Source organism: Sus scrofa, chromosome 1 (genome assembly GCF_000003025.6).
Source record: "Sus scrofa isolate TJ Tabasco breed Duroc chromosome 1, Sscrofa11.1, whole genome shotgun sequence".
NCBI classification, from domain to species: domain Eukaryota; kingdom Metazoa; phylum Chordata; class Mammalia; order Artiodactyla; family Suidae; genus Sus; species Sus scrofa.
The window spans coordinates 178595563-178739741 of NC_010443.5; the positions used below are offsets into that span (position 1 = coordinate 178595563).

The window sequence follows — 144179 nt, forward strand, 5'->3', positions numbered from 1 at the left end:
AGTTGTTGATTTGAAATCTTTCTTCTTTTTTATTTTTTTTTCTTTATTTTATTTTATTTTTTTTCCCCACTGTACAGCAAGGGGATCAAGTTATCCTTACATGTATACATTACAATTACATTTTTTCCCCACTCTTTGTTCTGTTGCAACATGAATATCTAGACAAAGTTCTCAATGCTATTCAGCAGGATCTCCTTGTAAATCTATTCTAAGTTGTGTCTGATAAGCCCAAGCTCCCGATCCCTCCTACTCCCTCCCTCTCCCATCAGGCAGCCACAAGTCTTTTCTCCAAGTCCATGATTTTCTTTTCGGAGGAGATGTTCATTTGTGCTGGATATTAGATTCCAGTTATAAGTGATATCATATGGTATATATACACAATGGAATACTACTCAGCCATAAAAAAGAATGACATAATGCTATTTGCAGCAACATGGATGGAACTAGAGAATCTCATCCTGAGTGAAATGAGCCAGAAAGACAAAGACAAAATCTTTCTTTATTTTAGATGTTTATATTATGGACTTTATTCTTAGTACTGCTTTCTTTGCACACCATGTTTTAGTATATATATTTTGTTTTTGTTTTTGTGCATGTCAAGGTATTTTCTAACTTTTTTTTTTTTTTTGCTTTTTTAGGGCCACACCTGTGGCATAAGGAAGTTCCCAGGCTAGGGGTCAAATCAGAGCTACAGCTGCTGACTTATGCCACAGCCACAGCAACATGGGATCTGAGCCATGTCTACAAACTACACCAGAGCTCAAGGCAATGCCAGATCCCTAATTTTCATGGATACTATTCTGGGTGGTTACCACTGAGCCACAACAGGAACTTCCCTAAGTGTTTTTTTGCTTGTTTGTATTTTTGTTTTGTTTTTTTTTTTATTTCTTCTTTGTCTCAGTGGTTGTTTGAGTGTATTGTTTAATTTCCATACATTTGTGAGTTTTCTGTTTTCACTTCGATTTCTAAGTTTCATTCCATTGCAGTCAGAAAAAACAACTGATATTATTTCAATCACATTAAATATTTTGTGATCTAACTTGTGATTTATTCTAGAGAAAGAATTTTGTGTGCTCAAGTAGAACTGCATATTCTGTTGCTGTTAGGTGGAATGTTCTATATATATCTTATAGGTTACCTTGGCCTGTAGTGTTACTCAAGTTCTTTTTTCCTTTACTGATAATCAGTTTGGATGTACTTTCCATGATTGTTATATCTTTCTGGAAAATTGACTCCTTTATTATTGTCAGGTTCGTCTGCTCTGCTGTAGCTATCTCCCTTGGTCCTTGCCTACACATAACACGGATTTGGAGGTGTAAGCTGAGAATCATGGTAGTTGCATGGGAATAGAGCCAGTGGGCAGGCAGGCAGTCTGGAAGAACATTTTTCCAGCCAAGAAGTGCTACAGCAGTGCCAGGATAGATCCAGCAGTCTTGCTGTGCAGGGATGGAGGCAGGCAGTTTCTCCAGGTGGGAGCAATCAACTCAGCACTAGAGCAGTTCAGGGTCAGAGGGAATTTCCCCTTGAATGGACACCTCAGTGTAACAGCTCTGCCCTGGGCTCTTTTGATGAGCTGCTCAGGTCCGTCACCCCAACCCCTGTCACCCAGAGCAAAAAACGCTCCTATCAGTTGCCTCGGAGGTCAAAATCAAGAGTCAGGTAGCAGTGTACAGCAAGTTTTATTTACATCCTCAGAGAGAGTGGGCCACCCTAGGTAGAGACTGGCCCTGGCTGCAACTGTGTCTCTCTTTATATTCCTATATCACAGACCTGTTTGGGGATCCCTATTCTCTTGCCCCAAGCCCACTAATTTCCTGTCCCAACCCCCCTGCACCATTTGTTGTTTTGATCTCCGTATAGGAAGGCAGATTTTGATCCCCCGATCACATTTGGACAAGGATGCTTTTGTACATGGAAAAAAGGTTATAGGGAGGTGCTCTGAAGAGCATTTCTCTGATACCTGTATGTGTCTTTTTTGTTTGATCGTAGGCCCCATATTTTGGTAATTGATAAATGGCCTGTTTTTTTTCTCTTGTTCCCTAGATCTGATTTTTTAAATTTATTTTTATTGCTATTTCCCCCAACACACTTTTTTTCCCACTGTACAGCATGGAGACCCAGTTACACATACATGTATACATGATTTTTTTCTCCCATTGTCATGTTGCATTGTAAGTATCTAGACACAGTGCCACACAGCAGGATTTCATTGTAAATCTATTCCATGAGCAATAGTTTGCCTCCATTGACCCCAAGCTCCCGATCCCTCCCCCTCTCCCCAGGCAACCACAAGCCTATTCTCCAAGTCTGTGATTTTCTTTTCTGTGGAAAGGTTCATTTGTGCTGTATATTAGACACCACATATGAGTGATATCATATGGTATTTGTCTTTTTCTTTCTGACTTACTTCACTCAGTATGAGAGTTTCATCCATGTTGCTGCAAATGGCATTATTTCATTATTTTTTTATGGCTGAGTAGTATTCCATTCTGTATATATGCCACATCTTCCTAATCCAGTTGTCTGTCGATGGACATTTGGGTTGTTTCCAGATCTTGGCTATTGTGAATAAAGCTGCAATGAACATGTGGGTGCATGTGTATTTTTCAAGGAAAGTTTTGTCCAGATATATGCCCAAGAGTGGGATTGCTGGGTCACATGGTACTTTTCTGCATAGATTTCTAACGTACCTCCATACTGTTCTCCATAGTGGCTGTACAGCTTACATTCCCACCAGCAGTGCAGGAGGGTTCCCTTTTCTCCACACCCACTCCAGCATTTGTTACTTGTGGATTAATTAATGATGGCCATTTTGACTGGTATGAGGTGGTATCTCATGGTAGTTTTGATTTGCATTTCTCTAATAATCAGTGATGTTGAGCATTTTTTTCATGTGCTCATTGGCCATCTGTATATCTGCCTTGGAGAAATGTCTATTCAAGTCTTTTGCCCATTTTTCCATTGGGTTGTTGGCTTTTTTGCTGTTGAGTTGTACAAGTTGCTTGTATATTCTAGAGATTAAGCCCTTGTCAGTGCATCATTTGAAACTATTTTCTCCCATTCTGTATGTTGTATTTTTGTTTTCTTTTTGGTTTCCTTTGCTGTGCAAAAGCTTGTCCATTTGATTAGGTCCCATTGGTTTATTTTTGCTTTTTTTGTGTGTTGCTTTGGGAGACTGACCTGCCAAAATATTCATAAGGTTGATGTCAGAGGATATTTGCCTATGTTCTCTTCCAGGAGTTTGATGGTATCTTGTCTTATATTAAGGTCTTTCAGCCATTCTGAGTTTCTTTTTGTGCATGGTGTCAGGGTGTGTTCTAGTTTCATTGCTTTGCATGCAGCTGTCCAGGTTTCCCAGCAATACCTGCGGAAAAGACTGTCTTTTTCCCATTGTATGTTCTTGCCTCCTTTGTCAAAGATTAATTGACCATAAGTGTCAGGGTTTATTTCTGGGTTCTATGTTCTGTTCCATTGGGCTGTATGTCTGTTCTGGTACCAGTACCACACTGTCTTGATGACTGTGGCTTTGTAATATTGCTTGAAGTCTGTAAGAGTTATTCATCCTGCTTGGTTTTTGTTGCAAAGGATTGCTTTGGCAATTCTGGGTCTTTGGTTGTTCCATCTAAATTTTTGGATTATTTGTTGTAGTTCTGTGAAAAATGTCATGGGTAATTTGATAGGGATTGCATTGATTCTGTAGGTTGCTTTGGGTAGTATGGTCATTTTTACAATATTAATTTTTCCAACCCAGGAACATGGAATAACTTTCCATTTCTTTATATCTTCTTTAATTTCCTTGATTAATGTTTTATAGCTCTTGGCATATTAATCCTTTACCTCCTTGGTGTGGTGTATTCCAGGTTTTTTGTGGTGCAAGTTTAAAAGGTATTGTATTTCTGTATTCCTTTTCTAATATTTCTTTGCTAGTATACAGAAATGTGACCGATTTCTGAATGTTAATGTTATATCCTGCTACTTTGCTGAATTTGTTGATCAGTTCAAGTAGTTTTCCGGTTGAGTCCTTAGGGTTTTCTATGTATAGTATCATGTCATCTGCATACAGTGACAGTTTTACCTCTTCTCTTCCTATTTGGATGCTTTTTATTTCTTTTGTTTGTCTGATTGCTGTGGCTAGGAATTCCAGTACTATTTTGAACAGCAGTGGTGAGAGTGGACATCCCTGTCTTGTTCCAGATTTTAGTGGGAAGGCTTTTAATTTTTCTCCATTGAGTATTATATTTGCTGTGGGTTTGTCATAAGTGGCTTTGATTATGTTAAGTTATGTTCCCTCTATACCCACTTTGGTGAGAGTTTTTATCATGAATGGATGTTGGGCTTTGTCAAATGCTTTTTTGGCATCTATTGAGATGATCATGTGGTTTTTGACTTTTCTTTTGTTAATGTGGTGTATGTCATTGATTGATTTGCCTATGTTGAACCATCCTTGTGAACCTGGGATGAATCCCACCTGGTCATGTTGTATGATCTTTTTGATATGTTGTTGGATTTGATTGGCTAAAATTTTGTTGAGAATTTTTGCATCTATACTCATCAGTTTTTCAAAAGGTTGAAGAAGAAGGAACACTCCCAAAGATATTCTATGATGCCACCATCACCCTAATTCCAAAACTAGACAAAGATACCACCAAAAAAAAAAAAAAAACTATTGGCCAATATATTTGATGAATATAGATTCAAAAATATCTGTTTTAAAGCACCCGGGCCTGAGTCCATATCCTATCCTACCTAACATTATTATAAATGTCCTTTTTCCTCTTGTTTCAGTTTTGCATTCTAATTCTAAACTCTATTTTGTATTATGTAAATATAGCCACTAGTGTGCTCTTTGCATTACCATTTTCATGGAATGTATTTTTTCCATCTCCTCACTTTCGGCCTGTGTGTGTTCTTAAATCTAAATTAAGTTTCTTACAGATTTTTGTTTGTTCTCTTCAGTCCATTCAGCCATTCTGTGTGTTTATTGACCATCGTCATATAGGGGAAAATTCTTATCAATCATTCTAGCCTGTGATACTGAGGGCCTCTACCAACTTTTCCCATCACCATGAAGAAGTAGGCAACTGTTATACTGTCCACTCATTGTGTGCTAACCTGGGGAAGATGATCAGTGGCATCTGCCAACCCAAGCTACTGACTCTCCCCTGAGTATCTAGGATTTGCCAGGCCTGTCAGGTCTCTAAGATTGGTAACTCAGAGGTTAGATCTCTGAAGATCCCCCTGAGAAATGTTGAGGTCACTGAATATGTGAGCCAATACCTCCCTCCTCTAGGTGAGGCTGGGAGCTTTGGGTTCTCGTCTTGATTACATGGCACTGTGCCAGGAGAAAGGTCGTTGGAAAGAAAATGTTCTGAATCTACCAGCTCCAGTGAGCTTAGTTTTGGATTATCCAAGGGTATAAAGCTTTTCACTTGTTTTCTGATTTCTCAGGAAAGGAATTTGTTGCTGAAGTGTTGCAAAATCAATGTGATTATGGGAGGAAGGAGGTTCTAGTATTTCCTACTCTATTATCTTGCTAACATAAATTCCCACAATACTTTCAAAATATGGTAAAATTTTGTTAAAATTTCACTGAAGGACAGAAATCCTAAAAGTTTAAATTAAAAGTGCTTATTACCAGAGTTTAGCTATAATTATCTAGAAAAATTAATTACTTAGAAGATGAAATAGGAGAAGGGAATTTGTTATGGTGGGGATTTAACTTATTTAGAGTGAACAACTTTACAAAGTTACTTAAAGTTAAGCAATAATCTAAGAGATAAAGGAAAGAGCAATAAACAAAGCAAAACAAGATACAATAGGATATTGTCTACCAAGTTTGAGCATTGGCTCTTGGGCTTTTCTATATAAGTAGAACCACTTGTATGAAGGGTGACATTACCTTCATTTTCTCTCTGCAAGGGAAAGAAAAACAAAAACACTTTTCTCTGTGTCTCTGTAGAAAAATACCTCAACAAAACCTTATGTAATGACCTAACGTCATTTCACCTACCCTATTTCACACAAGTCTTGGGTCCTTTATACACAAAGAACAAAAAAGAAAAATGTTTGGAAGCTCAAGATAGTAAGTTCTTTCTGAGGAAAGAAAATTAAATATTTCCGCAATTATTATTGTGACTCTAATGAGTCCTCATTACACTGTATGAGGAAATAGGTGGGAGATGTACAAACCAAAAAAAAAAAAAAAAAAAAAGAGGAAGAAAGAAAAAAGAAAAAGGTTGTCAGGGCTTTGTGAAGGTCATTGGAACAGGCCACTAGTCTGCTTATGTTGTTGTTTCTAGAACTGAGAAGTCATCAAGGAATTTAGAAGGAGAACACTCAGAAAATACACTGCATCACTATCCTAATTCTCAGTCAGATTTCAAGTGGTTTTCTTTCCTTCATCACTATAGTCAATATGTTTTCTAATATTAAATCAGGTTCATGGACAAAGTTGTGGTTGCTGGCCCAGAGGCCAGATGGCTTGCTGTCCACTTTGTCATAGTTTCTTCTATGTCACATACATTTGGCTCATAGAAGCCACTCAACAAAGAACGGCAGCACCACTCTCCTTCAAATAATTTTTCTACCTGAATTGAATCATTTGAAAATAGCTTATCACTGATATTAATTCATCATCACAAGGATTCACTTCATATTACAATAATGGAAACACATACTTACATCCCTTTATCATCTGTTATTTTGATTTTGTAACAATTAGTTTCTAATCTCTACCCCAGTTTGTAAAATACTCAATCTCTTTATGTATTTACAATCCATCCATGCCTCAGAACAAAAGAATAATCTAGTAATTATTATTCCCAATGCCATTGGACTGGTTATGAGATACATAATCTCTCAATAAGTATTAGGGAAAGCCCAGGAAAAATACACTTTTACCACCTTGGTCATATTTAAAAAGACCAGATAGTTACAAGCATTTACACACATGCACAGTTACATGTGCATATATATGTAAGGATAGGAAATTATGAAAGAATACAAGGGCAAGGAAGTCAATTAAATTTTAAACAAATAAATTTTATTTTTTGTTTTATCTTTTTTTATTTTGCCTTTTTGTCTTTTTAGGGCTGCACCCACAGCATATGGAAGTTCCCAGGCTAGGGGTCTAATCAGAGCTACAGCTGCCGGCCTATACCACAGCCACAGTGACGCCAGATCCGAGCCGGGTGTGTGACCTACACTACAGCTCAAAGCAATGCCAGATCCTTAACCCACTGATTGAGGCCAGGGATTGCACCTGCAACCCCATGGTTCCTAGTCAGATGCGTTTCCACTGTGGCATGACGGGAAATCCAACAAATAAATTTTAAAAACACAACTTAAAAGGGGCCTAAGAAATTCACTATGAAACATTAAAATTTTTAATGATGGTAGTTTTAGAAGAAGCTTAGTGAATTAGAACTTTTTTGTTTGTAAGAAAAAGATATCTAACTTGACTCACATCATCAAATCATGGGAAGGGTAGACATGAATATTGCTGGCCTCATGTTCTTCTACCTTGACCAAAGAGGAACTTCTTTCCCAGTTCAGTTTAGAAAAACCCTTGACTGACTTAGATTAGAATCCCATCCAGAAGTGCTTCTTAAACTTTAATGTGTATAACAACCACCTGGGAATTTTGCTAAAGCGAAAATTCTGATTATAAAGAATAAATATACCTGGAGTAGAGTTTAAGATTTTACATTTCTAATAAGCTCTCAAATGAGGCTGAAGCTGCTAATCCTCAGAATTTCAAAAAAAAAAAAAACTGATGCTAATTTCCTGCTGCCAGATATTCTGATTTAATTGGAATGAAGTGAGGTCTCAATATTGGGATTATAAATTCCCCCAGGGCAACATTTGAGAAGCACTGCTTTAGAGTTAAGACATTTCAAAATTTCCTGATCAGAAGACTCATTAAAATACCCATTTTTACTAATAAAATCTAGTATTTACCAGTTTAAATACCAGACCCCATCCCAGACTCACTAGATCTGAGTCTCCTAGAGAAAGGCCTGGAAAGCAATATCTTTAATAGGTGATTTCTTAGCAACAGGAAAGTTTGGTAAACACTTCCCTAGAGCAATCGTAAAGGCCAGGATATGATGTATATTACTGGCCCCATGGGTTATGAATCCACTTTAAGACCAATCACTCTCTACTAGAGAAAAAGCATCATGTAACATACCCCTTTAGATCTCCTTTGAAGAAGGTTGATGAAGAGGAAAATTGGTTCTTCAAAGGGATAGAAGAGTGTGAATCATCACTATGGGAATTATTGTGAGTGAGAGAGCCTGCCTCTTAATTTGTACCTATTAAAGTTATCACCCAAAGCAGAATTTTTAATGGCTAAATCACATACTCAGTTGTATAAGCAGATATTATCTGTGCTATTTTTTGTTTTTTAAATATCTATGTAATGACATCTCAAAATTTGTATTATAATATTTGGATTTCTTTTGGCCCATAAATTATCTATAGGAGGATTTCCAATCAAGTTACTTTTCAAGACTCTAGTGATGTTTATAAGTAACATATAAATGTTTCTTAACAAATACCCTGGGAGAATTTTAGTTAGAATAATAAAAGTATGCTAGCCTGCTGAAACTAAAAGTTACTTTTTGTGTTTATGTTGATTCACACACAGTGCAAGGCACTGTTCTAAGGTTCAAAATGTCTCCATATTACCAAGAGAAATGCACTTGTCCCAGAGGTATTGAAGACATCGTGTGGATTGTATAACCTCCATAATTTCCCCTTTCAAATGACATTGACTCTTTAAAAGGTGCGGAAGTGCGAAACCCAGTTTGAAGGAAACAGTAGTTTTGCAAAAAATCAGTACATTGTACAACTATAAATGTAATCAAATTCATTGAGTAATTTAAAAAAAACAGTGCTTTTTAATGATTACCTTTTCTCACACAGTAGACAGAATAAGAAGGACATTTTTATAGTATAAATCATGATTTGGATAAAACTGATTTGTTTAGATACAGCAAGACCAATAGAAATGGTTGCAATTTGGTTGTGCAGCCATTTTTTATAGCATTCCTCAGTGCTTGTGGTACTGGGAAAACAAAACAATAAGGAAACATAAAAATAAAAATGATCTCCACTCCTACCCTTGGTATTTTATTTTGGTTCCCTTCATCTGAGTATATATAAATTCTCTTGAGGAAATTTAGGAGTAACCTTGTGAAGGGTTTACCTGCCCTGTTCACAGCTATGCACTAATGCTTAAACAGAGGATGGCATATAGGAAGAGTTCAATAAATATTTCTTAAGTAAACGAATGTGCTTATTCAGTTTCTTAACCTGAACTGGAGTAATCCTGTGGAAAAGGGGGTGTCAAGTTCTTTTCTTATACCTCCTTTTATCCATCCATCTTATTTACTATTTTCCTTAATTATCTTAACCTCTCTTAATTCTAGGGGTTGGACTTAGTGTTTAAAATAATTCTCTATGCCTTAAATTCACCTCTCCCTTCCTGACCAACAAATGCAAGATTTGAATTGGAAACATTTTTTTCTCCTGTTCTTCTACATGTACTAAACAGCCTTACTTCTTAATCCTATTTTTGCCTTCTGCTCCAAGATATTTGGTAGAGAAAGAATCTCAGTACTGGATACAGATTTCTTTGTGACTTGGTACAGTCATCCTACCATTAGGAGATTTCTTGCAGAATTTGTTACTCGAGGAATAAAATACAAAATTTGACATGAGCAAATATAATACATAGTCCCTAATTTCTGAAAGCATTTATAACTTCTAGACAGTTTGTCATCAGTAAAATCTTAAAAGAAATGTCTCTGTATGTTTAGTCCATAGATTTAATTTATAATAGTATCCTACATTACTGACACTGTGCTAATTTTTACACAGAACCTACAGAAGTTTTCTAAAAACTTGAAAAAAATTTGAAGGAAATCTTCAATAGTAAATAGCTTAAATGGTAGAGGACACCATAATGCTGTAACCCTGCAATGTAACAGGAGTCCTCTTTGGCACTTTGCATGTATTCTAACTCATAGCATAGCTGTAAAATAGATGTCTCCAATATAAGCAAGAGGACTCATTCTAGCTAATTCGAATGAAAGAAGACTTCATTAAATCAAAGATTCAGGTCTGGGATAATTGAAAATATATACCATGAGCTGAGTCCAAAGCTTATGGGCATGTAGCTCACTCTGGGCCGTGCATAGCAACTGGACCTCTGCCAGTGCTGTCTCTGGAAACTAAACATCTCTTACTATCTTCACCAGCCAGGGAAACTCCTTCCTCAAGTAATTCAAAATCCAGGTTTCATATCTTGTTGGCAAAGTCTTGGTTACACGCCTTCATTCCATCTGCAAGGGAAGCTGGGTAAGTCAGATTTGTCTCTCAGAAAGGTGAGACATGAGATATGGAGAAGTCCCAAAGCTAGAAGGCATTTTTAAAAGAAACTATGTAGGCAGAAAAGTTCGCTAGAGTAAATATTAGAACCACACATGTTACAGAAGACTAAAACTCACTTAATTTCTCAAAATTCCATAGCAAAGCTTAACTTCAAACTTGGTTCTTTGTGGCTCCAAATCTGTCTCTGTGCTTTGCAGCAATGTCTTCTGTACATGGCACTGCTATATTTCTCTAGTTAAAGCATTTTTTCACATTATTTTTGAGATAAAATTGGCATAGCATATTGTTTTAGATATACAACATGACTTCATATATATATAATATATTGTGAAACTATCACACAGTAATTAATAGACATCACTACACCTAGCTACATTTTTTTCTTCTAGTGAGAATTTATAACATCTATCTTCTTAGCCACTTTAAAATATACAAAACAGTATTGTTAACTAGAGTCACCATACTGTACATTACATCCACAGGACTTATTTATGACTGTAAATTTGTACATTTTGATCATTTTACCCATTTCACCTCTTCCCTATCCCCTTCTTCTAAAAACCACCAATCATTCTCTGTATCTACAGGCTAAGTTGCTTTTTTTTGTCCTTGCTTTGAGGTTTTTGTTTGTTTGTTTGTTTGTTTTTTGTCTTTTTAGGGCCACACCTCTGGCATATGGAAGTTCCCAGGATAGGGGTCGAATTGGAGCTATAACTGCTGGCCTATGCCACAGCCACAGCAACATGGGATCCGAGCCATTTCTGTGACCTACACCACAGCTCATAGCAACATTGGATCCTTAACCCACTGAGTGAGGCCAGGGATTGAACCCATGGATACTAGTCAGGTTCATAACCCACTGAGCCACTGAGCAACAATAGGAATGCCAATCCTCAGACTTATTTTGAATCTGACTGTTTATCTCTTTTTTTTTTTTTTTTTTTTTTTTTTGCTATTGAGTTATGGAAGTGCTTTATCTGTTTTAGATATTAACCCTTTATTAGATTTATGATTTGCAAATATGTTCTCTAACTACATTGACTTTTTTATTTGGTTGATGGCTTCCTCTGATTAGTAGAAGCTTTTTACTTTGATGTTTCACACTGGTTTATTTTTGCTTTTTTTGGCCTTTGAGTTTGGTGTCAAATCCAAAAAATCTTTGCCGAGACCAATGCCAAGGTGCATACTGCCTGTCTTCTAGTATTTTTATGATTTCAGGTTTCCAAGTTTTAGTGTAAAACAGATCCTTGAGAAGGATCTGTATTCTTTTGCTTTTTGATGGAATATTCTGCAAAAGTTCTTCAAGTCTTTATGGTTTGATGTGTCATTTAATTTTTATGTTTGCTTATTCATTTTCTGCTTGATAACTTATTAATCAACAAAAGTAGGGTATTGAAGTCCCCTACTATTATTACATTGCTGATGTCTTTATACCTGTCAGTAATTGCTTTATATATTAGGTGTTCTTATGTTGGGTACATAAATATTTACAAGTCTTATATCCGTTTTGTGGAATGACCTCTTTATTACTACACAATAACATTCTTTTTCTCTTAATACACTCCTTAAAAATTTTGTCTGATATAAGTATAGCTTTCCCAGTGTTTTTTTTTTTTTGGTTTTAATTTGCATGGAATGTCTTTTTTCTATCTTGTATTTTTCAGTATCTATGTATTCTTAAAGTTGAGGTTAGTCCTTTGTAATCAGCATATAGTTGGGTCTTGTTTTTCTTGTGTGATTTGTTAAATCTATTCAGCCACTGAATGTGATCACAGTAGTTTTTTAAATATAGTTGATTTACAGTGTTGTATTAGTTGCAGGTATACAGCAAAGCGGTTAAGATATGTATAAATATATGTACACAAATACATATACTATATATATATAATTTTTAAAAAATTCTTCCATTGTAGGTTATTATAAGATATTGTAGTTTCTAGTGCTATACAGTATGTTGTTGGTTATCGATTTTATATATAGTAGTGTCTATCTGTTAATTCCAAATTCCTAGTTTATCCCTTCCCTCCCCTTCCCCCTTTGGTAACCATAAGTTTGTTTTCTATGTCTGTGATTCTATTTATGCCTAGTAAATAAGTTCATTTGTATCATTTTTAGACTGCACAGATAGGTGATATTGTATTGTCTTTGTCTGACTTACTTTGCTTAGTATGATAATCTCTAGGTCCATCCATATTTTTGCAAATGGCATTATTTTTTGTGGCTGAGTAACATTCCATTTTATATACATATATGTATATATAACATGCACATATATGTATGTACACATGAAAGGAGATGGGTGTCTTGTGTCCCTCAAAATCCCAAACTCTGAATAAAATTACATACATGTGTGCATATTCATATATGTATGTAAGTGTGTATACATACCACATCTTCTTTATCTGTTCATGTGTCAATAGACATTTAGGTTGCTTCCACATCTTGGCCATTATAAATACTTCTTCTGTGAACACCAGGTGGCATGTATCTTTTTGAATTAAAGTTTACATCTTTTCTTTGATATATGCCCAGGAGTGGGATTTCAGGATCATATAGTAACTCTATTTTTAGTTTTTTAAGGAGCCTCCGCACTGTTCTCCATAGTGTTTTCACCAATTTACATTCCCACAAGTATAGGAGGGTTTTTTCCACAGCCTCACCAGCATTTATTATTGTGGTAACTAATTTTTAGCATAAGCATACTGTTAACAGTTATAATATTTCAAAAAATTTGTGAGACTTGAATCCATTTTAGGAAATGTAAAGGGATGTAAAGATAAAAATTTTGGAGTTCCCTATGTGCCACAGTGGAAACGAATCCTACTAGTATCCATGAGGGTACGGGTTTGATCCATGGCCTTGCTTAGGAGGTAAAGGATCTGGCATTGCTGTGAGCTGTGGTGTAGGTCACATATGCAGCTTGGATCCCACATTGCTGTGGCTGTGGTATAGGCCAGCAGCTATAGCTCCAATTCATCCTCTAGCCTGGGAACTTTCATATGCGGCAGGTGCAGCCCTAAAAAGAAAAAAAGATAAAAGCATATGTATTTTCAAAGAACATAGAAAGCAAATAACTGTTACTTTGATGTGTGCATTAGAGTTTTCCAGGGAAACAGAATGCATGTGTGTGTGTGTATGATGGAGGGTTGATTTTATACAGTTTATGCTTATGAGATTATGGAGGTGGCAAATACAAAATCGCAGACTGGGCCAGCAATCTTGTTCATAAAGAGAGTTAAGTACTGAGGCCCTTATGTTTTCTTTTTTTTTTTCCTTTGTTTCATAATAATTTTAGGTGGGAAGAATCTACCTTCTCATAAGTATTACGTAATGGAAAATTAGAGCCCTAGTTACTTAATGGAGTATAAACAGAGCAAGTAATTATATGCATGATTTTTGCCTTTAATCAAAATCTGTCAAATATTCAAAACATGGAAGAGTCAATTTATGTCTATGATTATGCGTAGATGCAATGGCTAGGTCTACACATAGAATAAAATTATAAAATTTTAGAGTGCAGTTAGACTCAAATACTCCATCAAAATACATAATGTTGTATTCTATTCATGTAATTATGATATTGAGGTAAATTTATAATATCGGCATATGGATAAAAGTCCTTCATTGAAGCGAGAAACTGAAAATGTCAGAAAGCCAGTATTATCATATTAATTTCAATGAGTATGTCTTATGCTTTATATTTACACTATATCTCCTTTTCTTTCCTTTCCACTTTCTTTTTAAACAAGTTATAAATAAATGAAACTTTTTCTTCCAAATCATGGAATGCAGATCATAGTTTCAAGGTTTTGCTATACAAGTCAGGTAAGTTAAGAAAGGCATGCATTTTTTAGTGATATGGAACAGATAAATATGGTTAGAACCAAGGTGTTTTTCAGACTGTGCATAGCTAGCCTGCCAAGTAATAGCTTTCCAATGACATACTAGATAAATCCTTAGAAAGAAAAACAGAACAAGGCAACAGTAATTCTACACTCTGTACAAATTGTACCTTACTGTCTAAGCCTAAGGATAGGACAGCCATATTTTTAGGTTTTTCATGAATGCTAGTCTGTATTTTTCTGCAATAGAGTAACTTTGATCTTTGAGCAGAAGATAATTAAAACAGAAAATAATATGTCGTATGTTGGAAATATTCTCTCTACTTAAACTTCACACTTACGTAGAAGAATCTGCCATTGGAGTTAGGCAGCTAGAATATGCTACTTTTCGTCTTTGCTTTTTGACTATTGACCTTGTCTATTTGGTTTGCATCCCTGTAGCTACTTTTACTCCACTACTTGAATTATACAATCAAAAAGACTCGCCTGTGTGTTTCTTAAATGGATTATCACAATTGCATTTTGAATTCTAGTTATGAAATTTAATTAGCATGTAAGCATTATTATATGAAATGTGCTTGTAAAAATTTAGTTAATAAAAGCTAGTTGAAATAAACACATGATATAGGTAATTGTCTAACTCAGAACAGGTGGTTATAACAAATTCCTGTAGACTGGATGACTTAACAGAAATTTATTTTTCAACTTTTTCCCTGAAGTTCTCAGGATTGCTATAGGCTGCAAAGTCCAAGACTGAAGCTCTAGCAGATCTGGTATTTAGGGAGTATATACTCTTCCTTGTTTGCAGACAACCATCTTTTTCCTGTATATAAGAACTGGGAGGAGAAAGGGGCAGGAAAGGGATAGAGATTGACATAGACATAGGGCATTAGTGCTTTGGTCACTTCATCCCCTTATAAAGACACTAATCCCATTCATGAGGGTTCTAGCCTCATGACCTAATTACCTCTCAGATGCCCCACCTCCTGATACAATCATATTGGAGGTTAAGATTTGAACATATGAAATATGGGGGACATAAACATTAACTCCATAGCAGAAAATGATACTAATGGGTGGCTGACTCTAATTATAACTGAATGCAAATGCTAGTTAATCCCTGTAGGGATTCTTCCCACAGTTTGCATAGTAAATACATTTTTTTATATTTAAAAAGAATAAAACAAAATTAATATACAACAATTTATATTATATATGTTTTATATAAATATTATATATATATATTATAAATTAATATACATTAGAGCTTAGGTTAAATTGAAATATTTAGGGAGTTCCCCTTGTGGCTCGGTGGGTTAAGACCCAGCTAGTATCCATGAGAATGTAGGTTCAATCCCTGGCCTCACGCAGCAGGTTAAGGATCTGGCATTGGTGTGAGCTGTGATGTAGGTTGCAGATTTGGCTCAGATCCCATGTGGCTGTGTCTGTGGCTGTGGCATAGGTCAGCAGCTGCAGCTCCAATTTGCCCCCTTTCGTGGGAACTTCCATATGCCACAGTGCGGCCCTGAAAAATAATTAAAATATTTATATTATGTACCTATTACATTTTTATGATTATATGCTTTGCCAGATTTTAAATGGATTGACCAACAGAATTTCTGTTGTCTCCTCATATTCTCATTTCATGACTAAAAATGTGTATAAATTTTGCCCTTGTGTAAAGATACTTATTGAAGATACTGGAAATGTATGTTTAAGTTGATATGTTCTTGTCATTTTTACTTCTCTAAACTAAAAACCTCTCATAAGGATAATTTTTAAGTCCCTCATTAAACATGTATTAGATTGACCAAAAATTATTATTATTTGACCATGGAAGTATATTCTGGCCTTATAAATAACTAAGCATTATATTTCACTTTTCATCATTTCAAATGATGATAACAACAACAACTTAGTGGTGCTGAAGTCTTAGAAATTTAATTATCTTTGTCCCTCGGAATATGAGGCCTATTCTGAGTCCTGTAAGAGGCAACATCTTTTTAATTTTGACTCTTAAGAACTTTTTATCTTTGTTATATTTTTAAATGACTTTATATTGTGGAGGATTATTTACTCTAAATCACTCTTCTGCTGATAATTTTTTAGGACACTGGTGTTTTTATGATTGGCTTCTTCAAGGATTTTTGTGCATTTTCTGTATATAAAACACACAAATAAATATGGGTTCTGGTTCTAGAGAAGTAGCTTTTAGAAAACAGTAAACAAAGAAACCTTTCATTTTCAGTAATTTACATCAACAGTAGTTCTATTGGAGATGGTGCTTTTTTCTCCTTGAAGTTATATACTGACTAGCTGGAGGTTCAGTAATCTTTAGAAGAAAGAGCTAATTCTAAGAAACATACCGAATTAATTTATCTAGTGAAAGTTTACTGAGTATTCGCTCTGGATTATTTTCTGTGGAGACACTGGAAATACAATGGAAAGAAAACTGAGTTGTTACCTTTTTTGAAATGAATATAGTCCAATGGAAGACTTAGACATGAACTAGTACTTGCAGTGTCTGATCAGTAGATGAAGTAAATGGTTTCCACTGAGGAGGGTGTGCTGCTTAGACTGAGATCAGGAAAGATTTCCTAAGAAATTAGAAGGAGAAGGAATTTACAGTTAGTGGGGCAAGATGTCATTCAAGGACTGGGGGAGACAATATGCAAATGATGTTCTGAAAGTGGACCCTTATGAGACACACACACACAATAGGATAAGTTACCTGAAGAAAACTTTTATCTTTTCTGATTCCAATAACAAATTATTTTATAGGAAAAAAAAAAGCAGGAGAGGAAGAAACTTGTTCATTTTCATAAACTTTCATTTATAGGATCAGATATCCATTTGTAGAAGCCTTGTAAATTTTGATTTAGTTCAAATTCTCCATTAACTTGATTTAGTAAACTTTTTTCTTTCATTTGACAGACTTTGTTACTTTGACTTGCCTAGTTGTTAAATAGCATTTCAACTCCCACACTCAGCAATCTAAAGTTGTTACTCTTAACAGCGTGTCATATAGTTCAATCTATGGCAAACTAAAAGCTAAATCTATTTTATCTATTCGTCCAAGAATCTACTATCAAAATGAGGTGGAAAAATTCCATCTTCCTTCTCGTTCATTATCTCCCACTAGTACCCTCATCTGCCAACGCTGCTTTTGGTTTTCACATGATGTTTCTGCTACTGACTCTGTAGTTTGCCTAGTCTACTACTTAGTTATGACTATGCTCTGTTAGCTTTTCCCATCATTCGGGAAGGAAGGAATGATTCCAGCTCATTTTGTTGTTGCTGCTACTTGCACACTGCTTGGAACATGTTGGATATTTAAGGAATACACTCATATTTTTCCTAGGAATGTCAATGAGAAACCTTCCTTTTTCTTCTTATTTCCTTTTGGGAGGGTTTTTTAAAGGAGGCTCCAAAAGGCATGGAAAAGTTTTTGTTTTAGTCTCTGTTTTATACCTACTCCTTAGAAAAGTGTCTAGCATGTAATAGTCATTAGATAAATATTAATTGGATTAACTATTTTATTTAATATTCATATTTTCTAAAGCATTATATATGAATTCAGCAGTCTTAGATATTGATGATAGGGCAATAAAGTTGTATCCAAAAAATTTAAGGCAAAAGCTAAAATGACATTAAATTTACTCCCAAATACTTTCCTGTTATTTAGCAAAATCAGGTGCAGTTATAACTTTTCAAAGTTAATATACATACCTTATTTAGTCAATGTTACTAGTGAGCAATTAAAATATACCCTAATAAATAACATTTCAATTTCAAGGTCAGAATGCTATGTGATTCTTAAGTGACTACATTTACTGATGATGTTGGCTGTGGTCCAAATGCAAAATATCATGGTTATTAAATATATTGGTTGGCATTTAATCTGTTAATTATTGTTTAAATAAAAAGTCCTTGACATTTTAAGAGTTATTTTCAATCATTGCTGTTACAGTGTGCTATACCTCTTTTCCTTGCAAAAAATAAATAAATAAATAAATAAGCCTCTGGCAAAAGAAATTGAATAAATAGTAACATTTAAATATACTTTCTATTGAATCAGTCGATATGATAAAAAGGCAGCCCAAGAATCCCTATGGAATGAGAATCACTCATTATTATTTTAGGTAGGTGGCTATGCATGCTTGGAGGTATAACACACTCAAGGTGACCACTACAATGTATAAGATAGTGATTGATTAGTAGGGATTTCTAGACTGCTTAGTTCAAGCTCTCATCCTCAAACCAGTGAAGCAGGAATAATTTCTTGTAGAAATCATACTCTGATGTCTCAATTTTCTTCTTAGTGTTATAGCTGATATCAAATATATTCTCCAGCCAAAACTTAGACAAAAGATTTCATAATTAAAAAGAATAAATTTCTAGCTTTAGAAGTTCAACATGTGTCAGTAAAAATGCTTTTAGGTGATATCAATTAATGGCAAATATAAAGAACTTTTTAATATTTTGATTGAAGTAAAAAATACTAGAAAATATGACAACTGGAACAATATGAATACTGAGTAAATTTTGATTATATTGACATTATTGGAGTTCCCATTGTGATGTAGGGGAAACAAATCCAACTAGGAACATGGGGTTGTGGATTTGATCCCTGGCCTTGGTCAGTGGGTTGAGGATCCAGCACTGCAGTGGGCTGTGATGTAAGTCACAAACGTGGCTCGGATCTGGCATTGCTGTGGCCATGGTGTAGGCAGGCACCTGTAGCTCTGATTGGACCCCTAACCTGAAAACCTCCATATGCTGCAGTTGTTGCCCTAAAAAGCAAAAAAAAAAAAAAAAAATTGATTATAAGTGTGATAATAACACTGCTGCTATGTTTTTAAAATGGTCCATTTGGCATTTCACATTGACACATTTACAAATAAAATCATTCAATATTTGGGATTGGCTTCACAATGGTAAAATTTAAAAAAAGTAGGAGAAGTAGGTGCAATATGAATGAAATAAGATTACTGTTGAGGCAATAATTGTTAAAAGTATGTTGATGGGTCCGTGAGGTTTGTGATAAAAGATAAAAGCATTCTTCTTTTGTAAATGTTTTTATCCTCTATAATAATAATGTTAAAACAAAAAGTAGAAGCAGAATTCTCTGCTGTATAAAAATGAAGTCTAGTAAGGAGAAATGTATGTCCTTCACTGCAAAAGTAAAGAGAAATTACATCAGGCTATATATACCAAGCTTTTTCTTCTCAACTTATGTTGCGTATACAAACAGAACTACCATTTTGAGTCAGCTTTGCATATTTACTCTTTAATTTTTTCTGCTCTGTGATATTTTTAGTTCATTGAAGAAAGCTACTTTTTTAAAAGTTTTTTTTGTTTCCTCTACAGTATGTAAATGCAACAACTATACACTTGGTGTTGAAAATATGCCATTTAATTAATAATTTTAACTATGAATGTAAGATGAAAATTTCTATCTGCAGTAACCATAATATTCAAATTAAAATACAAGAAAATGTCAGTGGATGGATATATACATCAGATGAAACTAAGGAAGGTTTTTATTTTAGCAAACTACTCAAAGCCAGAAAGTGGTAAACACAACAGAACAGAAATCTTAAAAAGAAATATAGTTGGTCAAAAGTGTAAGCAGAATAAGAGAAAATTAAGTGCAGAGCCTCTAGAGATTATGAGAAAATACAACTTAAATGTGAAAGGGATACTAATTTCTACCATGTGCCAGGCAGTATTATAAAAAGTAGGTTTAAAGCAATAAATAAAATTCCCATCTTCATAGAATATTTTTGTACCAGCTTTATCAAGATATAATTGACAAAGTTGTAAGATATTTAAAGAAAGTGATGATCTGATATATGTACATATTGTAAAAGAAGTTTCCCCATCATGTTGACATATTCATCACCTCACATAGATTCCGCCCTCCCAACTTGGTGAGAACATGTAAGTTCCACCTTCTTAGCAAATTTAAGTGCTACAATACAATGTTATTAACTACAGCCACCGTGTTATACAATAGATCCTCATACCTTATTCAACCTATAACTGAAAATTTGTACCTCTTTACCAACTTCTCCCTATTTTCACTACCCCTTGGCTCCTTTTCTACTTCCAACTTCTATAAATTTGACTTTTTAAAAATATTGTACATATTAGTGATATACACAGTATTTGTCTTTCTCTAATTCATTGCACTTAGCATGTTGTGCTCTAGGTTTATCAATTTCACTGCAGATGAGGGGATTTACTTCTCCTTTGAATAATATTATATTCAAATAGTATTTGGAATAATATTCCTGTGTTTGTGTGTTTATGCATGTGTAGTGTATCACAGTTTCTTGATCCCTTCATACATTAATGGACATTTAGGTTGTTTTCATACATTGGCTACCATAAATAATGCTGCAGGAACATGGGAGTACAAATATATCTTTGAGATAATGGTTTTGTTTCCTTTGCTATATACTCAGAAATGGGCTTGCTGGCTCATATGGTAGTTCTATTTTTAATGTGTTGAGAAATCTATATTCTGTTTTCCATAATGGCTACTCCAGATTACATTTCAACTAACTGTACACTAGGGTTCTCTTCTCTATATATCCTTGCTAGCATTTCTCTTGTCTTTTTGATAAGAGCTGTCTTGATTGGTGTAAGGTGATAGCTTATTGTGCTTTTGATTTGCATTTCCCTGATGATTAGCAATGTTGAGCAATTTTAATGTACTTATTGGCCATTTCAGTGTATTCTTTGGAAAAATGTTTATTCAGATCTTAGCCCATTTTTCAAGTTATTTTGTTTATTTACTATTAAGTTTTTTGAGTTCCTTATATATTTTAGATATTAACACTTTATCAGATATGCAGTTTAAAAATATTTTATCTCATTCCATAGATTGCCTTCTCACTTTGTTAATAATTTTCCTTGCCAAGCAAAAGGTTTTTAGTTTGATGGTATCATATTTCTTTATGTTTGCTTTTGTTACCAAATTTAAAAAAATGATTGCCAAAAATGAATGACAAGGAGCTTATTGCCTGTTTCCTTCTAGGAGTGTTATAATTTCAGGTCTTACACCCAAGTCTTTAATGCATTTTGAGTTGACTTTTGTCTATGGTATAAGATAAGGGTCAAATTCCATTCTTTTGCATGTGGCTGTCCAGTTTTCCCAACACTACTTATTGAAGAAACTATCCTTTCCCCATTGTATATTCTTAACTCCTTTGTCAAAAATCAACAGACCATATATGTGTGGGTAATTTATGGATGCTCACTTCTGTCCCATTGATCTATGTGTTTGTTTTTATGCAAAAATGACATTGTTTTTTAAATTATTTATTTCTTTTTTCTTTTTAGGGCCACACCCATGGCATATGGAAGTTCCCAGGCTAGGGGTCTAATTGGAGCTATAGCCCCTGACCTACACCACAGCCACAGCAACATCAGATCCAGCTGTATCTGCAATCTAGACTGCAGCTCATGGCAATACCGAATCCTTAAACCACTGAGAGAGGCCCGGGATCAAACCCAGATCCTCATGGATACTAGTCAGGTTTGTTAACCATGAAGCCACAATGGGAACTACCCAAAAACGCATTGTTTTAATCACTGCAGCTTTGTGATTTAGTTTGAAACCAGGAATTGTGATATCTCCAGTTAGTTCTTACTCGAAATTTACCTGTCAAACATCACATAATTACTATGTGTAGGAGTGGGAAGCAATATGGTATCCTTGTTACCAATGACTTTCTCATTTCCTCCTGTAGGTTCTTTTTCACTGAAGGTAGCTTATTTGCCCATCTGCTTTCTTCTGGTGAGCCTTGGGTGAGGGAGGAAGAGGTGCAAAGCTGAAAAAGTAGATCCAACCACAGATGGCCACACAAATCTAAGATGGTTTTTGTTTGTTTTTAATCTTTTTATGGCCACACCTGCAGCATACAGAAGTTCCTAGGCTATGAGTCAAACTGGAGCTACAGCTGCCGGCCTATACCACAGCCACAGCAATGCCAGATCCAAGCTGTGTCTGTGACCTACGCAACAGCTCATGGCAATGCCGGATCCTTAACCTACTGAGTGAGACCAGGGATCAAACCCAAATCCTCATGGATACCAGTCGGGCTCATTTCCACTGAGCCATGATGGTGTTTTTCAATAGTGGTGGTTCTTCTTGGTACTTCATTACTGGTGGGAACATCAGTACTCAATTATGAAGCCATGGATCATTCACTGAACTTTTCTGTTAGCTTATCTGTAAGAAGAGTGATCTTTCCAGCTTCTGATTCTTGGAGTCTATACACAGTCTTCTTCATCAGGCCTATTCAGGTAATTTCAACATGTGCTTGGTCTGTCTCTTACCTCTCAGATTTTGCAAAGCACACATGATCTTTCTCTTCATAAAATGGTAATAATGATTAATCCATCAAATTACTGATTAACCTACATAACAAACTGAATTTCCTTCTGAAGACAGACCTCCGGGTGGAGATCATATGCTAGTATATGAAAAGTGGGTCGAAAGTAGTTCTTTGTGGAAATAGTTCATACTTTCTCCTCACTTGGCTGATTTAGTTAGATATAGCATGGTGTGAAATCAATGAACTATATCATATGACCTCTTTGCTTCTCTCTGAAATACAGCAGGCTATCTGTATCTTTGTATTACCTAAGTCAATTGGCTAATTTATTGGGAAGGGAAATGGTGATGAAGAAAGAGGAGGTATAGGACAAAAAGGAGAAAGAAAAGGAGGAAGGAAGAGAGATTTTTGAGCCCATATAAAACTTGGAGTCCTCTGTGAAGTTTTAAAAATCTTGATGCCCTGGGACTACTCCAGATCAATTATATTAGAATTTCTTAGGGTGGAACTCAGGAAGCTGTGCAGTCAAGTTTGAGAACAAATAACATAGAGTAGATAACCCACTCCTTAAGTTTCCAAATTTCAGTAAGTTCTAAGTAGTGTATCAGGATCAACTAAAATACCAGGATTGCTATTTGTTCTCTTACCACCACTTAGTGTCTGTATGAACTCAGTCAATTCACTCTCCAAGCCTGGAAGCTTGAGACAGTACCATGTTTCCCTTGGGAGGCTTTGAGTATTAAATGGGTTAATGTACAATGAATATATAGCACTTTATCCAGAATTGAAGAGTTTTGTAACCTGGGAAAACTGAGGAAATGTTCACCCAAATAAATATTTTTGTATGCTGTAGATCAAATGGTAAATCCAGGTTAATAAATAGTATTGTTAAAAATGATTTTTCCAGGCTTTTGAAATCAGATGGTCCTAGATTTAAGCTGAACTACCCATTTTCTAGCTTTGTGTTCTTGGAGAATTATTTAATCTTTCTGAGTTTTAGTTATCACATCTATAAATTGGAGATAATATGTCTATTGGAATTGTTATAATAAAATAAGAGCATAACATAGTGTATGACATATAAGAAGAGCTCAGGACATGTTAGATATGATTATTTCATAATTGTTATTTTTGGTATACTTTTAGAATTTCTTTGGCTACTGCAATTATTGTTACAGTACTGAAAGAAGATGTGGCAAAAGTAAGGGTCTAAAAAATAGAAGACAGTACACAAGTTGACCTTTTATCTATATTTTTTGACACTCAACATTTTTATTTTCCTATAATTTTAGTAAGCAAAAACTGTTTAAAATACACAATAAACTGTTTAGACCAAAATAAATATCTAGCACCATTGTAGTAGTGGGAATACACATAATTTAAGAGGTTATCTATCCCATAGTAACAGTAGGAAAATAAACTTGGAATAGAGAATTTGTAGAACTGACACAGAAAGACAGGAAATAAATGTTCCTAGTAGATATAGATATGCATAGTTGCTTTTAATTTTTCATTATTTACTGAGACGTTTCTTTTTCTGATAGTTTACAAGAATCTACAGCTTCTTCTCTTCCATTATATCTCGATATAATTGTTTTTAACATCAAATTAAAATTATGGAAGCTAATTATAAAATTAGAGAAGCTCTTAATAGCATAAGGAACAGTTAATTTCTCCTTGTATATATATTTTTGTTGTTTATTAAGAGTAACTTAAAAATTTTTTGCCTTTAGAAATAATAGATTTGCTGAATTTGGCAAATATTCATTGCATAATGCATTCTACATTTGCAAATCAAATATGATAACATCTCAGTCATTTTCAGAAACTTAATTGCATCTTGATTTGTCACAAAATTGAGAAAATGTTCCCTATTATCGTTCTAGAAGGTAAGAGTTACATCACTCTGCAAAGTTCCTAAATTATTAACTGATGAGGTGAATAAATTTGTTAATAGGTCAGGCTTGAGGTCTCAGTCGTGGTGACTAGTGGACTAAGACTCTGAAAAAGGTTCCAAGGCCCCAGATTTTCTGAATAAAACCAATCCAAGGCTTGTGAGTTTCATGCTCAGCAATTTTTTCCTGTAACCCCTCTATTTACTCTTGTTTTGTTCATTATTTTACCTTTTTTTATTTTGACATATTGAAGAGGTGAAACAACAGTACAAAGAATTCCTAATAATCATTATCCAAATCCCCCAAATGTTTACACTGTCACAATTGCTTTTCCTTCTTTCTCTTCCCTCTCTTTTCCTTTCTCTTTTTAAAGAGTGACCACACAGAGATGAATAGTAAAATAACTGAAATGAAAATTATTATGGAAGGAATAAATAGTAGACTAAATGATTGAGAAGTAAGGATCAGTGAGCTGGAATGCAGAGTAGTGGAATTTTACTGCCACTGAACAGAAAAAAAAAATAAGAAAAAAGAACTAAAAGATATGAGGACAGTTTAAAAGACCTCTGGAACAACATCAAGCACACCAATGTTCACATTATAGGGATCTCAGAAGAGAAGAGACAGAGAAAAGGCCTGAGAAAATATTTGAAAAAATAGTAGATGAAAACCTCTATAACCTGGAAAAGGCAATAGTCATACAAGTCCAGAAAATGCAGAGACCCGTATAGTATTAACCCAAAGAGGAACACACCAAGACACACTGTAATCAAAATGACAAATGTGAGAATCTAAAAGCAACAAATAACATACAAGGGAACTCTCTTAAGACCATCAGCTGATTTTTCATCAGAAATTCTGCAGGACAGAAAGGAGCAGCAGGATATATTTAAAGTGATGAAAGAGGAAAACCTACAACCAAGAACACTCTACCCAACAAGGCTCTCATACAGATTTAATGGAGAAATCAAAAGCTTTACAGATAAGCAAAAGCTAAAGTAATTCAGCATCACCAAACCAGCCTTAAAACATATTTTAAAGTAAGTTCTCTAGGCGAAAAAGAAAAGAGCACAGATAGGAACAAAGTTATGGAATGAAAAAGCTCACTGGTAAAGGCAAACTTACAGTAATGGTAAGAAATTATCCACACAAAGCTAGTAGGGAGGTGAAAAAACAAAAGTAGTAAAGTTATCTGTATCTGCAATAGCTGTTAAGAGATACATAAAATTATTATATGTAAAATAAAATATCAAAAACACTGATCATAAGAAAAGGAGAGTACAAATGCAGGGAAATTAAAATGCATTTGATGAGTTCCCACTGTGGCACAGTGGAATCAGTGGCATCTTGTGAGTGCTGGGACAGGTTCAGTCCCAGGCCCAGCACAGTGGGTTAAACATCCAGCATTTCTGAAGCTGTGGCTTAGGTAGAAAATATGGCTGAGATCTGATCCTGGGCCCAAGAACTCCATATGCCATTGGGTGGCCAAAAACAAAACAGAACAAAACAAAAAAATTTTAAACTAAGATATCAGCAATGCATGTGTATAACAATAATCACGTATGTGTATAGACTGCTATATAAAAAATTCAAGGTAACTGCAAACCCAGTCTATAATAGATATAAACACAAAAGAGAAAAAGGAATTAAAATATAACATTAAATAGTCATTAAAATACAAAAAAGGGGAAAAAAAACACAAAAACAAATCCAAAGCAATTAATGAAATGGAAAAAAGAACATATATATCAATAATTACCTCAAATGTAAATGGATTAAATGCTCCAACCTAAGACAAGAGATTGCCTGAATGAATATAAAAACAAGATTCATATATTTGCTACCTACAAAAGACTCACTTAAGATTCAGGGACACATATACAGACTGAAAGTGAGAGGATAGAAAAAGTTACTCCACATAAATGGAAATCAAAACAAAGCCAGAGTAGCCACAAAGCCACTTATATGAGATAAAATAGACTTTAAAATAAAAACATTTAAGAGAGACAAAGAAGGACACTACCTAATGATCAAAGGATCAATCTAAGGAGATATAACAATCATAAATACATATGTACCCAATGTAGGAACACCTCAATATATAAGGCAAATATTAACAGACATAAAAGGAGAAGTCAAATACTAAGACAATAATAGTAGAGGACTTTTTAACACCCCACTTGCATCAATGGACAGATCATCCAGACTGATAATCAATAAGGAAATACAGGCCTTAAATAACACGTTAGACCAAATGGATTTAATTGCTATTTATAGAGCATTCCAGTCAAAAGCAGCAGAATATACAGTTTTCAAGTGCACACAGAACGTTCTCCAGGACAGATCACTAGGCCACAAAATAAGCCTTGGTGAATTTGAGAAAATTGAAATCATATAAGCATCTTTTCCAACTACCACACTTTTATATATACCTGTCTTGAATCTCGGAAAAACAAATCTTCTCTTTTTGTTTTTAAACAATGCAAATTGCTTATAAAACAGGGCAGACAGGAAAAAGTGCAATCTCACCTCTACAAAATGAAATTAAATAGAGAATATTTTTATAGTGGATTTTATACCCACACAGATCACCAAATGTCATCTCTTTGGGTGTTTAATTTAAATTTTCATTGTCATTGTTTTTAAGCCTCTTTATGTAGAAAATGATAACCTTGCAAATCCTATAATAAAAGATAGATTACTAAAATCTAAGTAAGAAAATTCAGCAACTATTCATTTTCAAGTACAGTCAATTATGTGTTATCTAAACATTTAATGCCATAAATTTGACTGAGAATCAAGTAATTTTGAATTTGCATTTTATGATCAACAAATACTTATTGAATATCTAACCTAGTGTTAAGACATTTTAGCATAATGATTTGTATACTTACTGTACACAGACTTGTTTTGTGTAAGCATTATTTTAGAAACATACAAACTCTCCTTAAAGAGATACTTGATCTTGTCCCAGATAAGCAGAAGATACAGATTTCTGATTTATGCCCTCCCAAGTGAAAATTTGATGAGAAGATTTCCATGGAGTTATAGTTTTGTTGTGTAAAACATTGATATGGGAAGTTACAAGTTAGAAGAAAATATAAACTAAATAGAAGTAGTTAATTTTGCTTTTCATTGGAGTACAAATGGAACACTATTAACACTATTAGCCATTTTGTCAACTCATCATCTATTACTTTTAGTCATTTGCACCTCTGGAGTTCCTTTAGCAGTATGCCATAGTTTTCTAGGATTAAACAATCATCAGTCTAGTTTCTTTCATGACTTATTTTGCCACCTTCATACAATATCAGCTGGTGACAAGAGAAAAATAAAAATCATTGTTTCAAACTTCCCACCCCATAGGCCCTATAATCAGTACATAAACAGGGCAATATTAGGCATTCATTAGGAAACACATCTTCAGTTCTTTTTGGAAAGTATTTTCATTTAGTCTATTCTTTGAACAAATGGAAATTTTTTAAAAAGTCACAGAAATTAATTTAGTATTTGATGTTAGCCATTTTCTGAAACTCATATATTTATTTACTATATATAACATATATAAAATCCTGGTAAATATATAAATAGAAAATATAAATATATTTATAACATATAAATATGTTAAATATAAATGTATTTATAGTAGGCATATATACCATATGTATGTTTATATATCATATATTATATAATTATAGAATATTTTTCATAAAGATATTTGCAAATACTTGTAGAAAAGTTACAAATTTTCTCAAATAGACAACAAAATTATAATTGTCCGATTCTCCATTTCTTCTAAACTATTGTATGAGTCTTCAACTTTTAGGATGGAGTTGGAAACAGAGGTGATAGAAATAGAATCTAAACTGGTAATCTCAATTGGGTTTCTTCAGCAGAAGTGCTCAATCTTTTTGAGTTCTGGGCCAATTCCTTTCAGTTTCCCAATACTTACTTGAGTATTTGGAATAGAGTTTTATTTCATAGAGTCTCATTGCTTGAGAGAGTATACTCTTGAATCCATTTACTGCTTTCTGGGATTTTCTCTCATCTCTATTTTGAATTAATAGTTGGATTGGTGGCTGCTATGATGTAAGTGGTTCCACCTTAGTGCTAGGAATGTCTGTACCAATGGTGAAATGCTGCTGGTCTCATCTAAGTGCTGGAATGCAACTGGTTCTGCTTGAGAGTTAGGTACAGCTGGATTAGTGTTCATTGCTGAAGTTCTATGTCTCTAGGCTTTCCTACAATACCAAGGTTTCTTCTCCACCTCCACCTAGGCCAATAGCCCTGTCAGGTAATCTAGGCCTCTATAGAGGGATACCTGGAGACCTATGTCTTGCTTACCTATGAGGCAGAAGCCCCAAGGGCAAATGGTGATTCTAGCTCCCTTGGATAAGTGTTGGCTATCATTGCATGTCATACTGGCAACTGCCCTATGGATAAGGCATCTCCTAAACTGCAGCATGCCATTGATAAGATTTTCTCACTCCCCATCCCCATACCAATTCAGAAAATCTGGATTTCTGAAGTGAGTGTCCTCCACCAACTAGAGATTCAGGTCCTAGAGAGACTGGTAACTTACCCATTTGATCGCTGTCCTTTTTTCTCTCAGGTTTATTTTCTTCCTAAAAGCTACTAGAAACTGAAGACCGGGTTTTAGATTTTTAACATCCTCAGTCTTATTTCCTTCTTTTATCTAGTGAAACAAATTTAATTTTCATGAACAAAGAATATCCTTTCCTCACTTTGAAGAATTCAAATTATAGTTTCTTCTAATCTTGATTCATGAGATATTAGAAGAAAGCTAAGAGAAATTAGGAAAGCCTGTATTTTTTTACAAATTCTGAGTTTCAAGATGAGTTTCCTACTGCAAAATTCTGCCTTAAATAACAAAACTGGATATTTATTCTCTTTATTTTTGCACTTTCCCATGATAACCATATTCTCTACATCAACCGTTAACATCTAGCCAGTCCCAAGACAGATAAAAGTTCTAGGGGAAAGAAAGAAAAGTTTAATTATGTAAATTCCAAAGGAGAAAAGCTACTTTGCTGTAGTTTAAAAAATTACCACTATTACAAGTGGATGAGACCAACATTAATTTTTCAGAATTATAATAATCATGTATCACAACTTCTTAGAGAAGCCACTTGTAAAATCCAGAAATGAGATTTTACAGAAGTATCATGGCACCATTAGTCAATAATAGTCAGAATAAATATTCAAAGTCTTTGTCCTAATTAAAGACAATAAGAAGCTTTCAACTAACTACTCTGGAATTCACCTATGCAATGAAAGTTTCCAGGAAGAGTTTAATTTCATTTCCTCTGATCATGACTATTAACTAGTTCCACTGAAGTCAAGTGTATCACCATACCCCAGCCATAATAAATGCTCAAAAACATTTATCAAATGAAAAATTCAGGAGGATTAAGATGGCAGAATAGAAGGACTAGAGCTCAACTTCTCTCCTAAAAACAACAAAATTCACAACTAAAGGCTGAGCAATCTCCACCCAAATGGACCAGAAACCTTAAAAAAGATACGCTACTCCAGAAGAAAAAGAGGAGGACACATCAAGAGGTAGGAGGGGAGATTTTACGATATAAACAACCCCATACCTCCTGGGTGGGAAGCTCCACAGACTGAAAACTAACTGGTTCACAGAGACTCACCTACAGGAGTGAGAATTCGGAGCCGCACATCAAACCCTCAGGTGCGCTAGCACTGGGAGAAAGAGCCCCTGGATCATCTGGCATAGAAGGCCAGTGGGGCTTGTGCTCAGGAGTTCCATGGGACTGGGGGAAATGGAGACCCCATTCTTAAAAGGCGCACATGGAATTTCATGTGCACTGGGTCCCAGGGCAGAGTGAGGTCTCCATAGGAATCTGGGTCAAACCTGACTGCAGTTCTTGGAGGACATCCTGGGAAAACAGGGGTGAATGTGGCTTGTTGTGAGGGACGCAAATTGAAAGCAAAGCTCTCGGGAATATTCAGCAGCTGCCTTTCTCTGGAGGTGGCCATTTTGGGAAAATCTGGCCCCTCCCATCAGTCAGCAACAGGCAAGTGCCACTCAAAGAAACACTGATACATTGATTGTTTTCAATGAACTGATTATTTTATTTATTACGGATGATAATTCTTCACAAAACGAACTTGATCACATTTATTATAATTTATAATTAATGATATTTTGTAGGTAATTCTCAATAATCTTTCATCTAGGTTGGTCAAAAATAGTTTTAATTTAAAATTGCTGTTGTTCCTAATTTTTGTTTTCTTATATGGGGATCTGTTTTGAAGATTCCACAGGTGATAAATTACAGATATATCTGCTCCCAAATGATGGTTTTGCATTGGAAATAGATTTCTGTCCCTGAAGGTAATTCTTGGAATAGATATAGGAAACTGTCACTGGAAGATCTTTGCTAAAGCTATCTCTCATAGATTATGATGCATAAAAACAACAAAGAACTGATCCTAGGAATTATTAGCATATTTACCATGGTTCAGATGTCATCAGCTTCTTCAAAAAATATGAATAAGAAGGCCTTAACCAATGGGACCTAATCAAACTGAAAAACTTTTGCACAGCAAAGGAAACCAAAAAGAAAACAAAAAGACAACTTATAGAATGGGAGAAAATAGTTTCAAATGAAGCAATGGACAAGGGCTTAATCTCTAGAATATACAAGCAACTTATATAACTCAATAGCAAAAAAGCCAATCAACCAATGGAAAAATGGGCAAAAGACCTGAATAGACAGTTCTCCAAGGAAGATATATAGATGGCCAACAAACACATGAAAAAATGCTCAACATCCCTGATTATTAGAGAAATGCAAATCAAAACTACCATGAGATACCACCTCACACCAGGCAGAATGGCCATCATTAATAAGTCCACAAATAACAAGTGCTGGAGGGATTGTGGAGAAAAGGGAACCCTCTTGCACTGTTGGTGGGAATGTAAGCTGGTACAGCCGCTATGGAGAAAGTATGGAGGTACCTTGGAAATCTATAGAGAACTACAAAATGATCCAGCAATCCCACTCTTGGGCATATATCCAAACAAAACTTTCCTTAAAAAAGGCATGCACCATCATGTTCATTGCAGCACCATACACAACAGCCAAGACATGGAAAACAACCCAAATGTCACACACACACACACACACACACACACACACACACACACACACAATGGAATACTACTCAGCCATAAAAAAGGATGACATCATGCCATTTGCAGCAACATGGATGGAACTAGAGACTCTCATACTGAGTGAAATAAGTCAGAAAGAGAAAGAAAAATACCATATGGTATCACTTATAACTGTAATCTAATATACAGCACAAATGAACTTTTCAACAGAAAAGAAAATCATGGTCTTGGAGAATAGACTTGTGGCGGCCCTTGGGGGAGAGGGAGGGAGTGGGAGGTGTCAGGAGCTGGGGTTAATGGATGCAAACTATTGCTCTTGGAATGGATTTACAATGAGATCCTGCTGTGTGGCACTGAGAACTAAGTCTAGATATTTATATTGCAACATGATAATGGGAGGAAAAATTATGTATACATGTGTATGTTACTTGGTCCCCATGCTGTACAATGGAAAAAAATAAATTTTAAAAAAGGATTAATAAAAATATAAATTTATCTTTTTATTATGTTGCTACAATAAAAGTATACAGAAGAAAAAAAAAAAAAAAAAGGCCTTAACAGAAATCTCTATGGAATTGCAACCTGTTTTAACATGGTTGGTTTTGGTGGTCTTTTCAAAATAGTTTAAGGCACTTCCACTTCAACGTAATTCAGTCTTAAACTCCATGCCAGTTATATTTCTATAACAAAGTTTCAGACAGAAGGAATGTTGTATTTATTCAACTTAATGTAAAGAATTTCCAGCGTACTTAAGCAAACATTAATATTGAGAGGTTTGTGAAGATTATTAAGGGCCTCTTAGAATCAAATATCAGAGAATGACAAATAGGCTGTTTAGTTTTCTTACCATTCAACCTGTCACCCTTTAGTCAACACAACTAGCGATGTTGAATTTTCTAAGAAAGGTGTATCTATTCAAACTTAACTGAAAACTTAAATACACAAATAAGAATATGTTATAGATGGTTATATTTTGCAACATCTTGGTGTTTTTCCTCCTAAAATGTTAAGTATTTCCTGGATTATGTGGACCAAGAAAGATAGATATCTGAACTTTAATTAATATTACGGATTTTGGAGTTCCCGTTGTGGCGCAGTGGTTAACGAATCCAACTAGGAACCATGAGGTGCGGGTTCGATCCCTGCCCTTGCTCAGTGGGTTAAGAATCCAGCGTTGCTGTGAGCTGTGGTGAAGGTTGCAGACGCAGCTTGGATCCTGCATTGCTGTGGCTCTGGCGTAGGCCGGTGGCTCCAGCTCCGATACAACCCCTAGCCTGGGAACTTCCATATGCCGCTGGAGTGGCCCAAGAAATAGCAAAAAGACAAAGAAAAAAAAATATTACGGATTTTATACGCTGTTGCTGGGAATATAAATTGGTGCAGCCGCTATGGAAAACAGTATGGAGTTTCCTTAAAAAACTAAAAGAGTTGTCATATGATCAAGCAATTCCACTCCTGGGCATATATCCAGACAAAACTATAATTTGAAAATATAAATACACCTCTATGTTCATAGCGTCACTATTTACAATAGCCAAAACAAGGAAACAATCCAAGTGTCTATCAACAGATGAATGGATAAAGATGTGGTACATAAATAATTGAATACTGTTCAGCCATAGAAAAGGAAATAATGCCATTTACAGCAACATCGATGAAGCTAAAGGTTATTACACTAAGCAAAGTAAATCAGAAATATAAAGACAAATACCATAGGATATCACTAATAAGTGGATTCTAAACTATGATACAGATGAATTTATATACACACAGATTCATAGACAAAGAACAGACTTGTGGGAGAGGAGGTAGGGGAGGGATAGGGTAATAGTTTGGAATTAACAGATACAAAATATATATAGAATGGATAAACAACAAGATTCTACTGTATAGCAAAGGGAACTATATTCAGTATCCCATTATAAATCATAATGGAGAAGAACATGAAAAAGAGTTATATATATATAACTCTCTCTCTCTCTATATATATATATATATAGAGAGAGAGAGATTGATTCATGAAAAAGAGTGATATATATATTCATACATATATATGTATGTACAACTGAATCACTTTATAGCAGAAGTTAACACAATGTAAATCAACTATACCCAAATAAAATTTTTTAAAAGATTAAGAATTTTAGATTATAAGAGTTCCTGTTGTAGCTCAGCAGTAATAAATCTGACTAGTATCCATGAGGATGCAGGTTTGATCCCTGACCTTGCTCGGTGGGTTAAGGATCCAGCACTGCTATGAGCTGTCTTGCCACTGTGGCTTGCAAGTTGCAGATGTGGCTTGGATCCCCCATTGCTGTGGCTGTGATGTAGGTTGGCAGCTATAGCTCTGATTTGACTGTTAGCCTGGGAGCTTTCAGATGCCATGGGTACAGCCCTAAAAATACCAAAAAAAATTTTTTTTAGTTTATAAAAGTACAAAAAGTTTCAGAGGGCAAATAAGCTAGTATGGTACTGTTATTTTCAGCTATGGGGAGAAATATTTCTTTGAATCACTTCAAATTAACAGAATGAATTTTCATTTACACCATTTTAAGGATCAGAAAAACCATAATAATATAGTGGTTAAAAACATAACTAATGACTTTGTCTCTTAGATTTTTTTAAAAAAAGGGGGGCTGGTTTTATCTCTAGGTATTTGTAATATCACACAGATAAAAAGTGGCTGACCTAGATATGGACCTAGGATTTCTGACTCAAAAGATTGGTGAACTATCCCACTCATCTACCTGTCATCCTTGGTTCCATTGTTTCCTTCTCCACTGAAAGAAATAAATGCAAATTTATACAATTTTGTCAGGTCTTTCCTGATAATAATATTGATATATTTTATGTAACTGAACATGCTACATAGATTTTAATCATTATTTGTACATATGAATAATCCTTTCTAGCAAACAATAATAGTTTATGTAAACCCTGTCTCTGTTCCCTCTTTATATCCCCAATACCTGGTGTGTATACCTTACATGTGTAAAACACAAACATATGTGCTGAATAGATTAGTTACTGATTATCTTGACATTTTCTCTAGATACACTGTAATGGACCCATGGTTATTTTCTAAGACAAGGTACTTTTGCATATTTCCTTAGTATAAACTTGAACAGTTGGCTGTGTATTAAGCCTATACACTGGTAAAGCTTATTGACTTTCATGAAAAGATATCAGTGTTCTTCTCTGTTCAGTTACATATCCAATACCCTTACTTGGAAATATGGCATAACTGCACTTTATAGTCTTATCATAAAATATAGCCTTGATCTGTCTGATGACCATTTTTTCTAAAATCTTGATTCAATAACTGATGTCTATGACAGACCCAGCCGGTTGCCAACAAATTCCATTCTTTCCTTCTCTTGTAAAAGAATTCCATTTTTCTTTGGAGCAGCAGCATGCTTTGTTTAAAATGTCTACCTTCTCAGACACCTTTGCTTCCATCAGTAGCCAATGACTTAGTTTGAATGAATGAAAATGTAAGAAGAATTGTAAGAAGATACAATTATAAGACACTTTTTGGAAATCTTTTCTCAAAAGGCCCAATTAAGGTTTTTTCTTCCTTTACTCCTTTGTGTTTCTTTTCTTTTTGCTTGAATCCGATGCTTGAAGGCATGGGAAAACTTTTTTGTCAAGGAGGTAAAAGCCACATGCTTAAGATTGCAAAGCAAGAAGATAGAATGGCTGCAGTCCTTGATGACACTGAGGAACTGCCCTTTCTTCTCTCCTAACATGTTTTGTTACAAGCGTTATATCCCTTGCTTAAACCCATGATATTAGGTTTTTCACACTTTCAGCTGAATATAACTCTAACTCATACAGCATTTATGAAAGATCACCTAAAGCCATGTTTAAGATGATTTGTGGTCCAGAGAACTCCTTTAAATAAAATCCTGATATCTACAAGTTAACAAGAACCTTACATGGCTGAAGAGACATGAATTTTATTAGATCTTCCCTTAGATCCAGCCAGATAATCAGAAAGCTATTTAGATACATAACATTGTTTTCTTGACTTTTAGAATTGCATTTACTGATTTATTTTGTATTTAGCTTGTATTTCAGGTCAATATAAGAATCACTCAATTGAAACTTGATACCATGTTTATTATAGGGATATTAGTAACATCCTTCATTGGCTGCTTTCTCTGCTTTCAATTCTAACAGTGGTTTATGCCTATTCTTATGAACTGTGTGATTTTTACTCCTTGACACAGTAATGTTCTTTCTTTTTTTTGTTTTTGCCTATAAATAATACCAGAGTTCCTGTTGTGGCAGAGTGGAAACGAATCTGACTAGTGTCCATGAGGATGCGGATTCGATCCATGGCCTCGCTCAGTGGCTTAAGGATTCAACGTTGCCTTGAGCTGTGGTGTAGGTTTCAGACACAGCTCAGATCCCACCAGTGGCTGTGGCATATGCTAGCAGCTGTAGCTTCAATCTAACCCCTAGCCTGGGAATCTCCACATGCCGCAAGTGTGGCCCCAAAAATCAAAACAAAGAAAGGAAGGAAGAAAGAAAGGAAGGAAAGAGAAAGAAAGAAAGAAGGAAAGAATACCAATCTGTTACTTACTTCTAGCAACTATGGACCCTAGGAACTGATAAGGTATTTTTTGGTATATTAATCTTACGTATGACTTTATACTATTATCTAATTTTATCTGTGGTTATATTCTCTTATATTTTATAAAGGCCTATTGTTATATAGTTTTATATACAGGTTCATTTGTACAATAAGTTTGGTTTTTTAGAACAAAGCATCCTCCCTACCATAGGCCATCATTAATAAGTGAGCAGAAAGCTGGTCTCTGGATAGCAAAATTATTCTCTTGTACTAGCCACACAAATTGCATACATAATGTCATTCTTTCCCTTTCTGGTTTCTCAGTCTTTTCCATGAATCAGATTTCTACTGATAAAAAGTAAGGGTTTGTTATTTTCACCTTTCCTATTCTACTTAAAATGGCTTTAAATTCCCTTCTCTGAGTTATCAATTACACAAAGTGACATTATTATTTGGAATATTAAAGTTATATTCAGACAAGCTTTTATTGATCCAAGAGACTCCTGCCATGTACCTGAATGTCTAAATTATTTTGTCTAACTAGTTATTAAGTAAACCAGTAAGTCAGGCAATAGCACTGAAGTACATATTTTCCAATAATTAGCTAAACTAATAGTGCTTGATTTTGAGTACCTCCTTCCCCATGTTAAAGACCTTAACAGTAGCCCAGAAAAGTATGCATTACACTCGTATTCAGTATCCTAATAATTTACTATGCACCTTAGGGAATCCAAATCAACATTTCCTTTTACCTTAAAGCCAGTTTTCTGAATTGCCTAGACAACAGTCTCCAGGAGGTTTAGGCATACTTCCGTGACTGAGCTAAAAATAACTAAGCCATCAATATATGTTACTGCAAATGATAGGCCACAAATGATCCATGAGTTACTTAAAAGTACCAATAGTATTCTTAACACCCTTGAATTAACTCAACAAACTTCTTCAGACTATACCAGTTTGTAGTGTAAAAGATGAAATAAGCTTTATGAAAAAAATAATGGTCATCTACTTTTTATCTTCAACACGCAAATATTATAATAAAAGATACTTCATTATTAAAATGCTTCAGTCATTACACTAATTTGACATTTTAAAGATAAATATAAAAATATTATATGAATTTATTTTCAAGCAACACTAACATCCAGAAATAAATCTACTAGCTTTTAACATTTTTAAAAGCAGTCTTTCAATATAAAATAATATATATGAACAATTATGAATAGGTGTGTGGTGAAATTCACTCCATTCCTTTTCTGCTAAGTAAATATTTTTATAATATTATATGTTTGTAACTCATTACTGGCTTCTAGAATACTTAATTATTGAAAAATGACATAAAATATCAGGTAACATAAATATCTACAGAAAATATCCCAGGAAAATGGTTGTGGCAAATCTTTTTTAAATTTATTTATTTATTTTTTTAGGGCCACACTTGTGGCATATGGAAGTTACCAGGCTGGGGGCTGAATCAGAGCTGCAGCTGTCAGCCCACGCCACAGCCCCAGCTGTGGCAAATCCTAATAGTTGTGAGATTTAAAAGATTTATTGTTGATTTCACCTCACTATAGACTAGTTAGGCCTTGTTAATAGCACATTAGGTTCTCTAACTTAAGTCCTGTAAGTTAATTTATTTTTGTCCTCCAGTTATTTTATTAATTCCAGTACCCTTTTCATAAGTTAATTTATATATATTATATCTCCCAAACTTTATCAGCTTGTCTATTCTCAGGACAGGGACAATATTAGTTTCAGAAGCAGTGTTTGTTTTGCCTTAACCTATTCAGCATATCTGAGCTCAGAGGTGAAGGGGGAAAACCAAAGGATAATTAATAAAAGTCACTCCCAAACCACAGAAGTGGTTCTCTTGGATCAGTTGTCGAGTTCACCATTTGGTAAGTAGGGTGCCATCTTGCTGTGGGGCTGCTCTTCTCTTATTCTACACCATGGCAACCACGTGTTTGTTTTCTCTGTCTCTCATGACTTCTCTATCTCCTTAACACTCTGAACTTGCCTAGTTTATTCCGGCTGAATCTCATTCAAATCCAGTTTGTGATCATTTAAGGCAAGGGATCTTGTACAGAAAGATTTTGCTGATACATTTTTCCATAAAGTGGGACAACTTTAGGGAGGTTTATTTACACTATAGAGCAAACTTGCCATCTGCTGCCTTTACTTTCGAAGTCCTTTTGTTTTATACAATAAGAAAATTAATTTAGTTTATTCTCTCACGTTTTTCCATAATACAAAGTAAAGAAAATATTGATTTTGAAAATTCAAAGACAAGTCACTTTTGTTCCCAGCATTATGGAAGCTTGTGCCATTTTCCTTTTTTCTCTTCCCTCTGATTTGGAACTATTTAGACATCCAAATAGTTCCTTTGCATATTATAACAGGACACCCAGGATTTTCTACCCAGCTATGCTTCCAAAACCAGATAGATGAGCCCTCAGTCGGGGTGATGGATCCTTGGAGTCAGTCTGCCCCTATCATCACCCACTTCTACTAGGAAAAGGGGAACTGGGAGAGAAGAAAACTGAATAGGTATCCACAGCTGAGAGACAACTGGTGGAAGTCCACCCTGCCTGGCAGGGGAATCTGGCATGCCACTCAAGAGGAACAAAGACAAGTTTTATGGCAGAAGACACAGAGAAAATAGTCAAGTCAGCACTGCTCCCCAGGTGACATCAAAGGCTACCTCTTTGGCAGAGAAGGTAGAAAGGAAAAGTGTTGTGTGACCACCCGACTGTCCGAGCTGTTCTGGATGCAGGTGGAGGAACCCATTTCTCTCTACCAGGAGGGCCCTCAGTGGCTGGTGGGAAGGAAAGGAAACAGAAGGAGTCAGACAAGACTTTCAAAGGGCACTGAAGGAAAGCATCTCTCCTTTGATATTTCAGCAAGAGGTCTACCCATGGACCTCTGGGAGTATTCCACTAAAGAATCCCCCTGCCAGATACACATATAATCCACAAAGCCTCATGTACTAAGCCCATACCCCCCCATCCCTGCTGCCAGCTCCTGTATGCTCAGAGAGTACAATCCTGAGAACCAGCTCTAGCTCAGGTAGAAGAAACCACAAACTTGTTCTGTAGTGCCATTTCTGGGATACAAAAGAAAAGATTCTAATTACCAGACTGTTGAATAAGAAACAAATTAAACATAGGATCTTAACTAAGAAAATAGTCTGCTACTTACTTGAGAAAGCAGAAACACATAAAATCAAACACTGTGAAAAATAAGGGAAATATGGTAACAAAAAGAGAAAACAATTCCCTAGCAACCAAACTCACAGGCACGGAATATTGTGATCTGGTTTAAAAAATTCAAAATAGCTGCTATGAAGAATTCAGTGAACTATAAGAAAGCTCTTGAATAACATTAATGAACAGGAGTTCTTTTTATTTATTTATTTTTTTTTGTCTTTTTTGTTGTTGTTGTTGTTATTGTTGTTGTTGTTGTTGTTGTTGCTATTTCTTGGGCCGCTCCCGCGGCATATGGAGGTTCCCAGGCTAGGGGTCGAATCAGAGCTGTAGCCCCCGGCCTACGCCAGAGCCACAGTAACACGTGATCCGAGCCGCGTCTGCAACCTACACCACAGCTCACGGCATTGCCGGATCGTTAACCCACTGAGCGAGGGCAGGGACCGAACCCGCGACCTCATGGTTCCTAGTCGGATTCGTTAACCACTGCGCCACGACAGGAACTCCTGAACAGGAGTTCTTTACTAAAGAGATTAAAATTATGAAAAAGATCCAAATAGATATTCTGGAGCTTAAGAATTCAATAAATGAAGAATACACTGGGAGTATAGGTAACCAGATAAAGGAAAGAATGATGACTTGGAGAACAGAAATATAGAAATAATTCAGTTATAAAAAGTGAACTTTATTTTTTTTAAACAAAGCCAACAAATGCTGTAAGAGCTATTGTATTTGACCAGAAAGACAAATATAAGAACAATTGCCATGCCAGAAAAAAGAAAAGAGGAGGAAAGGAGCAGATAGTTATTTAAATAAATAATATCTGAGAACTCCCAAAACCATGGAAAGGAATTGAACATACATGTCCATAAAGCTAATAGAACACTCTCTTATCTCACTGCAAAAAGACCTTCTCCAAGACATGTTATAATGAAAAAAATTGCAAAAAATCTATGATAAAGAATATTAGAAACAGCCAGGTAAAAAAAGTCTTCTCATCTACAAAGGAATTCCCACTAGACTAGCATCGGATTTCCCAGCAGAAACTCTAGTCCAAAAGAGAATGAAATTATATGTGTAAAGTGTTGAAAGGTAAAAACTGCCAGCCAAGAATATTGTACCCAGAAAAGTTATCCTTCAGATATGAGGGAGAAAAATAAGCAAAAGTTTAGGGAATTCACTACCACTAGACTTTCCTTGTAAGAAATGCTGAAAGTAGTTCTTCAATTTGAACTGAAAAGATGCTAATCGAAGACATAAAAACATGAATGTACACAACACTGGTAAAGGTGAAAAATAAACACTCAGAGTGGGGTATTAATTCATTTATTCCAATATAAAGCTTAAGAAAAAGAGCATTAAAAATAACCACAGCTGTTATAACTTTTTAAATGAATTTACAATATAAAAATAATTATGACATTAAAAATATAGAAGGGGAAGAGGAAGAGAGTGCAAGCTTTATTGAGGAATGAAAATAAGTTTCTACCAGCATAAAATGAACTTTTGTCTATGAGATGTTTTACATAAGCTTCGATTGCCACAAGGCAAAAGTCTAGAGTAGATTCACAAATGAAAAAAAGAGGGGACTGAATATAGGACCATATAAAAATAGCAAGTTACAAAAGTTGTCATAAATAGAAGGAAAAAAAAAAGAATGGAGATACAAAAAAAGAAGAAGATAAATATATGATGGCACTAATTCCTTACATATCAATAACCACTCTAAATATAAATGGATTGAGTTCACTAATTATAAGACAGAGTGGCATGCAGCACTTTCACCAAAGACAAAGTGAACTGGGAGTCAGTGCAATCCATCCAGGAGAGCATCTTCACCTTGTACCTGGATGTATTCTTGCCACCAGTCTCCAAAGACTTGTACCACAAACATGCCCAGCCAAATGATGCACTGGAGCATCAGCAATCTCAGCAACACCAACCACTGGTTCTTCAGGAAGATGCAGTTCATTTTGGCAGAAGTTGGTGCCTATGAGCTTATTTACCAGCATGCTTCAATGGACAGCTCCCCCATGTATTTTCCTTGTGGACCACATCATGGCTTGTTGCACATGTAGGGTCCTACTGAAATACTCTGTAGAGATGGAGACCAGTAAGGCTATCTGTGCATTAGATAGACAATCTATTAGATTATCTATCTGCCTCATTTTAACTCACTGATACCTCTTGGAAAAGAGCTTATACCTTTGTCTGGCACCTGATTTTTGAAATAGCAACCTCTAAGTCATCTTGCTCTCGTGGCCAGTGGGACTTAAACCCATGGTACTATAATCAATGAAGAAGTTCTTAGCCAACTACCACTCCCAAGGCACACCAAGAAATAACAGAATGAGGTGCCTAGTCTTTCTGTTAAAGAGTCCTACTAGCTCATCTTCATAGCTGTGGCCTGAGGGGCAGGCTTCTAATTAAACACACATCTTAGGGCCACCTGTAATCTTCTGCAGAGAACTCAGAGGGGGTGCTACCATTTTTACTTTCCCACCACTTAATTCCAGGGTACCAGTATCACCTGAATGGGGTGTGTCTGTTACCCCAATTCTGGTTGTCCAGGGATGCCAGTTGATCACCAGTTTTTGATGGCCAGGGGGAGTCAGCCTTGTGGTCCCACAGGACTGTATGCATGTGTATACTTTAAAAGTTGCTGCCTGAGGTTCTGGCTTCCAATCAGCCTGAATCTAGGTGCTGACTGAGATCCTTTCCTTTGGGACACTGATAAGTCTTGGCACATGTTCAACTACTAGAAACCACTAAAAATACAATAGACTGCTTGTATAAGCATAACGGTTTGAGAGACAACCAAGAGCTAGGGCAAAGATCAATGAAATGATTCATCTCTTACACAAGTCTATCTCATCAAGAATGGAAGAGGAGTTCCCATTGTGGCTCAGTAGAAATGAACCTGACTAGTATCCACAAGGATATGGGATCAAACTCTGGCCTTGTTAAATGGGTTAAGGATCCAGCATTGCCATGAGCTGTGGTGTAGGTTGCAGACACAGCTCAGTTCCTGCACTGCTGATACTGCAGGACAGCAGATGCAGTTTTGATTCAGTCCCTAGCCTGGGAACTTCCATATGCCACAGGTGCAGCCCTTTAAAAAAAAAAAAAGAACCATATTGCACTGTTGGTGGGATTATAAATTGGTGAAACCACTGTGGAAAACAGGATGGAGATGCCTCCGAAAACTAAAAATAGAACTACCATTTGATCCAGCAATCCCACTCCTGGGCATCTATCCAGAGAAAACCATGACTCGCAAAGACACAGGTACTCCAATGTTTGTTGCAACACTATTTTCAATAGCCAAGACTTGGAAACAACTTAAATGTCCATCAACAGAGGATTGGATCAAGAAGATGTGGTACATATACACAATGGAACATTACTCAGCCATTAAAAGAAATGAAATACTGGCATTTTTAGCAAAATGGATGGACCTAGAAATTATCATGCTAAGTGAAGTCAGCCATACAATGAGACATCAACATCAAATGCTTTCACTGACATGTGGAATCTGAAAAAAGGACAAAATGAACTTCTTTGCAGAACAGATACTGACTCACAGACTTTGAAAAACTTATGGTTTCCAAAGGAGGGGTGGGGGATGCATTAGGATTGTGGGCTGGAAATCCTATAAAATTGTATTGTGATCATTGTACAACTTTTTTTTTTTCCTCTTTTGTCATTTTTTTAGGGCTGCACCCACGGCATATGGAGGTTCCCAGGCTAGGGGTCTAATCAGAGCTATAGCTGCTGGCCTGCGCCAGAGTCACAGCAACACCAGATCTGAGCCGCGGCTGAGACCTACACCACAGTTCACAGCAAGGCCAGGGATCGAACTTGCAACCTCATGGTTCCTAGTCAGATTAAGTTCCACTGTACCATGACAGGAACTCCCACATTTTTTTTTTAAATGTAATACATAGAAACCAACATAGAGAGTCAGGGAAACCAAAATAGAGAGTATCAGAGAAAAATGTTCCAAACAAAAGAACAAGATAAAACTTTAAATCTTAATGAAGTGGAGATAAGTGACTTACCTGATGAAGAATTCAATACATATTAAAAATATGCAAAGGATCATAAAAGATTACTATGAATAAATATACACCAATAATTTTCACAATTTAGAAGAAATAGATACATTTCTAGAAAAATATAACCTACCAAGACTAAATTATGAAGAAACAGAAATGTGAACAGACCTATCACTAGTTAAAAGATTGAATTGGTAATCAAAAACTTGCCACCAAACAAATGTCCGAAACCAGATGACTTCTCAGAGGAATTTCATTAAACGCTTAAAGAAGAATGAATACCAATCCTTCCAGAAAGTCACCAGAAGTTTGAAGAGGAGGGAATACTTTCAAACTCATTTTATGATGCTATCATTACCCTGATAACAAAATTAGACAAGGACCAAAAGAAAAGAAAATTACAACCAATATCCCTAATGAAAATAGATGAAAAAATACCTAGGAAATTGTATCAAACAAAATTTAAGAGTATATTAAAAGGATCATAACTGCAGTCAAATGGCATTTATTCTAGGAATGTAAGAACTGTTCAGTACTTGCAAACCAACCAGTAGGATACACCATGTTAACAAAAAGAATAATAAAAATCATGATAGTCCAATAGATGCAGGGAAATTATATGACAAAATAGACAGGTCATACTTGCAAAACATTGTAAGTATGATAAATGCCACTCAGGTGACCAATGAATGGTAAATTTTATTATACATATTTTACCACAGAAAAAGCCTATAAATAAACTCTTGCAAATATAGTCAATTAATTTATTACAAAGGAGCCAAGAATATATAATGGGGATAGAAGTCTGTTCAATAACTGGTGTTGGGGGAAAATGGACAGCCACATGCAAGAAAATGAAACTAGACCCCCTATCTTATGCCATACACAGAGTAACTCAAAATGGATCAAAGATTTCAATATAAGACCTGTAACCATAAAACTCCTAGAAGAAAACATAGATTGTAAGCCTGTGACACTGGTTTTGATGATGATTATTTTGGATCTGACACCAAAAGCAAAAGCAACAAAATAAAAAATAAACAAGTGGGACTACTTCAAACTAAAAAGCTCTTCAGAGCAAAGGAAACCCATCTACAAAATAAAAAGGCAACCTACAAAATTGGAGAAATCATTTGTAAATATACATCTGATAAGCTGATAAGGGGTTGATATCAAAATATGTGAAGAATTCAACTCAACAGCAAAATAAATAAACAATCCAAGTAAAATTGGGCAGAGAATCTCAATAGACGTTTTTCCAAAGAAAACATACAGATAGCCAATAGGTATATGAAAATGCACTCAGTATCACTAATCATCAGAGATATGTAAATCAAAACCACAAATATCATTTCACACCTGTTTAGAATGACTATATTCAAAGACAAGAAGAAACAAGTGTTGGCGAACATATAAAGAAAACCCTTTGCACTGTTGGTGGGAATATAAACTGTGCAGCAATATGAATAACAGTATGGATGTTTCTCAAAAAAAATAAGAATAGAATTACCATACGATCCAGCAATTCCACTTGTGGGTGTTTTAATCTGAATAAAACAAAAATCACTAACTTGTAAAGATACCTGTGCCCCCCCCATATTTAATACTGCAACATTGTTTACAATAGCCAGGATTGGAAGCAACCTACTTGTCCATTGATGGATGAATGGTTAAGTAATGTGATACACATATTCAATGGAACACTATTCAGTCACAAATAAGATGGAATTCTTGCCATGTGTGATAATGTGCATGAACCTTGAGGGATTATGCTAAGTAAAAGAGAAAGACAAATACTCTATGATCTCACTTACACATGGAATTTAAAAAAAATGCTTGTAGATATAGAGAACAAATAAGTGGCTGCCAGAAGGGGAGAGGCAGGGTAGGCAAAATGGGTGAAGGATGTCCAAAGATACACATTTCCAGTTATAAAATAAGTAAGTCACGGGGGTGTAATGTACAGCATGGTGACTATAATAATATTGTGTTGTATATTTGAAAGTTGCTAAAATAGTAGATCTTAAAAGTTCTCATAACAAGAAAAAATATGGCAACCTTGTGTGGTGATGGATATTAACTAGACTTACTGTGGTGGTCATTCCATAATATATACAAATGTGAAATTATTATTTTTGTATATCTAAAACTAATATATTGTTATATCTAAATAAAAAAATCCCACTGGAATTTTTGGAGTAACTTTCCCAATTGACTTGAATATTTATCTGAAATAATGCAACATGCCTTGACACACAAAAAGTAAATAATAAAGGAAGAATTTCTAGAATATTAAATGTCACAAACTAGATAATATTAACTATACTTCCACTAAAGAAAAGTAGAAACCTACACACACACACTTGATTTAAAGCAACTTTCAAAGTAAGTTATATCTGCAAATCCAAATTTAGAAAGAAACTCAGGGAGAAAAGCCTGGCCCATGGAACAGCTATTTCTGTAGGGACTATTGCAGAGTCTGGGAAAGGTCACTTAGGCTGAGAAGCTGTACCTTCATGATAATGTTATGTCAGTGTTATACCTCATGACAAGTGTCATGTTACTTACTAGGGAAATAAAAGTTGCAGTTCAGACTTGCTAACAAGGTGAGTCCTAATAAATCCTTCACGCTCTGGAGATTTCATCCAAAGAGTGAGTGTACAGGGAACAGTCTCATCCTCAAGGGGATCAAAGTTAAGGTTCAAATACTATTAAGTCCTTATAATTGTTAACAAGTAATCCCAAATTGCTAGTGTCCTGTGTTCTGCCAGAAGCATATGTGAATCCTCTCTGAATTACCATAATATTACCCTAGGCATCATATTATTTAAAAAAAAATCATAAGCTGGCTATATGACCCAATAAAAAGCCAGCAGGATGATGAGGAAATAAATGAACATTGACATAACAAGAGGAAAATATACACAATATAAATAGATGCACAGCAGAACTGGATAATAGAATTATCTAATGCAGCCTTTAAAATAACTCTCAAATATGTTAAAGAATGTAAAATACAAAATCTAGAACCTTAATATAAAAGCAGAAAATATAAATGAATAGAAAAATTAAAATAATAAATTTAAGATCTCTTAAGCTGCGTTTAACAGCATATTAGGCAATGCTAATCAGTGAATTGGTGACCAGAATATAGATCAGAAGAAAATATACAGAAAGAAATATAGTGTTTTTAAAAGAATGGAAATTTTAAAAACTAATGTAAGAAAGGTGACAGGGTGACAGGACTAATTTATATGTAATTACTGCCCCAGGAAAAAGGAGAAAAAGAATAATTTGACTTTGCCATTCATTGTGGTAATTTTTTCCATCTATCTTCTAATGATTAATAATCCTTCCTACCAACCCACCTGCCATCTGTGAGCTCATTTCTGCAATGTTACCTGCCGTGAGTCCTTACATGAAGGGTGGAGACCCTCCACCAAATCTTTTAGAGATGCTAACATCCTTCTTACTATGGGTTCTTTTTTGTCTTAGCATATAATGTATCATCTGAGATGGTCACTAAATAATTATTTGATGGAGTTTTCTGCCCTTACACTGTATATTAACTCTAGGATTCCTACTTATCTGAGCCTTTTAGTCCCTTCTTTCACTACCTGATGTGGCAATTCTATTCCATTTAATAGAATAGAATTATTGATTACTTTTTCCATGCTTCTAGCAGTCATCTTAGTAGCATATTTGTAAAATCTCCTAAGGACCTTGTCAAGGTGTTAAATCCTGTATCCCATGAGAGTGCTCCCAAATGGTTAATCTCTCTCTTATGCAATCTTGTGTCTTAGCCCCTTGATGAAGAATCTTCAGATTCTAATCCTATGCTTAATCTTTCAGCTCCTGCCAGAACACATAAACTATCTTGCTGTATACTCTTTTGACCATAGGCCCTTTCCTCTTTTATCAGATGCAGGTGTCCCCAACGGAGTTATGATTTAATCTTAAGCACTTCCCTAGTAGCCAAGAGGGGAAGTACAGGCAGATCCAGAGTAGACATAGCTCTGAACTGTCTGCTCATAAAGAAGGCACAGAAGCTTCAGGGTAAATCAAGAATTCATGATGTGGGGGGTTCCTATTCCTTCCTCATCAGGTTCCCAATATTGACATAGAAGACTTGTCTTGGCTGTGAATTTATTCTTCAGATATTGGCTATTTTTACAATTAGCTTATAGGCCTGGTCCTCAACTTTATCTTCTCTCCAATCTGCAGGAAATTAGAGCTCTCCTTATGCAAGCAAGGAGTCCACTTTGCCTTCTCAGCTTTTAATTGACTAATTACTCCCTGCTTCATAGAAAAATATTTCCAAATATCAACTGAGTTTAACAATTACCTCCCAATTCATCATCCTTATTGTCAAATTTTTCTCTGTGTTTCTCAGAGGTCTGATCTATGTTGTCAGTGAAAGCATTCCATTCTACCGAATAGATTGCAGTTCAATACCTGTGAAAATTTAACAATATGCAGAGCTAACATGTAAAAGTATCTGGTCTTTACCTACCTCTTACCAAGAATGGCAGTCCTCACTGTTAGCTGGGTGGCAAATGATCCAGCTCCAAAATTCCATCCCCATGGCTACTTTCCTGGGCCATTCCTGGCAGAAACTGCTACAATTTGGGTTCTCTGGAAGCAGATGCTCAGCAGGAGATGACCATGTTGCAGATTTGTTGAGGCGTGCTCCTGGGATCAGCAGCTACAGAAGAAAGAGGTAAAACAGGTCAGACAGACAAGTTTAGATCTAATACCATCCCTGCAGACGTCTTAGTCTACCCTGAGTAGAGTTCTGAGGATGAAATAACCCTTTGAATGTTATCCAAATTGATATAAGGAAGCCAGGCTTTTATATGCCTACATGGATTAGTTATTGGGTATAGGAAACTCCAGGAATGTCTCTGAAGGGTGTTGTCAGCTAAAGGCTGTCTACTGTAGCCCTCTCAGCAGATGTGGTGCTAAATCCTCATTTCTGAGGAGAATTTGAGTGGCGTTACAGCATCCATGGAAGATTTTAACAATGAAAGATTTTAACACATAGACTGATGAAACAAGCAAAACACAAAATCAGGAGGGTATAAATGGTAGGAAAAGCATGATTAATACTACTGGCTTTTTGTTGTTGTGTTTTTAGGGCTGCACTGGCAGCATATAGAAGTTCTGAAGCTGAGATCTTATCAGAGCTGCAGCTGCTGCCCCACAGCACAGCCACAGAAATGCAGGATCTGTGACCTACAGCACAGCTCATGGCAACTTCAGATACTTAAACCTCTGAGCAAGCCAGGGAACAAACTTCCATCCTCATGGATATTATTCAGGTTCATTACTACTGAGTCACAATGGGAACTCCACGACTGGCTTTTTAAAATTGAAGTATAGGAGCTCCTGTCATGGCTCAGTGGTTAATGAACCCAACTAGTATCCATGAGGACCCATGGGTTCAATCCCTAGACTCGCTCAGTGGGTTAAGGATCCAGCTTTGCCGTGAGCTGTAGTGTAGGACACAGATGCTTCTCGGATTCTGCTTTGCCTGGAAACCTCCATATGCCATGGGCGTGGCCCTAAAAATAAACAAAAAAAAATTTTAATAAAATTGAAGTATAGTTGATTTACAAAGTCACATTAGTTTCAGGTGTACAGCAAAAGTGATTCAGATATATATACTTTTTCAGATTATTTTCCATTGTAGGCTGTACAAGATATTGAGTATAGTTCCCTCTGCTATGCAGTAGGCCCCTGTTGCCTATCTATTTTATATGTAGTAACAACACAATTGACTTTTAATTGCCATCATTACATCACTGCCCTTAACAACTGCAAAAGATTTTTTTAAGTGCTTTTAGAATATTTACCCAAATTGATTTTACTGTATCATTTAAATACTGGCAAATAATGAAACACATTTTTACAAAGTTCAAAGTACTGAAATGATAGCACATACTCTTTTACCACAGTGGAATAAGCTAGAAATTAAAAACAAAACTATAACCACACACACACAAAAAAAAAATCCCCTTGTTAGACAATTAAGCATGTACATCTAAATGACTAAGGTTCAAAGAGTAGGTTAGCTAAAAAGTAGAAGTTAATCATATTTTGAACTGACTATAGTGAAAATGACATACCCCAACCAGTAAGATGCAGCTAAAACCATTCGTGTTGGGAAATGTTCAGTCTTAAATGTAAATATTCGAAAAGAAGTCTGATAAAACACCCATCTCAAGATGTGGGGAAAAGAAGCGCAAATTAAACTCACTTTTAGAGGTCATAACATTGTGGTTATATTAAAAATAGCTTTTGCCTTTTAGAGATATATACTGAAATATTTGCAAGTCAAATAACATGATTCCTTGGATTTGCTTTAAAATAATTCTAAGTGGATGGGGAGAGTAGTTTTGATAGGCATGTGTATAGGTAGATATATACAATCCAACATGGTTCATCTAGGTGATGGGTATATGAGTCTATTATACTGTTCTGTAGACTATGTTTAAAATTTTTCATAATGTAAAAGTTTAAAAATAGTAAAAAATCAATTCTTAAATTCCAGTAAGAACAAAAAAATACATGAATAGAAAAGTTGGAAGAGGGCATGAATGTGTGGTTGAATTATAAGGCAGAGTAATGGGCTATAAAGATCAGACTTAAGGTGAAATATTTTTAAATAGGTCAGGTGATAAATTAAAAGCATTTTGTCAGAAAATAGCCATAACTTAATTTTACCAGGATGAACAGGGACTTTAATAAGTAGTTTATGGTCCACTGCCTTTTTGCTTTGAATATACATGCTCATGGCCCCTAAAAGTGATAATGTCAGTGCTTTTTATGGAAATGACATTCTGAAGCTGATCAGAATGCGTTTTCTTGTGAGCATGTGGCCAGGAGCCATATGGCCTATTTGACTCAGGTGCATGCAGATTTGAAACAAGGCATAAGGCATTATCTAAATTCTTTTAATATTGTACTGGAAATCCTAACCAGAACAATAGATGGAAACTATCTGAGAATGTTTGAGGGAAGAACTAAATATATCACTATTCATAAATGACATGTTTGTGTTCATAGGAAATCAAAAATATCTACTAATTACTACTATTTAGCAAGCTCCATTGACACAAAATTGTCATACAAAAATCAATTGTATTTTAATATTAAAAAACCTGAAAATTAGAAAATTAAATATAAAATTCATTCATATCTTTTGTGATATATCAAAAAAAATCAGTATCCAGGAAAAATCTAATAAAAGACTTGTAAGTCTTCTTTACAGAAACTAGGAAATACTGAAAGGAATAAAAGGCCAAAATAAATGGAAGAAATAGAATTCAAGTATATGAAGATTCCATGCCATAAAATGGAAAACTCCCCATTGTTGAATTGTTCTGCAGATTCAATATAATACAATCCCACTCTAAATCTCAGCAAGTATTTGGGGTGGGGGGAAGGGTTAGGACGGGGGAGGGTCTGATAAGCTGTGCCAAAAATATCAAAAAGACAAAAGAGTCTTGAGGAAGAATAACATAGGGGATGTATACTAGATATAAAGACTTATGTTAGCACTGTGGTAATTGAGACAGAATTCTACTAATGCAAAGGTAAGCAAATAGCCATTGGAAGCTATGGAAATTTCAGAAACAGACCATACATGTATGAACATTTAGCTTATGATGGAAATGGTATTGCTATTATATTTCAATAAGTATTAATGTGGGAAAAACCTTGTATCCTTCCTGTACCCCCCATGCATGCATGTGCATGCATGTGCTTGCATGCGCACACACACAAAGTCATTTCCAGGTAGAATGCAAACGGAAATATGAAACAAGAAAGCTGCTGGAAAATACAATAGAAGATGTTCATTAGCTTGTTGTAGTAGGCTGAATTAATGGTTTCCTAATCTCTAAATGCTTTAAGTGTCATCTTGCTTGAAAAAAGTAACTTTTCAGGTGTGATTAAGAATCTTTAGAATGGGGAAATTTATGAGGATTATCTGAAATGCAATCACATGTATCCTTATAAAAGGAAGGCAGAGAGAGATTTACCCACACAGAAGAGGTGAAGGAAATGTGAAGAGGCAGAGAATGGAATTCAATAGCCACAGACCAAAGATTGTCAGCAGCTGCCAAAAGCATAAAAGGGATTTTTCACAATGCCTTCAGAGGATCATGACCCTACCAACACCTTGACTTAAGCCAAGTGATACTAATTTTGGACTCCTGGTTCTAAAACTCTGAGAGAATCAGCTGTTCTTTTAAGCCACTAAATTGTTGGCAATTTGTTAACAACAGTCAGGGGAAACAAATACACATAGAGATTACCAAAAACTGTTCATGAAAAAGGTACCAATCATAAAGGACAAATTGTCGAATTAGACTTTATTAAAATTAAGAACGCCTGTTCATCAAAAAACATCAGGAAAATGAAAAGGAAGGCTAGGAATAAAAGCAGCTATTTATAACACGTGAAGCTGACAAAGGATTTGTGTTCAGGAAAAAAATACATAAATCAGTAAGATATAAAAGCAGGCAATGTAATAGAAAATGGACAAAAAGACCTGGAGAGGCACTCCATAAAATAGCATATTTAAGTAGTTGATGAATAAAAAGTTAGAAATGCCACTAATCATCAGGAAATGCAAAGTAAACCATAATGGTATATACTATTACAGCCCCCCCAGAATGACTATGATCAAAATGATTGACAATATCAGGTATTGGGATGGTTGTGAATAATGGGAAAGTTGCAACCAGGATATAATTTGAGCAACTACTTTGGCTAGGTGTTTGGCAGTGCTTACTGAAGCCAAACATATATACATCTTATGACCGCCAAATCCCATCCCATCCTTGGATATGTACGCAAAAACAGTGCGGGGTATGTGTGTTTGTGTGTGACAAAGACAAGCACAAAGTGATCTATAGTAGTAATGCTTGTAATAACCCTAACATTAAATATGACATATATACATTGGTAGTAAAATTGATAAATTATGGCATACTAACAAAATAAATAAAAGGAAACTATATACTGTACAGAATTGAAAATAAATGAAATACTGTCATACCTAAAGAAATGGGTGAATTTCACAGACACAATGTTGAATAAAAGAAGCCAAATATGGAATGATTAACTGTTGATTACACCATTTAAATATAGTTCAAAATCAGGCAAAACTAAAATATGATATTAGAATTTAGAAAGTGGTTACCTTTGGGAAATGTCTCTCCTGAAGGAGGAAAATGTGAAGGTGGCTAATGTTGTACAAATGATAGTTTGTTTCTTAACCTGGGTAGTAATTTCATGAGTTAGATCATTTAGTGACAAAGCATTAAGCTTTAATAATTTGTACATATTTCTGTATTATATTTTTAAAATTCTATATAAAATTTTTGTCTTGGTCCTTTTAATCCACTTTAGTTTTCCATATATCAAGCCCCACAAATGATCCTGTTATAATTTCTAACAAAATTACTTTGAATATATAAATTATGAGAAAATGTAAATTTTTAATAATATTGCTTTCCCCATACACAAGGATTGGGTATGTTTTTATTTTGCATTTCTTTAGTACTTCAGAGATTTTATATATATAAATTATATATTTGTCATAAATATGCATTATGTGTGTATGTGTGTGTGTGTGTATATATATATATAAAGTATATATAGACACTCTTTTTTTTCCTATATATATCTTACACTTTGTATATAGCTCTAATTTCTAAATGCATTTGAGGGTTAGCTGCTACTGTGAAAAGCATTTTTAACTGGCTGTTGGTGCATAGAAAATTGTTCTTTGTATTACTTTTTATGTTGATACTATTAAATTTTGTCACATCAGCAATCATTTCATCAGCAAACAGTGATGTTTTATTTTTCCTTAAGTTTATCTTTTTAAAAATTATTTTATTGAAACATTTGAGTGAAATATTATATAGACACCATTACAGCTGGAATCCTTGTTTATTCTTTTATTGAATATTTTTATTAAAGTATAGTTGATTGAATACAATTTCTGTTGTATACCAAAGTGACCCAGTTATACATGGTTCCTTGTGCTTATTGACCATTGTCCATCCTGGCTTATTGACTTTAAATGGAATGTTTCTAATATATATGCCTTAATTATTATTTCTTTGAGGACGTGTAGCAATTAAAATATATTTTTCAACTATTAAACAAGTCTTGCATTTGGGAGTTAAATTCTCCTTGATTCTAATGTATTTTATCTATGTGTTGCTTTGTATATTTTGCTAATCGTTTTTAGGATTTCATATGTTCATAAACACTGACCTGTAATTTTTCTTTTTTCTTGCTGTACTTGTCTGGTTTTGTGGTAGCTTTTCAGAATGATTTGGAAGACCTATTGCTCTCTAGTCTATAGAGTAGTATACTAGATTGCTACCATCTTTTCTTTAAGATTATGTGAAATGCCCTTGTAAATTCTTCTATATTCAGGACTTTGAGAGATGGGGGCAGAAGACAGAACACTAATTGAATATCTTTAACAGTTATAATAGATCTCTTCAGATTTTTCTTTCTTTAGGCCGTTTTGATACTTCATGTGTTTTTCAGAAAATTATCTTATTTCATCTAATTTTTTAACTTTGACATGAAGTTCATTTTGTTAATATTTTGAACATGTATAATACGTATTCTATTTTTATAACTAATACTGCCTTTTACATCATATTCTTTTTTGAGCTCAATTAAAGTATAATTGATATACAAAAAATTGCACAGATTTAACATTGTAATGAGATTGGACATATGCTCATCACAACAATCAAGATGCTAAACATATCCATCATATCCAAAAATGTCCTTGTGCAATTGTGTGTGTGTTAAGAACACTTCACATGAGGTCTCTGTTCTTAAATTTTAAAGTGCATAATATTGTACTATTAATGATAGGCACTATGTTATAGAGCATATCTCTATAATTTATTCATCTTGCATAACTGAAATATATCCAAATAAACAATAACTCCCCATAATCCCTCCACCTTATTCCTCAAAAACAATCATTCTTCTCTTTGCTTCTAAGAGTTCAGTGATTTTAGATAACTTGTGTAAGTGAAATCACATAATATTTGTCCTTCTGTGACTGGTTTATTTCACCTAGCATAATATCCAGGTTCATCCATATTGTTAACAATGTAGGATTCCCCTCTGTTTTTTGGCTGAATAATATACTACTGTTTATGCACCCCACATTTTCTTTATCCATTCATATGTTGACGTAAATGTGGATTGTTTCCACATCTTGGCTGTTGTAAATAATGTTGCAGTGCACATGAGGGTGAAGATACCTTTTTGAAATAGTGATTATTCTTTTTAATTATTCTTACTAGAGGGTAGTTTATTAATCTTTGCAAATCATAAGCTCTAGTTTTAGCTTATCTTTGTTACTCTTTGTGAAAAAAAATTTAATTTTTAAGTTCCGTACAATTAAATCTAGAGTGATCTAAAATTAGATGGTCAATTTAGGCATATACAATGGGAGACATATCTGGCTAGGTTACCAACATGCGTCATTTTATAATGGAATTCACTCCATTTTATATGGAATATCGATCACATTAATTTTTAATTAATATAAAGAAAGGTTTTGTAGGAATGTTTCTACAAGCATGACTAGATGGATAATTGTTTTTTTCCAATTAAGGCATATTTTTATAAGTACCAAAACTGCTTCTTAGGAATCATTTTGCTCTTTCCTCTTCATTGTCTATCATATAATTAAAAAATCAGCCTTATGTGTTGAGTTGAAATGAATTGAACACAAACTAAGAAATGTTAAAGATTCCATCATTTCCCTTAATTTCAGTTGTATCCTTCTTATCTTCACTGACTTATTCCAGAAATAGCTAGGTATTCAGAACTATTCTGGAGCACAACAAAACAATGGTATATAGCATGGAAGATCATGACTCACAGAGCTAGCTTGTATTCTTCTGTGAAAGAATAGACAAGTAAAGAAAAAGTCAATGTTAAAATGCAATCTGTAAGGTTTAAAAAAAAACACTGTGATATAGTTAAGTGTAACTAAACAGGTACAAGGAGGGGAGGCACACTGCATAAAATGAAATGATCAATAAAGCTCTCCTTAAAAAAATATTCGTGAGACCAAAATTATGAAAATGAACCAGCCCCCCAAATTATTGTGAATCCATCGAAGGAAAAGGGTATAACAAATGCAAAGACCACAAGGCCAGAAAAAAGTTTGGCATGTTTGAGGAAGAGAAAGAAAGCCCTTTTAGCTAGAACCTAGAGAAAGAATAGGCGTCTAGGATAAGATGGAGTAGGTAAGAGTTAGATCATGTAATATCTTGCAGATCAAGGTAAGAGTTTGGTTTTGATCATAAGTACAATAATAAGACATTACAGAGTCTTTGTTTTTTATTTTTTGTTTATGTCTTATTTGAGAGAGCCATGATCTGATTGGAATTTTTAAAAGATTAACTTTTGTTGCAGCCTACAAAGAATGGCTTATAAACAGCAAGAGCAGGAATAGAAATACTGGTTAGTGCAGTTTCAATATGACATATATTTGGACCAGTGCAATGACAATGGGGATGGAAAGAAATGAACCAATTAAAGACACAAATTAGACATAGAATAATCATGATCTATTGATGAATTAAACATGTAGAATGGGCATGAAGGAAAGGGAGAAATAAAGGAAAATCCAAGGTTTGTGGCTTGAGAAGATGAGCACTGGTATAACATTATGGTATATTACAACACAGTTGTCAAGATGCCAAATCTTTCCCACTAATTATATTGCAAAGATATTTTACTGGCACTGCAAAGACAGTAAAATACAATGTAAGGAGAAATTAATTATGAGTCAGAGGATTTTGGTAGCTTACTTGCTGTACAAGGCTTTGAAACAAAAAAAAAATGATGAAAAAAGTAACCACCAAATGATTGGGCAAATTAAATAACACAGGCAAAAGAAATGCATAATAAATACTATGTGCTAGCACAATACCTAGGACATAGAATATATTCAGTATGTATTGATCAAATCTGAATGTAGATATACTTTGATCACCTTTATGACTAATGGAAGATATCCTGGTAATGTTGTATTAATTTTTTACATTTTAAAAAATCTCAGACATAGAGGCTGAGAAACACCCTATTCTAAAAAGTCATACATTTATTATTTCTTCAAGAAGTTGACTTCTTCAGTTATTAATCTTGTCAAGTTTAATACCAAGTTTATTTAGCTTAATTTAAAAGGTTAATTTGTAGATGTTAGTGTGTTTTCTAAAATATGTCACACACTAAACTATCAAAATAGGAAGGCCTTGAATAATTTGATATTAGGTTGTTGGGGGTAAACTCATCCTTTATTATAATTTGTGCAACTCAATTAAATTTCTCTAAAATGAGATTTTCATAATGGTAGCAGAGGAGCAGAATTGGAATAGATGATCTTTTAAGCCATATTTATGTCAGGCCTCTAGAATAGGAGGAAATACACTGCATCCCTTGCTGATAACAGTTAATCAGATGAAGAACATAAAAGTTCTTTTTCAATTCTGAAGTATTAATTTCTTCTGTAAAAGTTTATTGAGTATATTCTATTCCCCTAAACAAGCACCTGTATTATTAGAGCTACCAATTTAGTTGCAGGAAAATAAGCAGTAGTCGAATGAATGAACTGATCAATAAAAAAAATACAAGACAGTTATTAAGGGCCAATAAGAAATAAACCAGAAGATGCAGGCAACAGAAAGTAACTTAGGCTGAGTGGGTTACTTTAGACAATGCAGGCCCTCTGAAGGAAGTATCATTTCAACTGGAAGCTGGAAAAAGAAAGTGATCCAGTCTTATAACCCAATGAAAGTAGAATTCCAGAGATAAAAGCAAATGTAAATGTCCAAGCTAGAAATAAGCTTATATTGTTGGAGGAAAATAAGACAGCTAAAGTTGACAAAAAAGAGGAAACAGGATAGAGCATGGTATGAGAAGGGTTATGAGAGGCAGGGGCCAGATCATTTATGACCTCATAGGCTATGGAACATAACTTGATTTTCTTTTAGCATAATGGAAAACAAATTATTTTAAGTAAAACTACAGATTTCAAAATAATCAAGATTAGAGACAAATGGATCATGTAAAAGGCTAGTAATCGTGAAGGTATTAATCACAGAAAAGGTGAAAAGCGGTAAGGTTTGAGAAATATATTGAAATATTTGGTGGGAAATATTGTTTTCTTTTAGCTGTCAGAAAATAGATTTTTTTCTTTCTTTTCAACAAAATATAATTAAAATGGGAATACTCCCAATTGAGGAGAAAAGACAGTCAATTAAAAAACGATCTATCTTATTAAGTTGAAAGTTAATTTCAGATTTCATTACATGCAGCTGCATTAAAACACCCTTCGGTATTTGTATCTATTTTCATGATATATACAGAGACATTCCATTTCATCAAGGATGACACGTTGTTTTGGTAAGAAGAGGGAGTATTCTTAGGAAATAAAATGTTACCACTAAAATTGTAAAATATAATAATCCCTATCAGCAAGTAATGGCCTGTAACCAAAATGGGGATATAAAAGAATCAAACCTTGTAATGAAATATTCCTTAGGGAGAATATTAGGAAAATGTACATAGAGCTTATTAAAGGCAACAGTTAATTGGGTAGTTACTGTTGCACATAAACTTGTATTTCTTTTAAAAACTGCTAGAGAAATAGTTTTCCTGTATTTGATAGACTTTTAGTCAATAAAAGCAAATAAAATCAAATGGTTTATGCATAGTAAATATGCTGTGCCTTGAACTGTGTACAACACCGAATGTGAAAACAAAGTTTTCGCTAATGTTAATTATGTATTATATTGAGTCTTGGAAATGGAGAATGCTTCAAATATATTTAACCCAGAATATTTCATACATATTTCAAAACATACATGTAATATTTCTCCCTATCATTAACATAAACCCCCTTTATAGAATGAAATTTTCAGGAAACCGAGGGAGGGAGTGTGAGGGATCAGGAGCTTGGGGTTAACGGATGCAAACTATTGCTCTTAGAATGGATCTACAATGAAATCCTGCTGTGTAGCACTGAGAACTATGTCTAGATACTTACACTGCAGCACAATGGGAGGAAAAAATATGTATACATGTATGTGTAACTTGGTCCCCATGCTGTACAGTGGAAAAAAATAAATATAAAACTAATTTTAAAAATAATTTTTAAAATATAAAAATAATAATTTTTAAATTTCTCACAGATATAAGGATACTGATTATACACGTAAATACTAATACCCTTTGTCCTGTCAGGAAGGACCGTGTCTTTTACAAAACAAGATTAGAGAGTGAAAATAGATATACTAGGCAGAACCACATGAAATTCCCAAGATTTGATCCCTTTTTGTTTATAAAAATATTTTTATATGATTCAACTTAATATATGACAGCAAGACAGTAGCAAATATACTAACTAGTCACATGTTTGAGATATCTACAAGAAGTCAATTACCCAGTTGTGGGTAAGAAGTAGAATCTAAATTTTGTAAATAACTCAAGCTTGTAAAAGATGAAAGTTACATATGCATCTAACTTTTAACTTGGTTAACTCATTTTTCGGAAGCCATGTGGAATAAAGAAAATTGTGTGTGTGCGGGGGAGGGAATATATATATATGCTTTTTAGGCTGCACCCGTGGCATATGGAAGTTCCCAGACTAGGGGTCTAATCAGAGATACAGCTGCCAGCCTACACCACAGCCACAGCAACAAGGGATTCGAGCCACATCTGCCACCTACACCACAGCCCACAGCAACACCAGAGCCCCAGCCAACTGAACAAGGCCAGGGATCCAACCCACATCCTCATGGATACCAGTAGGATTCATTTCTGCTGTGCCACAATGGGAACTCCCAGAAAATTTTATATCTAGATGAAGAATGAACATTCAATTTTGTTCTATTATTTAAGAAATAACAGTCTATAGCTACTTAAAACTTTGTGTCTATTTTAAAGGGCATTTTTTTGTTTTCACCTCACCACATCCTTAGAACTTTCCAAGATCCATGTGCCACCTCAGAAGCTTCACATTAAATGTCAGCTCATCTATTGTCCACCATGTTGGTTTTTTAATACAAGCCTGATGTTATCTAATTAGTGAGAATATTAACTTATGGGGAATGAAATTGGGTGAAAGCTCAGTTCTTTATTTCAAAGCTGCTGCCTCGTAAGTCCTCAGTCTCAAGGAACTTGTTAAGGAAGACACCATCCTATTGCTGAATCGCATCTTCTAACCTTTTCCAGTGCCCCATCCATGATCTTGGGAAATTAGAAAAAGCTGTGCTACAGTGAGACCAGCAATTGTGGTTCAACAAGAATCAGTAAAATGTCAGCAGCTTCAGTTTGATTTTTCTCCTTTCAGACTTGCATATATTAAGCACAAACGTCTCCACAGATTCAGTGCTTAAGGCTAAGCAGAAAAAAAGAGAGTTTTGGGGACATATTTAACAGGGGTACCTCCACACATTTCCTATATGTATGTACTTCAGCAGTGTAGGGGCAGGTCTCCTTTTCTTATCACTGACAGGTAGAAAACCTTTGACCCCAAATGTATAAGAAACATGCCAATTCACAAATGGCAGAGTTGGTTTTTGTTCACTAAAATTAAATCAGAAAGAAACTGAGAGTATAATTCAGTGACTAAGGTATGCTGGGCCTTTCCAGAGGTAGATAATGTTTTTCTGTTTATAAAATGCTTTTATATGTGATTTTATTTAATCGTTAGTAAGTAACATCTAAGGTATATAAAATCCCACTTTACTGTTGAGGAAAAGAAGTCTAAATGGATCAGATTTGGCCAAGTTGACATAGCAAGGAGCAGAAATAAAACTAAAATTCTTATTATATGACTCACAAACCTCTTTCTTTTATATTATGGAATAGTTTTAATAGGACAAACTAAATATATCATGGGATACACAAAGAGAGCCTCACTAAAGCTTAAACATTATTGCTGCCCTTTATTCCCTCACTTTGAGAGACCTGACCGCAATCAATTCCTATCATTATGTAATCTTTTATTGCTCACAGTCATGGTCAATGACAAATCAGTGACATCCCTGAACTCATGATCTCAGTCTAGTTACCCTTAGTTGCGTTTAAGTCCTAAGAGAGAATCCTGGAGAGGACCCGTAGTGAAACAAAATAAAATCCACCAACCAACCCACTATCAAAACTAGAAATAAAGCAAAAATAAGCAAAAAAAAAAAAGATAAAAGCAAAACAAACCAAAAAATACACACGAAAACTAACCAAAAGAAAACAAAACAAAAAAACCAACTGCTCAAGAAATCCAGTTTATACATAGCTAGTCTAATCTCTATTAAAAAAAAAAATCTGCTTTATTTTGTGCCCCATGCTCTTCCAATGAATGGAGTACTGACTTGGGGAAGAAAAAAAAAAAAAAAGATAACACTAATTTTAATGTTTTCTTACATTGTTCTCTCCTACCACTATAAAAGTGCATAATTCTTTAGTTTTAAAGGTTCCTATAAATTTCAGTGATAATTTAAGGGACATATATGAGTTTAAAATATAAAATTCCTGTTGAGAATATAAAATCCCTGAGTATTTTATATTTTCACATACTCTTGCATTGCCTTCTTGTATATGATACTTACAAAACTAAGCTCTGGAAACGTAATGTTCCAATGATTTCTTTATGTCTTTATCAATATCTACTATTCTGTCTAAGCATGTTTAAAGGAAACTGTTATCAATGATGTCTTAGCTAATTTTGCTAAATGCTTTTTGTTTTTTTATAGCAACATTGTGGTACCATTAGATTTCAAATTATTTAGGGGTAGGAAAAAAAAGCAGATGTGAATTACAATCAAACAAATTGTTGTTAGAGTGTGTGTGTGTGTATTTAACACTACTACAAATAAAGATATTAGTCCATGCTTGGGATAAATACTAGAAAGATATTGGTCAGCTTTAATGTGTAGGGTCAATTACCCTTGTCTTCCTAATTATGAAGACATTTGTAGACAATTTCAAGAATGTTAAAACTTTAGGGCTCAGAAAAAAATGTAGTGCTATAGTGATAAGAGTTGATACTCCTGAAGCAATATACCATTTAGCCTTCATTGGGAAGACAAGAATATTGTTGTTCAGTGGAGTGGAGGGAACTTGAATTAGCTCAGTCAATTAAGTCATGATTAATTTATGTTAGATCCTGCTCTCCTGAGTCTATAAAAGCCAAGACTTTAGTTAACCAGCAGTATTTAGTTTAATAAAAGTAAAGTCTTTAAAAATGAATTCTAGAGAGAGAAAAAAAGCTACTACTTACACAATCAATAGACAGCAACAGTCCCATTTTAATTTGTGTCAATGGAAGTTAAAATAAATTTAGAAACTAATAAGATCAGGGTCGCTTCCTTCAAATGGATGACCACATTTCCCAGATAGTTATTAGCATTAGCATGGCTTATGCAGCAGCTCTGCCTTGTCCCATGACAAATCATAAATATGCACAAGAGCAAAGTCTTTCTTTGCAGCAATCGCTGCCACTAGCGATAAGTTCATGTTCTCTCTGGGTCTAACAAGAAACATTCAATTACTAGTACCTTTGGCCAAAAAGGATTTTGCAGAGGCTGTGAGTAGATTTGGATTACTCTAATTATCCATCTGAACATAATACATGAACCTAATGAGCCTTTGTGTATTTAGGGTATATTGAGGGAACATGCAGTTGTAGACCTAGCTGGGTTCCTAAACCACAGAGAAAATAATATAGAGGTTCATTCAGTCTGTTCAAGTGAAAAATCAGAAATGAATCTTAAGAAAAATGCCTCAACTCCATTCACACAGTGGCTCAGGCGGTCTAAATATCACGCAAAACATTTCAATGAAGACAGGACTAACACTTAGGATAGATCTTCCTTTGAAAGAAACCAGTCAGAGCAGAATGTGACTTTAGGAATATCTTCCTGGCCAATGAAGAGACGTTACATGGCTGATTTGACTCACCTCATTTTTCTGAAACATCTGATTTAACTATACCTATATAATTTGAGATCTAGAAAAGTCATGAATAATATCATCATATAGGATTGACTTTGAGAAAGAAATAGCTGTGTGTTGTGCAATGAATGAATTCTACAAGTTCAAATATTATGCTCCTAAGAATACCAGGTGTTGATTTTGCTAGACCAAATAAAGTGACTGAGAACACAGGATCTGGAATCAAGCTGCCTGGGTTTCAGTTCCCATCCCATCATCTATTAATGTGCAATCTTGAACAATTTATTTGACTCCAGTTTTCTTCATATGTATAGTAGGGATAATAAAATAATAGTCTCTACTAGAAAGGCTATCATCAGGATGAAACAAAATATGTGTATAATACCTGCAGCATTTTGCCTAACATGTAGTCAAATCTCAGGGAATATTGGCTCTAATTATCATTTTTAGCTTTAATGTCACTTATCACTTTGCTTGAAGGGTATGGGAGGTGGTGTCTTGGGGGCACATTATCAGTTTCTAGGCTAAAACACACAGTTCTATGGCTCTAGGCCCTTTGTCTTACGGTCAAAAAGAAGAAAGAGCAGAATAGGCTACATTAGGGCCATCTGTTTACCTAACTAAGAAGCTTCTGGGCTCTGCTCCTCTTCCCTCTTCTGAGGCATAGTCCAGGGCAAACAGAAGCAGCTTATGTAAAAAAAAAAAAAAAAAAAAAAGGAAAGAAAAAAAAAGGGTTAAAAGGATTTAAATATTTTCTTATATATCTCCTGAATTAAAATTTAGTTACTTTTTATCATCATTTGTGAAATATATTCACATGCTGTTGTTACATTTACTTAAAAACTATAGTGTTTTATAAAATGTCTGAAATTATAGCAATTGATTTTCTTTTCATTATTTATACTTTTGATTTTTAAACATATGCTTACAAGGGAAAGGATCCTGGTTTAGTTTATTTTTGTGTTTGTTTTATATATACTGAATATCATTTATGTGTTACTAAGAATCCTCGCTAAGGGCATCAGTGTCAGATATGAAGTAGCTATTCACAAAAATGACAGTGAGAAAGACACACACCATGATTGTAACTACCTAAGTGCTCGCATTATCCTACATGAACCATGCGCTTCAAGGAAGAAGTGATCAAGCATAACTGCCATCCTTCTCACAGGCAATGTGGCATAAAGTAGGAAGACTCACATTATTGTTACATGCCATGTTTCACTGACAGCATGAGAGTTGGGGAGGGGGGATTTGTTTGTTTGTTTTCCTTGGCCAAAGTCCATTGGTCAGTAATGACAGAGTAGCTCAAATGTGTCATTTTTCAGGAGTGACAATCATAGTTTCTACTGGTCTCAAAAATCAACAACAGCTTGTTCACATTGATGAAAACATTAACTTGACAATGGAAAGAAGGATGTTTTTGACCACAGTGGTGCTTGTATTAGGGCATTGAAAACAAAGCAGAGGAGAAGGGTATGAAAAAAATGTTCTATTTTTTTTGGCAGTGGATGAGAAGATGGACTCATGTCTCCAAAAAGGAAAATGAAAAAGTGAACTGCTTATGAGGTCTGACAAAGGATAGATCACTAGAAATAACTTTAAAGAATTGGTTAGAAAAAAAAATAGAGAAACATGGAAACTTTATAAGTCTATACAAAATTCAGGTCATTTTTAAGGACTGGGGAAAGTTGTCAAAACAATAAACTTATCAGGTGCCTAGTTGTTACCCAAATCCTTTAAATATTAGCAAGTTTATTTTCTTGTAAAAGAATCCCTATCCATTGTAAGCAACTTGGAAAATATAGACAAACAGAGGCTCATTTAAGAAGACCATTATCTGACTAACTACTTTTGCATAAATCCATTTTATACAGAGCAACTGTTATGATCTTTCTAAACTGTTCATCTGCTCAGAACCCTGGCACACATCGAAGTCTAAATTACTTTCCACACTGGCTCCAGTCTGTCTCTCTTTCTTCCTAATTTCCCAATACTCTTCTGCTAGCTCATTCTGCTCCAGCCCAGAACTGCACTGAGATTTCTCAAACATTCCAACCACATTTCTACCACGGGACATTTCCAGCTATTCCTTTGTTAGAATGTTGTTCACCCAGATACTCAAGAGTCTGCTGTGGAATTCATTCAGGTCTCTGCTCAAACATCAACCCTCAAAGAGGGCCTCCCTAATGACTCTTCCCATGACCTTTTCTCCTTAATCCTGCCATTTCCTAACCTCATCAACACACCATTGCATAACTTCACATCACATTTATCTCTATGTTGTGTGTTTCACTAATATGTAAACTTCCTGAGGATGTTTTGTTCATCATTGCATCCCCAGTACTGATCAAATTCTTGACCTATGTCATGATCTCAATAAGTATTTGTTGAAAAATGTTAACATAGTGATTATAAAAAGAAAAAAATAATATTTTGCCATGCTTATTTGGGCCATTCTTCTAAATGCTTTATTTGTGTAAACTTATTTAATCCTCTCAACAACCAGATGAGAAAGGTATTATTTTTTTCCCAATCTTATGAATCAGGAATGAAAAACAGGAATACTGAAATACTTGCCCAAGACAGAGTTAGTAAATAAAGGAACCAGAATGTTAACATAAGCAGGCTGGCCTCACAGACAAAATCTGTTACTATTCCACCATCTCCATTCTTTCTCACTCTCTATCATACACACATACACTCACATGCACAAATATGCATACACAGAAACACCTAACGTAGTGTTTCGGGTGTACTTTTCCACATTATAATATATCCCCTGGTAACATCATTTTATACCTGCACCATATTTCCTTCTATGAGTTTGCCAAAGGGATTTTAAATCATTCTCATATGATGAACATTTTCAGATGTTTTTCTTTTACTAATGATATAATCCATGTAATTTTATGTAAATCAAATTAACAGATAAAAAAGATGCATTTTCCTATGTTTTTTAAATTTATATTACCAAATTGTTCTCCACAAAATATTAGCATAATATTGATTTCTTCATACCCTAATGAACATGAGTATATATATTAAATTGTATTCACTTTGATAAAAATTTTTATTTAATGCTTTCTTGCTTTTAGAGGAATTAAACATTATCAATTTACTTCTTCATTTTGGACTTCTCTTTTTTATTGAGTAAAACTTTTAAATTTCATCTCAGAGAATTTTTTTCTGGCTGCACCAGTGGCTTATGGAAGTTCCTGGGCCAGGGACTCAATCTGAGCAGCAGCTGCAACCTATACCCCAGATGCGGCAACACCAGATCCTTAACCCAATGTGCCACAGCAGGAACTCATCTTACAGAATTCTAACACTTGTGTATTAAGTTTAGTAATACTTGGTCATATGTTTTGAAGTATTTTTCTAGTTTATAATTGCCTTAAAATTTTTCTTATACTACCTTATGTGAAGAAGAAATATCAGTTATATAATTGTGTGTCTGTGTGCCTTCTATCCTGTGGTTTCCAACTAGTTATATATGTTATTAAACAAATGCCTTAATGCTTATCATATTCAAACTACTTTCAAGTCCTTGGTTTTATTTACATGATTTTATGCTAGAACTGAAACCAGCAAGCTCTGTGTTTTGACAAATGTTTATCTTTGATACCAAGTGAGTCAATGAGCACACCTGGTATTTCCCCTGAGATGAAGAGCTAGCTAAAAGGAAGCAAATAAAAAGAAGCTAGCATTTTGGTCTGCATTTTTACCTACTGACTGGGCCTCCCATCTGTTTGGGATTAACAAATGGAAATGACATATGTAATGGCATGTGCATAAAAAGGGAAAGTTTCCAATGTAACTGTATAAATTTATGTTTTAGCATTACCTGTCTGGCTACTAAGTAATTTATTTCAAAACTGCACCAGGTCAAATAGAAGGTATTTCCTTTTTCACAGTGGGATGGTGAGTGAATTACAGTTAACTCTTTACCAAGTCCTATGCTAGGTAATGATATATATTTACATTTATATACATATATATACAAACATGTATATCAAACATATATCACATATATGCATACACATTATATAGCTATATACATACATATCACATTTTACATTTATATACACGTATTATATATTTATGTCAATTACAAATATATCACAGATAGATCAACAGATCAATCACAAAGTTATTCTTTCTCATCTAATTCCCAAGAGGTTTTCCATATAACCTGTCCCACCTCTGACAGATATTCTGATCAGAGAAATGCACAAACATATTTTAGTGCGTATCACCAGTATCCAATAGTAAATAAGAGAAATAACTTAGGAATATAAATACAATTGAGTATTTTAAATACTAAACTCTGAACAACTTTGAGAGATGTAGGGCTCTTGGCCTCACGATGATATAAAGAATTCAGCAAGTTATGAATCAATGCAGCCCTGACTGTCATGGGTCACTGAAATAGTCTGGAAAAAGACATGGAATCAGATGACAGAAGGAAAGGATGCCTAGACCAGAACAAGAACAGTATCTTTAAGAGACTCTATGGAAAATATGTAATTATACTACACTGGGGATAGCATTTTTAAAATAACCTTTTGGTGAAATATAAGGAATTTTTTCCAAAGAGTACTTTAACTCTTCTCAATAAATGCTATTTTATTAAATCTTATGATAAAAGAACCCCTTTAGGTGCTGAAACTACTAAGCCCAGTTGGCACTAGACTAAATCATACTGCTTGCAGATTAGCTAGTATAGCTGAGTTCTAACCCTGTTAGAATGTCACTATTACTGTAGCCCAAGTCACCATCATTTCTGACCTGGCATACTGTAGTTGCCTCTTAGTGAGCTTCCTTAAATCCACACTTAGTGGCCCCCACCATCACCATACACACTCTGCTATTCATACAACTGCCAAAATTTAAGTGGGGCTTCCATCTATCAACAAGTGTGAAATTACTTCTTATGCTAATACCTTTACAATGAATGATTTAGCTACCCTCAGAAGAAAGAACTCATTATTTTCAACGCATGGTAGAGAAACAAATGCCATCCCTTCTTTTTGTGTTTCCAGGAACATAGGACACAAAATCCAGGCACACAAAATACACTCTCTGCTTCTGTGAGCAAAGCACCTTTCCCTGCTCTCAGCAATCAAAACATATCAAAATATAGTTCAGAACCTAATCACTTCTCACCACAGGTACCACACTGATCCAAACACCAGCTTCTCTTCCTTGGACCACTATAACCATTTCCTAACTGGTTTTGTTTTTTCACCTTTGCTCCACTGTGTTTTTCACACTGCATTTAGAGTGGTATGTTTAAAACACAAATCTGATCATTTCACTCTCCTGCTTTAGTCACGGCAAGTATATTTAGAATAAAATCAGTTTTCCTCTTTCTTACTTCCTCATGCCCTGGTCCCATGCTCTGATCCCTGATTTTAATCTTACCACTCTTTTCTTGTTCTGGTCTAGCCTTCCTGTCCTCTTTGTAACTCACCAATAAGCCAGGAACATTCTCAACTCACACCCTTTGCCTTCTCATCACTGTGACTCAAAGGCTCTTCCTCAGCTCTTACCACCACTCCCCACCACCACACACAAAAACGTTCGCACAATTCAGTACATTCAGGCTCTGCTCTACCATCACCCTCAAAGAGGAGGGTCCACACCACTGTTCACGCCCATCACCCATTATTCTAGGTCTTCTTGTGATGTTTTATCTTTCTAGTCTTTTAGATGTGTGTGTTCATTTGCATATTATCTGTCTTCCTCACTAGAATGTAAACTTCATAATGTCAAGGATATTGTTGCTCTAGTTCACCAGTATATCCATGGTGTCTAGAATGGTGCTCAGCACACAGCACCACTAGTACTTTCTAAGTATTTCAAATAAATTAATCTGTTAGCTAGCATTCAAAACTGTAACCTAACATGTCCTTGCTTTACAATGGACCTATAACTGATTAAAACATATGGCAACAGATGTGCCAACATTATCAAAGTGGATCTTTAAAAACAAATATATATACAAAAAACATACACTAATATTTCACTTAAATAAACTTGCTGGAAAAAAGGGAGGCACTAAACTAAAATTTTAAACAGATAACACCATTTGTTAATCCACTATTCCCATTCCACGTATAATATTTTCTGTCGATAAAAAACATTCACGTATTTTGTAGATTACTATTATGTCCATTTTATCACAAATAGGCATTTAGGCTACTTACTCTCAATATGCCATCGCCTAAATTATATTTGGAATTCTATTTTTTTCTGTTTTTACTTTGTATCCCCTTTATTTACTGTATAGCACACCACTGATTAATGATAAATGTATATCTTGGGTATATGTGTGGAAACCTCTACATCTACACTAGCTTATGGTACAGGTTTGATTTTGAAGACTCTCCTTTCTCTAGACCAACTCTATAACAAAGGAAATTTTTTAAAATACACAAAATAAAAAAAAAAGATTTCATTAGTACAAATAACTCTTGGTTGTTAAAAAAGAATGTCTAAAATTCCATTTAAACTCTCAATATTTATTGAGAATAAATATAAATTTACTCTCTTCAGTTATGCTTTTAGGTTCTTAAGAATGCTCAAGGATTTAAAAAATACAATTAAAAGTGCTTAAATTCATTTGACATTTCAGGTTGGTCCTCCTCCACACTTATATGTATTTATTGTCATTTTTACTATCCAGTAAGGGAAAGTCACCAGTTTCAAAGATCATAACACTTCCAATTGATCACATATTTTCCACAATTCATAATTGCTGAATGTTCCAGATGTATATACATAAAACAGGTTTATTTAAGTTATCAGGACAACATTATTTTTAATTCAAATTAAATATTTTCTGAGGATTATTTATTGTGGGTTATATCTCTGAGATTTACTTGAATTTGCTTTTTCTGTGAATTTCCAGCATACACCATATATGGCTAAAGACCAAAGATAGGGTGGCCACTCTCCTTTCTCCCAAGCTTAAGCCTTTATTATAACACAGAATCAATCTAAATTAGATTTAAAAGTTTATGCCCAAGGGAAGTATTTGCTATTAACTAGCAATGTATACAATTAAACTTAAAGCATGGTCATAGTGTTTTAATCAGGAAAGTTAAGAGTCATTTCTGTCCCGTGGGGTAATAAATGAAAGCAAAAGCAATTGAACATGCTTTCTGATGTGCAAAGTGATAGATGGGCTCCCTTTAGTCACCAAATTGAAAGGGCCACATGCTTAGTTAATCAACACTGCAGAGTCATACTGGGGGAGAGGTGATAAATTTAACAGATGTTATACTCACAGGGGTCAAGGTAAAATAGACTTGATCTACCACCTCGGTAATTAAAGGGATGTCTTTAAATGCTGATTATCAAATGCCTGGCTATAAAAGAGAATGGATTTTTTATTCTCAGTCATTCACTGTAAGTGGATTTAGTAATACTATCAACCACAATGGTCGAAGCTGGCCACTGACTAATATGTACCGACTAATATGTTGACAGTTGCGGAGAAAACCAGATCCTGGGAGACCAGTTAATGCACTTCCTTTCCAGAATTTTCAGGGCTGATTAGAACAAATCCACATCCAGAGAAAACCATTAAAACTACACTCAGGTGATAAATTGCTGTTCCTGTAGGGTTTTCTCCTTCAAGAATAACTCATGTATTCTCTGCCTAGAAACACTGTAGTTCTTGCACACACTCTTAAGTGCAAAAGAACAAAAGGAATCCTCAGCTCAAATTTAGTCACATTCCATTTCATGTATGTATACCACAACCTCCTGTGCTTGTAAATGTGCTCAAATGGGCAAGTGATATTTCTGAAACTAAAATTTGATGCCTGTTCTCTGATGATAGTGTGTTTTATGTTCGAAATTCCAGTTTCTGGTTAAACTTTTTAAAGTACAGAGGTTGAGTTAAATAGAATGTGGATGGTTCCTATTAATAAAGAGAATAGGGCTTCCTTAGAGGTCTTTATATTCAAAATTATTTTTTCAGTTTCCATCATTCCAGTCTATTACTATTGAGACTATAGTTGTGATGTTGCTATTTGGTTGGTTGGTTGTAGTTTAGCCATAAAAGAATGGTGTCATCGAAGATGACCCTTTCCCTTTCTTTCATAACTCTTTAGGACTAGAGAATAAAGCCCTCACTCCCTTCCTCTCTCTTCTATATCCTCAGTATTGGCTGGAAAAATGCTTTCAGAAGTAAGCCTCAGGAAAGAAAGATGCATCTCCTTTCACATCCAGTGCCATGTCCTGGGCATTCTTTCCACTTCTTTTTTTTTTTTTTTTTTTTTTTTTGTCTTTTTGCCATTTCTTGGGCCACTCCTGCAGCATATGGAGGTTCCCGGGCTAGGGGTCGAATCGGAGCTGTAGCTGCCAGCCTACGCCAGAGCCACAGCAACGCAGGATCCGAGGCGCGTCTGCGACCTACACCACAGCTCATGGCAACGCTGGAACCTTGACCCACTGAGCAAGGGCAGGGATCGAACCTGCAACCTCATGGTTCCTAGTCGGATTCGTTAACCACTGCGCCACGACGGGAACTCCTCTTTCCACTTCTAAAGCTGCCCTTGATCAACTACCATTTGGGTTGAATTTCTAGTCCAACAGTGACTGGAATTGAAAATTAGAGCTCCACTTTACTCATAACAATATTCACAAAGTAAATTATAATTATCCCTCCAGCAAATCAGTTGGAAGATATTTGTCTTACCTGGCCTTTTTTCTGTCACTATCTCACATGAGTCAGTCCAATCCCTCTGAGCCTATTTACTCAATTGTAAAACAAAAATTAAAATCATACCCATTCTATCCCCTCTTACATGTTCTTCTTACTTTTATGGTTAATAATAAATTATTGAATGCCTCATGTCAAAAAATATAAAGTGTATAAAGTATTAAAAAAAACTTCTCTTCACCCCCAACACTCTCTCTCAAAAACCCAGCTCCTCTGGGTTATCATCATCTATTAACTGCCATCTAGTCTTAAAAGAAGGAAACCATGATTGATTTATAACTGAATCATAGACAACGGAAAATAATGCAGTATAGGAAATCTTAGAGTGATATTCCAGAATGGAGAAAATGGAAAGAAATATATGTGGTATTATCTAAGGGCACCATTCTATACCTTGGTCTTTGCTTTTTTAAATTTAGTTTTATGTTTTGTGGTGTACAGTATTTTTATTTCAGTATCCCAATATCTGATGGAGCTGCATGAAGTTTCATTGAACAAAAGTATCATTTTTTTTAAACTCTGTTGATGGACATCATGGTAGCTTTAAATTTTATTAGCTATTATTAAAGAACTCCCATAAAGATATTAATATATACTTTCACTCAACCAGCCTAAGAACAAGGCAGTGAGGACCCCTATTCTAAGGTATACTTTAGAGGGCTCCTCTGGCCCTGCTCTAAGCATGGCTCTGTCAAGAATATAAGAAAACCTCAGAACCAAGGGGATATTCCCACACAGAACCTATATTCTCTATTCTGGATTACAATGTGAGTACCTGGGACTAGAGAATTTCCTGTCCAAACAAACCTGGACCTGCTTCCAGGGACTAGAAGGGTCTCTTTCCTGAGTCTATTTTTCTCAGGGTAGACTGCACGTGACACTGAGGTTTCACAAAGCGGCCAAGTGCAAGTGAGAAGGTGGATGTGTGTGTATGGATGGAGTTTGATGCCATACATGAGTTTCTGGGCCCCTTCTGGTGAATGATTACATGGGGCTCGGACATGAAAAAGGCAGATTGAAAGCTGGCAACTAATATCCCATTATTCCATAAATTTAAGGCTCATCTGCTTTCACTATCAGGATCTAACAGTTTTTGTTTCCTGAACCCTTATCATTTAGTTGTGTTTTTTTTTTTTAATTTTTGCCAGTTTGACAGTTTCTAAATATATTTTATTGTATTTAAATTTGAATTTATTTAGTTCACATTTTCACATACTGATTGGCTACTTCAGTTTTTTCCAATATACTGCCTATTTGATTCTTTGCCCAGTTAAAAAATCAAAATAAAATTAATAGTTTCTAGTTCAAGACAGCAACAAAGAGGAATCCTGAATTAATCTTCTCACATAGACACACCAAATCTACAACTCTATATGAAAATATCCTCCTGAAAAGGAAAATGAAAAAGAAAAAGAAAACTAGATGAGTGATTCCTACATGTCAGGCAAGCAAGAAAATAGCCACATGAAACTGGGTAGAAGAGGCTGAGAAACAATCTCACCATAAACCCCACTCCTAGCACAATGACAACATTGGAAGGAAACTCACAAACCCAAGCTTTTTCCTGAGGACCAGAGTATTTGAACCCTGCACTTGGCACCTCAACTCTTAAGACTTGCACCTAAGAGATGAGATCCTAAAGCATATAGCTTTAAAAAGCCAATGAGACTTGCATAAATTAGTTCCACAAACCATAGCAAACTGAGATACAGTTCTCAAAGGGAACTATAAGTTCTCTGGCATGCAAACTCACCTACCGCATTGCCAGCTGATGCTAAACACCCAGAATTTCTGTAAAAAAAAAAAAGCTTATTTGATTATCTGAAACATAAAGTCTGAGGGACAAACATCTAATTTAACACACATCTAGGGGTCTACTGAAATACTCTCCAAAGATGAATAGTGAGCACCACCTTTATTTTCTCCCTCTGTCTCACTCCAGCTCATATTAATCTCCTGGAGAGAAGCTTGCACTCTTGTCTGGTGTTCCAATATATGTGGCTGCCACCCAGGCCCCACTTCTAGTACTCCTGGCTCTGGTGGTCAGCAGGGCTTACACTTATTTTTCCCATAGGACTATAACAAACAGAAACAATGTTCTTAACAGGTTATCAACCCCAGGGAACATCAATGAGGCAATATTAAGGATCCAAGTGTTCTGTGAAAAAAAGCCTGGTAGTTTAACTTCTCAGCTTCAGTCTGAGGGGCAGCTTCAGATTACACAAATACCTAAGGGTCAACTGAAATCCTCCCTAGAGACCTTGGAGGCAGTACCTTCATCCTCACCCTCTGTCATGCACTAGTGCGTTAGTATATCCTGAAGGGAAGCTTATACATGTTCACTTCCCACAGTTTTTGTAGCTGCTGCCCCAGGTATGACCCGTGATTGACTAGCTCTGGTGGCCAGTGGAGCTAGAACTCCTGGGTATCATAGGACTGGTAAAAAAAAAAAAAAAATTAAGGTATGAAGTAATGGAATGATATGCCATGATCATGGATTGGAAGAATTGATATTGTTAAAATGTCCATTCAACCCAAAGCCATCTACAGACACAATGCAATTTGTATCAAAATTCTAATTTACTTCACAGAAATGGAACAAAGAATCCTAACATTTGTATTGTATTAAACTACGTAATTCCTAATTAGCAAAAACAATCTTGAGAAAGAATATAACAAAACTAGAAGCATCACATTTCCTAATTTCAAACAATTACAAAGCTGTAGTAACCCAAACACTATGGTACTGACATAAATAAAGACACACATAGGTCAATTAAACAGAATAGAGGGCCCAGAAATAAACACATACATATAGGGTCAATTAATTCAATAAAGGAGCTAAAAATAGAAAATGGGGAAAGGACAGTCTCTTCAATAAATGGTGTTGGGAAAACAAGACAGCAACCTGCAAAATAATGAAACTAGACAATTTTATACCATACACAAAAATTTACTCAGAATGGATTAAAGAATGGAATGTAAGACCTGAAGCCATAAAATTCCTAGAAGAAAAGATAAGCTCTTTGACTTTGTAGGATGTTTCTTTGCTTATTTTTTTGATACCAAAAACAAAGGCTACAATAGCAAAACTAAACACATGAGACTTTAACAAACTGAAAACTTCTACATAGCAAAGGAAATTATCAGTAAAATGGAAAAGGTAGCCTGAATGGGAGAATATGCTTACAAATTATATAGCTGATAAGGAGTTAATTTCAAAAATGCATAAAGAACTACAACAACACAATAGTAAAACAAGCAAAACAACAACAAAAACAATTAAAATTGACAGAGGATCTGGATAGGTATTTTTCCAAAAAAGACATACAAATAGCTTCCAGGTACAAGAAAATGTGTTCAACATCACTAAGCATCAGGGAAATGAAAATCAAAACTGCAATGAGATATCACTCCATACCCGTTAGAATGGCTAGACTCAGAAAGATAAATAAATGCTGGAAGGATGTGGAGAAAAGGGAACCCTTGTACACTGGGAAAATGAATTGGTACATTTACTTTGAGAAACAGAATGGAATTTCATCAAAAAAATTAAAATAGAGCTATCATGTAATCGAGCAAATCCACTTCTGAGTATTCATCCAAATAAAATGAAAACACTGACCTAAAAACATATTTACACCCATATATTAACTGCAGCATTGTTTACAATAGCCAAAATATGAAACAGCCTAAGTGTCCATCAATGGATGAATGGATAAAGTTGTGGTACATATATAAAATAAGTCAGACTGAAAAAAAAATAAATATCATATAGTTTCACTTATTGTTTTTTTTGTCTTTTGTCTTTTTAGGCCTGTACCCATGGCATATGGAGATTCCCAGGCTAGGGGTCTAATTAGAGCTATAGACCACAGCTGTACACCTGCACCACAGCTCATGGCAACACTAGATCCTTAACCTAATGAGTGAGGCCAGGGATCAAACCTGCAACCTCATGGTTCCTAGTCAGATTCATTTCCACTGCGCCATGACAAGAACTCCTAGTTTCACTTACATATGGAATCTAAAACAAAACAAAGCAAAACACCATATTCATAGATATGGAGGAGAGATTGGTGGTTGCTGGGGAGGGGAAGCGGGGGAATGAAACAGATGAAGGTACACAATATTTATTAAATAAGTCATGGAAATATAATTTACAGCATGGTGACTATAGTTACTAATATTGTTTGTATAATGAATGTTGCTCAGAGAGTAAATCTTATAAATTCTCATCTCAAGAAAAAAATATTTGTATCTATGTGTGGTTATGGATGTTAACCAAACTTATTTTGGCGATCATTTTACCATATACACAGAACCTGAATTATTATGTTGTACTTCCCAAACTAATATGTCAATTGTATCTCAATAAAAGGTCAGAATAATAGTTATTAAACTGTTCGCCTATATAATGTATTTCTCCTATCAGTTTATTCATTTTGTTATTATTATAGGTGTTTGATTATTGTGTGTAGGACACAACTGATTTTTCATTATTTTTTATTAAGTCCCACAGCCTTTTACTTCTTAACTGGCATGTTTATTTTAACATACTATGCTTTATATTCAGATTTTAATTATTCATTTGTTTTGTTGTTACCTATCTCTTGCTATATTGCCTTTGTCTTTTTTACCACCTCCTAGTAAATGTGGTAATTTACAATCCATTCCTTACTTTCAACTGGTTTACCTTCATAATTTTAAATCATATACTTAAAACTCAGTTTTCTAGGTTATAAAGTTTAGAAAATAACTATCATTTCCACACTATGAAAGGTAAGGTAAATACTTCCATTTTAACAACCTTTCCCTAGTTTGTTTTATTACTTTTATATTTTGACCTTTACAAGTTTATATTCTTATTTCTAAACATAACATGCCTGTAATTTTTACCTTTACTTTTACATTTATATGAATTCAAAATGCACAGGTAGGTTTTCAGGCTATTGCTTCCTCATTGCCTTGGATTGTTTTGTTTTAAATTTTAACTTTTCAGTTGTGTGATAGATGATGAAATTGGTCCCAGTACTTTTCAACTTCTCCTATAAGAGATTAATTTATGTCTTTATCCCTCTCGACATGCTTTACCCAGTGGAATGCTGCAGAGTGATGACATGTGGATTCTGACCCAAGATCTCAGGAGGCCTTGCAATTTCTGCTTTAGAAACCCCTGCCATCTCCACCTGCAAAAATTCCTGTAGATGATGAGAGACATGTGACCCTGTTACCCTCATTGGCACAGCCAAAACTAACCATGAGACATTCGAATGAGGCCACCTGGATCACCCATCTGCCAGGAGACATGTAGCTAAGAGCAGATGCCTGAGAGCCCAAAGACATTGATCAAGTTGCCCAGATAAGGAAAACTGCTCGATCTACACACATAATCATGAGCTAAATAAGAGCTCTGGTTTTAAGTGACTACATTTTGGGGTGATTTGTTTCCTAGCAAAAGCTAACTGATACAGGTTGGTTGACAGAATTCATAACTAAGATTTTTTTCCCTCTACATTATCTCATGGGCATCATACTCTGAGTCCTTTTTTAAGAACAGACTGTTGCCTGTATAAATGGATAAAAAGTTAGCTACTTATTAAATTTTGGAATCATACCTTTTTAAACTCAGAATTCTGCAAACATGATCTACAATCTTTTGATACTGCATACTGCTATGAAGGATTTGAGTAGGGCTAATTTTTCCTCTTGAAGTTAACTGCCTTTTCAGACGGATGACTATACTACTCTTTATTTAATCTTGAACATTTGCCTTTATGCCATACTACACCTCAGGACTGATAGTTCTACTTTTTTTTAGAATGTGGCATTCCAAATTTAGATTTGAAAGTTCAGTTCTTCTTTCTTATATAGAAAGTGTTATTGACTTTTGTATTTATTTCAAGCTCAAATTCACAGACATCAACTAAGCAAAGTTGCATCTTCACTCTCTCATCTTTATGGCTGTTTTCATTGCTTTGTCCACATTGTCTCCTCAAACATGTTTTTGCATCTACATTATCTAGCAGTGAGAACACAGAGTTGAAAAGATTTTGCACATATATAATTTAATTTGATATAGCCTATACTCCTAATAAAGAGATGTAGCTGTGGCATGATGTCTGTGCCTCAGTTTCCTCATCTATAGAACATAGATAAGAATAATGTAACTAATAGGATTTTTCTGAATACTGAGTGAGACTCATAAAAGTAAGACCCTCAGAAGAGTTCCTAGTATGTAGTAAATAAATATTAGCATTAAGCAATTAAGTATTTATTAGCATTCTAAATTATTATGGGATCTTTTTTCATCATACATTCTACTTACTGCTTCCAATGTGGTTTTAATTTTTGTAATGGCTTTACTCTTATCTTCAGTTTTGTTCCATAGCTCAGCCATCATTTTTACAATTTTTTTTCTATTTTTCTGTTCTGCTGTTTCAACTTCTCTACTATTTTGTCCTAGTTTTTTTTTTCTTTGAGTCCATGTCTTTTATTTCCCCTTACTATTTATTTATTTATTTATTTATCTATCTATCTATCTATCTATCTATCTATCTATCTATACACATGGCATATGGAAATTCCCAAGTCAGGGATTGAATCCAAGCCACAGCTGTGACACAGCTGTGGCTGTGGCAATGCTGGATCCTTAATCCACCATGCCAGGCCAGGGATCTGCACCAGGGATCTCAGCATTTACCCAAGCAGCTGCAGAAAAAAATGCCACATCCTTAACAGTGGAAACTCCTCCATGTACTTTTTAGGATCAAATTCTACTTTTCTAATATAAATTAAAACCATCCCACATGTGCCATCACAACCACCATTTTGGTGACTTGCTTACACTGAAAAGAGAAATCCCAAAACACAAGGTGAGACAGGAATCAAGTGATTTAAGATTTTTCTGTTGCTGAGAACCTACAAATCTAGTTTCTGTTTCCCCTCTCTGCCCTCTCCTATATAATCTCTACTGTACTGTTTTGGTGTTAGAACTCCAGGCTGCATAAAGTAATGTCTTGTTTGAGTCCAAATGCTGCTGGTACCTCACATCCCTGCACTTGATTTTAGCCATAGCTCTAGTGGACAGTTCTGGGTGGGCACAGTCTCACTTCAGGCCTCCAGTATCTAATCTGCAGCAAGAATTGTGCATCCTTCTGCTGTAGTCTCAATTGCTACTCAGATACTTCAGAAGCCTAGTTATTTCTCACAGGTACTATTTGGAAGCACAGGGCAGGCGGGGACCCTTGAAACAGCCTTTAACCAACAGGGACAGGTCCCTCAAGATAAATGTTTTGCCTCTTCCTTCAAATGAAAAATTCCCAGAGGCACTCGGTAAACTTCTCAGAGGTCCCAGTGGAATCTAAGGCTCATTACTCACCATAACAACTTTGATAACACTCTGGCATTCAGGCTTTCCCTGTCTTTTTCTCTCCCTCCCTGATCTCTAACTCCTGTTTCAGGAATCACTGTCTAAATAATCTTTGCACCAAAATCCTTATCTCAGGCTCTGCTCTGAAATAACCCAAACTAAGACATATACAATCTCTCTTTAAGCACTTTTCCTACATTTCTTTGCAATATGGAACTTAACCCAAACTAATATCCCCAAAATTTCTAGTAGCCTATTCCTGTCCCAAGTTCTTATGATTTACACTAATGTATTGCTCCTTTACCAATTCAAGATCAAATACATTCAAATATTTAAATAAATATGCATCCTGATTGATATTGAGAGTTATAGATGACCTTGGCTCAAGCAAACAGGGGGGTTTCTTCTTTTTAAAATTGTCATGTTTTTCATTCAAAAAGGATGATTTCTGTTGAGCAGATTTAGATAAATACTAAATCCCTAAAGATAAGAAATTATTTTATTATCATAGAGCTTCCAAAAATATTATGTGATTTTTCTGAAAAATAAAGAGGTTGGGAGTCAACACTAAATTCTTTTTGAAATTTATAATTCTGTGCTTGGTGCTAAAGCCATAGTTCCATGATATTGAATAGAAAATTCAAAAAGCATCCTTCATCTGGAAAGCTTAGAAACTTTGAGTAATTAAAGCAGAAGTAGATGGTCTAAATATTAGATAACCAATGGTGAAGGGAATTTACCTTTTGTTTCTCATACCTGAACTGTATAATCAGGGAGAAGGGTTGTATGAATAGCAACATCTACAAATAGGGAAAGAACACATTTTAATAATTAGTTCAAACTTTATTTCCATTTAATTTAAACTAGAATTATAAACAAATACAGCCAGCTAAAATTTATCTACTTTCCTTCCCTTTGAAAATGCATTTATTATTAATATTTGCATACTTTGTAAAAAGTATGATAGGAAGAAATATTATAAAAATTTTGCAATATGCTAATTGTAGATAGTGACTTAGAAGAGCAAAGGATTCTCAATTAACATTCTATTTTGAGTATTAGCATCACATGTTGTTGAAAATATTTAATCTCCTGGCCATAAAAATATCCTAAATTTTAAAAAAAATTATAATTGGCTTACCTACTAATACTGGAATTTCCTTATATAACACGTAAATGTACACACTAAAATTCTAAATGACTTACTGAGTTAACACTGTCCATAAAATCTAATTACTAAAAACTGGGTTTGAAACAGCATGTCTTAAAGTAACTCATTTGTTCAGTAGTGGTATTTTTAGAATGCCTTCTGTCTTCCATGCTATGCTAGGCAGCAGGAAGGAGATGGGACCCTTGGCTGCACAGAGCTGACAGTCAAGAGATTACCAACATGTAAACAGGCAACCTTAATACAGAATGAGTAATGTCATGATCAGAGAAAAACAGAAAGCTATGGGAACACCCAGGACTGCCTAAACCAGATGTATAGGATAGGAATGATTTTTCAAAAGAAATCCTTATCTAACTGCCTAATACTTGAAATAAAAAACTTTGTTATTACAAAGCTGATTCCCCAAAAGAGATCAAAAGAAACTACTTACCTGAAAAATTCCATGAAAGTTAGCATGATTTTGCATTTTCATGTCTTTAAATAGGCAGATAGAAAGAGAATGCTTTCAATATAAATCTGTCTTTGAACAGATTTTTTCCTGAAACTAATTTATTGACTATGATTAATTCTACATAAACATCCTAAAAGAACAAAGTTTTAAGACTTGAAATTATTTAGGAGAAAATAACCCAAACACCTTCATTAAATGCACTTTGATAAAGGCCAAAGACTATTGTTAATTCTAATTAAAGTTCTTTATAATGTTCCAAAGGATAAAGAACAGAGAAGATAATGACCTAAAAGAGAGTCTGATTACCTCAAGGTATAATTCTGTTTCTTTAGAAGACAAATGTTATATGAAGGTAAATCAATACCAGATAGAAGAGTTTCAGCCCATTTAACTGTACTAATATTTAATATTTATTGAGCATTAGCAATACAAGGGAACAGTTTAAAATTTCAAGTTAGTCATGGTCACTTGCAAAAGACAGTTATTTCATTTCTAAATGCATTTGAGTCCCAGCCATAATTCTTGCAATATTATGCATTATATGTTATAGATCTAAATGGTAATTGTTATAGAACAGTTAAATTCTTCACAGCTGACTTTAGACAAAATCAATGTTAAGTGTTCACAGCCATAAACAACAAGCATAGTGATAGATAAAACTATTAGTATAAAATTGTTTAAATATATAAAAGTCAACGTAATCTATTAAAAAATAGCAGCAAGTTTGAAGAATAAAAAACATGTAAAATCAATTTCATTTCTATAGAATACTAACAAGCAATTAGAAATGGAAATTTTATAAAATATTATTTGCAAATAAAAAGGTGTAATAATCTGACAAAATATGACAAGGCCTAAACACTACAAAATAGTGATAAGAGATTAGAAAGAATAAATAAATGGATAGATATACTATGTTTATGAATCAGATGATAAGGTGTTAAGATGTTGATTCTCTCAAATCTATCTATAGATTTAATACAATCTCGATCCATATTCTCTTAGGCTTTTTGGTAGAAATTGAGAAATTGATTCTAAAATCTTCATGGAAATGCAACGGATATGGAATAGCCAAAACAACTTGGAAAAGAACAATGTTGGAGAACTAGCACCACCAGATTTCAAGATTTCTTATAAACTAGAGTCATCAAGACAGTATGGTACCAAAAAAAAAAAAAAGAAAATATCAATGAAAAGATAAACAAATCAATAAACCTTTAGTCAGACTCATCAAGAAAAAGAGAGGTCCCATATCAATACAATTACAAATGAAAAAGGAGAAGTTACAACTGACATCACAGAATACAAAGGATTATAAGATACTACTATAAGCAACTATATGTCAATAAAATGGACAACCCAGAAGAAATGGATAAATTTTTAGAAAGGTACAACCTTCCAAGACTGAATGAGGAAGAAAGAGAACAGATGAATAAACAAATCACAAGTATTGAAACTGAAAATGTGATTTCAAAACTTCCAATAAACAAAAGTCAAGGCCCAGTTGGCTTCATAGATGAATTCTATCAACCATACAGAGAAGAGTTAACACCTATTATTATGAAACTCTTCCAAAAAACAACAGATGAAAGAATACTCCGAAGCTTCTTCTAAGAGGCCACCATTATCCTGATACCAAATCCAATACAAAGACAGCACAAAAAAAAATTATAGACCAATATCATAGATGAACATCCTCAATAAAATATTATCAAACTGAATACAACAATACGTTAAAAGCATCATACAGGTGTTCCTGTCATGGCTCAGTGGTTAATGAACCTGAGTAGTATCCATGAGCAGGCGAGTTCAAACCCTGGCCCCACTCAGTGGGTAAAGGATCCAGCATTGCTATGAGCTGTGGTGTAGGTCGCAGATACAGCTCAGATCCTGTGTCACTATGGCTGTGGTGTATGCCAGCAGCTACAGCTCCAATTTGACCCCTAGCCTGGGAACTTCTGCCTGTGCAGCCCTAAGAAAAAAAAAGCATCATACATTATGATCAAGTGGAATTTATCTCAGAGATGCAAGGATTCTTCAGCATCTGCAAGTCAATCAATGTGATACACCATGTCAAAAATTTGAAGAATAAAAACCACATTGTCAACTCAATAGATGCAGAAAAAGCTTCTGACAAAACTAAAGGCCATATTTGATCAAAATTATCCAGAAAGTGAGCAAAGAAGGAACCTATCTCAATGTAATATAGTCTATTTATGACAAACCCAAAGCTAAAAATTCTCCATGGTGAAAAACTGAAAGCATATCCACTAAGAGCCGGAACAAGACAAGGATGTCCACTCTCACTACTATTATTCAACATAGTTTTGGAAGTACTACCCATGGCAATCAGAGAACAATAAATAAATAAAAGGAGAAAAGAAAAAAAAAACCTGTCACTGTTGGCAGATGACATGATACTAAACATAGAAAATCCTAAAGATGCTACCAAAAAATTGCTTGGTATCATCAATGAATTTGGCAAAGTTGTATACAAAAATAATACACAAAATATCTTACATTCCTATACACTAACAATGAATGATCAGAAAGATAAATCAAGGAAACAATCCCATTTTCCATCACATCAAAGAGAATAAAATACACAGAAATATGCCTACCTAAAGAGAAAAAAATATCTGTACTCTGAAAACTATAAGACACTGACGATGGAACTTAAAGATGACTGAAACAGATGAAAAGATATACCATGTTCTTGGATTGGAAAAATAAATATTGTCAAAATGACTGTACTACCCAAGGCAATCTACAGATTCAACAAAATCCCTACCAAATTACCAATGGCATTTTTCACAGAACTAGAACAAAAAATACTTAAATGTATACGGAAACACAAAATCCTGAATAACCAAAACAAATTTTCTCTCTCTTTTTTTTCCTCTTTTTTAGGGCTGCACTGTAGCATACAGAGGTTCCCAGACTAGGGGTCAAATTGGAGCTACAGCCGCCAGCCTATGCCACAGTCTCAGCAGTGCAGGATCTGAGCCACATCTGTGACCTACAGCACACCTCATGATAATGCTGGATCCTTCACCCACTGACCAGGGCCAGGGATCAAACCTGCAACCTCATGGTTACTAGTCTGATTTTTTTCCACAGAAACGCAATGAGAACTCCTTGAATAGCCAGAGAAATCTTGAGGAAGAAAATGGAACTGAAAAAATCAGGCTCCCGGCTTCAGACTATACTATAAAGCTTCAGTCATCAAAATATGGTACTAGCACAAAAACAGAAATAAAAATCAGGGGACAGGATAGAAAACCCAGAAATAAACCCACACACCTATGGTCAACTAATCCATGCCAAAGGAGGCAAAAACATACAGTGGAGGAAAGACAGTCTCTTCAATAAGTGGTGCTTGGAAAACTGGACAGCTTCATGTAAAATAATAAAATTAGAAAATTCTCTTATACCATGCACAAAAATAAATTCAAAATAGATTCAGGACATAAACATAAGATCAGGTACTATAAAACTCTTAGAGGAAAACATAGGCAGAACACTCTTTGACAGAAACTGCAGCATTAATTTTTTGGACTCACTTTCTAGAGTAATGAAAATTAAAAAATAAATAAACAAATGGGACCTAATTAAACTTAAATTTTTTTGCATAGCAATGGAAACCATAAAAAAAAGACAATCCACAGAATGGAAGAAAAATCCTGCAAACAAAGCAACTAACATGGGATTCATCTCCAAAATAAACAAAAATATAATACAACTTTATATCAAAAAACAACCCAATCAAAAATGGGCAAAAGACATAAAAAGACATTTCTTCAAAGAAGAGAGACATATGGCCAAAAACGTACATGAAAAGATGATCAACATTGCTAATTATTAGAGAAAATCAAACAAAAACTACAGTGAGGTATCACCTCATGCCAGTCAGAATGGCCATTATTTAAAAGTATATAAACAATAAATCCTGGAGAGGGTATGGAGGGAAGGAACCCTCCTACATTGTTGGTGGGAATGTAAATTGGTACAACCACTATGGAGAATAGAATGGAGTTGTTTTTTTTTTTTTAATCTAAATATAGAACTATTATATGATCCAGCAACTCCACTTTGGGGCATATGTCAAGAAAAAAACATAATTTGAAAAGATACATGCTTCCCAATATTCACTGCAGCACTATTTACAAAAGTCATCATCAGAGGATGATGTGCATCAACAGAGGATTGGGTAAGAAGATGAAGTGTGTATATAAATATATTACATAATACATATTTTATATGTATTATGTATGTGTATATACATATATATACACACAATGAAATATTAGTCATAAAAAGCATGAAATAATGCCATTTGCAGCAACGTGGATGGACCTAGAAATTATTACACTAAGTGAGGAAAGCCAGACAGAGAAAGACAAATATCATAGGCTATCACCTACCTGTGGAATCCAATGAAAAATGACATAGAAGAACTTATTCACAGAACAGATACAGACTCAAAGATTTCAAAACTAAACTTACAGCTATCAAAGGGGAAACATTAGGAGGAGGGATAAACGGGGATATTGGGAGTGGCATTTACACACTGCTATATACAAAATTATAAGTAACAAAAGACCTATTGCATGGCACAGGGAAATCTACCCAATACTCTATGATGATCTATATGGGAAAAGAATCTTAAAAGAATGGATATAAGTATATGTATAACTGATTCATTTTGTTGTACACCTGAAACTAACACAACATTGTAAGTCAACTATATACCAATAAAACTTTAAAAAAGGGAGTTCCCGTTGTGGCTCAGTGGTTAACGAATCTAACTAGGAACCATGAGGTCGCGGGTTTGATCCCTGGCCTTGCTCAGAGGGTTAAGGATCTGGCATTGCTGTGGCTGTGGTGTAGGCTGGCAGCTACAGCTCCAATTAGACCCCTAGCCTGGGAACCGTGATACGCCATGGTGCAGCCCTAGAAAAGACAGAAAAAAAAAAAAAAAAAAAAAACACAAAAAAGAAGCCAGTATGGTAATATTGTAAAGATAGAAAAATAACTCAATGGAACAGAATGGAAACTCCAGAAATATATGAAAAACTAATTTCCAACAACATTGCAAAGACAATTCAGTAGGGAAAAAACAATCTTTTCAATAACCATACAAAAAATCAAGTTCTAATCTGATACAAAAATTAACTTAATTGATCATGAACAAAAGCATTAAAAGAAAGTATAGGAGAAAAATCTTTGTGTCCTTGGGATCAGCAAATGTTTCTTAAACACAGCACCAAAAAAATGCAACCCATAAAAGAAAAAAACTGATACATTGGACTTTATAAAAATTAAAATGTGTTCTCTATGAAACATTCTGTTAAGAAAAGGAAAAGACAAACCATCATTGTGAGAAAACATTTGCAAATCATTTCTCTGATAAAGGAAAATGCACCTACATGTCTAATGCCTTGAAAATTGTATGCTTTAAACATGCGCAATCTATTATGTGTCAGTTATACCTCAATAAACCTGTTTTGAACATTTACTGAAATATTTCTACTTCATTAGGTAAAGTGTATTCTATAATGTCACCGTCTTCTTTTCTGGTATGGATTGTTCCCATTATTTCCCAGAATAAAATATAAAAAGCAGCTTGCCAAATTCATTCTAAGCAGTTTTCAGGCAGTTTTCTGGAATCTGAGAAACTTTTGCAAACAGGAATGAAAATACGTGCTGCCATTTCATGAGTCTCTTCAGAGGAGCACTTATCCTCAAATGAACATTAACCTTGGAAAGTACAGTAATCAGACCCAGTTAGCAACCAAATTCCAGAACAGGAATTTAACTGTTTTTCAACTCATTTTTCTTGTCTCAATGTTACTTACTATGTCCTTAGGTAGAAATGATTTCCACCTATTCAGCCTTACTCTTAGCAACTTTAAAGATGATCTTTTCCTAGACTATCTGGGCAATGAATAGAGATTGGGTCAGCAAGGATATCATACAATATAAATAAAGACTGTATAGATCTAATGCATCACCTTGTCTCAACTTTTGTACAAGCAAAGATGAAACAACATAACCATATACTGAAAATTCCCGTTTAGCCAAACGTGAGGAATAGTAATGTGTCCACTGAATACCAGGGGATAACAGAGAAAATATAATTCCATGTAAATCATGGCCACATTTGTAAACATAATAAAACCAAGCAACATACCAAGCAATTAAATTGGGAGTCAAACCAGGTAAGAATTGGCTTTAAGTTTACAAGGAAAGAGAGAATTATTGAAAGGAAAACTTTCAATGTGAGTAGAAGGTATAGTGACCATTTTACAAGATAGGCATGATTGAATCATTCCATATGCCCAATATGGCACTTAAATTCTGAATGTGTTTACCCAGAATGACTTGCAATATATGTGTAACACCAGTGCATCTAGAAATGAAGGTCAAGAAAGGATCGAGAAAGGGAAGTTTGATAAGTGCGGTTATCCAAATTTAGCTAAACTTTCATTCAAAATAAAAACCCATAGAATCCACACCTTAGACATGAGAATTAGAAAAAAAATACAAGACTCATATTATTCTTTTACCTTTTTAAAGCATATAAGTTTTTACTTCCATGCAATTTTAGGTTCCCATAGGACCAACCTTTATTAAATACATCAAGACACTCTCTAATCTATTTAAAGTGTCAAGGCATTTTCAGCACTGGGCCAGAGGGTTAATGTCATCACAAGAAAAGCTCTAATAACTCAAGTACAATTTTTATGTGATACACTCAAAGAAATTATTATAATGAATGGGACATCACTGTAAGTACTGGGGGCATTTTCAAGTGAAAAATGGTTTAACATGAAAACATAATTAAATTCCAGACAAAATGAGTCAAAAATAATTTAGCAGCATTCTTAATATACAGTTAGCTGATTTGCTCATTCCATTTAATTTATCACAGTCCACATGGTAAAAACAAATAAGTCAAATGCAATGGCAGCTTTATAATAAGTAAAGATATTCTGATCATCCTTAGCTTATACCATCTTTTCCGTGGAGAAAATCACCCCAAGACATTTAAATCATCCTATTTATTGCTTAAGACAAAGGCAAGGTACTTTGTATGAAAAAGGCATTGAACTGAAAAGCCCAGTCATAGATTTAACCACAGACAAGTCAGAGCTTTCTAAATCTGTTTTTCTTTACATAAAATGGAGATCAGGTAAAAATATAAAATCTAAAACTCTACATTCATGTGTTGCTCAGGAAATATGAACCAAGCAGAAAAATGGAATGAGGGAAAAATAAGTCTGTTAACTATTATATGACAGGCATTATAGAATTCAAAACCTCAAAATTATAAGTAATAATTCCTATATTTTTCTATACACTATTTCAAGCTCCTCTGTTTTCAATTACCCAATAAAAATATACAATTGCATGTGATACTAAAATACTGGTAACAAAAGGACTTTGAATATTTCTAAATCAAAATACGATTCTTCAGGGCGTTCCCATTGTGGTGCAGCAGCAAAGAATCCGACTAGTATCTGTGAGGATATAGGATCAATCCCTGGCCTTGCTCAGTGAGTCAGACAACCAGCATTTCTATGAGCTGTGGTATAGGTTGCAGATGCAGCTAGGATCCCATGCTGCTGTGGCTGTGGCATAGGCCAGCAGCTCTAGCTCTGATTTGACCCCTGGTCTGGGAACTTGCATGTACCATGGTGCAGCCCTAAAAAGCAACATGTATGTATGAGTCTTCAAAGTTCTGTATGTCCATATGAAGTATCTCACTGCCTAATAAAGTCCATATGCCCTTTGTTCAAGCCTTTCATGCATTTTTAACAACTCCTCTTTTAGTTGTGTTTCTGTTTCTCCAGCAGTCCCTGTCTTAAATTTTCAGGAACACTTGCTCACTCTTCCTTAAATAAATCACAGTTTTTCATGATATTTTCTCCTTTCTACTTGTGAAGTTCTTACATCTTTAGTCAGCTGTAATGCCACCTCTGCTGTGAAGATTTCCCTAGTTGTTTCCTGCACCTGTAAAGATAGTTTTTCCCTCTCTGTTTGTGGTGTAGTGAAAAGAACAGAGAATCCAGAGTCTAGCATGAATCCAAAATTCCCAGCTTCCACTACTGATCATCTGATCCTAAGAAACTAACTTACCAAATCCCTCTAATCTTGGTTTTCTCATCTTTTTTTCTTTTTTAACAGCCACACTGGCAACATATGTAAGTTCCTGGGCTAGGGATGGAATCTAAACTGCGGTTGTGACCTATACTACAGCTGAAGCAACACTGGATTTTTTAACCCACTGTGCATAGCAGGGGATCAAAACTGTACCTTTGCACTAACCCAAGCCAATGCAGTCGAATTCTTAACCCACTGTTCCATGGCAGGAACTCCATTTTTCTCATATTTAAAGTACTTTGGCTCAGCAATTGCTTTATTATATAATATGAGAGCCAGATACCATAATATATATAAACCACATAGATCAGAACCTAGCACATAATAGGTTTTTAATGAATGATGGCTATCATTATTAGTGTTCCACACTATTCTATATAAGAGTGCACTGTCAAGGGAATTCTTACTGTGGCACAGTGGGTTAAGGATCCAGTGTTGTCTTTATGGCAGAAAGGGTTCAATCCCTAGCCTGGCACAATGTGTTAAAGATCCAGTGTTGATGTCACTGTGGTGTAGGTTGCAGCTGTGGCTTCGATTCTATCCCTGGCCCAGGAACTTACATATGCCACAAGTTTGGCCCCCCCAAAAGTGCACTGTCATTATTTCATTTATGTCTATCCTCACACTAGACCATCAGAGGAAGGTGCCATATTTAATCATTGGATTCTTTACAACTAGCATAATGCTGGCAGAGAGTGGCTGCTAACTAAAGAATGGACAGATGGAAAGATGGATGAATATAAGTCATAAAGCATAATACCTTATTTTAGAGTTTAAGAAACCAAGGTCCAGGAGTTCCCCTTGCGGTGCAGTGGAAATGAATCTGACTAGGAACCATGAGGTTGCCTCACTCAGTGGGATGAGGATCCGGCATTGCCATGAGCTACATGAGCACAGACACGGCTTGGATTTAGCATTGCTGTGGCTGCGGTGTAGGCTGGCAGCTGTAGCTCTGATTGGACCCCTAGCCTGAGAACCTCCATATGCTGCAGGTGAAGCCCTAAAAAGACAAAAGACAAAAAAAGGAACCAAAGTCCAGCCTATTTAAGTGACTTGCTGTAAACCACACTTCTAGTTAGTCAAAGAAAGAATGTGATAGAACACAAGTAGAGAGTATTTAGTTATTGGAACCTGTCTAGTTTGTAACTGCATCTCCTCCTCCAAGTGCTTTTTGGATGAGGTTTAAAATTAGGTAGGTCTACTTTCTTCCAATATCTGTTAAGTCATGTGACCCAGGCTAAACAATCAGAGCAGCACCCCACTTCCCCTATGGGCCACTGTGATTAGTTCAGTGGTAGAATTGTAGCTCAAGCAAGGTGAGAGTTCTTTATAAAGCCACTACTATCATGCGCTTGGGTTGTGGGATGGAAATCCTGTGAAACTGGATTGTGATGATCATAATATAACTACAGATGAGATAAATTCATTGAATAATAAAAAATAATAATAATAAAAAGCCACTGCTATCCTTGGATTGATGTTGCTCTGAGACCAAAGCTTACCTAAATGATAGAATGGGAAATGAAAGGGAAAGAGAATAAATGTTAACATCTTCAGAAACTGTCTCAGGCTGCAGCTGAAGCTCCCTTTGTACTTCTACTATTTGTTTTACCAGTACAAGTTGTGCTTCTTGTATTTGCAATGGTAAAAATCCTAATACAATTTGTTTCCTAATTTCTAGTCCCATGTACTTCCTGTACACCTTCATGTTTGCTAAGTAACTACCAAATAATGTAAAATATCAAAAAAGACAGGTAGCAGTCCACTAAGCCAAGTGTTTCATTTCTAATGGCAAACCTGATGTGTTTAATCTTGTGTATCCACCAATTAATAGAGTATCCCAAATTTGAACAAAACGAAATCACTAAAGCTTGCTATTCACAAGTATCATCCCTTACCATTTATAGAAATCATATTTTTAATTGGAAAAGTATATTATTTGCCCCCAGTCAGTTTTATTTTGTGTACAGTGCTTACACAAAAGCATTTAACCCTGAGCTATCACTAAGTCTGTAATATTTTAAAACAACATTATCTGTTTCACACAGAGCTATCAACACAATCTACACCGTATTACTTACCTTTATGGAAAATTTCATTACTATAAAACAAGTTTTCAAATTAAAAGTATAAAATGAGTATTTCATCAGTGGGATCCATTAAACTAGTTCATTAAAGACACCTTTTAAGAAGTCAAAACCTAAATCATTCTCTCACTGACCAATGTCTTTAACCTAGATGACAGATGAATTTTATATCTTTAACCTAAATATAGTTTAAAATCCTGCTGATTTATAGTGCAGGCTGGAATTTAATAAATGTCCTTTATAAAGATGGGGAAGTTAGTTTTACACAATGTGTCACTAATGGCTGAAATTTAAAACAAACTTCCAGTAAGTCACCCTAATAGTCCAGTATTTTTTGTTCTACAAATCCTGAGTTATTTTGTTAAACCATCATCTGGACATAGGATTTCTCTACAAAGTGGGAAAAAGTCTTGGAGCTTTATTGGGGAAAAAAGAAATTGTCCTCTGTGCTCTCACAATCCCAGAAAGAGTATCCCAGACTCACCAAGATAATCTTCTTTACTTAAAGTCAACTAATTTGGGACCTTAAGTATATCTTCAAAATTTGTTCACAGCAGTACCTAGATTAGTGACTGATTGAATAGCTGGGAAACATATGAAATCTAGGGGGCAGGAACCCTGGATCTATCTTAGAATTCTACTTACCACACAGGGGGGAGAATAGAATGGGCCTAGGAAATCTGGAATTGACTTAGAAACCCCTAATTGAGTGTGTTACTGTTGCACTATGATAAAGTTCCTAGTCATTTCTAGTGGAATATAGCTCAGGATAGAAATGAGTCAATATTGGAAAATTTCTTTAAAAATGGTTCTACATGGAGTTACCGTCGTGGAGCAGTGGTTAACGAATCTGACTAGGAACCTTGAGGTTGCAGGTTTGATCCCTGGCCTTGCTCAGTGGGTTAAGGATCTGGCATTGCTGTGGCTGTGGTGTAGGTTGCAGACGCGGCTCGGATCCTGCGTTGCTGTGGCTCTGGCGTAGGCCAGTGGCTACAGCTCCGATTCGACCCCTAGCCTGGGAACCTCCATATGCCACGGGAGCGGCCCAAGAAATGGCAAAAAGACAAAAAAAAAAAAATGGTTCTATATGACATACACTGGAGTCTGTCACCCATGTTATCTGTACCCACTCATGTTATACCTTGTTTTATTTGCTTCACTCTATTGCACTTCACAGATAACGTGTTTTTTACAAATTGAAGGTTTGTGGCAATCCTGCACTGAGCAAGTTTATCAGCCCCATTTTTCCAATAGTATTTGTTCGCTGTGTGTCTCTGTGTCACATTTTGGTACTTCTCACAATATTTCAGACTTTTTCATTATTGTTACATTTGTTATGGTGATCTGTGATCAGTGATCTTTGATGTTACTGTGCTAACATATTGGAGGCTCAGAACACAGTCAACGGTTTTTAACAACTAAGTATTTTTTATTAAGGTATGAAGATTTTTTTAAGATATTCTACTGCACGCTTAATAGGCTACATATAGTGTAAATGTAACTTTTATATGCTCTGGGAAATAAAAAGTCCATGTGACTCACTTTACTAAGGTGGTCTGGAACCAAATCCACATTGTCTCCTAGGTATGCCTATTAACAATTAAGCTCATATGTAAATCTGGTATCATCACATGGAATTGAGGTCCAAGTCCCTTGAAAACTGTATGTTCAGCCCCATGATACCAGAGTGAACACAGGTACGTGATATTATCATACTTGCCCACAAGTCTCCCAGCCTTTTCTACCTTCAGCTAATTGTATTCGAACACTTGCTAGCATTATTTACATCCTACAATATCTTTCAGCCAAATCTGGAGCTATCCAATTTCATCTGTTTTCTTTAGGTCATGCCTAAGACTGTTGAGTAGCAGGCTGGAACACCAGGAAATGTCCTGTGTACATAAATCAGTGTCGGGGGCGGGGGGCGCTAGGATATTAGTTTTTCTCCCTGACCAACTTTTTTACCACCTGGGTGATGGAACCCAGGTGAGACTCAAGTCTCAGGGTCAGAAGTAAACCTAGGGAAAATTCAAAGAAGCAGCAGGGTTTTTAACATTCTTCAAAAGCTAAGGACGGATAGGAGAAACTAGAAGATGCTTTGAAGAGTACTCTTGAATTCCACTTCCTGTAAGAGTACTCTGATCCTTACAGACCAAAAGAGTTTCACTGTGAAATTGCTGCTTGAAAGAACTCTCCATTTTTGACAGGCAGCTGAGAGCCAGAATTTCCTGAGAATTACAATTCCCACCTGTGAAAGTAAAACCAAAAAATGTTGACACCTCTACACTGAGATGACTTCCCTCAGAACCACAAACACACAATTAATTTATACTAGAGTGGGTTTTTAAATGTTAAAATTGTAAATCACATATATAATTTGTCTGGTATAGGACTGTTGCTTTTACCTTACAAAACAGAGAGTAAATCAGATTTTCGGTGATGCCTTGACCCAGCTAGAGTTTTGTCCAACTATTACTTGTAGTTATTCTTCCCCTATCCTTGATGCCAAGAGCTCTCTCCATGAACCAATTTTTTTTTAAAGTATCCTTTAGAATAAGGGGAACTGAATAAATTGAAGAAAGACACTCTTGGAGCAGCATCAGGAGACCAAGCAGCCTCTATATTTATTCAATTCACTCTTTGTCTTTAAAGAAGACTGAGCTATTTATTTTTGTCCCATGGGCAAACTCAGAATATAATGGACACAATGTCAGAAAGAATGAAGAAAAATGATTATATTCCCCAGCAGAATAAATACATCTTTTACAATAATAAAGTTACCAGAGTCACACTAAGCCCCAAGTGATCAGCTGCTGGGAGACACAGAACTGAACTGAGAATATTGTTACAGAAAACTTGGGTAAATGAGGATTTATATTTATAATGAAGCAGCATCAGTAAAGATTGATAACCTTTAAGGAGCAGAGGCTCTGGCTCTCCCATCCCTGGATGTTTTCTCAATTTTCCTAACAGTTTTCGTATCTTTGGACCACATTCCACTCTTGGGATCTCAGAGACTCCTTACTGAGTGTGCATGGTTTGCACTCTAATACCAGGAGACAAATCACCTCTTCATGTGCATATGGAGGGCCATTTGGGAACTGCTACTTCAACGTCTGCCAGAAAAGGGAGTTTTATTGGAGAATGCTGCCTCCCATTTCACAAAGCAGGCAGAGCTAGTTTTTTAAAAAATAATTATTTGATATCATTCACTTAACAGTAGATGAATTTGACTGTCCTGAGTAATAGTCATCAGATCTTCCTCATTGCCTCAAAATTCATCTTACTGTATACAGCTCCAGGTCACTGTTTATCCTTTCTCCACAAAATTCTTTACAGTCTTCCTATTATAGCCTGGATTCTACTTTCATGATGCTTTTCTCCAAAAACCTGAGTCCAAATGATTCCCCTTTTCTCAAGCCTTTTAACAGTTTTTATCTGCACTAATCAGATTGATTTGTCCCTGCTCCCCCACCACCAAGGCCTGGAGCTCTCTCCTGATAAAGCCTTGTGATAAGTTGACTAATGGCCACTCAAAGATACCAAATTTCAATCCTTGGAACTTGCAAATAGCACTTTCTTTGGATAAAGGGTCTTTGCAAATGTAACAAAGTTAAGGATTTTGAAATAAGGAGATTGCTTTGGATTTTCCAGGAGGGCTCTAAATGCCATCACAAGTGTCCTTATAAAAGAGAAGCAAAGGGGGAGAGATAACACATACACACAGACAAGAAGTCAGTGTGAAGACAGAGGCAGAGATTGCAGTGATACAGCTACAAACCAAGAAATGCCCATAGCTGCAAGACAGTGGGAGAGGCAAGGAATCAATTCTCCCCTAGAGTCTTTAGAGGAAACGCAGCCCAACTCGCCATGATTTTACATTTCTGGCCTCCAGAACTATAGAGAATATATTTCTGTGCCTAGACCACTAGTATGGGGTGACTTATTAAATCAGACACAAAAACGAACATGGTCCACAAAATAAATTTGTTGATTGACCCACTGCTTCTCACAGAGGCAATATAATGCAGCAAGGAGCTAACCTATCTTGATCAGACACATGGACCTTTATAGCTCCATATATACACCTGACTGGACAGGTTAAAATTTGATATCCCCCAATTCTAAGAAAAATGTAATCCTCTCTTTTCAAGGTTATTCAGGTGTTATTATTCACAGGTAAAAGAGTGGTTTGGATCATGAATTTTTGAAATAGGACCCATGGGTTCCAATCTCAGGCCCTGACACTTGCTAGATTTTTAGGTTAGGCAATTCATTTAACCTCTTTAAGCTTTCATTTTCTCATTTATAAAAATGTGTTACCTTCATGGGATTGCTGAGTTAGGATATTAATTTATGTAAAGCACAGTGGCTGGCACATTGTAAATGCTTAGTAGCTATTTTTATCATTGGGTCTCCTAGAGTTTATTTGTTCAACAAATAGTTCACAAAAGTCTCTTAAAAAATCAAGGTACACCAGAGCAAGCTCTGCCTGGCCGAGTGAAATCTGCTTCCATCGTGGTGCGGACCTCCTAGTCCTGCCTGCCCTCAGGAAGTCCTCCTTTGCTTCAGAGAGACCCTGTCAACTCCGCCCACCCTCTGGAAAAGCCACACTGCCTCAAAAAAGACTGACCAACAATGCCGGCCCACAGGAAACATTCCACAACAGTGCCAAGGCAAACACTGTCCGATAACGGAGAGTACAACTCCCTCAGGAGAAAGAAAACAATAAGAAAGATGAAGAAGCTGAGAAACCACCCCCAGTCAAACCAACAGGAGAACTCACCTAAAACAGTCAACAATGAAACAGATCTCTGCAGTCTGACAGACCTGGAGTTCAAAAGAGAAATAGTGAAAATACTGAAGGAATTAAGAGAAGATATGAACAGTAATACAGACACCCTCAGAAAGGAACTAGAAAATATAAGGAGGAGCCAAGAAAAACTAGAACATTCAATTGCAGAGATACAAACTGAACTAAGGGCAGTAAAAACCAGAATGGATAATGCAGAAGAATGAATCAGTGATGTGGAAGATAGAATAATGGAAATCACCCAATCAGGTCAGCAGACAGAAAACCAAATCAAAAAACAGGGAAACAATATAAGAGACCTATGGGATAATATAAAGCGGGCCAATCTACGCATAATAGGAATTCCAGAAGGAGTAGAAAAAGATAAGGGGATGGAAAATATATTTGAAGAAATTATCACTGGAAACTTCCCAAATTTAAAGGATACTGAGTTCAAGATACAGGAAGCACAGAGGGCCCCAAACAAGTTGAACCCAAATAGACCCACACCAAGACACATTAATAAAAATGGCAAAAGTTAATGATAAAGAGAAGATCCTAAAGGCAGCAAGAGAAAAGCAGAATGTTACTACAAGGAAACTCCCATAAGATTATCAGCTGATTTCTCTACAGAAATACTACAGGCCAGGAGGGACTGGTAAGAGATATTTAAAGTGTTAAAAGGAAAAAAATACGCAACCTAGAATACTCTATCCAGCAAGAATATCATTTAAAATAGGAGAAATAAATTTTTTTTCCATCAAACAAAAGCTAAAAGAATACACCAATACAAAACCCAGGCTAAAAGAAATACTGAAAGGGCTTCTCTAAACCAAAAAGAAAGGAAGGAAAGAAAGGCAGGAAAAAGGAAAAAAAAAAAAAGGAAGAGGAAGAACTAGGACTGAGGAAACCAAAATCAGAGAGCAGTCACTCAAATAAGCCAGCATACACATTTAATAATGAATAAGTTTCAAACAAAATAAAATTAAAAAGAAAAAATAAGAGTCATCAAAATCATAAAATGTGGGCAAGGGAAGTAAGGAAATGAATAGACCCTTTTTGTTTGTTTGTATGTTTCTCTTCTTAATTTTAATATAGTAATGAAGTGTTTGAACCTACAGGACCATCAGGCTAAAACACACAATTATAGGAAGGGATTAGCATACTTAAAAAAGAGGGCAACCACAAGCCAAAACCAAACATTGCATTCTCAGAAAATGAAAAAACAAAACAAAACAAAACAAACAAACAAACAAAAAATGCTCAAGCAGATAATAACCGGAGACCATCCAACCAAAAGAAACAAAAGAAAGGAAGAATGGAGAACCATAGAATCAACTGGAACACGACGTTTAAAATGGCAATAAATAATCATCTATCAATTATCACCTTAAATATCAATGGACTGAATGCCCCAATCAAAAGACACAGAGTGACTGAGTGGATAAAAAGGCAAAAACCTTCAATATTCTGCCTACAAGAAACTCACCTTAGGACAAAGGATACATATAGATTGAAAGAGAAGGGGTGGGAAAAAACATTTCACGCCAATAGACATGACAGGAAAGCAGGAGTTGCAACACTCATATCAGACAAAATAGACTTTAAAACAAAAGACATAAAGAAAGACAAAGAAGGACACTACTTAATGATTAAGGGATCCATCCAAGGAGAGGATGTTACTATCGTCAACATATATGCCCCAAATACAGGACCACCCAGATACATACAACAAATATTAACAGACATAAAGGGAGAAATTGATGGGAATACAACCATAGTAGGAGACTTTTAACACCCACTCACACCAATGGACAGATCCTCTAGACAGAAAACCAATAAAGCAACAGAGATCCTAAAGGAAACAATAGAAAAGTTAGACTTCATTGATCTCTTCAGGACACTACATCCAAAAAAATCAGAATACACATTCTTCTCAAGTGCACATGGAACATTCTCAAGAACTGATAACATATTGGGACACAAAGCTAACCTCAACAAATTTAGGAGCATAGAAATTATCTCAAGTATCTTCTCTGACAACAATGCCATGAAACTAGAAATCAACCATGGGAAAAGAAATGAGAAAAAACCTACTCCATGGAGACTAAACAACATGCTACTAAAAAACCAATGGGTCAATGAGGAAATCAAGAAGGAAATTAAAAACTACCTTGAAACAAATGATAATGAAGACACAACCTCTCAAAATCTATGGGAAGCTGCAAAAGCAGTGCTCAGAGGAAAATTTAGAGTGATACAGGCTTTTCTCAAAAAAGAAGAAAGATCCCAAATTGACAACCTAACACTCCACCTAAACAAATTAGAAAAAGAAGAACAAAAAAGACCTAAAATCAGCAGAAGGGAGGAAATTATAAGGATCAAAGAGGAAATCAATAAAATAGAGATTCAAAAAACAATAGAGAAAATTAATAAAACTAAGAGCTGGTTCTTTGGAAAGGTAAACAAAATTGACAAACCCCTTGCTAGACTCACTAAGAAGAGGAGAGAAAGAACTCAAATAAACAAAATTATAAATGAAAAAGGAGAAATCGCAATGGATACTGCAGAAATACAAAAAAAAATAAGAGAATACTATGAACAACTATATACCAACAAATTTGACAATCTGGAAGAAATGGACAATTTTCTAGAATCTTACAGACCAACTAGAAATGAAATTGAAGATGTCATAAAAACACTCCCTACAAATAAAAGTCCAGGACCAGATGGCTTCACAGGTGAATTCTATCAAACATATAAAGAAGATCTAGTGCCCATGCTCCTTAAACTCTATCAAAAGGTTGAAGAAGAAGGAAGACTCCCAAAGACATTCTATGATGCCACCATCACCCTAATTCCAAAACCAGACAGAGATAACACCAAAAAAGAAAACTATCGCCCAATATCATTGATGAATATAGATGCAAAAATTCTCAACAAAATCTTAGCCAACTGAATCCACCAACACATCAAAAAAATCATACACCATGACCAGGTAGGGTTCATTCCAGGTTCACAAGGATGGTTCAACATATGCAAATCAATCAATATCATACACCACATTAACAAAACAAAAGTCAAAAGTCATATGATCATCTCAATAGATGCAGAAAAGCATTTAACAAAGTCCGACATCCATTTATGATCAAAACTCTTGCCAAAGTGGGTATAGATGGAACATTCATGAACATGATCAGAGCCATTTATGGCAAACCCACAGCAAATATAATACTTAATGGAGAAAAACTGAAAGCCTTCTCACTCATATCTGGAACAAGACAGGGATGCCCACTCTCACCACTGCTATTCAAAATAATTTTGGAAGTCCTAGCCACAGCAATTCGACAAAAAAAAGAAATAAAAGGCATCCATATAGGAAGAGAAGACATAAAACTGTCACTGTATGCAGACGAATGACACTATACATAGAAAACCCTAAGGACTCAAAAACTATTTGAACTGATTAATAAATTCAGCAAAGTAGCAGGATACAAGATTAACATTCAGAAATCAGTCACATTTCTGTATACCAGCAATGAAATATTAGAAAAGGGATATAAAAATACAATACCTTTTAAAATTGCACACCAAAAAATCAAATACCTGGCAATACACCTGACCAAGGAAGTAAAGGACTTATATGCCAAGAACTATAAAACTTTAATCAAGGAAATTAAAGAAGATGTGAAGAAATGGAAAGATATTCCATGTTCCTGGATTGGGAAAATCAATATTGTAAAAATGGCCATACCACCCAAAGCAATCTACAGAGTCAATGCAATCCCTATCAAATTACCCAGGACATTTTTCACAGAACTGCAACAAACAATCCAAAAATTTAGATGGAACCACAAAAGACCCAGAATTGCCAAAGAAATCCTGTGCAACAAAAACCAAGCAGGGGCCATAACTTTCCCAGACTTCAAGGAATATTACAAAGCCAGAGTCATCAAAACAGTGTGGTACTGGTACCAAAACAGACAGACAGGCCAATGGAACAGAATAGAGAACCCAGAAATAAACCCTGACACCTATAGTCAATTAATCTTTGGCAAAGGAGGCAATAACATAAAATGGGAAAAAGAAAGTCTATTCATCAAGCATTGCTGGGAAACCTGGACAGCTGCATGCAAAGCAATGAAATTAGAACACACCCTCACACCATGCACAAAAATAAACACAAAATAGCTGAAAGACTTAAATATAAGACAAGACACTATCAAACTCCTAGATGAGAACATAGGCAAAACACTCTCTGACATCAACATCATGAATATTTTCTCAGGTCAGTCTCCCAAAGCAATAGGAATTAGAGCAAAAATAAACCCATGGGACCTCATCAAACTGAAAAGCTTTTTTGCACAGCAAAGGAAACCCAAAAGAAAACAAAAAGGCAAGTTACAGAATGGGAGAAAATAGTTTCAAACGATGTAACAGACAAGGGCTTAATCTCTAGAATATACAATCAGCACATAAAACTCAACAGCAAAAAAGCCAATCAACAAATAGAAAAATGGGCAAAAGACCTGAATAGACTGTTCTCCAAGGAAGATATACAGATGGCCAGTAAACACATGAAAAAATGCGCAACATCGCTGATTATAAGAGAAATGCAAATCAAAACTACCATGAGATACCACCTCACACCAGTCAGAATGGCCATCATTCATAAGTCCACAAATAACAAGTGCTGGAGGGGCTGTGGAGAAAAGGGAACCCTCCTGCACTGTTGGTGGGAATGTAAGCTGGTACAGCCACTATGGAGAATAGTTTGGAGATAACCTTAGAAATCTATACATAGAACTTCCATATGACCCTGCAATCCCACTCTTGGGCATATATCCAGATAAAACTCTACTTAAAAGAGACACATGCACCCATGTGTTCATTGCAGCACTATTCACAATAGCCAAGACATGGAAACAACCCAAATGTCCATCGACAGATGATTGGATTCGGAAGAGGTGGTATATATACACAATGGAATACTACTCAGCCATAAAAAAGAATGACATAATGTCATTTGCAGCAACATGGATGGAACTAGAGACTCTCATACTAAGTGAAATGAGTCAGAAAGAGAAAGACAAATACCATATGAATCTGATATCCAGCACAAATGAATATCTCCACTCCACAGAAAAGAAAATCATGCACTTGGAGAATAGACTTGTGGCTGCCTGACAGGAGAGGGAGGGAGTGGGAGGGATCGCAAGCTTGGTGTTACTGGATACAAATTGGAATGGATTTACAATGATATCCTGCTGAGTAGCATTGAGAACTATGTCTAGATACTTATATTGCAACAGAAAAAAGGGTGGGAAAAAATGTATACATGTAAGAGCAACTTGATCCCCATGCTGTACAGCGAGAAAAAAAATAAAAAAAATCGAGGTACTCTACAAAGGGCTGAGATTAAAAATCTAAAGAAACAGACCTCTACAAAAAAATAAAAATAAAACTATCATGTGATTCAGCGATTCCATTTCTGGGAATATATCCAAAGGAAATGAAAACACTAATTTGAAAAGATTTCTGCATCCCCATGTTCACAGCATTGCTGTTTACAATAACTGAGACATGGAAATAACCTAAGTGTTTAAAAACAAATGGGTGGATAAAGAAATATACATATACACAATGGAATATTATTCAGCCATAAAAATGAGGAAATCCTATAATGTATGACAACATGGATGGACCCTGACGGCATTATGCTAGGTGAAATAAGTTAGAGAGAAAGACAATACTGTGTGGTCTTACTTATACATGGAAACTTAAAACTAACACAAAAAATCAAATTCATGGAAAAAGATATCAGATTTGTGGTTACCAGAGATAGAAGAGTGGGGGCCACAGGGAGGGAGAATTGGAAGAAGGTGGTCCAAAGTTACTAGCTTCTGGTTATAAGATTAAAAAGTACTAGAGATGTAATGTACAGCATGATGGCTACAGTTGCACTGCTGTATGATATATAGGTGAGTTAGGACCATAAATCCTAAGAGTTCTCATCACAAGTAAATTTTCTTTTCTTTTCTTTCTTTTCTCCTTTCTTTCTTTATTTTTAAGGTCTTCTGCCAGTGCTCTGTAGATGTGCTGTGCAAACTGCTCTACATGTAGATTTTTTTTTATGTGTTTGTGGGAGAAGGTGAGTGCCACATCTTACTCCTCTGCCATCTTGATCCCACAGCCTTCCAATATTCACTTTTAAATTTAGCTGTACTTTTTCATGCTGCTAATTATCACCTTCTATGTTTATTAGGGTAATCCTAGCTGCCATAATAAATAAACCCCAGCATTTTAGTAGCTTAATATATAAGAACTTATTCCTAACTTACACTTACATTCCAAAGGTAGTTCCAGGTAGTGAGGTTCTGCTCTACTCAATCATATTGAAACTAATGATGACAGAAGCTCTGCATCTAACTGTATACCTTCAACTAGATGTCTGCATAGGATAAAATGGGAAAAATATGGAGAATCATGCCTGAGAGTAGGACCCATTTCTGCTCACAGTCTAGTCCCATGCAGGGGAAGCTGGAATTTGCACTATAGTCATGTACTAGCCATCAACAGACACACAGGCCTCTCTCCTCACTTAAGATATCAATTACATATGACACCAGGTTCCCCATGTTTATATCATAAATCCACTCATCAGCCATACTTACATTACTACCTAATATTCAAAAACACATACAGAAGAAAAATAAAACAGAAGTCTTAAATATGCTAGTTATCTTACCTGTTTTTATAACATATAATTTTATTCTCCAAAAGCAATCCAAAGTGTAATTACAAACGTTTGCCAATTGACTCTCCAAAATGGCCATGTCAGCAAACTAAATATCCATCAACAGAGAAACGGATAAAGAAGATATGCCACATACATACAATGAAATAATATTCAGCCATAAAAAAAAGAAAGAACACCATTCACAGCAACATGGATGCAATGTGATAGAGATTATCATACTAAGTGATGTAAGTCAGAAAGAGAAAAACAAATATATGATATCATTTACATGTGAAATTTAAAACATGACACAAGTGAATCTATCTATGAAATAGAAATAGACTCACAGAGAACAGACTTGTGGTTATTGAGAAAGAGGATTAGCTGAGGGATGGAGCAGGAGTTTGGAGTTAGCAGACATAAGTTATTGGAGGAGATAAACAACGAGGTCTTACTGTATAAAATAGAGAACTATATTCAATGTCCTAAGATAAACCATAATGGAAAAGAATGGAGTTTCTGTCATGGCTCAGAGGTTAATAAACCCAGCTAGCATCCATGAGGATGTGGGTTCAATCCCTGGCCTCTCTCAGTGGGTTAAGGATCCAGCATTGCCATGAGCTGCGGTGTAGGTCACAGACGCAGCTCAGATCACATGTTGCTGTGGCATTGGCCAACGGCTACAGCTCCAATTGGACCCCTAGCCTGGGAACCTCCGTATGATGCAGGTGAGGGCCTAAAAAGACAAAAAGACCAAAAAAAAAAAAAAAAAAAGGAAAAGAATACACACACACACATATGCATACATGTAGTATTATATATATATATAGTGTATAATAAGAAATGCCATGTCACTTAGATACTATTCACTTCCTCTGATTAGTTGTGAATGCCTCCTCATTGCACTATTCACTCCACGAAATATGACCAGGATAACAAGTCTTAACTCATCCCTACAATAATGTTGAACAGTTATCCATTTGTCATTGATTTATGTGATCTTAATATGCCTTCCTGATACTCCATTTAATCAATTCTAAAGGTTTTTCATCCAAAAAAAAACAAAAACAAAAACTAAAGGAAGAGAAGATAGAGAAGATAGGCAATCTACCTGGAAAAGAATTCAAAGTAATGACAGTAAGGATGATACAAGATCCCAGAAATAGAACTGAGAAACAGATTAAGAAGCTACAAGAAATGTTTAACAAAGACCTAGAAGATTTAAAGAACAAGAAAATAAAGATGAATAACACAATACCTAAAATGAAAAATATACTAGAAGGAATTAATAGAAGGATGTCTGAGGCAGAAGAATTAAGTGAGATGGAATGCAGAGTGGTAGAGACTACTGCCACAGAAAAAAATAAAAAAATAATAATTAAAAGAATTTTGTGAAGCCTAAGAGCCCTCTGCAAAAACATTAAACACAACAAAATTTACATCATTTTCGTCCCAGAAGGAGAAGAGAGAGAGAGAAAGAGCCGCAGGAAATAACTGAAGCGATTATAGCCAAAAAACCTTCCCTGGTGTGGGAAAGGAAGCACTCACTCAAGGTAAAGAAGCAGAGAATACCATTTAGGATAAACCCAAGGGAGAAAATGCCAAGACACATACTGATTGAGCAGACAAAAATTAAATTAAATACAAAGAAAAATATTAGAAGCAACAAGGAATAAGCAATAAATAACATTGAAGGGAACCCCTGTAAGTATCTCTGCTGATTTTTCAGCAGAAAATCTGCAAGCCAGAAGGGAGTGGCAAAATATATTTAAGGTGATGAAGGGGAGGAATCTAGAACCAAGAATACTCTACCCAGCAAGAATCTCATTCATGTTTGATGGAGAGATCAAAAGCTTTTCAGACAAGCAAGAGCTAAGAGCACCACAAAACTAGATTTACAACAAGTACTGAAGGACCTTCTCTAGGTGGGAAAGAACACAACTAGAAATAAGAAAATTGCAAATGGAAAAGCTCACTGGTAAAAGCAAACATAAAATAAAGGTAGAAAATCACCTATTTATGAATATTATATCAGAATTATCAAGTATGAGAAGAGGGGAAAAAAATGTAGAACACTGAGAATGCATCTGAAATTAAGATACAAGCAATGAAAAACAATTCTAACTATATATAGATTGCTATATCAAAGTCTAATGGAAAGAGCAAACCAAAAAACTACAATAGACACAGAGATAAAAAAGAAAAAATAAACCAAATACAACACAAATGATAGGCAGCAAATCACAGGAGAAGAGAAGAGAAGAGGAAGGGATGAAAAAAGACCAAAAATAATGAATTCAAAACAATTACAAAAATGCCAATATGTACATACATATCCGTAATTATATTGAATGGAAATGGACCAAGTCTATGTATTGGATTATGTCTTCACTAAAAGACATAGACTGGCTGAATAGATATGAAAGTAGGACCCATACTGTTGGTCTTGTTTACAAGAGACTCACTTCAGTTCTAGGAACACACAGACTGAAGGTAAGGAAATGGAAGAAGGCGTTACATGAAAATGGAAATTGAAAGAAATTTGGAGTAGTGATACTCATACCAGACAAAATAAACTTTAAAATAAAGAAGTTTGCAAGCAAAAAATAAGGACACTATAATGATTAAAGGACCAACCCAAGAAGATATAATAATTGTAAATATATATATATATACACCCAATATAGGAGCACCTCGATATATAAGGTAACTGCTAAAAGCAATAAAAGGAGAAATAGACAATAACATAACAATAGTTGGAGATTTTAACAACCCACTTACATCAATGGACAGATCATACAGACAGAAAACCAACAAGGAAACACAGGCCTTAAATGATACCCTATACCAAATAAACTTTTCCTTCTCAAAGCAGCAGAAAATATATTCCTCTCAAGTGTACATGGAACATTCTCCAGAATAGATCACATCTTGGGCCACAGAAAAAGCTTTGTTAAATTTTTAAAAATTGAAATTATATCAAGGAAGCATCTTTTCCAACTACAACACTGTAAGACTAGTAAGGAACAACCAGGAAAAAAAATGGTAAAAAACGCAAAAACTCCAGGAAGCTAAACAATATGCCACTAAACAACCAATGGATCACTGAAGAAATCAAAGAGGAAATCAAAAAATACTTACAGACAAATGACAACAAAGATATGATCCAAAACCTATGCAACAGAGCAAAGGCAGTTCTGAGAGGGAAGTTTAGAGCAATACAATCTTATCTCAGGGAATAAGAAAAAAACTCAAATAAACAACCTAACCTTATGCCTGAAACATCTAGAGAAGGAAGAACAAAGTCCAAGGTTAGTAGAAGGAAGTAAATTATAAACATCAGAGCATAAATAAATGAAATAGGACAAAGAAAACAATAGAGAAGATCAAAGAAACCAAAATTTGACTCTTCAAAAGAATCAAAAAAATTGATAAACTTTTAGCCAGACTCATCAAGAAAAAAAGGGAGAGGGCTCAAAACAATAAAATTAGAAATGAAAAAGAAGTTAACATTTGACACCACAGAAATACAAAGAATCTTAAGAGATTTCTACAAGCAACTATATGCCAATTCTTAGAAAGATACAACCTTCCAAGACTGAAATACAAAGGAATAGAAGAGATGAATAAACCAATCACAAGTACTGAAATTGAAACTTTGACTTAAGTCTTCCAAAAAACAAAGGTCCAGAAGAGATGGCCTCACAGCTGAGTTCTATCAAACATTCAGAGAAGAATAAACAGCTATTCTTCTGAAACTCTTCCAAAAAACTGCAGAGGAAGGAACACTCCCAAGCTCATTCCCTGAAGCTACCATCACCTTGATACAAAACCAGACAAAGATACCACAAAAAAAGAAAATTATACCTATTGAACAAAGAAGCAAAAATCCTCAACAAAATTTTAGCAAACCAAGTTCAAAAATATAAAAAGATCATAAAACATGATCAAGCAGGATTTGTCTCAGGAATGCAAGGATTATTCAATTTCTGCAAATCAATCAATATGATATACCACATGAACAAACTGAAGAAGTAAAAACCCTATGAACACCGCAATAGATGCAGAAAAATGCTTTTGACAAAACTCAACACCCATTTCTGATAAAAACTCTCCAGAAAGTAGTCATAACAAAATCTACCACAATATAATAAAACATACATGACAAACTCATGCTATCACTCTCAACAGTGAAAAGTTGAAAGAATTTCAGCTAAGATCAACAGCAAGACCAGGATGTCCATTCTCATGGCTGTTAATCCAACATAGTGTTGGAAAAGTCCTAGCTAATAGTCCTAGCTATTTTCTTTTCAATCATAAAAGAAAGAAAAAAGAAATCTGAATTGGAAAATAAGAAGTAAAACTATCACTGTTCATAGATTATATGATATTATAAATAGAAAATTCTAAAGATGCTACAAGAAAACTGTTAGAGCTCATCAGTGAATTTGGGAGAGTTACAAAAGTAATATACAGAAATCTATTGTAATTCTATGTACTAACAATGAAATATCAGAAAGAGAAATTAGAGAAACCATCCCACTTACCATGGCATCAAAAAGAATAAAATACTAAGAATAAACCTACCTAAAGACACAAAAGACTTTTACTCTGAAAACTCTAAGACCATGCTGAAAGAAATCAAATATGACACAAACAGATGGAAAGATATACCATGTTCTTAGATTAGAAGATCACTACTGTCAAAATGACTATACTACCCAAGGCAATCTATAGATTCCGTGCAATCCTTATAAAGTTACCAATGAGGGAGTTCCTGTTGTGGCTCAGTGGTGATGACCCTGACTAGTATCCATGAGGACATGAGTTTGATACCTGGCCTGGCTCAGTGGGTTAAGGATCCAGTGTTGCTCAGAGCTGTGGTGTACATCGCAGACACAGCTCAGATCCTATGTTGCTACAGCTGCACTGTGGGCCAGCAGCTCCAGCTCCAATTCAACTCCTAGCCTGGGAACTTCCGTATGCTGTGGATGCAGCTCTAAAAAGACATAAGTAAATAAGTAAATAAATAAATAAATAAATAGGGGTTTCCATTGTGGCACAGCAGAAATGAATCCGACTAAGAGCCATGAGAATGTGAGTTCAGTCCCTGGCCTCATTCAGTGGGTTAAAGATCTGGTGTTGCTGTCAGCTGTGGTGTAGGTTGCAGACATGGCTCAGAACCTGCATTGCTATGGCTGTGGTGTAGGCCAGCAGCTATAGCTTTGATTCAGCCCCTAGCCTGGGAACCTCCATATGCCATGGGTATGGCCCTAAAAAAAAAAAAAAGTAACAACAATAAGTAAATAAAGTTACCAACGACATTCCTAACAAAACAAGAAGAAAATATTTTAAAATTTGTATGGAAACAAAAAAAGATGCCAAACAGCCAAAGAATACTGAAAAAGAAAGTCAGAGCTGGAGGGATCAGGCTTCCTGACTTCAAACATTCTACAAAGATATAGTCACACACCTACAGTCAACTAATGTATGACAAAGGAGGCAAGAATATACAATGGTGAAAAGGCAGCCTCTTCAAAAAGTGGTGCTGGGAAAACTGGACAGCTATGTGTAAAAAAATAAAATTAGGGGAGTTCCCATCATGGCGCAGTGGTTAATGAATCCAACTAGGAACCATGAGGTTGCGGGTTCAATCTCTGCCCTTGCTCAGTGGGTTAATGTTCCGGCATTGCCATGAGCTGTGGTGTAGGTTGCAGATGCGGCTCGGATCCCGCGTTGCTGTGGCTCTGGCGTAGGCTGGCAGCTACAGCTCCGATTAGACCCCTAGCCTGGGAACCTCCATATGCTGCAGGAGTGGCCCAAGAAATGGCAAAAAGACATAAATAAATAAATAAATAAAATAAAAAATAAAATTAGAACATTCTTTTATACAATGCACAAAAATAAACTCTAGGTTAAAGATCTAAAAATGGAATATCAGATACTATAAATCTCTTAAAGGAAAATATAGGCAGAACACTCTGACACAACTGCAGCAATAACTTTTTGGACTCACAAAAATAAACTCAAAATGTACTAAACACATAGTGCTCTTTGACATATATTGCATCAACATCTTGTTTGACCCACCTCCTAGAATAATGAAAATAAAAACAAAAATAAACCAATGAGATGAAATTAAACTTAAAAACATTTGCACAGCAAAGGAAACCATTAAAAAAAATGAACAGACAACCCACGGAATGGTAGAAAATCTTTGCAAATGAAGCAGGGGATTAATCCCTGAAGTATACAAACATTGCATGGAGCTTCATTTCAAACTAACAAAAAAAAATCAAAAAATGGGCAGAAGATCTAAATAGATGTTTCTCCGGGAAGTTAGAAAGATGACCAAAAAGCACATGAAAAGATGCTTGACACTGCTAATTAATAGAGAAATGCAAGTCAAAAAAATGAAGAATCACCTCACAAAAGTCAGAATGGCCATCATCTAAAAGTGTACAAACAATAAATGCTGGCGAAGGTGTAGAGAAAAGGGAACCCTCCCAAACTGCTGGTGGGGAATGTAAGTTGATACAACCAATATGAAAGACAGTATGGAGGTTTCTTAAAAAATAAAGAAAGAACTACCATATGATTCAACAATCCCACTCCTAGATATCCATACAGAGAAATCCATATTTAGAAAATATATATGCACCCCAATGTTCATTATAGCACTATTTACAATAGCCAAGACATGGAAGCATTCTAAATGTGCATTGACACAGAAATGGATAAAGTGGTACATATATACAATAGAATATTATTCAACCATAAAAATGAATTAAATAATTCCATTTGCATCAACATGGTTGGACCTAGAAACTGTTATACTGAATGAAGTAAGAGAAAGACCAACATTATATATATTATATGCAGAATATAATAAAAAAGGATACAAAAGAACTTATTTATGAAACTGAAAGAAACTCACAGATTTCAAAACCAATATGATTGTTACCATAGGTGAAACTGTTAGGGGGAGGGAAGAATTGGAGGTTGGGACAAACATATATACATGACTGTATAAAATAGATGGTTAACAAAAACCTACTGCATAACAGGAAAATGTACTCAGTAGTTTATAATAACCAATATAGGAAAAAAGAATGGATATATTTATATGTATAAATGACTCACTGTGTTGTTTACCTGAAACTAATACAACATTGTAAGTCTACTATACTCCAATAAGATTGAATTTAAAAAATTAAATAAAAAATAAAAGGTTTCTCATCAGGAGATCCCATTGTGGCTTAGAGGGTTAGGAACTCAACATAGTGTACCTGAGGATGTAGCTTTGATGCCTCACCTCACTCAGTGGGTTAAAGATGTGATGTTGTTAGAAGCAGCAGTGTGGGTAACAGATATGGCTCAGATCTGACGTTGCCATAACTGTAATGTAATTCAACCCCCAATTCAGCATTTCTATATGCCCAAGGTGTGGCTGAAATAAATGAATAAACAAACAAGCAAACAAACAAACTTCTACATCAAAATAATGATAAATTTAATAAAACAATTTTCTAGAAGATATTCACTTTAAAAAAAAAAGTGCACTATTTTACCTGGGGGAAGGGAACTTATTCAGGAAAGAAGTAAAATTTGAAATGAACATTCCAAGATCAACAAATTTCTTCATGATTCATTTCATTCCATTGTCCCAGAATGAAAAAAAAAAAACCTGAAATTAGCAACTTGTATCATTCAATTCAGTGACCCAGTGCTGAAGAGGATCATAATTCTGTAGCAGCTCAGCTATGGGTGAGGATTATGCTGAGCACTAGGTTACAAAGTTCAATTAAAGCACCCAAAGAAGGATTCAGAAGACAATTAGAATGCACCACAAATCATCAGCAGTACCTTGGGTTTTATGAAATATTTTTTACTGCCTGATCTTTGATAAGGAGCTATTTTTATGTCACTCTAGATTCCATTTAATTGCAGTTTTTGTTGTATAATTTACTGCATCCTTGACTTCTTAACATTTCTAATTTAACCCTGCTTTTGAGAACATACTTTCATTAGCTGTGAATGCCCATTCTTTTTCCCTGTGTAGTCCCATTTGTTCTACATAGGGGAAATTCATTTTGATGTCCAGAGTTCCAGGGGTCCTCACTAAGTCAACTTCAACTTGCATCTGTCTCACTTCTAAACCTAGATTTGTTTGTGGGACAGTGCAAATATCTTGCATTAAGGAGAAACTCATGGACTTGGAGAACAGATTTGTGGTTGCCACAGTGGGGGGTGGGGGATGGAATGGACTGAGAGTCTGGGGTTAATAGATGCAAATTATTGGATTTGGAGTGGATAAGCAATGAGAGCCTGCTGTATAGCACAGGGAACTGTATCTAGTCACTTAGGATGGAACATGATGGAGGATAATGTGAGAAAACACACATATATATGTATGGTGTGACTGGGTTACTTTGCTGTACAGTAGAAATTGACAGAACAATGTAAACCAACTATAATGGAAAAACTAGTAATCATTTTCTCCATTTTTATTTATTTGTTATTTTATTTTTTTAATTATTTTCCCAATACAATCTTTTTTTTATTTAATTCATTTTTATTGTTGAATAATATTCTATTGTATATATGTACCACTTTATCCATTTCTGTGTCAATGCACATTTAGAATGCTTCCATGTCTTGGCTATTGTAAATAGTGCTATAATGAACATTGGGGTGCATATATATTTTCTAAATATGGATTTCTCTGTATGGATATCTAGGAGTGGGATTGTTGAATCATATGGTAGTTCTTTCTTTATTTTTTAAGAAACCTCCATACTGTCTTTCATATTGGTTGTATCAACTTACATTCCCCACCAGCAGTTTGGGAGGGTTCCCTTTTCTCTACACCTTCGCCAGCATTTATTGTTTGTACACTTTTAGATGATGGCCATTCTGACTTTTGTGAGGTGATTCTTCATTTTTTTGACTTGCATTTCTCTATTAATTAGCAGTGTCAAGCATCTTTTCATGTGCTTTTGGTCATCTTTCTAACTTCCTGGAGAAACATCAATTTAGATCTTCTGCCCATTTTTTGATTTTTTTTTTTGTTAGTTTGAAATGAAGCTCCACGCAATGTTTGTATACTTCAGTGATTAATCCCCTGCTTCATTTGCAAAGATTTTATTGTGACCCAGTAACACATACATGTACACATTCTATTTTGTCACATTATCAAGCTCCATCATAAGTGACTAGACATAGTTCCCAGTGCTATACAGTAGGATCTCATTGATAATCCATTTCAAAGGCAATGGTTTTCATCCATTAACCCCAAGCTCCAAATCCACCCCTCTCTCACCCCTCCCCCTTGGCAACCACAAGTCTGTTTTCCAAGTCCATGATTTTCTTTTCTGTGGAAAGTTTCATTTGTGCCCTATATTAGATTCAAGATATCAGTGATATCTATGTTATTTGTCTTTCTCTGACTTACTTCAATCAGTATGAGAGTCTCTAGTTCCATCCATGTTGCTGCAAATGGCATTATTTCATTCTTTTTTATGGCTGAGTAGTATTCCATTGTGTCTATATACTACATCTTCCTAATCCAATCATCTGTTGATGGACATTTGGGTTGTTTCCAGCTCTTGGATATTGTGAATAGAACTGCAATGGACATAAGGGTGCATGTGTCTTTTTCAAGGCAAGTTTTCTCAGGATATATGACCAAGAGGGGAATTGCTGGGTCATAAGGTAGTTCTATGTATAGATTTCTAAGGTAACTCCATACTGTTCTCCACAATGACTGTACCAGCTTACATTCCCACCAATAGTGCAGGAGGGTTCCCCTTTCTCCACACCCCCTCCAGCATTTGTTATTTGTAGACTTATTAATGATGGCCATTCTGACTGGTGTGAGGTGGTATCTCTTGGTAGTTTTGATTTGCATTTCTATAATAATCAGGGATGTTGACCTAGAAACTATCATGCTAAGTGAAGTCAGCCATACAATGAGACACCAACATCAAATGCTTTCACTGACATGTGGAATCTGAAAAAAAGGACAGACGGAACTTCTCTGCAGAACAGAAGCTGACTCACAGACATTGAAAAACTTATAGTCTTCAGAGGAGACAGTTTGGAGGGTGGGGGGATGTGCTTGGGCTGTGGGATGGAAATCCTGTGAAATCAGATTGTTATGATCATTATACAACTACAGATGTGATAAATTCATTTGAGTAATAAAAAAATGGAAAAGAAAAAAAAAGATTAATTGACCATAGGTGTCTGGGTTTATTTCTGCATTCTCCATTCTGTTCCGTTGGTCTATATGTCTGTTTTGGTACCAGTACCACACTGTTTTGATGACTCTGGCTTTGTAATATTGCTTGAAGTCTGTAAGAGTTATGCCTCCTGCTTGGTTTTTGTTGCATAGGATTGCTTTGGCAATTCTGGGTCTTTTGTGGTTCCATCTAAATGTTTGGATTGTTTGTTCTAGTTCTGTGAAAAATGTCCTGGGTAATTTGATAGGAATTGCATTGACTCTGTAGGTTGCTTTGGGTAGTATGGCCATTTTTACAATATTAATTTTTCCAACCCAGGAGCATAGAATATCTTTCCATTTCTTCACATCTTCTTTAATTTCCTTGATTAAAGTTTTATAGTTCTTGGCATATAAATCCTTTACCTCTTTGGTCAGGTGTATTTCCAGGTATTTGATTTTTTGGTGTGCAATTTTAAAAGGTATTGTATTTTTGTATTCCTTTTCTAATATTTCATTATTACCTCTTTGGTCAGGTGTATTGCCAGGTATTTGATTTTTTGGTGTGCAATTTTAAAAGGTATTGTATTTTTGTATTCCTTTTCTAATATTTCATTATTACTATACAGAAATGCAACTGATTTCTGAATGTTAATGTTATATCCTGCTACTTTTCTGCATTTGTTGATCAGTTCAAGTAGTTTTTGTTCCTTAGAGTTTTCTATGCACAGTATCATGTCATCTACATACGGTGACAGTTTTCCCTCTTCTTTTCCTATTTGGATGCCTTTTACTTCTTTTGTCTGATTGCTGTGGCTAGGAATTCCAGTACTGTGTTGAATAGCAGTGGTGAGATGGGCATCCTTGTCTTGCTCCAGATTTTAGTGGGAAGGCTTTCAGCTTTTCTCCATTGAGCATTGCATTTGCTGTGGGTGTGTCATAAATGGATTTAATTATGTTAAGGTATGTTCCCTCTATACCCACTTTGGTAAGATTTTTTTATCATGAAAGGATGTTGGTCTTTGTCAAATGCTTTTTATGCATCTATTGAGATGATCATGTGGTTTTTGACTTTTCTTTTGTTAATGTGGTGTATGACATTGATTGATTTGCATATGTTGAACCATCCTTGTGCACCTGGGATGAATCCCACCTGGTCATGGTGCACGATCTTTTTGTTGTTGGATCTGGTTAGCTAAAATTTTGTTGAGAATTTTTGTATCTTTATTCATCAAAAATATTGGCCGATAGTTTTCATTTTTGGTGGTGTCTTTGGTTTTGCAATTAGGGTGATGGTGGCATCATAAGATATCTTTGTGAGTGTTCCTTCTTCTTCAACATTTTGGAAAAGTTTAAGGAGGATGGGTCTAAGTTCCTCTTTGAGTGTTTGGTGGAATCCACCTGTAAAACTATCTGGTACGGGACTTTTATTAGTAGGGAGTGTTTTTATGACATATTCAGTTTCATTTCTAGTGATCAGTCTGTTCAGTTGATCTATTTCTTTTTTTTTTTTTTTTTGTCTTTTGCTGTTGTTGCTATTTCTTGGGCCGCTCCCGAGGCATATGGAGGTTCCCAGGCTAGGGGTTGAATCAGAGCTGTAGCCACCAGCCTACGCCAGAGCCACAGCAATGAGGCATCCGAGCCGCGTCTGCAACCTACACCACAGCTCACGGCAACGCCGGATCGTTAACCCACTGAGCAAGGGCAGGGACCAAACCCGCAACCTCATGGTTCCTAGTCGGATTCGTTAACCACTGCGCCACGACGGGAACTCCTGATCTATTTCTTCTTGATTCAGTTTTGGCAGGCTGTAATTCTCTAGAAAGTTGGCCATTTCTTCCAGGTTGTCAAATTCGTTCGCATGTAATTGTTTATTGTATTCTCGTATAGTTTTTTGTATTTCTGTAGTATCTGCTGTGATTTCTCCTTTTTCATTTCTTATTTTGTTTATCTGTGTTTTTCCTCTCCTCTTCTTGGTGAGTCCAGCCAGTGGTTTGTCAATTTTGTTTACCTTTTCAAAGAACCAGCTCTTTGTTTGATTGATTTTGTCTATTGTTTTTTGAATCTCTATTTTATTGATTTCCTCTTTCATCTTTATGATTACCTTCTTTCTGCTGACTTTAGGTTTTTCTTGTTCTTCTTTTTCTTTTCCTTTTTTTTTTGTCTCTTTGCCTTTTCTAGGGCTGCTCCCACAGCATATGGATGTTCCCAGGCAGGGGTCTAATCGGAGCTACAGCTGCTGGCCTACACCAAAGCCACAGCAACACAGGATCCAAGCCATGTCCATGACCCACACCACAGCTCACAGCAATGCTGGATCCTTAATCCACTGAGCAAGGCCAGGGATCGAACCTGCAACCCCATGGTCCCTAGTCAGATTCGTTAACCACTGAGCCATGACGGGAACTCCCTGTTCTTCTTTTAATTCATTTTGGAGGTGGGTTAAGTTGTCAATTTGAGATTTTTCTTCTTTTTTGAGGAAGGCCTGTATTGCTATGAACTTCCCTCTGAGCACTGCTTTTGTGGTGTCCCATAAAAAGACACTCATAAACTTCTCAAATAAGTCCTCATCTTTGAAAACCTGCTATTACTCTAGTTTAAAATACTCTTGGTCTCACTTCATTCAGTATAGCTCCCTTTTGTGTGAAAGAGAGTATAAGCCACGTTTATCCTGAACACCATCTATAAAGTTAAGTATTAAAAGTGCTGGAAAAAACTCATGATAGCAGCTTAATCTTAAGTGTTTCATGGCATGAATTAAAGCTGCAATGTCACTTCTAGAACCAGAAGAAGTTAAATTTTAGCTGAATATCATGCAAGTAAAAATTAGTATCTGGTATTAAATAGGTAATATCATAAGAATATTTTAAGATTTTTTAATAACCTGAATGAGATTAGGATAATATAACCCAGCCCACATGGAGAAATGAAAACACACAAGTAAAATGCATTTACTTCCCAATATGAGAATTAACTCTAAATTAGGCCATAGACCTCTCAGCCTTATATTTATCATCAATAGTCAGCAGGGGGTTAAAATGCCAGTTTTATCTCTTTTGCATATCCTGGCCTTTAAGGAAAACGCAGCCCATGTTAGAAATTTCAGCATAAAGGATAAATGAAAAAGTTTTCATTCCTTTAAAGAACATCATGACACTCTTCACAAAGCAGAACATATATGCCATTACAGAAAGGACTCATACTAGAATAAAGTTATAGGAAATCAACTTTTTAATTTTTTTGTGTTGAAATAATTTAAGACTTACAGAAAAGTTAACACCACTTCTGTTGTTGAAATAATTTGAGAAATGGAAAAGTTGTAAAAATAGAGCAAAGAATTCTCACACACATGCCAGAGTCCCCAAATGTTAATATTTGAGCATTTGAGCACTGAATATTCCTTCTATGTTTTCCTACCAACTCTGCCTATCTCTCTCTTATACATATATGTTTATATATGTATGTTTATATATATATATATATATATATATATACACACACACATACTATTTATGTTTTTTCTAAACCATTAGAGACCAAGTTGACCCAATGTGTGTCACACTTAAAGGATGCAGTGTGTATTTCCAAAAAATAAGGACATTTTCTTACATAATCACAGTTACAGTTATCAATGAGAAAATGAACTACAATCTAATCTAGAGACTGTATTCAAATTTTTCCAATATACTACCTGGGTCCTTTATAGAAAATGAAACAGAGTTAATTTTTTCTGGTCCAGGGTCTAATTTAGGATCAAATGTTACATTGAGTTTCTTGTTTCTTTAGGTGAAATCTAGATGGTTCCTAGGTTTCTTTATGTCTTTCAAGACCTTGACATTTTTAAAGAGCTCTTATGTGTAATATACCTTTGTTTGGATTTGTGTGATATTTCCTTTTGACTTACGTAATCTATGTCTTTGGAGAAGGATAATCAAGTGTGTATGTATGCTTTTCAGTGCATTATATCAAGAGATACAGGAATATATTTGTCTTATTACTTACTGGTGATGTTCACTTCAAATATTAATGGTTAAAATAGTTATCATTTTTCTCCACTTTAAAATTTTTCATTTTCCCTTTTTAATTAAAGTATTTTGTGGGAGATATTATGAGTCTATGTAAGCATCTGTGTCCTATCACACTTTCACCTACTAGTTTTAGCACCCATTAATGATTTTTACTAAAACAGTCATTACTGGCAATTGCCAAATGGTGATTTTTCTTATTCCTTCATTCCTCTATCTTTTGCTGTGTGAAAAAGTAAAACTGTGATTAAAGAAACAGGGCCAAATATCAGTATAACACAAAAGCCAGCATACAACAGCCTTCACTGGTCAATGTGGGATAATTTAACAACAGTCAGTGATTAGAGCCCACTGGAAAAAGAATCTATGAGTCCAGATGATATAGATAGGAAGATAATAGATAGCTGAATAGAGAAATGAAAGGAAAAAACTTCCTTAGAGTAGAAGACAATGAACATTTCCAGACAAAAATGAATATTAAAAATCTTGACTAGGAGTTCCTGTTGTGGCACAATGGGATTTTCATAAATATTTTTATTTAGCTGGAATTCTTGTCATAGCACAACGGAAACAAATCCAACTAGGAACCATGTGAAGTTGCAGGTTTGATCCCTGGCCTTGCTCAGTGGGTTAATGATCCAGTGTTTCCATGATCTGTGGTGTAGGTCACAGATGTGGCTCAGATCTGGCATTGCTGTGGCTGGGGTGTAGGCCAGAGGCTATAGCTCTGATTAGACCCCTACCCCAGGAACCTTCATATGCCACAGGTGCAGCCCCATAAAAGACAAAAAAAAAATTTACTTAGTGATACTGGTAATACTAAATGCTAATAAGAGAGTGGAGGAAATGAGGACTCATATATAGTATCGATTTGAATCTTCATTCGTAAAATCTCTCTGCACAGCAGTGTCACAGTATCACAGCAGTATCACAACATTTAAATGAATAAAACTCTCTGATCTAGCAGTCTAACTTCAAATAACATAAAACAATTGAATAAGTATAAATGTGTATAAGCGTTTTTATTTGAGCATTGTTAATGACAGAAAAAAATTAGCAAATCTGAATATCTGCCACTAAAACTAGAATGTTCAGCAACTGAAAGGGTAATGATTTATCTCTACTGGTTTGGAAAGATTTGTCTAACATACTGCTAAGCGAATAAATTTTACAATATCTAAGTTTACTTATTCCACTGTAAGTATGCATATACATATATGCCTAAATTCATATATTCCTAAATACACACATACGCTATACTGATCTGATGATTTGCAAAATAGTAATAAAAGGAACTACTTCACAGAGCTGTTAAAAGGATCAATAAATATTTCAATCTGACCATAGTGTCTGACACATGTGTACTCAGTAAAAATTAACTATGTTTTAACAATATAATTATTATTAAAAAAAATTTGTATTGTGGTTATAATTTTTCAAACTATAACATAGTATAGGTTATAATATTGTAATGTATCTCCTTCTTCTGTTAAGCAAGAACTCCCTATTAGCCATCTTACACAAAACATAAAATTGACCTTTGTTTAAAACCTTTGATTAACAGATTGAGGAATAGATATCAAATTTTCATCTTTGCTTTGAAAAAACATCCTCAGTACTGAGCATTTGTCCTTTCTAAGGAATAAACAGGACGGATATCAAGTGAAACAGAACAGAGACACAGAAAATAGGGATAAGAAAGTTTGCTTAATGAACCCCCTGATCATCTGGTCCAACAACTATTAATATTTAATATTCACATATATCTAAGTTTCCACAAAGGACTACTTATGGATGATCTCATTAATAACACATGCCCTTAAAAGCTGCATCAAAATATACTAATTATATGTACTAATTATACTATTATCTTTTTCTATTTATTTGACTTATTTTAACATTCTCATGATTGCCACAAATTAACTGTGATCATATAAGCCAAATTCTTTAGACACAGCACAAATCAAAGAATGTGTTTGATTCATTCCAAAATTTAATTAGAAAAGTATATCTTCTGACAATTCTATTAGTGAGTGTTGAATGTTTTTCTTAACAAATGTCCCCAGACAAGAAATAATTATCATAAAATGTGAGAAAGATACACTAAGGTACACAGCACTGAGATAATTTATCAGCTAATATGGTATTTCACTGTTTGATATCATGAAAATTTTAATCATCATGAAAAATTAATTTGCACCTTTGATTTCTTTGTGCTTTCCTTTAACCCAGTTCAGCAGTTGAGTTACCTTTTATCATAATAATCATAGCTCTGATTTATTCCTGTTTTTTAAACAGACAAAATAATCATGAAGTTATCTGCCATTAAGTGATCTGGAGAACACAGAGTAGTTCAAAGTCTTCTTAGTACTTAAAGACAAATTAATTGTGCTTACAACTGTGGTCAAAGTAATTTGCAGACACTTGGCTTAGTACTCAGAAGAGGGACATTCTAAGAAGTAGTAGCAGCTGTTCAAACTTTCTAATTATTCATTCTAATTGTGTAACCATGCTTTCAGTTTAATAACACATATGAATTATAACCTTATTCTATAGCCAAACCATAAAAATCAAGAACCAATAAATCTGTTAATCACAGTTTTACTCAGGACGTGGGCCAGATATCTATTAAAGTGATTCCCTGGATTGGCCTATAGTTTCAGTGATATATTTCATTTTCATGAAATCTTCTGACATGAACTATTGAATAACATTTCTTTTGCACCCCCCCTCTACCTCCTTACTGAGATGCTTAATTTCTTAAATTAAAATCATTTGACAACTAAGATACCAAAATGTGATGACCTAGTAAAAGAATATTAAAATTTGGGGATAATATTTTAGAGTAAAAGACCATAGAAAAGTTGTGGATAGTAGCTTATAGTAAAGAGAATACTGTGGATAAGATGAGAATTGAAAATGTTTGATGGTGGTGAGTCAGATAGATATGGTAGAGTAGGAGTATACAGAGCTCACCTCTCCCAATGAACACATCAAAAATACAACTACATGTGGGACAATTTTCACTGAAAATTAACTGGGTATTAGCAGAAAGACTCTTGTACAATCAAGGCTGTAAGAAAATCCCACATGTAATAGGGAAGGTAGGGAATAAAAGTGATCAGGCCAGGACCTGTGTCCCTGGGAAGGGACACAGAAGAGGAAGGAGATGACATGGGCAGAGATCCTACTGGGGGAGTGGGCAGTTTGAGCCAGAGGGTGGGTGCTCAGCCCTAAGGTAGAACACTTGGGAAGACAAGTGCCTTAGCTGGATAGAAAACTAGTAAGACTAAGAGGAAGGCTGCAAGAAACCCAGACTTTGCTTATGAAGAGCATGCACACACTTGATTACTCCTGAAACAAGGCAGAGAAAGCAGATTGAAATGGCACAGGACTTTGCCTGGTTTCCCTCAAACGCCCTGATATGCACCCCAGTCAAAGCCAAGTACCTGCTCCAGTCCCACTCGCTTTGCAACACAGCCCCACAATAGGGCAAGAGCTGCAGCAGCCAAAAGGAGTGCTCAGTTATAAGGGACAGAGTTAGCACAGGCCCAGGATGCCATCTGAAATGTTGGGAGCAGCCTTTACTCATGCTTACAGGGGCAGCACCTCAAAAGCTGTACAGAACTCTGACTGGTGCTGGGAATGCCACAGCTGCACCCTGATCCACACTTAATGCCCATGACAGCACCTCTTGCCCCAGCACTACTCCTCTCTAGACCATGTGTGGCGGGCAGAGCAGAGAAGAGAGTTAACACACAATTAGAGGGAACAGAACCAGCTCAGACCTTCTCAGGTTTTTGATCCAGCAACTTAGGACCTTATTTTGCCCCCTAAAAGGTAGTGTTAGACCTTGAGCATAAGAGAAGCAATGGCTCACATCTGGCTCTGCTTCTAGCCCCCCATATCCAGCACCACCTCCTACCAAGGTAAAAGCTGCCAGAACACCCTTGGCTCTGATGCACTCATGCTCACATCAGATCCAGCTCTCCGACCAAAGCCACTGGGCACACACAGACTGTATAGAAAGTTCCACAGAAAGACACTACTTCATGACCATAAGAGCTAACTGTTTTACCAAATTACATAGAGACAAATAAAGTTAAGCCAAATGAGAAAACAGAGGAATCTGTTTCAACTGAAAGAACAAGAGAAAACCCCTGCAAAAAACAAACAAACAAACAACAAACAAGGAGTTCCCTGTTGGCTCAGTGGGTTAAGGATATGACATTGTCATTGCTGTGGCTCATGTTGCTGCTGAGGTGAAGGTTCCTATCTGTAGCCTGGGTACTTCCACATGCTACAGGTGTAGCAGAAGAAAGAAAGAGAGAGAAAAAGAAAGAAAGAAAGAAAGAAAGAAAGACAGAAAGACAGACAGACAGAAAGACAGACAGATAGAAAGAAGGAAGGAAGGAAAGAAAGAAGAAAAGAAGGAGGAATGAAGAAAAAGAGGAATGAATGAAAGGAAAAAAGGAGGAAAAAGGAAAAAAGAAAAAACTTAATGAAATAGAAAGATGATTTATCAGAAAAATAATTCAAAGCATTAATGATAAGAATGTTAACTTAATTAGGGGAAAGAATAGATGAATGTAGTGAGAATTTTTTTTTTAAAGAAAATACAAAAAGGGACGACTGAGAACTGAGGAATACAGTAACTAAAATGAAAAATACTAGAAGGAATGAACAACAGACTAGGTGATACAGAAGAATGCATAACTGTTAAGCAAAAGCTAGAGACAAAGGAGTACAAAATTATCACTAAAAAAAAAAAATCACCATACCACAAGGAAAGAAACTAAAATAACATAGAACTATGAAAATAATCATAAAACAAATGGTGGTAAATAGACATCTAGCAATAATCACTACAAATGTCAATGGACAAAATGCTCTAATCAAAAGATACAAGGTGTCTGATTGGATAAAAAATAAAACCCATTATATATAATGCTTATAAGGAACTTACTTCATAGTTAAAGATAGACACTGAAAGTGAGGGGATGAAAAAAAGATACTTCATGCAAATATAAATGACAAGAAAGCTGGGGTAGCTATACGCATATAAGACAAAATAGACCATAAAACAAAGTCTATAACAAAAGACAAAGGGCATTATATCACAATAAAGGGATCAATACAAGAAGAAGATGTAATACTCATTACGATATACATACCAAATATAGGAGCACCTAAATATATAAAGCAGATATTAAAAGACGTAAAGGTAGAAATTGACAAAAATATAATAGTAGGGGACTTTAACACCCCACTTACATCAATGGACAAATCATCCAGACAAAATAACCAATAAGGAAAGAGTGGTCTTAAAGGAAACATTAGACTAGTTGAAATTAATAGCTAGCTATAAGACACTCCATCCAAAAATAGCAGAATACACTTTCTTTTCAAGTACATATGGAACATTCACCAGGATAGAAAACATGCTAGGCCAGAGATCAACTCTGAACAAATTTCCTAGGACAAAAATTAAATCAAACTTTTTTGAGCACAGTGGCATGAAATTAATAATCAAATATATGAAGAAAAATGGGAAAAACACAAACACATGGAAACTAAACAACTTGCTATTAAAAATCCAAAAGACTAATGAAGAAACCAAAGAGGAAATTAGAAAATATTCTTGAGACAAATAAAAATGAAAACCCAACTTTCCACAACCTATGGGATGCAGCAAAAGCAGTTCTAAGAGGGAAGTTTACAGCAATAAAAGCCTTCCTCAAGAAACAGGAAAGTATCAAATAAACAACGTAACCTATCACCTGAAGGAATTAGAAAAAGAAGAACAACAAAGCCCAAAGTCAACAGAAGGAAGGAAATAATAAGCACCCAAGAAGAAATAAATTACATAGTGATTAAAAAAATATATAAAAGATCAATGAAACCAAGAGCTACATTTTTTAAAGGTATATTAAATTGATAAACAGCCAGGCTCATCAATAAGAGAGAGTAACCAAATAAACAGAATAAGAAATAAAAGAGGAAAAATAACAACTGATTTAACAGAGATACAAAAAGACAAACAAATACCAAAAGCAAATACCTCAGAAGCTGTATAGAACTCTGATTGGTGCTGGGATTGTCACAGCTGCACCCTGATCCACACCAAATACACATGACAGCACATTTTGCCCCATGCTAACAAATTGGACAACATAGAAGATATGGAAAAATTCCTAGAAATATTCAACCTTCCAAAACTTAATCAGGAAGAAATAGTCTAAAGAAACTAATCATTACTATTAAAAAAATAATAGTAATTTGTAATTTTTTTCCACCAGACGAAAGTTCAGGACCAGATGGCTTCAGAGGGGAATTCCACCAAACACAATATACAGCACAAATGAACATTTCCACAGAAAAGAAAATCATGGACTTGGAGAATAGACTTGTGGCCACCCGGGGGGAGAGGGAGGAAATGGGAGGGATCGGGAGCTTGGGGTTACTGGACACAACTTGGAATGGATTTACAATGAGATCCTGCTGAGTAGCATTGAGAACTATGTCTAGATACTTATATTGTAACAGAACAAAGGGTGGGAAAAAAATGTATACATGTAAGTATAACTTGGCCCCCATGCTGTACAGCAGAAAAATAAATAAATAAATGAAAAAAAGAAGAGTTAATCCCTGTTCTTCTAAAACTATTCCGAAAAAAAATTGAAAGAAAATTCCCAGATTTATTCTAGAAGTCCAGCATTACCCTGATACCAAATTACAGGCCATATCTGCTAAATATACATGCCAAAACCCTCAACAGAACACTAGCAAACCATAATTCAGCAATATATAAAACAGATCATATACCATGATCAAGTGAGGTTTATTCCAGTGATGTAAGAATGGTTCAATATCCACACATCAGTCAAAGTGATACACCACATTAACAAAATGAAGGATAAAAGTTATATGATCTTCTAGCTGAAATCTTATCCCCTAAAATCAGGAATAAGAAAAAGATGCCCACTCTCATCATTTTTATTTAACATTGTATTGCACGTCCTAACCATAGCAATCAGACAAGAAATAAGACGCATCTATATTGAGAAGGAAGAAGCAAAGCTGTCACTATTTGCATGACATCATCCTAAATATATAGAAAACTGTAACATTTCTACCAAAAATCTATTAGAAAAAATAAATGATTTCAGCAAAGTTTCAGGATACAAGATCGATATGCATAAATCTGTTGCTTTTCTACACACTAATAATAAACTGTCGGAAAGAAAGAAAATAATCCCATTTTAATCACATCAAAAAGAAAATACCTAGAAGTAAACAACTAAGGAAGTAAAAGACCCATATTCTGAAAACTATAAAAGTGTGACAAAGGAAGATGATACAAAGAAATAGAAAGATATCCATGCCCTTGGATTATAAGAATACTGTTAAAATATCTATACTACCCAAATTGATCTACAGATTTAATGCAATCCCTATCAAAATACCCATGACATTTTTCACAGAACTGGAACAACCAATCCTAAAATTTACATGGAACCACAAAAGATCCCAAACTGCCAAAGTAATCCTAAAAAAAAAAAAAAAAAAAAAAAAAAAAGAACAAAGCTAGAAGTGTCATACTCCCTGACTTCGAACCATCCTACAGATCCTTAATAATCAAAACAGAATGGTACTGGAACAAAAACTGACACATAGTTCAATGAAACAGAATAGAGAGCCAAGAAATAAACCCATAAACCCTATAGTCAATTAATCTATAACAAAAGAGACAGGAATAAACAATGGAGAAAACACAGTCTCTTCAATAAGCCATGCTGGTAAAACCAGATAGCCACATGTAAAACAATGAAATGAGAACATTTCCTCACACCACATATAACAATGAAAAATGAATTAAAGACCTAAATTTAATTCCTGAAACCATGAAATTCTTAGAAGAGAACATAGAATACTCTTTGACATAAACTATTGCAATATTTTTGAAGCTGTCTCCTAAGGCAAAAGAAACAAAAGCAAAATTAAACAAATAGGTCCTAATTAAACTTAAATGTTTTTACACAGCAAAGGACATAATTTAAAAAATGTAAAAACAAACTACGGAATGAGAGAAAATATTTCAAATGATAAGAGAAAAAGATGTATATTTTAAATATATAGACAGCTCATACAGCTCAATATTAAAAAAAAATAATAATCCATCTAAAAAAATAGGCACAGAGTTCCCTTGTGGTGCAGTGGGTTAAGGATCTAGTATTGTTACTGCAGCAGCTCGAGTTGCAGCTGTGATTCAGGTTCGATCCCTGGCCTGGGAACTTAGGCATGCCACAGGCGCAGGCAAAATATTAAAATAAAAATAAATTAAAAATGAGCGTAAGACCAATATCATTGTTTTTTTAATGGCTGAGTAATACTGTTGTAGGGGATGGACTTAGAAGGCAATATGCTTAGTGAAATAAGACAAAGTCAAATACTATATGTTATCCCTTGTTTGCATAATCTAAAAAAATGAATATATATAAGAAAACAGAAACAGACTTATAGATATAGAGAGCAAGATAGTGGTTACCAGTGGATAGTGGGGCAATATAAGGATATGGGATTAAAAGATAAAATCTACTATGCATAAAATAGATAAGCAACAAGGATATATTGTACAGACCAGCAAAATAGAGGCATTGTTTTGTAATAATGTTAAATGGAGTATATAATCTATCAAAATATTGAATCACTATGTTCCATATCTGAAACTAATGTAACAAGTCAACTATACTTTAATTTAAAAAAAATAGAGAGAGTTTAAAAAACCCTTAGTGTTGGCAAGCCTCAAGACCACAGGCTATGGTTACCTCTCAGCTGCAAACTTGGAATGGAGGGCAGATCTAGACTATTCTAGTGATCCCAGCCACCCATGCCTGACCACATATTCTGGTGGAAAAGCCATTCTGAATCTGGTGTGCCCTCACAGATCACGTGACCTGATATTTGTCCAAAAGTTGTCAAGGTAATCTTTGGGAGGGTATACAAATAAAAGCAGATGAATTTAATTCAACAAATATTTCCTAAATGACTATATGCTAAGTCAATTTTTAAAACTGTGGAAATTATTATCACGGTTTGCATCCCCAAGAAGTAGGCTGTTTGGCACATACCAAAAATATATATACATGCGTGACAGAGGGCAAAGGCAGTAAATTCTCTAAGATGTGCACAAAATAGGATGGGATGCCAGAGGGAAATAAAAATGATTCTGTTGAGGACGTCAATACTGGAGTCCTTATGACTCTAAGTTCAGTACAGTGTAAAAGAGTACGGGCCTCCAAAGGCATGGCCTAGTGAGTTCTACATAAGTGACAGTTTTGAGGTCCATACAAAGTTAAGTGGAGACATAAATCTCATTCTCTATCCTGTGCAGATTGTGCTTCATGCCTTGCTGAATATTTTCATGAGAAAATTACGAATTTATGAATCAACAGCCCTATTTGAAGACTTAACAGAGGCTTAATTTAATTGTCTTCACTTAGTAATGCTAAATAAGTAATAGCTATGTAATCATTTCATTACTTTCTACTTTATTCACAGAAATATGTACCACTCAAAAGAATGCAGGTATTTTATAATTATAGAGTGAAAGATATGTTTGGGGTTATTAGTTTAAGCCTCTTAATATACAAAGAGAGAAGGTTTCTCAAAGAGTATAAGTGACTTTCTCAGTGTCACAAGTAGCTAAAATGGGCAGGACTGGTAATAAACTTTTTTTTCTATCTATATACTACAGCTTTTGTGTTTTGCTGATCATTCCTTTTTTGTTTGTTTGGTCTTTTTAGGTCTGCACCCATGCATATGGAAGCATATGGAAGCTTCCAGGCTAGGGGTCGAATTGTGGGTGCTACAGCTGCCACTGACCTACACCACAGCCACAGCCACACCAGATCAGACCTGTGTCTGGGACCTATACCACAGCTTGCAGCAATGCCAGATCCTTAACCCACTGAGCAAGGCCAGGGTTCAAATCCACATCCTCATGGAGACTAGTCGGGTTTGTTTCCGCTGAGCCACAACTGGAACTCCTTGCTGATCATTATTTCTTAAAATTCAATACCCATTTTGCCTCAAAGCAAGACCAGTAACTACTTAAGAATTAATCTTATGCACTTTAACATTTTGGGTTGAGAACATTTTAAATATTTTAGTTTGGAGTTCTTTTAAAGGTTTGTGGTTCTTGCTAAAAGGACTTTATGGCACAGGAACATTCTGTATAATTTAGCTTCCAAAGACTTAAGGATATAAGCAGTGATTGTTCACTCCTTTTCAATCCCAAAGTAGAAAATTTACAGGGGACTGTGGGTCTATTACATAACTGACCACCCGGTATGAATTTCATCATCTTCAACAATCCAGGGAACACAGAGTAAATAACTCTGTCTATAAATTGCTCCACTCAAAAAGCCATTCGTCATGAGAACAATCTCAGAAATTAGGAGCATTTGTAAAAGCTTTCAAGGCAAAATTGTCAAGAGAAAAGAATTGTTATACTTCTCCAAATAATTGATAAGTATATAGTTAATATAAAACAAGTAAAGAACCATCTGTGGTGCTTTATGATAGTGCAGTGAGGGAAAAATAATATGACAGACTTTTCCCAAGATTTCCTTTCAGCAATATTTTTTAACAATAATAAGCAAAAGCCTGCATGATGTATATTGAGGGATAGAAGAGCAGGAAAAGACTTTTATAGGGTGGCAGCCTCATTCCTTAGAAAATATGAAGAATTTAAATGCGCAGAAACACAAACTGAATATCTCAGTCAAGAAGAAACAGCAGAAGCAAAGGCCTGTAAGTCTTGCCTGAATTAAAGTATTTTTTATTGTCACCCTTTTGAATTTAATCACATATTTCTTTTTAAACCAAGTGCCTAAAATACAACCTATATATCCCAGTAGGTTGATTAATATTTTATACTGGAGTTTAATCTTTATGTCTTTTGTCACATAACAATGCCCTGGTGCCAGATGTATAATACATATTACATCAAGAACAACATTATCTCATATTTGCACATAAACTTTCTGACCATCTACTGGGCATATTACCCAATAAAAAAAAAATCCCTACATTAAGAAGCAACAAACCTTATTATTAGGAAGAAAGAAAACAATATTGGTAGAAAGCCTAATCTGCTGGACAAAATTATAATTATATTTTGAGATAACCCTTAACCCAAGAATTTCATATTATACAATATAGTATAATATGCTGGAAGATTGGAAAGGAGACCTCACATTTAAAGCATTTGATAAAATATGAGGATTCAAAAATCACATTCTAAATCTGTTTCTAAAGTATGTTCTGATCAACCTCTTAAAAAATAAAACTGGGATAACATTTCATATCGTTATGTTGTATTCAACTGAACTGTACATGATTTACGTCCACAATATAGGAAGGAATCATCTCCAGGGAGACTTTGAGAGTATCTACAATCTAGAGTGGGGAGGGAATATGATCTTAGGGGAGGGGCATTGAGAAGGGCGAAAACCTCCAAAAAAATAAATTGGGGAAAAAAAAGCCAGAATTATTTACAGTTCTCTGCAACACCACGATAAACACTACTTTGTGTTTCTAAGTAATATCACCAGAGATTCTGCAACCCAGAATAAGCAGAATTAGAAAAGCCACAGACCAAATTTCATAACATTTCTCATTATTAAATATACACTAAATTCACTAGGAAATCCCTTCGCTTGAATATAACACACCACCATTTAAAACCTGAAGACCCCAACATGCAAAAGGGAATTCCAATTTACATTTTATTTTTATTTTAAGGACATATTTGCACACTGCAGGCCAAGTCTCAACAATTATCCACACTAGGGTTTAGACAACTAGATATATGATAAAGAATTATTTTCAAAATGCTGAATAAATCAAAATATGTAGAAAATTTCAGTCATTATTTACCTATTAGAGAATAATGAACATAAGTCATTTCTAAACTAATTCCTACATAGTCATTAAGAGATTTGACAATTTAGGAGTTCCCTTCATGGCTCAGTGGTTAATGAACCCAACTAGGATCCATGAGGATGTGAGTTCAATCTCTGGCCTTCCTCAGTGGGTTAAAGATCTGGTGTTGCCTTGAACTGTGGTACAGGTCACAGAGGCAGCTCAGATTCCTTGTTGCTGTGTCTGTGGAGTATCCTGGCAGCAGTAGCTTCAATTCAACCCCTAACTTGGGAACTTCCATATGTTCCAATTCAACCTCTAGCTTTGGAACTTCCATAGATTGTGGCCCAAAAAAAGAGAGAGAAGAGAGAGAGAGAGATTTGACTATTTAGTAGTTAATTTACATTTAATAAAAATCTACTTAATTAGCTCTGTGAATAATGTGCTATCGTTTTTATTTTATGGGGAGAATATTGACAGTGTGAATTACTACCAAAAAAGTGCTTATTGTCTACACAACTTTTAATAGCCACATATCCATCTTTTATAACGTAACACTAAGAGAAGTAGAATAATTCAAAGAAGCAAAATGAGGCATTGAAAAAATAATAAAAATAATGTTTTCATTATTTTTCTACAAAATCATTTTAAATTAGCAACTCATATTTGTCTTAATTCATAAAACCTAGACACTGAAGTATAACTCATAATTCCATAAAAATAAACAAAAACATTCTGAAAATGTAAAAGTATTTTTAAGTAATGTACCTTAATTCGTGTGATAATTATAGTTGGCCCTTGAATGATGTTTTAACTGAGCTGTTCCACTTATATGCAGATTTTTTTCAATAAATACTTTCAAAAAGTTTGGAAAATTTTCAACAATTTTAAAAAAATTTCAGTGAAGCATGGAGGCTAGAAATAAGGAAAAAAATTAAGAAAATTTTCAGTAATTCAAGAATGCATATAATATATGTGTTAATTGTTTGTGTTATCCATAAGGCTTCATATCAACAGTAGGCTATTACAAGTTAAGTTTGGGGGAAGTCAAAAGTTATATGGGGATTTTCAACTGAGCTAGCAGTCCGCAGCCCTGGCCCCGATGTGGTTAAAGGGTCAACTATACTTTTCCCTGCAACAAAAATGCATTCAAATTCACTTGTCTTATAGATTTGAACTAAAATATCTGGAATTCCTATTGTGGCTCAGCAGGTTAAGAACCTGACAAGTATCCCTGAGGATGCCCATTCGATCCCTGGCCTGGTTCAGTGGGTTAAGGATCTGGCATTGCCACAAATTGGCCTGTAACTCACAGACACGGCTTGGATCTGGCATTGCTGTGGCTTGGCACAAGCCAGCAGCTACAGCTCTGATAAGACCCCCCTAGCCTGGGAAATTCCATATGCCACAGGTGCAGCCCTAAAAAGAAATTAAAAAAAATCTCTAATAGGTATATCAAATCAGTCCTGTTACATGATGCCAATTAGATTATTTTTAGATCTTGGGCCACTCCTGCGGCACATGGAGGTTCCCAGGCTAGCGGTCGAATCAGAGCTGTAGCCACCGGAGCCTACACCAGAGCCACAGCAACGCAGGATCCGAGCCGCCTCTGCAACCCACACTACAGCTCACGGCCATCTCCATAACCTCATGGTTCCTAGTCGGATTCGCTAACCACTAAGCCATGACAGAAACTCCAAGATTTAACCATTCTTTACATCACTTACAAGTCACCAATGTTATTTCTTTGCTAAAAATTTTTTAATTGAAATTAAATAATTAATTATGGAATCTCTTTAGGGTACTAATTATGTGTCTTTTATTTAGCAGCATCTTCCCTACCCCTCACATAGTGCCTGGCATGTAGACAGCATTTAGTAATTATTTGCTAAATTAATTAATTCATTTAAAAGTTGGATCATGATAAGAAAGTACATAATAAGCAATGAAAGTGACTCTGTACAGCAGGAAAAAAAACAGAATCTAGGCAATCGAAAACAGATTTCCCTATACTAGCTGAACAAACATATAGTATGCTAAGTATTAAGGACATTCAAAAAGGAGTATTTATAGTCAGTAATAATGACTTTGTACTCCCTATGCGAATATTTATGTTACTTTGGTTTCTGTATCAAAGCAAAATTTGCTTGGCATTGTAATGATATTTTAAATGATATTGAATAAACATTAAATGACGGTATTGACTGCAGCTAATTTAGAACTACTTGTGATAACACAATGATGTGATGATCAACACATTCCAGAATACATACTTTGGAGAATATCCCAAACTCTTGCTCCAAAGGAAGAGTTTAATGCCTTTTTCTATAACATATATTGCCATGATTCTGGAAAATGAAACTTTTAAAAACCATAATTTATTGAAAAGTTTCCTGTTATTTACACAACGGACCACACACCTAGGCAAATACACACGTCTGTCATTAGCCATCCTATAGCTACTGCAGATACCTCAACAATAGAGTTATTAAAATAGCTACAGTGTTGCTACAGTGACCAAATGAGGCGTAAAATGTTCCTCTTTATAATGCATATCTGTACACATCTTAATACAAGAGAATTAGATCTGAAACATAGCATCTGCAAGACTTCTATTAAATCTCTCGGTCCAACTCTCCTTATTTTAAGAAAAACTATCTTCAGGATGGGAATAACATACACACACTACTGTATAAAATAAACAAGAACCTATTGCATAGCACAGAAAAATCTACTCTATGGTTTGTAATAACATGTGTCAAGAAAAAATGTGTATATATAATATACATATTCTGATTTATGTGTAATGTTCCTTGGATTTTTTAATCATATATATATATATATATATGAGATTCACTTTGCTGTACACCTAAAACTAATACAATTTATAAGTAAACTATACTCCAGTAAAATTTAAAAAAGAAAAATGTCTTCACATATTTATTAAATACAGGATTTAATTTAATGCTACATGGACAGCATTGTACCAGTGGCAATGGAGAGTTCAATACACTGATTCCTGCCTCTAAAAATCTTAAATTCTAACTAGAGAAAAAAGATTTATGTACATAAAAGGGTCATATTGTCAAATGTACAGAAATAACCACATGAATAAAAATATCACAATGATTTAATTTTTTTTACCATGAAACATGTTTTTCTTGCCTTTTCTCATTTAACTCTCATAAAAATATAGTAAGGCAGATTCTTTTATTGTTTTCTGCACTTTACAGATGAGAAAAACCTAAGTTTCAGGAAACTAAATATATTGGCCAAGGTCACATCCCTGGAAGAGACAAAATTCAATCACAGTTCTGTTTTGAAAGATTGTGCTGGAAAACATTATACCACCTAAGACTTTGTGGATTGAAGCAGGGCAGCAGGAGGATCCTACCGAGAGAGTCACGGCATAATTTGGATAGGTATGGATGACATATTAATAAAAGACCTTGAATTTCTCTGGTTAATCAGATTGACTAACACAGGAAATGGAGGACTACCATACAAGTCCTAGAGAAGAAATATAATATAAAAATGTGTTTAAAATATCTTCCGGAACCCTATTAAGCTAAAGGTTAAGTCTGAAAGGTTGAAAGAGATTTATGGAAATCAAAAGACATGAAGAGAATTGAGTGAATTACACTAGAGTAACCATAGTGGAAATGGACCGAAAAAAAGATTTAAAAAAATCCAAAGAACATTAGACATAAATCAGAAGGTTCTGCTGTCTGGTTAAATGTGGACACTTTATTTACTGTGAATTCCAGGAAGGCAAATAGTAACAACAACAACAAAAACAATAATATATAGAGTTTTCATGCAGAGAAAGCATTATGCCAATTGGATCAACTCCAAAGGGCAGAATTATCTACTTAGTCAGTAGGCAAGAAGACAATTGTATCTTCTAGAAACCACTAGCAAAAAGAATGTCAGAGAAGCTTTCAAACAGAAAATTGGGAATTTAATAGGCATAGAACTACAATTTTGCAAGATGAAAAAAAACTTCTTGCAAACTTTTTTGAAACTGGTTCTACAATAACGTGAACACACATCACTACTCAACTGTGCAATGGTTAACATATTAAATTATTTTATATATTAATCAAAATTTTAAAATAGAAAGAAAAATAATTTTAAATGTAATGTACTACCCTGTAAGGTAGAAGGTAGTGGTTGCCCATTTTTGTAAGTACTCTGGTAGGGAATGTGATATAGCCTATGTTAGGGAGAGAAGCACTGCATTAAGCAGAAGGTTGAATCAGAGACCATGAAAGATTATTTCCAAATATAAGAGTTTAGGATTTAATTACTATTTCTTCTGGACTGTTTAGCACATTCTCACAGTAATAAATGATGAAAGGATATAGAGAAACAATTTCTCCAAAAAGGAAGTAACTTCATCTAATAAAAATAACAAATTCCTATTACATCAGTTTCCTGAGGATGCCATAACAAAGCACCACAAACCAAGTGGCTTAAAGAATAGAAATTTATGATCTCACAGTTCTGAAAACCCCAAGTCTGAAATCAAGGTGACAGTAGGGCCATGGCCCCTCTGACACCCACAGGGAGTTCTTCCTTGACTCTTCCCAGCTTCTGGTGGTTTGCTGGAAGTTTTTGGCATTCCTTGGTTGGTAGCTGAATAATTCCAATCTCTACTTGTGTCATCACAAGGTGTTCCCCTCATAACTCTGTGTCTTCATGTGATCTTTTTTATAATAACAGTAGTCATACCGGATTGGAGGCCCACGCAAATCCAATATGATCTCATCTTAACTAATTACCTTCTCCATGATCCGATTTCCAAATAAGGTCACATTCTAAGGTATTGGGGGTTATGACTTCAAAACATATTTGGGGTGGGATTGGGGGCTGAAGTTTAACGCACTTACAGGATCTTGAGCATTCTCTTGATACCACTTTCTATGGAAAGTTGAGTTGTAATGAGTTTCTCAAAAATAACCCATTCCAGCAATAAAGAGTTCAGATCATACCATACAGCTGCCCCAAGATATGATCAAGAATTTCAAAGAGGAGTTCCGGTTGTGGCTCAATGGAAACAAACCCAACTATTATCCATGAGGATATGGGTTTGATCCCTGGCCCTGCTCAGTGGGTTAAAGATCCAGCATTGCCATGAGCTGCAGTATAGGTCAAAGACATGGCTCAGATCTGGAATTTCTGTGACTGTGGTGTAAGCCATCAGCTGCAGCTCTGATTCAACCTCTAGTCTAGGAACTTCCATATGACACAGGTGCAACCCTGCAAAAAAAAAAGAAAAGAATTTCAAAGGAAAAAACACAGCAGGACACAGCAGGATAGTCTAACAGCTACTGTGTAAGTGAACCAACATGAGGTCATCACAAAAAAGAAAAAAGGAAGTTTGAAGAAAGGCTATCTGTGAGCCATTGATTAACATTTTCAAGCAACTGTGGAAAAGGTGATAAACAAATCCAGGTGATATTCATCTATAAATATAAAAGAAATTCTTTAGTAATAACTCAGAATAAACTATAACAAGGTTACAAATTGCTGCTACCAGAATGTAGCAAATGACAAATGCCAGGTGTACACAGCATGGAGGTAACAGGTGGTTCTATATTGTCTTTTCAGCCTCTTTCACACACAGAAATACTATTGTCACCATTAGCTGGTTGTCTAGAAAAGAATAAAAATTCACTCAGAAAAGTATTTCCTCAGATATTTCTACAATGTGCTAATCTTAAAAGATTTTTATTTCCACATACCCTTAACCAATCATGGGCATTCACTCAACATGGCAGAAGCTGATAGCCCAGTTTCCCAAATTAAGATTCATGCTGCATTTAAGTTTTATGTCAGCATTTGATCCAAATAAAATTAGTATGACAGAAAAAAAAATTATCACGGTGGAGTGGAATAGAAGGACCCAAGGTAGCATCTCAAGAAGAGTAAAGGGATGCTTGTCATAACAGCCCAGTAGCCTGACCTGGCACAGAGGGCTGAGACTTTTGATCCTCTTCATATGCATGTCAGAAATGAGGGACAGTAGCAGGCCAGTCAGTGTCTCATCCTGCTTATGTTAAGTGCAGAACCAAAGGCAGTGTCCTAGATTTGTCAGCTGGTAAATCACCCCTTATGAGAAATACTCTATTCTTCTCTGCATACTGTGAACAACAAATATTATTTGTATTTCCCAACCAGGAGTCTGGATATATCCCCTCCTCACCCCCAACAAGGTATATATTCACCAAACACAAGAGTATTCCAGGAATAAATGAACAATACTATATAATCATAATGACTTGCAAAAATTTGTCTAGGACATGTTCCCATTTAAAATATTTTTAAATTTAAAAAAGGAAATTTCTACTTAAAGTACAAATAGCAATGGACTTCTAAGCACACCTAAAAGACAAATGTGTCCTCACATAATTTATCCATTATATCAGATTTCAAACTAAGTCTACAAAACTGTTTCTTTTAGTTATTTTGGCTTAGTGTTACTTGTTAGGAAATGACTTAAGTGAAAATGATAAAAAAATAGTCCCCTACACAATTAGATGCAGCACAAGATCACATACAAATGACAATTACTGACCAGTAATTAAAATAATTCCCCAGAGGAAATACTCAAATAAAAATTAAGGAATATAATTTGTTTTCAGCATGTTGTATTGAAGTATAATTGACATGCTGACAAAAATTAACACGTATTTAAAGTGTACCAACTGGTAGTTAGTTCCCATTGTGGTTCAGTGAGTTAAGAATCCAACATAGAGTCGGTGAGGATGCAGGTTCAATCCCAGTCTCAGTCATTGTGTTAAGGATGTGGTTGGTATTGCTACAGGCTGTAGTGTAGGTTGCAGATATGGCTTGGATGTGGTGTTGCTGTGGCTTTCACCTAGGCCTCAGCTGCAGTTCCTATTCGACCTGGAATTTGTTCATTATCCCAGGAACTTCTTTATGCTGCAGGTCCAGCCATAAAAAGAAAAAAAAATAAAATATACCATATGAAAACTTTTGATATATACCTGTAAAACCATCATCATATTCAATATAATGAACATATCCTTCACCTCCAAAAGTTTTCTGGTGCTCCTTCATTACCCTTCCCCAATTTCTGCCTTCTCCCTTCCCCAGGAAAACAGATTAGTTTGCATTTTCTAGAATTTCATATAAATGAAACCACAGTATTTTTTTTTATTTTGGTTTCTTTCAGTATAATTATTTTGAAGGTTATCTATTTTTTGCAATGTTCGTACGAACATATACATGTATTCACTTGTACATGGTGAAGAGTTAATTTTTATAGCTGAGTAGTATTGAATGGTATTGATATATCAAAAATTTCTTCATCCATTCCCACTGTTGATGGATATCTGATTTTTTTTTTCCAGTTTGGGCTATTACAAATAAAGCTACTGTAAATATTTGTGTACAAGTATTTGTAAACAGTGTTTTCTATTCTTTTGTGTAAAATCTAGAATAATTGAATTGAATTCGATGTAGAAAGATATACAGTTAACCCTTGACCAGAGGGTTAGTGGTGCTAAACCTCTGAGCAAGTGAAAATATCTGCATATAACTTTACAGTCACCCTCTAGTATCCTCAGTTCCACAATTGCAGATTCAACAAACTGTGGATCATTTAATACTGTAGTATGTATTTATTGAAAAAATCTGCAAATAAGTGGACCTGCGAAGTTCAAACACTTGTTGACAAGGGTCAACTATATTTTTAAACTTTTAAGATTGTCAAACTGTTCCCCAAGTTGGTTGTACCATTTAACATTACTACTAACTATGTTTGACAGTTCCTCTACATATTTACCAACACTTGGTAGGATCAATCTTTTTAATTTCAGCCATTCTACTAAGTGTTTAATGGTATCTCTCTTTGGATTAGTTTGCATTTACCTTGTTTAATCTTTGCCCATTTTTATTGAGTTTTTGTTTATTTCTCAGTTTTGAGCATTCTTTATACATTCTGCATACAAATCCTTTATTAGATATACGAATATATGCAAACATTTGTTGTCAGTCTGTGCTTGCTTTTTCACACAGTTCAAAGAACAGAAGTTTTAAATTTTTATGAAGTGCAACATACCAGTTTGTTCTTTTATGATTCATGATTTTGGTATTATATTTAAGAAATGTTTGCCTAGTCCAACGTAACAAAAGTTTATTCTTAAGGTTTCTTTTAGAAGATTCATAATTTTAGGCTTATATTTAACTTTATGACTTTTTTTGCATTCAGATTTACAATTTCCCAGAACCATTTGTGGAAAATACTAACATAGATCTACCAAATTACCATCACCTATTTGTCAAAAATCAATTATTTGTGAGCTGTTTTTTAAATACAACTTTGATTATTTCCATTTAGATTTTCTCTTTTTTCTTTTTTTTTTTTTGGGGGTGAGCTTTCATAGTTTGTAACTTTTGTGAACATGTAAGTTATCAAATTATTTGGAAAGAATTGATCATATTTTCTCACTATTCTTTTCAATCTATAGAATCTGTATTGATATTATTCCTTTATTGGTAATGTTTGTCTTCTCTTTTTTCCAATCAGTCTGGCTAGAAATTTATCAATTTTATAGATCTTCTCAAAGAAAGAGTATTTTATTGATTTTTCTTTATTGTGCTTCTGTTTTCTATTTGTTGCTGCTCAGTTATTATTTCATTTCTTCTGCTTTCTTGGGTTTCATTGGTTCTTCTTCCACTAGTTTCTTGAATGAGATCACTGAATTAGGACCTTTCTTCAATTCATGTGTATGTGTGTGTGTGTGTGTGTGAGACTGGGTCACTTTGCTGTACATTAGAAATTGACAGAAGAGTGTAAACCAACAATAACGGAAAAAATAAAAATCACTTAAAAAAATCTCTCCCTAATTCTTGCTTACTCACACATTTGTGTTTCTATAAAGCTCAAAATACTTTACCTTTTGATTTATATTTGGCTAATGGGTTCTTTAGAAGTATGTTATATAGTTTCCAAACAGTTGAGAATTTCCCGGTGACTATTATTGATTTATGTTTTTTTTTTTAGGGCTACAGCCATGGCATATGGAAGTTCCCAGGCAAGTGGTCAGTTTGGAGTTACAGCTGCCAGCCTCTACCACAGCCACAGCAATGCCAGATCTAAGCTGTGTCTGCAACCTACATCACAGTTCAGGGCAATGCCAGATCCTTTACCCACTGAGCAGGGCCAGGGATGAAACCCATGTCCTCACAGGTGCTAGTCGGGTTCATTACCACTGAGCCACAATGGGAACTCTGATTTATAATTTAATTTCATTACAATCAAAGAACATACTTTGTATGGTTTGAATATTTTTAAATTTATTGACTTGTATTTTGTATATAAATTTAGTAAAGTTTCACATCACTTGGAAAAGAATGTGTATTCTGCTAGTGTAAGGGGGAGGTGTTCTGAAAATGCCAAATTTGTTTATAAGTGTTGTTCAATTAATTCCAAATTCTTACTGACATTTCTCTAATTGTTCTAACACTTATTGAAGTGTTTTGAAATACCAGGCCATAATTGAAGATCTATCTCATCTTTTACTTTTTATCAATTTTTGCTTCTCTGAAACTCTTACTTGAAACTCATTACATTCATGGTTCATGATCACTGAGGATTATATATGCTTTTGGGTAAATGATTCCTTTGTTATTATGGAAATGTCTCCTTTATTTCTGGTAATACTCTTAACTCTGAAATATAGCTTTTATGATAACCATATAGATACATATTTTTGATTAATATCAATATAGTACATATTTTTCTTTTTTTGGATGGATGTTAACATTTTAATGTTCTTCCTTTGAGACTTTCCTATACATATATAATCACATTTTCTTACAAAATGAGGCTCAATTTATGTACTTGTCTTTTCATTTAACAGGTTTAAAATTTTAAATATACAGACATAGTTTACTTTCCTGTTTTATTTACTAACATTGTTTGATATATCCTTTCACTTTTAACCTATTTGTGTTTTTCTTTTAACCTATTTGGATAACCAGCTGAGTCTTTGAAATGTTTTATACTGGAGAGATTTTGTTTTAATGTTACTTCTGAAAATAAAATCTAATCTAAAATTTACAAGACAGTATTTTACACATCTACTTTTAATACAAATTCATATGCAAATAACAATTATTGATGTCTAATCAAAGTCAATACTCAGAATAAGAATTCACATCAAAATAAGGGAATATAATTCCCATGAAGTTATTTTAAACCAGATCTAATAACCTAAACGTATTGATATTTAAAAAAGTATTTGGTAAGTTAGATCCATAAGTCTTATTTAAGAAGAAAGTAAATGGGTAGTCTACTATTCATGTAAAAAATAAGATGGTTGAATATACATGTCGTAAGGTTGGACAAGGAGTAGTATTATATTAATATCATAGTTTGATAGCATGCTATTTTTTCATCCTTGTATTACATATATATTCAAAAATTTTAAACTTATCAATCATAAGAATATATTACTGCTGTAGTAGTAGTTTGAATCAGTATCATTTTTCTGGAACCTAATTTATGCATATGTTTGATAGAGAATTTCATTTCCAGTGTCATATCTAAGGAAGTGACAATGGATATACACAAATGTTGACAAATTTTATTCTTCAAAACAGTATTTTCAATGACAAATAGATTAGAAATAGATTAAATTTTCAAAATAATCAAAGAAATTATGCTATAGCCATAAAGTGGAATATCATGCAGCTGATAAGCTAATAAATATTTAATGTCACAGGAAACTATTTTGAACATACCACTAATTGAATGTAAATTGTATTAAAAACAGCTTACATAATGATTTTATTTTAATAAATACATGTTTTAATGAAAATTTGGAAATTTGTATGAAAACAAAAGAATAGGTGTATTACCATGTTAAAAGTGGTTGTCTTAATATTTCAATGTCTTAAATGTCTTTGTGTGTATAAATAATATAGACGTCTTTACACAAAATTTTGTACAATGAATTATGTATTTTATAAACAGATAAAATTATCATTTTTAATTTTATTTTATTTATCATATTTTATTATCTCAACTTATAAAAAAACTAAGACTTTCATTTTTATTGATCCAGCACTTATTGGTAAATGACTTGATGTGCATCATGAGTTATGGCGTGTGAGGTATGGTGATGGCCCCTGTCTTAGAGGTACATAGAAATCTATCCTGACAGATTGCAATCAGGAAAAACAAACCTACATTATAATCAAAGTTAAAATAGTAAAAACTGAAATTAAATTTCCTTTGTGATTAATTCACACAAGACTGCATCCAGCTTCTTTGGAAACAACAATGATAGTTCACCCATTATCTGCTAATTTAAAAAGCAAATCTTATACTTCAAATAATGCCCTTTAGAATTTTTAATCTCTTATGAGTTTCTTGCCAAGTGGTACATTAAACATGATTATTTCAATAGCCCTATCATCACCCTAGTTTTCCCATATATAGTGCATTGAAATATTATAGCCTGTATGATCTTAAAGTCTGAAAAGCTAACATGTAAACAGCTGTATGCATATATATGTACATACAGAGTGTATGTTATGCATATATATAAATATACACACTTTGTATGTATGTACATATATATTTATGTGCATATATACATATATATTGTGTATATATGTGTATATACATATGTATTTATGTGTGTATATGTGTATACACACATATATGGAGAGAGAGACAAGAAGGAGTAAACTGTATAAACTGTTGCCAGCTATTGCTGGAATTACAAATATGAGTAAGAAAATGACTAAATCTCCAGTGAATTTTGAGTCTTGAGAGAATGATAAAGTTTTACATAATACAAATTAGAAGTTACATTATGCAAGCTATGGTACACAGCAATAGGTTATGAGTCCCTGAACTTGAGATTCAGAAGCAGATAGAGGGCTACAGGTATTCCTAGAAGCAATGAAGATTTCTGACTTTGTAGATCTAGAAACATTTCATAGTTGAAGTGTCATTTGAGCTGCAATTGTAATGAACATTTACTCTCTGTAAAATTGGAAGAAACCCTACATCACAAGGGAAAATTAAATAACACAAATACATTTTCTCCTAAGGGAGACATACAGGGCCCGCAGCCCTATGCCTGCCTCCCATCCTCACAAATAACAAAAATTCTCTGCACACAACATTTAAATTCTGACAAACATTCTCCCTTAACCAAATTTTGGTTAACTCCTCTGATGTCTCTTCTTAATTTTTTGTTGTTATTTCCCCAACACAATTTATTTTCTCCACTGTACAGCATGGAGACCCAGTTACACATACATGTATACATACTTTTTTCTCCCATTGTCATGCTCCATTGTAAGTATCTAGACATAGTTCTCAGTGATACACAGCAGGATCTCAATGTTAATACATTCCAAAAGCAATAGTTTGCATCCATTGACCCCAAGCTCCCAATCCATCCCACTCCCTCCCCCTCCCCCCACACAACCACAAGTCTATTCTCCAAGTCTGTGATTTTCTTTTCTGTGGAAGATTCATTTATGTCCTATGTTAGATTCCAGATATCAGTGATATCATACAGTATTTTCTTTCTCTTTCTGACTTACTTCACTCAGTATGAGAGTCACTAGTTCCATCCATGTTACTGCAAATGGCATTATTTCATTATTTTTTATGGCTGAGTAGTATTTCATTGTATATATACACCACATTTTCCTAATCCAATCATCTGTCGATGGACATTGGGGTTGTTTCCATGTCTTGGCTTGTATTGTGAATAGAGCTGCAATGAACATACGGGTGCAAGTGTATTTTTTGAGGAAAGTTTTGTCTGGATATATGCCCAAGAGTGGGATTGCTGGATCATGTGGTACTTCCATTTATAGATTTCTAAGGTACCTCCATACTGTTTTCCATAATGGCAAAGAACCTATATGCCAAGAACTATAAAACATTAATCAAGGAAATTAAAGAAGATATGAAGAAATGGAAAGATATTCCATGCTCCTGGATTGGAAAAATTAATATTGTAAAAATGGCCATACCACCCAAAGCAACCTACAGAGTCAATGCAATCCCTATCAAATTACCCAGGACATTTTTCACAGAACTAGAACAAACCAAAAATTTAGATGGAACCACAAGGCAATCCTGAGAAACAAAAACCAAGCAGGAAGCATCACTCTCCCAGACTTCAAGCAATATTACAAAGCCACAGTCATCAAGACATTGTGGTATTGGTACCAAAACAGACATATAGACCAATGGTACAGAATAGAGAATCCAGAAATAAACCCAGACACCTATGGTCAATTAAACTTTGACAAAGTAGTCAAGAACATAAAATGGGGAAAAGACAGTCTTTTCAGTAAGTATTGCTGGGAAACCCAGACAGCTGCTTGCAAATCAATGAAACTAGAATACACCATCACACCATGCACGAAAATAAACTCAAAGTGGCTGAAAGACTTAAATATAAGACAAAGACACCATCAAAATCCTGGAAGAGAACAGGCAAAACATAGGCTGTAAGTCTCTAGAAAGTGGTCCATTTCTTCCAGGTTGTTAAATTTTTTTGCAAACAATTGTTCATAGTATTCTCTCATGGTTTTTTGTATTTCTGTAGTATCCGTTATGACTTCTCCTTTTTCATTTCTGATTTTGTTTATTTGGGTTTTTTCTCTCCTCTTCTTGGTGAGTTTAGCCAAAGGTTTGTCAATTTTGTTTACCTTTTCAAAGAACCAGCTCTTGGTTTTACTGATTTCTTCAATTTTTTTTAATCTCTATTTTATTGATTTCCTCTTTGATCTTTATGATTTCCTTCTGCTGACTTTAGCTTTTTCTTGTTCTTCTTTTTATAATTCATTTAGTTGTTGGGTTGTCAACTGTTTGCTCTAGTTCTGTGAAAAATTCTGTGGGTAATTTGATAGGGATTGCATTGAATCTGTAGATTGCTTTGGGTAGTATGGCCATTTTTACAATATTAGTTTTTCCAATCCAGGAGCATGGAATATCTTTCCATTTCTTTACCTCTTCTTTAATTTCTTTGATTATTTTTTTATAGTTCTCAGCATATAAGTCTTTTACCTCTGTTATCAGGTGTATTCCCAGTTATTTGATTTTTGGGGTGCAATTTTAAAAGGTATTGTATTTTTGTATTCCTTTTCTAATATTTCATTGTTAGTATACAGAAATGCAACTGATTTCTGATTGTTAATCTTACATCCTGTTAACTTGCTGAATTTGTTAATCAGTTCAAGTAGTTTTGTGGTTGAGTCCTTAGGGTTTTCTCTATATAGCATCATGTCATCTGCATACAGGGACTTTTACATCTTCTCCCCCTATTTGGATGCCTTTGAGGCAATTCAGAATCCAATCTTTACAGATACACCTTACTTTATCCAGTATATATATATTTTTAAGTATAATTCAATTTTATATAAATCATGTCTATTTTTAATTTATTAGGAAAACCTTTCAGTAACTCAGTAGGTATTTATTTAAAAACTCATTTCTAATAACTGTGAAGGTTCTGAGTTCACCATACTCACTAACTAACAAGTCATCCTACCAGTTTTTTCATGGATGTGGGCAGAATGCACCAGACTCCAGGGTCAGAAACAACAGACTACTATTCTCCATGGGACAGAAAATAGCTTGACTATAAGCATTTGCAGCAGCTCCACTTTACCCCAAGTCCAAAGGAGGTGATATGGTTGAACTCAGATGAATGCCCACATACAGAAAGTTGCATTACAAGAGAGACACCCTGAATTTTTAGAGTTCCTGATCTTTTACAGTGTGCAGCAGGAATACCTAACCACTTCCTCTGGAGGGAGGTTATCTCTGTTTTTCAAGGCCAATCACTATTCAGACAGCCTTGAAAGAAAATCTAAAGATCCATTTTATTGGGGAAATAAAAATAAATAAACAAAAATAAAGATCCATTAGTGCCTTACAAAATGTTTAGAAATGTGACACACCCTTGAAGAATGACCACCCAGTACTATCTTGAGCCTAGAGTCATAAGAACCCTGATAAATATGTAAGAATAAAATAATTTATTAAAATGTGAATTATCATATACAATGTTTGCAGAGCATGAGATGCATTTATATGTTAACAGTAAATCCAGGAGTTCCCGTCATGGCACAGTAGTTAATGAATCAGACTAGGAGCCATGAGGTTGCAAGTTCAATCCCTGACATTGCTCAGTGGGTTAAGGATCCAGCATTGCCGTGAGCTGTGGTGTAGGCTGCAGATGCAGCTCAGATCCCACATTGCTGTGGCTCTGGCGTAGGCTGGCGGCTACAGCTCTGATTCGACCCCTAGCCTGGGAACCCTTATATGCTGCGGGAGTGGCCCAAGAAATGGCAAAAAGACCAAAAAAAAAAAAAAAAAAAAAAAACAGTAAATCCATTATTTAAACAATGCATGTCAGATAGTCCTTTCTGCTGTAATTTCTTGATAGTTGGGTGGTGAGATGAAAAGAAACAAGAGAAAATAGATTTCATTTCTTTGGTCAGTTTCCATTTTTCTCTTTAGCCTAGGTAATTGCAAGCTTTTCTAGAACCTTCCCTCTGTTCTCTTACTACTTAAATGGGAAAAAGAAAGAATTACCAGGTGGCAATTTTGATGTCAGGCATTATAATAGGTGATCTTTCTTCTCTTCTTAACCTCTCTCCAGCACCAAACCCCATATTGAACATCTAAACCCAATGTTAGTTATGCAGAACCTTAGATTTAGCAAAGCCAAAATATCATCCCTCCATCCCACAACACAAAAACCTCAGATTCAGGCAGATTTGAATTTTATTGATTAGGCATTTGGGAAACAACCAAAGTTTAGCCAAGCCAAATGTTTCAAACATTCTCACAAATTGGATCCAAAAAGAAAAGATCAAAGTAATTTATTGTCTCTTTCTCACCCTGTGTGTGTGTCTGTCTGTCCCTCCCCATTCCCTTTATATTATGATAAATACATCAAT

At 35.0% G+C, this 144179-nt stretch overlaps 1 long non-coding RNA gene across 1 annotated transcript; it reads right to left on the reverse strand.

Moving 5' to 3' along the window:
- Positions 13444-63200, reverse strand: LOC110262098. The gene is made up of 4 exons (XR_002346651.1): positions 63128-63200; positions 48002-48193; positions 16705-16837; positions 13444-15076 (listed from the first exon to the last, which is right to left on the reverse strand). It is a non-coding gene; the product is annotated as an uncharacterized LOC110262098 (long non-coding RNA).